This window comes from Marmota monax, unplaced genomic scaffold (genome assembly GCF_021218885.2).
Source record: "Marmota monax isolate L192 unplaced genomic scaffold, Marmota_monax_Labrador192_F-V1.1 WCK01_AAM20220418_F8-fsc00071, whole genome shotgun sequence".
NCBI classification, from domain to species: Eukaryota; Metazoa; Chordata; class Mammalia; order Rodentia; family Sciuridae; genus Marmota; species Marmota monax.
Genome location: NW_026695217.1, coordinates 2,266,563 through 2,410,741, shown reverse-complemented (window position 1 = coordinate 2,410,741; position 144,179 = coordinate 2,266,563). Strand labels below are relative to the sequence as shown.

Below are 144,179 nucleotides of genomic sequence, written 5' to 3'. Positions count from 1 at the left end.
TGTCAGGGAGGGCATGACACAGCCCAGGGAAGAGAGCCCCATGGGGCCCGGGGTGCAGCTGTGGAATTTTCAGTGAAGAGTAAAAAGATGGGATATTCCAGTCAGAAGGGAAATGAAAAATTTTAAAACACACCATTTTTTTTTACCCCTTTGAAGTGGAAAATAAAATGAAAACAGTTTAAAAAAAATTTTTAAGCAAAATGGTGGCATAAATGGTAGGTTGAATTTTTAAAACTCAGTAACACACCTAGGTACTAGCAACCATGACTAATTAGAAAACAGGGAGGGAGGGACGGAGGGGAACAGACACACTACCATTTTGACAGGATCTAAAAATACAAAATGCCTGAAATTTTAATGAACAAGATGAATAGCATATGTGACAGCCTTTTTGAGATAAGAAAGACCTTCTGTTTTTAGTGAATAATAAGATCGTACTGGACTGATGGTCACACAGGAAACAACTATAAAATTGAGACATAACTCGGAAAACAGTGTCCTGAAGGTACCCAGGAGTGAAGCCAAGGCACAGCCTCGTGCAGGGAGGACCCTGTGTGGCCCTGTGGCTTTTAGGCAGGGGCCAGACACAGGGCTCCAGGGTGCCTGGTGGGGAAACACCATTCTTTATGGCTTAGAGGATGAGAAAGAGAATCTGGGGAGCTCTGTGTGTATGTGTGTGTGTGTGTGTGTGAGAGAGAGAGAGAGACAGATAGACATACAGACAGAGTGACAGACAGAATCCCAGAAGGACAGCCTGGGCCCTTGAATTACACACATGTGGGACAGATCTGCTCAGGAGAGGAGAGACTGAGGCTGCGGCCCAGCCAACATCGCTCGCTGGCTGCCCAATCCTAGAAAGGACCCTTGCCAGAAGGTGTGAGCTGGATCCCAAGTCTCCACAGCGTGACCTCTGTGATGTCCAGGAAGTCCAGACTACCTCCCATTCATTCAGACTACAAGCTCAGGGAAACGGAGCCAGCCTCCAGAGCAGACCTGGTGATTGGTGGAAAGCCTGAGGTGAGACACGTGGAAACTAACAGTTTTAAAGTGGCTAGTACAACAGTTGGTTTTTGTTTGTTTTGTTTTGTTTTGTTGGTACGGGAATTGAACCCAGAGGCAATCAACCACTGAGCCACATTCCCAGCCCTTTTCAAATAATTTTTTTTTATTTTGAGACAGGGTCTAACTAAGTTGCTCAGGGCCCCACTAAATTGCTGAGGCTAGCCTTGAACTTGGAATCCTCCTGCCTCAGCCTTCTAAGTCGCTGGAATTACAGACGTATGTGCCACCATACCCGGCTTATTTCATCTATTATTAAGGAAGTGAAATAAAACACACCCACAGAGAATAGAAATGATACAAAAAAAAAAGGAATCCAAAGTTTCTAAAACAACAACAAAAAAATATTTAGCATTTGAAATGAAAGATTCCTGGGATAACAGCCAGCCACAGTAGCACGTGCCCATAATCCCAGTGACTTGGAAGACTGAGACAGAAGGATCACAAGTTCAAGGCTAGCCTCAGCAATTTAGTGTGGCCCTAAGAAACTCAACAAAACCCTGTCTCAAAATAAAAAATAAATAGGACTAGGGATAGGACTCAGTGGTTGGGCAACCCTGGGTTCAATCCCTCATACCAAAAAAACAAAAACTAAAATACAAAACAAAACAAAATCATGGGATGGATTTAATGGCAAAAATAGAAAGAGCCAAAGGAAAGAGTAGACAAACTAGAAGAGTGATGAAAAGGTAACAGAAAGCCTAAGGATTAAAGAGAAAAGCTCAGAGCCTCAGGGATCTGACAGGTAAAATTGAACACCGTGTCATGTGTAGTGATTAACTCAAGGAGACGCGGGAAAAGAATGGGACAGGAAATTTGAAGGAATAGTGGCTAAAATTTTGCTAAAATCTTATGAAAGGTTGTATTTACAGACCCAAAGACAATCTGCATTTACAGTCCAGATAATCCATAAATACTAAGTTGGGCAAAAACAAAGAAGGCCACGATAAGGGACATCATCAACTGTCAAGCTGCTAGAGACAGAATCAATACTGAAAACAATAAAAGAAACTGAGCATATGGCACCCGGGGAACAAGTTAGTTACTGGCTTCTGTTTCATCATATACAAACGAGACCAGAGGAAAGAATATCTTTAAAGTGTCAAAAGGAAAAAAGGCTGTCAGCCAGGTGTGGTGGTACCCATCTATAATCCCAGCAGCTTGGGAGGCTGAGGCAAGAGGATCTTGAATTCAAAGCCAGCCTCAGCAAAAGTGAGGCACTGAGTAACTCAGTGAGACCCTGTCTCTAAATAAAATACAAAAAAAAAAGGGCTGGGGATCCCCAGTACCAATAAATAAATAAACAAATAGAATTTTTAAAGGGTTGTCAACCCAGAATTCTATAAACTGCACAGTGAAAGTGGTGATTCCTCCAGGAATCAGAACAAAAGAAGACATTTTTATACAAAAGAGAAGGATTTGTCTCAGCAAACCTACACTAGCAAGAAATGCTAAAGGAAGTTCTTCAGAATGAAAGGTGCTGATATTGTTATGGGCCCCTATATGGACAATGACCAGACAGACTCCATTTGTCCTGAGACTTCACGTCATGTAAGAAATGATTCTCCCAGGGAAGGTCCCACCTCTTGTGCCCATCAACAGTTGCTTAGTACAGCATGTTTGGCAACACAAAAATGGCAAGTCTTATACGATGTAAAAGTGTTCTCTCTTTGGTTCCCGGTTTTCTTGGACAATGTACCCTGTCAGAGATTGAGCGTCTAGATGTGAGTAACCATTCTTTAACCTGTACTCAACTAGGGATGCTTTGGCCCACTTCCCTTTCTGCTTATGATTTTAGATATCGTGACATTTGTATATGCTTTTGAATCACAGCAACAGCCATTTATACTTTAATATGGTTTTGGACTATAAAAGACATACTCAAACCCCGGGAGGGGGTTGAAGGGTGTAGACTAGCAGTTTGCCCCTTGGCCCGCCAGCAGGTGGATCCAGACTGCCAACTGGTAGATAAATGTTCCATCTCCTGCTTTAAGATCGACTCAGTGATTTATGGCAATCTCGCCTCAACATATCAGAGAAAAACTCAGATCTTCAGAAATGAATGAAGAACATAAAAATGGTAAATATCCGGCTAAATACAAAAGACCTTTTTTTTTTTGCTTTAATTTTTGTAGACTGCCCATGAATATTTAAAGCAAATGCAGTATTACCGTGTAGAATTCATGATATATGGGGATACAGTGTGTCCAACAGAGACAGCATAGAGCATGCAGAGTAGGAGAAATGTAGACCCATATAACTGTGAAGTTTCTGCATCAGTGTGGAATATTCATGCAGCAAGTATAATCGAATGGTGAGGAGTTAATGAGGGAGGATACAGGTTCCCATTCTTCTGAAGTCAGTGCCTCCACTGTTTCTCTCCCACTAAATGCAGCCATTAAAACACCTGATACAATACCTGGAGCAGCAGTTGACATCTCTGAAAAATAAATAGCAGCAGGCACATCGGGAAGGGTGAGCAGAATTTTAAATATGGCTGAATTTACCATTGTTTCCTCTTGCATCACCCAGCCTCAGCTCAACACAGCCCAAGATCCAGAATAGAGTGTGAAAAGTACCATGGAAATTGTGGAGAAGGAGGAACTCAGGAAAATGCATTCATAAAGTTGCTTATGAACATCTGGGCTCACCTCTGATCTAGGCAGGCATGAATCGGACCACAAACATATATGCAATGTCCTAGAATTTTAAAAAGATATAGAATCTAATAATATTCAAATTGTCCAGGATACAATCCAAAATCACTCAATATTAAAAAGAACCAGCAAGAATCTCCAGCTACATGGGAAAAGACACCAACAGAAAGTGAGGCTGAGATGACACAGGGATTGAAATTATCTGACAAGACCTTAAATCAACTGTCATAAGGAAGAAGGGGAATGCTCTTGAAATGCATGGAAAGATAAAACATCCTGGCAAACACTAAAGGTATAAATGAAAATTACTGAGCAGACACCATGCACAGGCTTGGGGCAGAGAACTTGGAACCCTTGTGAACTATTAGTGAGGACATAACATGGAACGACTGCTGTAGAAAATACAAAGGTAAAATCTCAAAACATTACAATTAGAATTACCACATAATTCAGCAATTCCATTTGTGGGTATATACTCAATAATTGAAAGTGGGGTCTCAAAGAAATATTAATATTGCCCATGTTTACTGCAGTATTATTTACAATAAATAGCCTCTTCTGAGAATTGATTGTCCCTGTTATATAAGAGTAAATAAAAGTTTGATACTAAAATCTTTGTAACAAAATCGAAACATTTTTCGTAATTTTTCTGAAAATTATATTTTTGTAAAAATTGTATTTTTAATCCATGAAAATATTTTTGTGATTCAGACATTTACTTAGCTTTCTGATATTCAGCTTTGACCATAACTTTGAGACTTGTACGATGTCAAGACTTCTAAAGTTATGATGGATAGAACAACCGGAGAGAGAAAAGAGCCAGATATAGACCTGGACATATTTATAAATTTAAATTTTTATAATTTATAAATCTGAGTATCTGTTGATGATTAGAATGAAATATGAAATGGTTTGAGTAATAATAAAAAATATAAATTTGATTTAATGGGCATATTAAAGAATATTCTACAAGGAAAGAAAAGATTTCTTTTTTTTTTTAATTTTTTAATATTTATTTTTTAGTTTTCGGCGGACACAACATCTTTGTTTGTATGTGGTGCTGAGGATCGAACCCGGGCTACACGCATGCCAGGCGAGTGCTCTACCACTTGAGCCACATCCCCAGCCCAGAAAAGATTTCTTAATACGAACTCTTAGTCTTCCTTCAGAATTCCTGAACAAACCTACTGTCAGAGGCTGGTCATGACAATGTAAATGCAAGAATAAATAGCTCTGTTGTTAATAAAAAGACATCAACGTACAACCACAAGGATCAAAAGCTACACGGTAAAAATGACTTCACCAAGTGGACTAAATTTACCAGTGACTGACCCCAAGGAGATGGAGATAAGTGATCTGCCAGAGACAATCTCAGCGAAATTCAAGAAAATACAAAGAAGCAACTTAAAATTTTATCAGAAAAAAATGTAAAGATTGAAATAACAATAGTAAAAAAAAAGGAAAGAAAAGAAAAACTGGGAATTGAAAAATAAAATTAAAGAAAATTTAAAAATTAAATAGAGAGCCATAAACAGTGTAATAGATCAGGTAGAAGAATGAATGAGATGAAAATAAGCACTCAGAGGGGAGAAGAAACAATATAAAAAGGAATGAAGCAGCCTTACAGGACTTACAGAACAATATAAAAAGAGCATTCCTTGGGTTTCTGGCATTCAAGAGGGAGCACAGAAAGGAAAGGAGTAGGGTCTACTGAGGTTCTCCAGGCCATTGACAGAATGCCCCGGAGGAGATGGTGGAACCCCAATCCCTTGCCCCCACCTTTTTTTTTTCTTCCTGGCCATGAGATAAGCAGTTTTGCCATTCCACACACTCATGATGCTCTGCATGGGCCTAAAGTAACAGGGTCAACGAATCACAGATAAAAACCTGAAACTGTGAGCCAAAATAAACCAACCTGTCTCTCTTTCTATTCCTTTCTTTTCTCCTCTTTCTTCCTGGGATTGACCCTAGACCCTCAGACATGCTCAGTGAGCATTCTACCACTGAATATATACCCTCAGCCCCACCTTTTTCCTTTATGAAGAAAACTTTATAAAGGTTTTCTTTTTTTCTTTGATTAGCTCATGTATCTCTCATAGTAACAGAAAACTGAATAACACATGGAGCAACTGGAACCCTCATATATAGTTGGTGGGAAAATAAAGCAATAGTCGCTTTGGAAATCAGCTTGATAGTGTCTTATAAATATGGAGTTTTCACGTGACCTAGAAATTCCAATCTTACGTTTTTACCCAAGAGACGTGAGAATGTACATATACAAAAAGTAAAGTTCTTAGTAGCTTTATTCATAATAGTCCCAAACTGAAATTCATGCTGATATATATCAACTTATGAATAGATATAAAATTGTGGTACATCCATAGAATAGGATAGTACTTAGCAATAAAAAGGAATGAGCTATTGAGACATACAACAAACCGAGTCTCAAAACTAGTATTTAAACACAAGAAGCCAGACATGGCAGCTTACATACTCTATGAGTCCACTGACAGGAAAACAGTCAAATACCTATCATGACAGAAAACAGGTTAGCGGCTGCCCCAGGACAAGGTGGGAAGTCTTATCCAGGAGAGGCACAGGGAACTTTCTGGGTGAATGGAAGTGGTCTGTAGCTTGATTGTGGCAGTAGTTTCATGTATGAATAACTTGTCAGATTTCATGGAAAGCTACAATTAAGTGGGTTCATTATATTTTATGTAAATTAGATCTGAAAGATGTTGATTTGAAAATGGGTGAAGTTGTAACAATTCTAAGAAAGGTAAAATCCTTAACTGAAACAAGTCTGTATAACTATACATAAGAAACTGTACCAGAAAAGATGACTGGGGAGTAGTCAAAGTACAGAGAGAAAGATGTACCTAAACATGGACACATAAGCAAACATTCTGAAATAAATGCAAATGCACCTCCAATTGGTGGGTGGCTTTATACCTCGCAGTGTTGGCCAACATGTATAAAAACACCACAGAAATACAACTGGACATAGTCTCCCAACAGTATCACATGAAATGAGAATAAATGGATATCCATAAAGATATGCTTTGCAGTATTATCTAAATTATAGAAAAATCGTAACAACCAAGTGGTTGAAAGGTAGGAGAATGATTAAGTTATAGTATATCAATTTGATGGCATAGTTAATCATTACACAGAATAATCAGGAAGAACCAGAAAGTTAAAAATGAACAATGATATGTACTCCATAACTAAAACTTTGAGGAAAATGTGTCTGAGTATAGACTAACACAAAATTTTAAATAATGGGGTTTTCCTTTCCTTACCTTCTAGAGGTTTCCCTAAAGGTAACCAACGTTTAGATTGTTAACAAGATCTCACAAGGGTTCAAGGTTACAGGTGCACCATAGGGGAGGAGGTGGCACTGGGTCTCTGCTGCACTGGAGTCCTGGCAGTGCACACGCCCAGGTGACTGCCCTGCCCATCATGCTCTGCCTCCCTGGCCCTTCCTGCTCTGCTCTGCAGACTGTGTGTCTCAGACCCACACCTGCTGGTTTCCACCCAAGGTCAGCAAATGCAAGGCTGGTGGGGGCAGGAGCAGGGGAGACGCCAGGATCCCCCTCTCCCTGCTTGGCAATCCCTGGAGAGGCTGGTCCCTTCCAGATCTCATCTCTGCCAGACAAGCCTCAGCTCCCGATCTGACTGGGAACCCCTTCCACATGACGCTGCCCTCCTGAGCCCAGTCCTGGGGTATTGGTGGCTTCTTCCCTGTGCCCTGGTTGGCTTTGGGCCCATTCCCACATGTCCGTAACTAGTACCCCACTGTAACTAGTGAAATCCTCTCTTGTTGAGTGGCCTGGAGTAAGGTCTGGCTCCTGATAGATCCAAGGTGCTGGAGATGGCAGCTATGGAGGCCAAGTTCTCTTGTTCTGCTCATCAATCAAAACTGTCAATTGTTAAAATGTTATTCCTGAAGAGCAAGAATTCAGGCAGTTTTAAAACTTACCTTTATTTTCTGTTTTCTTGCAACAATTTGCAATTTAAGTTTTCTGGAGCAGTCATACATTTTTCTTAAACTTTGGAATAAAAAGGAACACCCCAACCAATCATTCCCCTCCCTTGTGAAGGGCATCTTTCCTCCAGTGAAAACATTGGTAAAAGCAGGCTACTGTCACAATGCTGCATAACAAAGCACCCCAGCCTACAGTGACTTGAAACAATTACTTGTTCAAAGGGGCGAGGTACATGATGGCCTCATTTTGGAGTCCAGGTTTTCAGGGAAAAGGGAATCTCCTCTTATGCATCTCCTAAAGAGATGAGTGGGAACAGCTTCACCATATGTGCAAATCACATGGTCACACCAACCACATAGGGGCAGAAATTTTTCTTTAGGACATTTCTGAGAGAAGAGGACTCTTTGCTGAAAAATATCCAACATAGCTTATCAGGAGGCAGATCCAGGAGGGGGAATCTTCCATAGGACAATTGGCACAGTTTCTTCAGGTCAATGGCAAGAAAATAAAACAAAATAAAACTGTGGAAGGGGGAAGTTAGCTGTAGATCAACATACCCATAGGACTTAAAATCAGCCTACTACAGGGACACAGCCACATCAATGTTTATAGCAATTCAATTCATAATAGCTAAGCTATGGAACCAACCTAGGTGCCCTTCAACAGATGAATGGATAAAGAAAATGTGGTATGTATACACATTGGAGCCATAGAGAAGAATCACTATGACATTTGCCATAAATGAATGGATCTGGAAACTATTGTGCTAAGTGAAATAGCCAATCTCAAAAAAAATATGTGATGCTATTTTTCTGATATGTGGATACTAACACACAATAAGGAGGGTAAGGGAAGAATAGAAGGTCATTGACTTAGACAAAGGGGAATGAAGGGAAGGGAGGGAAGATGGGAATAGGAAAGATAGCAGAATGAATGGCACTTAACTTTCTTGTGTGCATATATGAATACACAACCAGTGAAATTCCACATCATGTACAACCACAAGAATGGGAATTTACACTCCATGTATGTATAATATGTCAAAATATACTCTACTTTCATGTATATCTAAAAAGAACAAGTAAAAAAATTTAGGGTTGGGGTTGTAGCTCAGTGATAAAGCACTTGCCTAACATGTGTGAGGCACTGGCTTTGAATCTCAGTATCACATATAAATAAATAAAATAAAGGTCCATTGTCAACTTAATTTTTTTTTTAAAGAGGGACTTCAGAGGACACAACAACCAATGAGGTCATGTGGCTCTTGATTGGATTTGGGTCTGAGCACACAAACTATTAAAAGAACTTGGAGGGCTGGGGTTGTGGCTCAGTGGTAGAGCGCTTGCCTAGCTTGTGTGAGGCACTGGGTTCGATCCTCAGCACTTCGTATAAATAAATAAAGGTATTAAAACTTTTTTTAAAAAAAGAACTTAGAGACAAGTGGGGAAATACCTCTTTGGACTTTTCCACAGCCAGTTTTTCAAAATAACACTGAAGGCACCCTTTGCAGTATGCTTGCGAATGTTCGAGACAGTCACCTGGCCTTGGGCTTGAGGGTTCCTATAAGGGTTGGCTGCAAATGGAAGGGTGGAGAAATGGAAGGGTGGAGAAATGGAAGGGTGGAGAAATGGAAGCGTGGCTGCCCAGGCTGACCCCCCAGGACCCTGACCACACTCCTGCCCCTTCCCATGGCTGCTGCACCCTCTGGTCCCCTAGCACCTGAGCTTTCCAGGGACCCTGGTCCACTCTGTATGGGGCAGCCGTGCTGGCTGTTGGGCAGGTACCCTGGAGCTTGTGGTGTGTGCAGGTATAGCAAGTGACAGAGATACAGCAAGTGACAGAGTCCAACTCTGCTCGCCTCTCACCGCCTGTAGGCTGGGATCTCCATCAGACCAACTCTCTCCCTGTTGGGACCACTTGCAGTTTGAGGCAGGTAAGTGGGTCAGGGTGCCTTCTCCACCTTTGTCCCTGGAGCAATCTCCCAGCAGGTCATCCTCAGCCTACCTGAGTGAAGACGGGTTTCAGATCAGGACTGGGGGAGCCCTGGAAGCAGAGTCCTGAGGCATGGAAGGCATGAGTGGGCTGGGAGCGGCAGACTCTCAAGCCAGTGCCCCGTGGAGGTCAGGGCTGAAGAGGGATGTGGAATGGGGTGAGCTGCACTCAGTGGCTGCACTCCCAAAATATGCACCAGATTTCCAAAAGGTGGCACACCCACAAACAATGAAACCCACCATGGAATACCTCACTCGTAATTTCATATTGATTATACATTAAATCAATAATATTATGGGCATAGTGCTTTAAGTGAAATTTTTTATTGGAATTAATTTTTCTGTGTTTTTTTTTTAACTTCTTAAATGTGGCTACTAGGAAATTCACAGGGTTACAGGTGTCTCCTGTATTGGAGGGCACTAGCTGGAGGGAGGGACAAGATGTGGCAGGCTCAGCATTGAGGCCAGTGGTCCCCTCCAGCAACTGAGGCTACTCAGCTGTGCTCAGGAACCAACTCTATAAGTCAGGAGGGGCGAGAACACCCCCTGAACTTGCACAAGACAGAGTCTGTGTTGGGGTCACCTGCTTTGGTTGACACAATCTCTGAAACAATTGTGAGCAGGTCAAAATTGTGAGAGAGAGTCTGACAAGATTTAATTTTATATGTAAAGGTAAGTTTCTGCATTTAGCTAAAGGCAGACTGCACAACCTGAGCTTAGAAGATGTGGCTCCTAGAGAGAAAATAAATAAACACTCCACCAACCTTTGGGGCTTCATCATACCACAAGTACCATGTTTTGAAATCAAGAGTCCAGTTACTTTGGCAGTAACTGAAATACAACATTTACTATTCATCTGACAAATCATCATAGTGCACCTGCCATGTGCCTGGGGACTCAGGAGTGACAGAGCCATGCCCTGGTTACAAATAAGTTTACAATAGCTGGAGCCATCGTGAGAAAATATAGCCAAGAGGTGGCAGAGAAGGAAGTGGGGTCAGAGGCATCAGGGGGTTTGGGGGTGCCCAGGCCCTGTACAGGGGCAAGATGCACTCCTGCCTGGACTGAGGCAGTGGTCAAAGATGGGAGGGAGGGTCCAGGGCCAGGCCACCCAGAACCTTCCAGAATACACTGAGAACTCTAGGTTTGTTCTAAGAATTACAGCTGCTACAGGAACATTCAAGGAGAACAACCTCTCAGACTTCTGCAGGGACACAGGTTTAAAGCCAGAGCTAGCAAGAGGTGAGGGTGGCTGGATAAGGAAGGTAGCAGGAGGAGTGATGAGAAGAGTGGATAGAGGTGTGGAAGATGGACCTGTGCCCATTGCTGTGCCCACCTAGGCAGGAAGGACCCATTGGATTTCTGTGTGGCTGAAAAGTATGTGTGTACCTGTGCACCTGTGTTTTGAGACAGTGTTATTCAATGGACAAAAACCCACTGGCCCTCTCTTAATTTCGGAGGATTGCTTTTCCCTTCACATTAAGTTGTTCATTTTTACCCCCAAGGTTTTTTTTTTGTTTTTGTTTTTGGGTTTTTTTTTTTTTTTTTTTTTTGCAGTTGCAGATGGACAGCATGCCTTTATTTTATTTATTTTTATGTGGTGCTAAGAATCAAACTCAGCGCCTCACACTTGCTAGGCAAGCGCTCTGCTACTGAGCCACAACCCCAGCCCAGTTCTTTGTTTCTGAAAGTAGAACAGGGATTGCTGTACACTGTCTGGTTTGAAATACCAGGTATTAAGAATGAATTAAAAAAAAATAGATGGAACTATCCCTTAGAAACAGAACAGTAGATGTTGCCCAAGTAACTGTGGCTGCAGGAGGCAAGACCCATCTGGCAGGTCATGGGGTTTATTTTACCTTAAGAAGGCAGAGCCTGGGGCTCTTGGTCTAATTAGGAAGGGAGGTTGGGTGGGGGAGGAGGAGGAGGAGGGCCAGTCCCTGCCTGAGACTGCACTCCCTATACTTGACTGTGCTTATGACTCACTGGAGACCTTGTTAAAGGGCAGGTTCTTATTTATTAGCTTGTAGAGGGCGGTGATCCTGCATTTCCAATAATACCTGGATGATGGCCATGGTCTATGATATCTATTGGTCAATGAGCAGCAAAACCCTAACCTGGGACTCTGCATTTCCCAGATGCTAAATTTATGCTTAGAAATGAGATTAGGGAGTTCCAGTGATATTTGCTGAAGGAGGCTGAAACTTTGCATAATCTTTTATGATGTTTGATTTTTTTTCCCTTATCACACTTTCATACCCTGGGGCAAACCCTGGGGCACTTACCCTAATTCCAACTCTGATAGGAAGTTGGGAGTGGAGTTTATTAACACAGAAGCTCTCTCTGAAAAGTCTCCAGCCACTGTTTGGGAGGTTAGAGGACTGGACCAACACTGGATGGGACATGTGTGTGCCTGGCACTGTGCAAAGAATGAGCAGGATGTACCTCATCAGCTCACTTCCTGCCCTGACCACAGGTCTGTCCACATCACTGGACTAACCTTCCAGGCAGGAGTAGTTGCTCCTCTGTGTTGAAAATTAACAATAAGAAACAAGTTTCACAGACAGTCAGCTGTTTAGTCCTTTAAACTTTTCATCTCAATTCACAAAAGAACTAATAGAAACCAAGCCATGACCATCGCCTAGAAGAAGTGTTCTGCCCAGTTCCTCTAAGTCACTGCTGAAGATCATCCACAGTCAGTCAGGGAAACTGGGTTAGTAGAAAGAGTGGCAGGCTCCTTGTCTCTGGTTTGACCATGTAATTAGAATCTCGTCTTCCACAGAATTCTAGTGTCTATGGTAAATCTCATCCTACTTCAAAGTACTTGTTCTCAAATAAATGGCATGACTTAAAAATACGTGTGAAAAATCCCATTTTCCAATTGACTTTTCATTTCATAAATTGTAGTAAAAATACTCTCCAAATAGATTCAGCTGAAAACTTTGTCAATAGACTATCACAAGACATGTAGGAGGCTGCAATTCCAGGATCTTCTTTCCATCCTTGGCGGTCATCCATTGCAGCTTTCCATTAGATAATGGGCATTCGTAGATTCCTAAGGTCAAACGCAATTCCCTAGCGATCGCCAACAACCCATGGAGCCAGGATGCAATACCAGATTCTGCCAGTAGGTGCTGCTGTCCAACATCTGATAGGAGTGACAGGGTTTAAAGTTTAAGTGTATAGTGTTAGGCTCCAGGTTTCTACAAGTTCGGCAAAATGTGTGTACCTTGAAGGGATATTAACATATTAAACACTTATTTTTCCTGCTGTCTAGGAATTTGTGGGTTTGGAAAGTTTCCAGATCTTAGTCATCACGTTTATACCATTTATTCACCCATCCAGTATATCATGGAGTGCCTTCTATGCTGCAGACACTGTGTGAAGCTCTTAGGTATATGATGGTATATAAAAGCAGACCTGGCCTCTTTCTTCATGGTTGGGTTTCGGTCTTGTGGTAGTCTTCAAATATTTCCTCGTATGAACTTGCTCTTGGTTCTTATGTTCTTGTGTGGTCCCCTCTTCAGGAGCCTGGGAAGGTCCTGGTTCACAACAGAATGTGATTGCAATGGAGCTTCCTGGCTTCCAAGATAGGTTAGAAAGACCTCCACAGCTTTTACCTTGCTGTCTAGGGGAAGGCAGCTGCCACACACCATACATTGACCATCCCAGGGCAGCCATGCTACTAGGGAGCCCAAGCTAGTTTTATGGAGAGCAAGTGTGGAGAATGGAGGACCCTGACCCATCCAGCTCTCTGGAAGCCCAGCCCAAGTGCAGTGGCAGCAAACTGATGTGGAGCAAAATGAAGGAAACTCACATAGGTACATTCTTCCAGCCATCCAGCCAACTCTGGCAATCCAAGCTACCCCAGATTAAATGAGCATTTCCATTTTGCCCTGCCCAAATTTCTGACTCACAAAATCTTGATCTAATAATCAATTGTAGTTCATTCTACTAAGTTTGGAGGTTGAATTTAATTCAGCAAGAGACAATTGAAGCAAGTTTTATATATATATATATATATATATATATATATATATATATATATATATTAATATTTATTTTTTTTAGTTTTAGGTGGATACAATATCTTTATTTTATATTTATGTGGTGCTGAGGATCCAGTGCGAGAATTCTACCACTGAGCCACAAACCCAGCCCCTCAATATATATATATTTTTTAGCTGTTAATGGACCTTTATTTTATTTATTTACTTATATGTGGTGTTGAGAATTGAACCCCGGGCCTCACACATGCTAGGCAAGTGTTCTACCACTGAGCTACAACCCCAGCCCAATTGAAGAAAGTTTGATGGTGGAAACAAATAAAAACTGAATAGACACACAAACAGATATGCAAGGACGGTCGAGCTAATTATGCAAAAGAGAACATTTATGCTTCTCGCTTCCTAAGAATTTTTGGTTTGGACAAATTCCCAAATCTTGGCGGATGATAATGTGCCAGATTGCAGGTGGGCACATAAGGCAGAGGCATGTCCCTCATCAGAGAAGTCAGGGAGGGCTTCCTGAGAGAAGAGATGCCCAACATGAGATATGCATCCAGCAAAGAGGGGCTAATGGGCTTGAAGACCCTGCTATTGGAGGGGTCACTGAGTCCAGGGACAGCAGCAAGGGAGGAAGGAGGCTATGTCTGGAGAGGCAGGTAGGAGGGCAAAGGGCTTCTGCTTACCTGAGAAGCACGGGGAGGTGTGGGGAGCATTAAATAGGGAAGAGACATTGGCAGGTTGGAAACAGACTCATTTTGAAGTCTAATTCCAATGCTATTTGTGCTGTTGCTTCTAGAGAGGTGCTGCCTATGTGGGGAGATGTGAAAGGGCATGGGAGAATCCTTAACCCAAAAACTTTCTGAGAATCTTCCCAAAGCCACCCTAATGCCTAGGGCTAAGCCCTGTTATCCAACATGAGGGGCGGCCACTGTTGAGACAGGAAGCCTGCTGCGTGGAGAGTTGGTGAGCTGGGGGTGGATTCCTACAGCATACTGTAGCGGAGCAATGTGACCCTGAGAGCCACCTGTAAATGGGGCAGGCCATGCTGATTCCACAGGCCCTTCCTGAATGTTCCATGAGATAACATTTGAAAAACACTTTAGGTGTCTGCTTGGCACAGAGAAGGCTTCCTATAGATGACAAACAAATCATGAATGTCAGAAGGGACGGGCAGTCAGAAGGGAAACAAGAATACCAAAATCAGGAGACAGACGGTCAGCAGGAAGGCCAAGAGCTGGGCAGGGTGCGGAGGGCGCAGTTGGTGAGACACCACTCTACACAGATGTCCTGCCAGCTCTGGCTTCCCAGTCCTGGCCTCTGTGTCCAGGTCTAAAGGGCAGCCTGGCCTTGCTTCCTGGTTAGCCTCAGGTGATCACCCATGTCAGGAAGGTCTCTAACACTGCAAGGTGACCCTAATCATCAACCTGCCAGGTGACTTTTCCTAGAGGAAACACTGGAGGTGCAGAAATCTGACCCCAGCAGCTCAGCCTCTGGCTCTACATTCACATGGGTGAGGTCAGCCCGAGGGGAGGGTCTGGAGCAAATGGCCCATTCATTAAACTCTCACCAGGAGCCAGAATTTTTAAATGCAAACCGTGTCTTTGATTTTCTACTTCTTAGTATAGCTCACCTATTTCAAAGGGCACCATGCATACTTCATTTCTCTGAGTGCATATGGCCTGTGCTCCCCCTATCCCCACCTGCCCCCTTAGATGACCTGAGTTGCTTCTTTCCCTGCAAAGCTGGGTTTTCCAGAAGTGGTCCAGGGACAAGCCCTCCAAGGGATTTTAAGCAAGGTCAAGTTTGAGAACCTGTGACCTAGATCCAGCTTTTCTGTCTCTAATTTAATTGTGAGGCAGTAGAGGTCAATCCAGGAAGCCAGAAAGTCTCATCTGTCCTCTGAGAAATCAGAGCAAACAAACTCCACTGAGCTTTACCCTGATCCTTCTTGGGCGAGGCGCAAGCAGACCTGGCCTCGGGAAAGGCAGCTCACATCTCTTAGATTATTTATATGTTAGATCTGTCCAGCCAATCTAAGTCATCTAAGCTCCTCTTCAAGGCCTGGCCAGCAGCCAGGGATGCACTCAGTCCCACTCTGTGCACCCACCCATCACTGCAGTGGCGGTTAGGAGCCAGGAAAACCTTTCCTGTTTTGGAAAGGCTGTTTTTGGCCTCTGCTGTGGAACCGGGCTGCCCAGTAGCCACGTGCTGCAAATCTGGGACACAAGGGAAAGTTTCCTTGGGAAACCCTTCATTCCAAGAGCTTCCTTCCACTAACTTTTGGCTCTCTTGCTTCTTCTTGCAGCACCCTGCCCCTGTGTTTTCCAAGTACCAGGCAAGGTTGGTGTGTGGTCAGGGTTATTTTCAACCAAACCCTCTTCTGGTTGCCAGGATGGAAAAAGGACAGGGTGGGTCCTGCCCTGAAGGCTGCAGAAGTGGCCAAAGATGTTAACTGGACACTTTGTATTGCTGACCTCCCGCCTGGCCTTTCTCTATGGCCACTTCTGTCCTGGGGGCCTCAGGGGGTTTCTCCTTTAGGGGACTGCTTCCACCAAGGAATACCCCAGATTCCTCTTTCAGGGGACAAGGAGGAAATGCTTTTCTTGGTCCCAGGTGATCCCTGCAGGCCTGAGCACTAGCTGCCCACATGGTCACACTGCTGGACGAGTGCCTTCCCACCCTAACCTCTGGCCTGCTGTCCCTGGGAGCACCCTGTAAATATTCTATTGCACTCAAATTCTGATGTGAGCTCTGTTTGGCACGGGAGCCCCATATGGGCTCCAGAGATAAGTAAATTATTTTAGTCCCTCCCTGGCTGCAGGGGGCCAATGCCTGGATCGGACAGCAAGCAGGGCTGACAGACGTGGGGACAGAGAGATGTGCAGTAATTTCTGGCATCTTTGGGAGGTCAGGGGTTTACCAAGGACTGATCCGGGTGGAAGCCTAGCGGACTGGAGGGTCTTCATGTTAGGGAGACTCTTTGGGAAGAGAGACTTAAGGATCTGGTGTCTGGACACTGTCTTGGAGGAAACGACAGAGAGGAGAGGAGCATGCGAAACACAAGCACATTTTGTGCCCGGTCAAAGACTGACAATTTAATCTGAGGTGGCATTTTCTGAGCCAAATTGTCTCAGAAAGGGCCCCTCCATCCTGAGGTCAGAGCAGGTGAGCTTCAACCCTTGGTGGAAGGGAAGATCCACAGGGACCCCTGGCCTCGTATGAGGGGGCTGTATCCGCTCCCACCTGGGCAAGAGTGAGGGATCCTCCCACATGAGGGGCAGGGATGGCTGTCCGCACTCGGATGTGCTGTGCATCTGTTCTCTCCAGAGCCCCAGCTCTGGCAGGTACAGCCCCAGCCTAACATCAGGTCCCAGGGTTGGTGGCAAAGGACCTTTCCAAGCCCCAGGGCAGAGAGGAGGGATGAGTCACTCCTTCCCACTTGGTGAGGACAGAACGTAACCAAGTGCCTCCCTTCACCACTGAGTCAGTGCTCAGAAATGCCATTTTTAGAAGTCTGAGGCGCAGTGCCAGTGAATCAGAATTTCCAGCCCTGAAAGCGACTTTACAGTAGCCTGGATTCCAGGAGGTAGAGCCTGGGGGGATGGAGCTGGCACAAGGAGACCAAGGCCTCCTATGCAGGCCCCAGTCCATAGCCCTGCAAGGAGGGTCAGCCCTATTGCTCTAGAACTAGAGCCTGCCACACTCCTGGTGGAATAGAGGGGCTGTGGGGCCAGGGGCCAGGCCGGCAGTGGGAGGATATGTGGGGTCCGGACACAGGTCTACAGTGGGAAGGTCTATGGGGACAGGGTCAGGTCTACAATGGGACATCCCCTCAAACTATCACCAGGTCCCCTGTGCCAAAGAACAACAGACCTCTCAGAAGTTTAGCAGAAAGGAGCATGTTTTAGTTTCCAGGGACATCCAGAAAACACTAGGTAGGAGGTGGGGTATGTCTCAAGAGAGCCAGACCCAGGAATGGAGGCCAAACTGCTCAGTCTGTCTTTCTCTCAGTACCTTTACCTTTCTCACTCTCTCTCTTGCTGTTTCTGTTTGGCTCTCTTCCTGTGTCCTTGTTTCTCATCGTCTCTGGTGAGCACATAATCAAACATGGTCATTTTGGGTCCAGCCTGAGGGGTGGGAATGGAGGCAGTCCTCAGAGAAAGTGAAGATAGGTTAAACAGGTACACGGTGGCTGTGCCTCTGAGAAGGTGGCACTAGAGGGGGCCGAGGTCGGGTAGACAGATTCTGAACACCCGCTGAAGCTGAAGGCAAAGGGTGAGGGGTGTGGTTGCTTGGCCCAAGGCTGGTCCTTCCTGGGTGAGGCCCAGTCGGTCCTCTCTGGAATCCAGGATTCCCCTTATGGACTCCAGGCAACATGACCCAAAGTCACAAAGTGGGGACAAATGCTCACCAAGCTCCTGAGATCCCTGTAATAGCTTTTATATATGGTTTCCTCAAATTCTTCCCAAAGGTCCAACAAGTAGTTTCCATTTCCTCACTTTTCAGAGAGCCTGAGTGACTTGTGGAGGTCACATGCTATTGAAAGTGTGAGAGTTTGGTCCTTGGCTAAACTCGTGGAGGGGGTGGTCTGCATGCACTGTGCAACCTGTGGTCTCCTGAGACCTACAGGAGGCCACCAGCTGCTGTGGCTCCATCCAGACCATGAGCTTTACCAACCTCTCTACAGATAGAGAAGCAGCCACTGATTCTGAGCCTCACTCCAGCCTAGGACATCCTGGCCAAGGAGCTGCCCCAGCACCTGAGTCATGCATGGGGCCAGTGTGACAGTGCAGAGCAGGGTCTCCTTCCCCACACAGAGCCCCTCCTCAGTTTGTACCTGAGCGGACAGGAGGCGTGCTTTGTCACAAACCATCCATGGGCTGCATGTGGGCCTCTGTACATGGAGCCTAGTGGATAGGAACAGCTGGTGTCTGGAAATGACCAGTGACATTCCTCTGGTTAACTGCCCTGACGCAGTGTGAATTCCTATCGCACTTGCCATGTCCCACACAGCACCTGAGATAGGTGTGACCTGCCAAGATACCAATCAACCTGCTGACTGCAGGACGTCACCAAGTAAGACTCCACCCTTGAAACCTTACCGGTGCCTTTGATGTACCTACTTAAATAAAACATGGGAGCCATCTTTTCCTTGTCTAGCTCCAGCTCCTGTGTGGACTAAACCTATCAGGGCTCCACTTTTGAAAATATATTTCTGACTCTTTGTCTTTTGTTCTTCACTGATTATTCTAGACTTTAATTTCTCAGGTGGCTTACACCCTCCTCGGCAGGAAGAAGCCCCCAATGAGATGCTGCCTCGAGCAACTCAGGGGCTCAGAACACACAGAGGAGACAACTGTCCACCTGCACTAACTGCTGCCTTTAACCACATGCCAGTGGACAGAGCCTCTGCTGGACATGATCCCCCCACAGACTTGGTTGTTAATATGGCCCTGGTATCAAAGGGTATGGATGCCTACGGTAGTTCCAGGTAAATTACAAGGCCAAGAGTTTTGCTCTGCAGGTGAGGTAGGTCCAATTACCTGCTTCCCAAGGATGCATCCACACTTTTGCCAGGAGCCTGCAGAGGGGACAGGGCAGCACCAAAAGAAAACAACACAGAAAATTACAGGTGTGGTCAAGGATGTGGCGAAACTGGAAGTTTTGTGGTGTTCTGCTGGTGGGGGTGCAAAATGGTACAGCTGCTGTGGAACAGTACGGTGAGTCCTCAAAAAAAAATTAAACAGAGTTACCCTATGACATAGTGATTCCATATCTAGGTATACACCCCTTAAAACTGAAAGCAGAATCTCAAAGAGACTTAAAAATCCATGTTCATAGCAGCATTATTCACAAGAGCCAAGAGGAGGAAGCAACCCAAGTGTCCACTGATGGCTGAGTAAACAAAATGGGACTTATAATAATCATAACATTATTATAACAATAATTATAACATTATCATAAGTCCCATTTTGTTTTGAATAATGTTATTCAGCCTTAAAAAAAATAGGAAATTCTGATATATGCATGGTGTGGATGAACCTTAATGATATTTAAGTGAAATAAAGCAGTTGCAGAAGGACAGATACTGTGCATTCTCCTTACACGAGGCATCTAGATTAGTCCACTTCAGAGACAGAGGTGGAATGGTGGTAACCAGGAGCTGGAGAGGAGGATGGAGTTAGTGGTTAATAGGGACAGAGTCTCTGTGTGGGAAGATGAAAAGGTCCTGGAGATGGAGGTAATAGTGGCACAAGTGAGCGTACTTCTCAACAGAGTATATACTTCAAGAAGGTTCAGACAGCAAGTCTTTGTGTGTGTTTTTTACCACAGTGAAATCAGGCAGAATGATCAATCATAGCCCCCAGGAAGCAGGGAGCATCTGGCTTCACGTGGGCAGGGTTAGGTATTAGGACAGCAGCATGGCCTCAGCCCCGGCTGCCCACACCCAGACAACAGAGGATGCAAGGAGCTGGAGAAGGCTTGGGCGGGCCCCAAGTTGGGCAGGCACAGTTCCAGACCCCAGTACCAAACACCAGCTGGAAGGCAGGGTGGGGTCTCTCACCTGTGGTCAGTCTGGGAGGTGACCTTGTGTGCCCTTCTCCCTGTCCAGTCCATTATTTGCTGAGTCCTAGGCAGTGGCGGGGGTGGGGCTCAGCCAGCAATAGGCACATCCCCGTCCACCCAGAAACGACTCCAGGCTGGCCAGTGAGAGCAGGCGGCTCTGGCACCGTTGTCTGGATAACATGGCCTGGCACAGAAAACGCTGTTGGGCGGGTGGGCTTGTCCCTCGGGCTGCTGAGCTCTCAGAACGTGCTGGGGAGATCTGAGAGGCACTTGGGAATGCTCTAGGGCTCAGTGTGAGACACAGGAGAAAGACCACGTTGTGGTGGGTTTTGATATTGACTGCTTATTTCACATGACTCACTCACTCCGCCTGTTTCCTCCTGCTTTCAAATGGCTGCCATGATTCTGCCATTGGACAGCGCTGCTCAGATTTGGGGAAATTAGACCTGCTCCTTGCAGGGTGTGGTGGTGCATGCGTCTGGAGTCCCGCTATTCAGGAGGCTGGTGTGGGAGGATCACTTGGGACCAAGAGGTCAAGAAGAGCCAGGGCAGCAGAATGAGGGAGGAAAGAAAGGGGGTGGAGAGGAAAAAAGAAAGGAAGGAAGTAGGAAAAAAAATGCTTCTTTCCACGAGGAGGGTGAGGGATTCCTGAAGGGGAGGGCAGCCTGGGGAGAGGACTTGCCTTCTGTCCAGCTTGGGTACATGCCAGGATGGGGGTGCTGACCTGTGAGCCACCTAGGGCGACACAGCCACTGTCTGGTACATACCTCGCCCAGGGCCTGGGCTCTTCCTGACCAGCAGTCAGTCAGTTCACTTGGCCTCAGTCCACGGTGACTGTCACTCCAGTGGCCAAAGGATCCCATTCTTCTGTGGAGCAGGCAGGTTGGACTCACAGTTCTGGGTCAGCCTATCACTGACTTCTGTGACCAGAATCTCAGAATCCACTGTCGAAGCTGAAAGGACCCATAGAGGCACCGAGATCCTGTGTCCCTTGGGCCACCCTATCTGTGTGATAAAAAATCAGGACTAAGCTGGCCAAGGAATGGCCTGAGAGATGTCATCTTCCCTTCCACCTCTCAAAGTCCTCTGAGCACCTGGTGGCATCAAGCCAAGGTGGGGGGCGGGGCTTGCATGGGATCAATCTTAGCTCTCCTAGAGCACAGACCAGTGGGTCAGGTAGGAGGCCTGCAGGAGTGGAGCTGAATCATTTCCTGCCTCCTATGCCCCGGGGCTCGCCCCCAGGATCCCCTGGGGTGTGACCTTCCTGTGCCCCATGCAAAGCCTGCCTTCTGCACTGGGATCAGAAACTCCTGTTGTGAGGGCTTCTGGCTCCCTCCCGGGTTGGCTCCTCTGGGTGCAGTTCTCAGCCCTGCCCTCCTGGCTTCCTGAATCCTGGAGACTCCTGGAGGTCAGTTTCTGAGAGAGGCTGACGGAGTTTTTCCTTGCTGCCTTCTGCTGCAGCAAACCTGGGGTGCTCCTGCCCCCCTTGTCCTCTCCACAGCACCATTGCGAGTCAATTTGGAATAGTTTCAAGGGCAGGTTGCTTGATTCCTGAACCAGGGACCTGTATTTTCCTCCCCAGAACTCACGTGCACATTTGAAGAGCAGTGGGGAGCAACTTAATTATGACAACACACAAAGCCACCTCCTTCCCTACTAAGAGCCACAGCCAAGTAATATGATGCATGGCATTTTTGGTTGAAAGCTGAAGCCAGCAAGCCATTGAGATGATATGATTATGTTAAGATCTGCATTCATATGGATATTGGACTCCTGTTGTCCACCTCGGCCTGCTACGGGACTCCTGGAGAGTTCCCATTGGTTGGGGAAGTGCGGTAGGAGGGAATTCCGGAGGAGGCACTTGCTGTTGGGGTCCGGGAGAACGCCGCGTGGGTCGGTCGGCAATCTTCCAGGGAACATACCGGGCATTGGCGGCAGTTTCAAAAATAAAGTTTGTTCCTGCTTGAGTGGCTCGTGATTTTGTGCCCAGCCAGACTGTGGCACTTCCCCGACACCCCCCCCCCCCATTTATTGCTGATCTCTTTTCTCCTCATTCTATATTATTTACTCAGCTGATTAGCTTTAATGAGCACCTGGAGAGTAATTCGGCAAAACTTAGAGGAATTCATGGCCCAATAAATAGGGAAAAGATTCTGTTAGCGCTTGGAATAGATTGCTTCAGGTGGCTGCCCTCCAGGAAACACACCTGATGCCTCCAAACACTCAGAGCCCAGATGGAGTCACACAGAGGAGGAGCCACGTGCAGCCATCCGGGGTGGAAAGCCAGCTCGAGGGTCAGGTGCATTGGCAGTGGCATTTGTGGGATGGAGGCACTGAGCTTCGGGTGGCTGAGGCTGGCTCTTGGACTCCTTTTTAAAATTCTCTCAATAAGTTCATACCAAAGATTTTACTAGAAAGTCCTCAGAATTTTGTCACAAAATTGTGTATGTGGGTGGGAAGTCGAGCAGAGGGTCAAACGGGGGAGGAAGACAAGAGGTCTGTAGTCTATCAGAGTTCTGGCACTGCCTGCCCCATGTGTCACAAGGGTCACAAGGGCCATTCTGCTAACCCATGGTCCCTCCAGAAGTCCCTGGGGATGTAGGGAGAGAGGCTGGAAAAAGGGGTCCACGGCCAACAGAGGCCTGGGGAGGACAGAGAACAGAGAGGTAAGCAGGGATAGGGTTATGTGATGGGGACAGGAATGCAGCCTTTGAGTCTGAAGTCTGAGACCCCCGTCAAAGGTGAGGACACAGAGATGGTGAGTCTCCCTCCTTTGACAGGCCTTGACTGCCATCGGCTCCTCCTGCCCCTTTCACAGTTCCTGGAGTGGGGCTGCCTGCCCCATCCTGGGGATGCTCTCTCCAGCAAGCTGCTCAGCTCTCAGCAGGAGGAGGTCACATCCAGGCCTCCGAACCTGGTTCTAACAGCAGCGGACTTTGAGTCAAAGGGACCTGATTCAGAAGCCCGTGGAGCGCGGGTAAAACCACTGGCTTTGAAAAGCTCGCATCACCTCAGTGTCCCCACATGTCCCTGTGCGTGTGTGTATGCCTTAACAATCGTTCAGGTCACCCTCTTAGGAAACAGTCTGCGGGAAGCATCCCTGATGTGGGACCTCAGAAAGACATGAATCAGTAGCCAGTTCTCGGACCACACGTGTCAGGGCTGATGGCTGTTCTTACCTCAAGCACTGCTGGCCTCTGCTAACAGCTCACAGCAGATCCTCGGCTCACGGGTCATCCTGGAGGGTGAGGCCTATCCACTGTGGGCGGAGGACAGCGTCTAGTATGTGATGATCTGAGAAAGCCTCAGAAGTATCACTCCCCAGAGGGGGTCCGTGGCAGCCTGGCCATCCTGTTTACATCCCCAATTCATCAGCCGTGAGACTTGTTACTGTGGGTTGCTACCCAGCATCCTGGGAGTGGTTCTCATCTGGTTGAAGAGTTGTTCCCTGTGTGGGACTGACTTTGGCTCACAAAGCCATGAGAGATGTCCATCAACCCTTCAGCCTGTGTTACCAAGCCACAGGCAAACCTGGAAAAGCTTCCGAGGGTGGAGATGCTTGGGATCAGCCTGCTCCAGATGATCAGCTTCAGGAACAGCCAGGGCTCCCACCAGCTGCCTGGAGGGCGGGGATATGCGCATGCATGTCTGTGTGTGCAGGCATCAAAACAGATTTGGTTGGATCACCCTAGACAATGCTGTGTTAAACAATGATAAAACTGAATTATTATCTTTATGGAGCCATGGTTCTCAAGTCTATCAAGAAATCTGGGGATGAGGCTTCCAGGTGATTCTGATGCAGGCTGAAGACCAAGAGCCACAGGTAGAGACAGACTGCCAAACATTAGCCCTACTTAGAAAGGGGAAATAGCTTTGCTCCCTGAGGGGTGGGGTGCAGGGACAGCTGTGGACACTGAGCCCTGATGCTGCCACCAGCTGGGGTCTCCCTCCTCCTGAGGTCCTGTTCTTCACTTGTGTACAACATGGTGTCACAGGTTGCTTACCAGCAAATGGACTGGCCAAGGCCTACCCTCAGTGAGGTCAGCAGAATCCAGGAAGGGTCCTATGTGGTCCTACGTGGCTTTGAGCACAGCCATTTCCCACTCTTGGAATGCCCTGCCATTTCTCCTTGACCGTAGAAAGATAACTATACAGGTATAGTTATCTAGTTACTATGATAATGTCCTTAGAAAAAAGGGGTTGTCTCAATCAGCCTGGACTTTGATCTCAATTAACTAACAACTAGGATTAAAGGCATACTAAAAACTATAGTCATAGTCATGGTACTATGAGCTGTGTAACTTTTGAGATAAATAAACATGGCTGCTTAGAGGGGCAGCAGTTCTTTCTTTCCCTTTCCTGTCTCTGCATCTTGTCTCTGTCTCCTTCTGTTTTCCATGTAGCTGGGCAGAAGGGTGTGCCCCTAGAAGAAGGTGTAGCCGTGGCACATCAGGGCTTGGCCACCTTCAGGCATAACATGGATAAAAAAATAGAAATATGTTTTTCTTAGTGCTGGGGGATTGTCCGCTGGACCTTGTGTATGCTAAGCACATGGCATACCACTAAGCAACACCCCTAGCTCTAGGACACCCTAGAAATATTCTTAAACATTATTTTAAAAATGTTTGGAAATCTCTCTAATATCTCTGTTCATGCTGACAGCAGCATCAAAGACCAAACGCCGAGTCGCAGCTGTTTCAAATCAAACCAGGATTGCTGGGTGATGACAGTCCACTGGTGTCACCTGTTTCTAGTATCAAGACATGTGAAAAAATGAATAGGATAAGATGGAGCTTAGAACCAGAGAGCAGCAGCAGATCGTGGAGTAGATGTTCAAACGTGGAACCAAAGCCATGGTTTCCAGTCCAGTGTCTGAGTAAATGAGTCAGAGGAAGAATGGTCCAAGCCACTGATTCAGATTTTTAAACCACGCTTCTGGGTGTTTTCAAACAGCCACTCACACTTCCCCTTGGTGCTCAGCCCATTAAGAGGTCACGTGGCTGGCCTAGCACGTGGGCCTCAACCCAGCAGAGCAGCACCTACAGCTATCTTTGTACACAGCTGAATGTTAGTCCTCGGACTTTTCCTTTCTGAGGGGTTTATTTGCTCCTCAGTATTCTATAAAATGGGCAGTATTCTATAAAATGCACATTTCTGGAAAGCCAAGTGGTAGCAGGCAATGGGCCACAGGAAATGGTAGAGTTGGGCTATGAATCAGCTGAGGGTTGAAGGAAGACAAATTCAATATACAGAAACCTCTGTATTTCTTTACATTTTTTTTTATTAAAAAAATTTTAGTTGTTGATTGACCTTTATGTGGTGCTAAGAATCAAACCCAGTGTCTCACACATGCTAGGTAACACAATGGGTGAGGAACATCCATGCAGATGTGACCAGCAGATTTCCCACAAATGTGCCCAAGAAAACCAATGAGAATTAATATAAATATAGTCAAAATATTTCTTGCATATAGCTTTTCTAATATATTAGAGCTGTTCTTTAACATAATGCATGTATGTTACAATTTATATTTACAATAAATATGAAAATAAAATATAGCCATTTATTCAGAAACACACACACACACACACACACAAAAGAAAACCAATGAGTAAATAGATATTTGACAAATGGTGTTGAATGCATTTTTTTCTTACATTAGAGAACTATATGAAAAAAAATAACAAGCTAAAATTGGATCATAGATTTAAATGTAACACTGGACTTATAAAATTATATCTAGGAAAAATGATAGGAAATCTTGGTGATCTTGGGTTTGGCAGAGTTTATCAGAATTAAGTCCCCCTCTGCACTCCCTGCCCCCCTGTACTGGGATCAAACCCAGGGCCTTGCACATGCTAGGCAAGCACTCTGTCACTGAATTAATTATACCTCCAGCCCTCTTCATTTTAAGACAGATTTCTCACTAAACTGCCCGGGCTGGCCTTAAACTTGCGATCCTCCTGCCTCAGTCTCTGGAACAGCTGGGATTATAGGTGTGTGCCACTGCACCTGAAAGAATTGAGAACTTTGTTCTGAGAGGCAGCTACAAAAACAGAAAGTAAAGTGACAGAGAAATGGTTTCAAGGCATATATGTGTCTAAGGATGCGTCTAAGACACAAGGAAACAAGTACTATTGTGTGGGCCCTGTGATCTCCACTGTTCTTCAGGGCCCCAGGAATCTGGGGGCCAAGTTTTAAATGGGTGGGCCCAACGAGTCACCTGGCATTGACAGGCCATTTTACTTCTGCAGAAAACTCACAATCATTTGGGGAGCAGAAGTCAGAAAGAACAACTCCGTTGTGTCCCACTGGGATAAACTAAAAGGTTCTGATGGCTGAAATCCAAGGTACCTCCCAAGGGCCCCACGGAATTTCCTCAAAAAAAGCACAATTGCTGACAGAAAGGAATATCCCATAGAAAATACGGCAGAGCTGTGTTCAAAGTGAGCTCCAATTTTTTTTTGCCTTTTAAGTAAAATCAAAAACAAGATTGTCCTGCTTCCTCCATTGCTCCCAACAAAGGACAAGCAGGGAGTGCTTCAGGGTGAAGGCTGGGCGCCCCCTGGTGGTCCCATTGGCTCTGAACCTCACAATCATTGAGTGGACCTTTAGAAGTCAAGACTAGCTTGTGGGAGGTGGGGGCGGGGAGGGAGGGGAGCGGTCCCCTGGCCCAGCTGAAGGTGCTGCCTGCAGAAACTTGGCCAATACATCCTATCCTCACTCATCCTGGTGAGTTGGGGGACACACTAGCTATTCAAAATAAAATTCTCTGAATGGCCAAAGACAATATTTCAGAGTTCTCTCTCGTTTTCTTTTACAGAATAAGTCAGTCAAGTTACCATGCTCCAAAACATATAAATGGGGTAAGTCACAATTCACACCCTTCGCAGCCTGAACAAGAAGCTGGGATCCGGGACTGGCCGCCACGCTTCAAGTCCATTATGCCACAAGTCAGTGACAAGAACCACAGGTCTCAATGGGTGCCTAATGTTCTTTTTTCAGATCTTAGAAGAAACCCAGGAGGAAGAGCTCCCCACATGGTGGAGGAGGTCAAACCCAGGCTGCCACTGGGCTCTGCAGTGCCCATCACAGCAGCTGTTGGCCACTGAGGATATGGGGCCCCTGAAGTGCAAACTACACAACAGACTTCAAAGACCCGTGTGAGCAACAAGAAAGAATGTCAACCATTTTACATTGATCATACATTGAAACCATATTTTGAGCATACTGAGCTAAATATTTCAGAATTAACTTCACCTGTTTCTTTTTAATGCTTTACTCTGGTTACTAGGATATTCACAATTCCCCACGAGGCTCGTGCTGTATTTCCATGGGCAGTGCTAATTAGACCCCATGGAGCTCAGCTAAAAGCTTTGCGTTTATTGAAAAATTGGCTGAGGAGAGGCAGATGGAGTCAAGGAGGGAGGAAGACAGCTGAGTCTTTTGGCCTTCCCCTACCTGGCTTGATAACCGACCTGCTCCTACAACCCTGACCAAAGGCAGAGGGGCCCTATCCATTCAGGTAGGGCTGAACTTCCCCAGGACTTCCTCAGAACAATAGAAGTGTGCTGGGCATACGATCACCCAAGACCTGCCCCACTGGACAGGGTTTGGTTTGCTGCTTTGTTGATTGACTCAGCAATGGGACTCCTTGGAGGGATGCTGAAGCTGTAGAAATGGTGGCCTGGACCCTGCCCTGTGACACAGTTGCCTACCTCACAGGCCCTTCATCAGTTCCTGCCATTGGGACAGGCCCACCTGCTAAGGGACAGGATGAGGCCTACCTTCTTCTTTGTGGTAGTGAAAAGGTATTTCTGGGATGCAAGCAGCAGACCTCAGGGACACAGCCAGGGCCTTCAGAAGCCATGAACTAGACAGCATGACTTTTACACAGGTGGGGAGAGGCAGAGCGGGACTTCAGGAGCCAGAACCTCACACTCCTTAGCCATAATTCTCTTTCCTTGGAGAAAACACTGGGCATATTTAAAACTTCTCTCATCAAAGGCACCATGAAACTCTGTAAGTTTCCAACTCTGGGAGGTTATGGCTTCCTCTGGATTAAATTTATGCCAATTTTCAGCTGTGGTTTGTAATACTCTTCCGAGTTCTGGGCTCAGGCACTGTTTCTCTTACTCCACAAGCATCTCAAAAGTTAGAGAGAATGCTGCCTCCCCCAGCCCAGGATTGCTTCCGCCCCAATTTCCTCATCTCAGCAAGTGTGAGCATCATCAATGCAGCCAGTAACTGAGATTTATCCGTGTCAACTCACTCTCCTTCCCTTGCTCCATATACCTGGCTGCTGCTGCTCTCCAGAGACACGTCTGCAGGGCTCTGTCACTCTTGACTCTCTTCTACTTTATTTCCCATAAGGTAGCAAGAATGATCTTTAAACATAAATTGCTTCATTTAGCATTTATTCAGAAATTATTATTACAGACTTTTTATACAGTTCCCAGTACTGGAGAAACAGCACTAACAAAAAATATATGGAAAAACCCCTGCCCTGAGGAAGTGTGCATCCTAGCAGGGGCTAGCACACAGTAAACAAGCAATCTATTAGACGGTGATCAACAGTATGAGACAAAAGATGGCAGGACAGCAATGCCTTGTAAGGACAGGTGGAACTTGGATAGGATTGTGAGGGAAGGTGGCATTGCAGACAGACTACCCAGACACGGAAAGTTGTCTACCAGATCATCCAGAAGAGTGAAGGCACAGGTGAGGGCACTTAGGCTTTACTGAGTGAGCTGAGTGCCTCTGGGTGGTTTTAATGGGGGTGACAGGCGGGGATGTCTAAGGCCATGACAGTGGAGAAAAGACTGAGAAGAAACATGATAGTAAACAGGGAGAGCACTGAAAAATGATTTGTCTTGAAGCAGTGTCGTTGACGGCTAGCGAAGATACAGTGAAGGACAAGCCTGAGGCTAGCGACTCAAGCTGTGATGGAGATGCACAGTGCTGCAGCAGACTTCTGGTTGTAGACATGGGAGACATAGGCTGCCGGTGGACATTGTGTAGACTGGGATTGACAGGTGAGGCCACTGGCTAACATGCTTACTGCTGTCACTGCAGGGCCTAACCAGTGTTCGGAGCACAGCAGGTTACAGATGGACACAAGACACCTGAGCAATACCAGGGAGGCTCCAAATGCAGGGAGGAGAGGACACCTGCCTGACCAGGTCTGTGGAGTTCTGTCAAAAGCAAGTAAACAACTTTGAGACAGGAATGTGGCAAAGGGTACCTGCCAATCTCAGGGTAAGTATCATTTTGAAAGTAGGCCAGGTGTGGTGACACCTGCTTGTAGTCTCAGCTACTTGGAAGGCCAGCCTGGGCAACTCAGGAAGACTCTTTCAAAATAAAAAAGGGCTGGGGATGTAGCTTGGTAAGGCCTTGAGTTCCATTGCCAGTAATAATTTTAGAAAAGCAGAAATACAGAGTTAGGGAGTATCCCAAGCTAAGGAGATGGCAGGCCTGAGGTCTGAGAAGGAGCAAGTCTGCTGTGTTTGAGGAAGAGGAATCGGGCATGAGTGGTCGGCACAGGCAAGAGACTGCTCATGTTGGAGACTCAGAGACTATGCTAGATGGTTGAACTTTATACCATAGGGACGGCTGGAGGATTTGAAGCAAGGGCTCGTACCACTAGAGGGGCTTCCAAGAAATGGCTGTGCTGAATATGGGTGTCAGGAACCACATGTAATGATATAATGGAGGCAGAGCTGCCAGGACTCATGGGGACAGAGAATATGGGAACTCAAGATGGTTTGCGTTTTGGCCTGAGTGATTAGCAGAAGTACCAGTTGAGATGGGTCACATCAGGTAAGCAGTTAGACCCACAAACCTGAAATTAAGGGCAGATCAGGGATGGAGGTTACTAAAGTGTCCAGAGTGGACACGTGGGCTGCTCCTTCTTTCTTAACAGTCCTGATTTTTCTCAGGGACCCACCTCTTTATGTTGCATATGCCTCAGGGGGGATGCATGGGTTCCCAGAGGCCCAAGGGAACCCTAACTGGTCTGAAAGCCAGTGTCCCTTGACAGTGATGGGCCCCAATTGTGGGCTAGAAGATGTGAAATTATTGACAACTTTTCCTTATTCCTAAAAGTCACCCAGAAACTTCTTCCCCGCTAAAATTATGTTGGCCTATAATACTTCAAACTGCCAGAGCACCTGTGCTGCCTGCCCGAGGAGGACACTGTCCTGAAGCTGGTAGAGCAGGAACATGGAAAGATGGCAGGCTCGACTCTGCTGACCCCCTCTTTTCCTGTAATAACTTCTGGTTGAAAATTCAGAATCAGTCCAAAAAGGCAAGAAATTGCCCAAGAAAGCAAGAAAAAGATAAGAAGCAGAGAGCAAATGAAGAATAAACAGTAAAATGGCAAATACAGCTCTAACATATCAACAATAAATGGTTAAAATAAAAATTATGAGGTAAAAAACACCAAGGAGAGAAATTAAAGACACAAGAAAGAAGATGGAAAGACTTTCGGTGTTTAAGGATAGGCAGAATTAGTATCACTAAACCCCACAATAGGCAAAACAGTTCTAAGTTAACATGCTGGAGGTATCACAATACCTGACTAGGTATGGAAATACCATAATGAGCCAGCTGTACCACTCTTCAGTATTTATACTCAAGAATCAAAGTCATCATACAATAGTGATACATACACGCCCACATTTATAGCAACAAAATTCCACAATAGCCACATTATGGAACCAGTCATCAATGGATGAATGGATTAAAGAAAACGTGGTATACATACAAAATGGAGCTTTATTCAACCATAAAGAAAAATGAAATTATGTCATTTGTAGGAAAACAGATGAAACTTGAGAACATTATGTTAAGCAAACTAAGCTAAACTCAGGTCAAGGGTTGTTTTCTCTTGTATGTGGATAGTAGAGAGGAAAAAAGCAAATGGTAGGCAAGATGGATCTCTTGGAAATTAAAAGCAGATCAGTAGAACAGAAGGAAAGGAGGAAAAGGGGAAATACAAGGGAATGATACTGGCCACGCTGTTTTATTGTGTATGTAGAAATATGTACCAACAAATCTCACCATTGTGTACAATTATAATGCACCAATAAAAATATGAGGAAAAAAACCTCAAAATATGATGTAGGTAGATTGAAAAGGATAGGTAACAGCATATCATACAAACATTAATGAAGAACAAAAAACAGAAATGGGTGTATTAATTTAAAACAAAGTAAAACTTCAGAGCAAACACAATTCCTTTAGTCTAATTCTTTTATGGTTTCTATTTCATTGTCGCTCTTCATGTAGTATTTTCCTAATTTCATTTAGTTATCTATTTGCGTTTCATTTTAGCCTACTTAGTTTACAATTCCTTTAGTCTAGGAGTGAGGTTACTTAATATATGAAGCAAAATGCATCGAGTTAAAACAAGAAATAGCAAAACACAGAAATGTCATATCTATTATTTTAGTTGGGAATTCAACAATACTCCCACTTTCAGGAATGAACAGAATGACTAGATAGAAAGTCAGTGAGGAGACATATATTAAACCACAAGGGGGCAAGTGACATAGAACATTCACCAAGGTAACCAGATCCAGAGTCATAAACCTGAAAACATTAAGGAGAACTAAAAGCATTGTGTTCTCTGGCCATACATAAGAAATCAGTAACAGAAATAAAACAGGAAAACCTCCCAAATACTTGGAAGTTAAACAACAGACTTCTTAATAATTCAAAGGAAACTTATGAGAATATACAAGACTAGGGTGCAGTTGGGAGGGAAATTTAGATCCTAAAATGCTTAGAAAATAAGTTCTTGAACCAATAATCTAAGTTCTTTTTTCAAGAAACAAGGAAAGGAAAAGCAAGATGAACCCAAAGCAGCAGAACAAAGGGAGAAAAGGGATTAGCAGCTTCCAGTGGTACTGATCCAACTTGGGAGTCAGGCCTGGGGTTTTGGTGGGGACTGCTTGCTTTTCCTCCAATGACTCCACTGCTCAAGAGCCAAGGCCCTCTCATGCTCTGCTTCTTGGCCACTAATTCTCAACAGATGCTACTGTGCTGGATGATGACCCTAACAAGGCTCAGGTATTCAGCAGCATCCTAAGTCTCCTATTTATGAAGAAGTGAGCCAGGAGAAAGATGTAACTTAGCTTCACAAATGTTAGGGTCATGATGAATTCAGAACTCATAGTGTGATTTCCTGTGCTATTGGGAAAAATTGGTCACAGAGCAGGAGGGTGCTCTGGTGATCTACATCAGCTGCTGCTAAGCCAGTCATCAAGCTCTGAACTTTTCTATTACTCCTAAGAAACTGCCTTCCAATCCATTATACTGGAGTCATTTTCTTTGTCCCAGAGTACTGTTCCTATACTTGGGGTACACATGTGGAATAGGTTTGAGGACAGCCAGCCAGTAGCCTAACTGTATGCTCTCCTCAACAGTCTTGGAAATAAGGATTGCCAGTGTGTAGGACTCAATAGATAAATTTAAACAGCTCATATTCCTACTTGGAGGAGAGAGAAGAGGAACAGAAAAGGGCAGCAGACAGGAGGCAAAGAGGGTGCAGCAAAGAGAATGGATAGAGAAGGAAGAGGGAGGAATTTAAGGATGTGTGCTTAAGGTCCCCTCGAAAGCTCTGCCACATTCCCTCTGCTGGTTACCGGCTTCTCTCTATAGTTCACAATGCAATTTCCTACACTAAGACATGGTAAACCCAATCCTTCTCTGCCAGGACACATGGTAGGTCACAGAGAAATTATGAATTAGGTGACTTATTGGTACAGGTCAGTACCAAGTCAGTGTGAAGACACTTTGTTGGTGGCTGTGACCATGGAGGCCCTAGGCAGATCTAGCTAATTCTTCATTCCTCAGACTCTCGAAACATGTCCAATCTTAGAAGTCATCTGGGAGCCTTACAGAAATTTCTAGGTCTGAAATCTCAGTTCAGTAGGCCTGGGAGAGAGCCAGATTTTTTTTTTTTTTTTTTTTTTTTAAATAAGCATTCTGGGTCATGCATAAGGGCATGGATTGGGGTAGTTAGGAAGTACCAATGTGGCCCAAGGTCAAGCCACTCTGAGTTGACTAATTTTGTTTGTAAATATCCCATGTTTTGTAAAAAGAAACTCTCCTGCATTGGACCTAAACATTTATATGTTAATTCAGTACACGTTTAATGAACTAAGTTTTTTACCTATGCAAGGAAACCCTGGTATTCAACTAAACTGAGTATCTGGGGGCCCATGCCCATGCAAAGGGGGAACTGGTTCCGTGGGCTGCATCTGTCTGCAGGAGGCTCTCTGTTCAGTCCTGGACCCTGTGGTCATTCTTCCTCTACTGCTGATAGCCTTTTTTCACTTAATTCAATATACTCTGTTAAAAACAAAACAAAACAAAAAAAACAACTTGACCTTTTTAGGGTCAAGCAGAGCATTCTCTCCTGTGACTCATTCATCATTCCTTTGCTCAAACAGCAGGAGTACTCAAGTGATCTGAACCTGACCACCGGCTGTGCAAGAATGGGGCTCAGCCTATCCAGCTGAGTGCTACTTTTGAGCATGGGCTCTGGTGTGCCTCCCACCAGCTTCTGAGAGCACAAGCTCTTTAACCACTGGGAACTGAATGGAGTGGTCTCTGTTACATCATCTGGATACTCCTGCTGTCCCCTTCCGTCTTGCCCATGGCTCTAAGGTAAACCAGGAATACAGTGCATTCAGGAAAAAACACACATACATTTTACTCTAAGCAGACCAACAGTTTACTTGGATCAGAAATGGCTTGTACCCAGTCAAGAAATACATGGCAATGTGCTAGTGGTACTCCTCCAATTATCAGTTTTATCCAACAATTTAGAGAAATACAGAATTTCAACATTAAGATGAGGATATATACCAAGGAATGGCTGCATTCAAGTTCACAGTTCTTTTTTGAGGAAAAAAGGATGCTAACATTTAAGGTTTAGTTGTTGCACAACTTCCACAACCATGAAAAGAACACTCTTGAGTTCTCCTGCTTGCCCAGACCAAACGAAGCCCCAGCCGAGCCACCAGACCAAGTGTAGTAGTCAACCTACAGAGGTACGATTATCATTTTAAGCCACTGAGTTTTGGGGTAGTTTGTTACATGGCAATAGCAAATCACAACCTCAGCCTATTTGTTCCTAAATTTCCAAGGCCAGTGCTGTGCAACAAGAACATATAATTAATTAAACACTGCACTTAACAAATAGTTATTGAGCATATACTGTACTACAGACTGCCCTAAAAACAGGAGATGTGATGTTGATTCAGATGGAAACGATTCTTGTCTTCATGGAGCACATTTTGTTTCAACTGTGATGAATTCTGTTAAAAAAACTCTTAGTAACACAGAATGATGGGTGAATTAAACACTATGGTGTCAGTCCAAAGAGAGAAAAGATAAAGATAAAGATCCAGGCATATGTGGGTAGTTACTCTGAAGTAACAAAAGTGGCATTACAAATCTGTGGAGAAATAATTAATGAATGATACTGGAAAAAGAAACTTTCCATTTAACAAAAACTAAAACTGGATTCCTACCTCAGACTACACAGACACACAGGAAATCAAAATTCCAGCTGGATTAAAGACAAAAGTATGGAAAATATTACCTTTGTGACTTCTTAAACGAGACCAAGACTCTCAAACCACAAAGGAGATTGATAAGTTTTACTACATAATAATTAAAAACTATAAAAATAATACTACTCTAAATAAAGTTAAGACAACTGGTACACTGACAAAATATTTTATATATATATATATGTACATGTAAAACAATGGATTCATAGACAAAACAGATAATCATTATTTCAATAAAAAAAGATAACCTGGTAGAAAAATGGGGAAAAGATATGAAAAGGCAACTTGCAGCAGAGAAAAACCAGTCAGTTAACAACTTAATCAGACCAAGGTCTAGTAGGTTTGTTTCACCCACCTCAGCCTCAGATGCATGTTGGCACCAGTATTTATGGCAGGAGTCCATAAGTTTGTTTTCTGAGACCACTCACTTGTGATCTGGAGACCACACCGACTCAAAAGCAATTCCAAATAACTCTGGGGACTTGTTAGGAGAGGCGTCGTCATTTTAACAAAAAAGAAATAGGAAATCCTTACCCAGGAATATTTACTTTTTGTGGTAAACCTTGGGCTCAATAATAGCCTCTTCATGAACACTTGATTTTAATGCTCATTCTGCACACTTTTAATACATGAGAGGGAAACCCGAATGCTGTGGATCAACTCACACGTTGGGCAGCCTTTACAACTCAAACTAAGTTTGGGCACCTGTGTATTTCTCATACACACTGATGGGAACAGACCAAAAAAAACCAAAAACCAAACAAAACAAAAAAATCATTAAAAAAAAAAAAAAAAAGCATTCTTGAAGAAAGTTTTAATTAAAAAAATCAAAAGAAAAACTGAACAGTGCCTAAATCTTTATTTTTCATAACCTACATTTTTTTTCCAAATTAGACAGTTTTACACTGAATGACACAAAAGGAAACTTAAATTACCAATAGTTTACATGTAAGCTTGATTCCAGTCTTAATGAAAAGAAGTAGAACAAAAAGTAAACCCTCAAGAAAGCTTCCACATTACACTTCTGTGACTTGGCAGCTGTTAGTACTCCTTGAATCTTCGATTGTCTGCTGCTTTCCATGTTAACAGGCTACAAAGCACACAAAACCCACGAGTATAGCTCACTGAAGGGGACACAAAGACAGGTATGCACCATCAGTCACCTGTTGTGATACATCGAACCAGTTTTTAAATGTAAACTGCAAAAATCCTAATACAGCAACATAAGACATTTTTTGCCACCCACTAGTGGCAACCAGTGATGCAATGACAGGAGGGACTGATCAGAGACATCATGACACCAATTCTTAGAGAGCGACCACTCAAAATTCATGTCTGGTGACACGGGCCAGATTCTTACTCCTATATTTCCAAATGATAAGTATCACACAATTTTACAAGTTAAAATGTCATTTGTGACTGCAGTATTTGATTCTATAACTCAAGATACTGCCGAGAAAGGAAGGAGTAAATAAAAAGTATGAAAACCACATATCATTAGCTGTATGTGACACAGCAACAGTCTGCATGCGCCCTCACAGCTTCCTATAGTGATAACTCCCATTTTCTATCTGAATGGAAAATCTTAAGGTATTATCAGAAAGGTCGTTTTGTTTTTTGTCTTGTTTTGTTTTGACATGTAGCGATTTGGCATATCACCTTTGCTTAATTAAACAGAGTGCTATAAAAGTGACATCTGAACATAATTTCAGCTCTTGATGCCAGACGGTCACTGGCTAAGCAGAAATCAACAGTGCACTGACCTACTCTAAATGGCAGAAGAACCCACCAGAACAGCACCCTCACTGTCATGACTACCTACGCCAACACGTGCCCACCTGCTCTCCTGTGTGCAGCTGCTGACCTTTATACTTTCAGCTCATAAAACAAACTGAGAAACTATATAGCTGGCTACCTACACACATGGCGCTGCAATGCTTGCGCCTTGGGGAAAGGACTTCCCATTATTAAAAACCAGGATTCACCTTGTGGGTGTTGTGTCTTGGGGATGAGGTGGCTATCAATTCCCTGGCCCTCCTCCAGCAAATATGTGACATGAAGGACCCTAGGTCTCAGAGCTCGCCTTTCCAGCTTTTATAGTATCTGTTAGCTTGGGTTTAAGAAATCAATCACTTCTGACTTTTTTTCCTTCTTGGTCAGTGATCTGACAACTATAAAGAAATTAATTCCCATGTTCCTTTAATGGGTATTTGAAGCCTATTAGCATTGTGTTTATTTCTATATATTTGAATAATGACAACTGCTCTGAAAAGAAACGGTCAAATACATCAGGCATGTTTTTTTCTGGCAGGATTAACACTTAGCAGTGTATTTTTTAATTAGATTTTTTTTTTCCTTTCACTTGAATATCCTGCTAGTTTCTGCTTTCTATATTAATCTTCAAAACCCTTTCACATTAGATATGATTAGCATGTACTTACATCCTTTTTAAGAATATGAAAACATCTGAAGGCTTTTAATAAGACTTTCCACTTCCCTTTTGCAGCAAAGAGGCAGAATCAGTTCAACACACCAATAAGAGGGGGGGGGGAAAAACCTCAACAAATTAAAATAATGTTCAAACCACAACATTTAGTTTATCTACATCCAGCTCAACAGCAACATTTATAATATATCAATAATTTTTATCAGATTTTTCTCTGTAGGGTACCTTTTTAATATGTTCTGATTATTTACAACTGTACAAGCAAAGCACACTCCCAAGTGCACATATTTAATACAGTATCGACTATTTGCATTTACAGGATTTTTCAACAATCTGAAAAAAGATCAACTGTTGAAGATCTTTAAGGTATATTACAAAAACTACCACTAGTTCTTGTACTACAGTATGCTTACTCAGCAAAGCTAACGACAAGAGATCCACACCGGTAACTGAGTAACTCTGATCCACTCCTGCCAACCCAGGGGCCGGTCTCCATGAGCTCTAAGCTGTCTTATACAAAAGTTAAGGCAAAGTCATTTTCAAGTTTAAATAAAATTCAAGTCTTTAAATATTGGATGGAAATAATTTTTTTTTTTTTTTAAAAAAAACCCTCAGTCTTGTTAAATAACATTTTGTGGAATAAACTGTATGGTTACATTTAGCAGGAAATATTTTAATGTCTGCGGCTTAGAATACTTAAAGAAAAATTTTAGGCATTTTAAAACAAAATAATTTATATTTAACTTTATTATAAACTTGCTAACTTTAGTGCATCCTTGTTCATCAGAAGTGCAACACTTCTAGAAGTGAATCAATGAGACCCTCATCTTGGAGGTAAAAAGAGCAGGAATTTCTGTCCTCCACCAGCCGAAGAGGGGGGAAAACCACAAACACCATTCTTTCACGGTTACATACTTTTAAATCCATGTGCCGATGCAGAGGTACAGGAAGACATCCACATGGAGCTGACTAAAGATGTGGACTCTTCAATGAGAGTGCTTAGGGGGACATGGACAGAAATGTGCACAGAGCAGGCACAAGGCCAGGAGCCAGGCAGCCAGCTCACAGGGATCAAAACAACATCATGGTACAACTTGTGGTAATGTGTCAGTGGGCAACAAAGTTTATATTTTCATTTAGGTTCTATTCACAATGTGCTTTGAATTTATTTTACATAATAGCCACTTGAAACTGGAGTGAGAAGCTGGTTACTTGCTTGCAATACTTCAAAATTCTAAGGTGTCAAATCTTTCTAGGGTGCTCTCTGCAGGTTCATTCTGCCCACTAGATCAAAAAAAGGACTTTTTTTTTTTTTTTAAATCAAAAAGCTAGAATCACCTGTTAATGGTCTAGATGAAAACACAGCTCCATGCCAGTATGTTGGCGCCCTGACACTGACAGCCCCTTCCTCTGTGAGGCGGGGGCTGCCTCTGTCAGCGCTATCAGCCCTCATCCATCTGCTGGGACACTAAAGATATGCACTTGCAGACCAGTTATTTAAAAAAAAAAAAAACCCCACAAAGTAGCATAGTTCCCTTAATTTAGAAAAACTCACTATATATAGCTTACGTTCAGAGCCACGTGGAGGCATAATAAAAAATATCAATTTGTTAGGATAAATGCATTTTTCTATCCTGAAAAAAATCAGACTTATGCATCACCTCCAGTTAAGCACCAACCTAAAATAAGGTTTATATTAATTAAATCCTGAAAAATAGATTTTTTTCAAGAGTGGGAGAATCCGACTCACAGAAGAAAAATAACTTGCAGGCATCCCATGGGCCTCACAGACACTGCAAACTCCTAACCAGCGACTCATTCTTGTACTGAGTGGGAAGAGTTTTGTTTGTGGTTAATACAGCTCTTTGCGACCCCTCCCAGGCATACAGTTTTCACTGAGGAGACTTCGGGGGAGTGTTCTGTTCTCTGTTGAGACGCTTCCCGACAGCTGGGGGTGAGGGTCGGCGCCCCGGCTGCCTCCTCTGGTCTTTGGGGGCTCCAGGAGTGGACTTGGGGGCAGAAGGCTCCCTGTATCTCTCCATGGGCTCAGTGAGCTTCTTTTCCTCCTTCCCACAACCAACAGTGTTTGGCTTTTGTTCTTTTGGGGGTTGTAATGGGGAGGAAGGAGGCTCTTTACTCGTTCTCTGACAAATCTCTGCATAACTGGGTTTTCGCAATTCCTGGAAACAGACAAGTGTGAAATTACATATACAAAATGACATTTCCAAGGATGACATGGGAAATCAAGTGAAAGTAAAAAGAAAGTTTCAATTGTAAGTAAATTTTCATCTTTACAGGTACTTTTACTTTTATAAAATGGGTAAAATTAGAAAAGGTATAGCAATGATGTGTGAACCCAATGTGCCCAAAGTCTGTCCACTGTGCAGCCTTTAAGAGTTCCTGGGCAATGTGGAAGCCTAAGAAGAGGCCTAAGGGGGAAAAATGATGCTTTAAGAAAAAGACACTAACACTACTTTCTTCAGCACATAGAGGCAGGCTTTCCAAGGTGCTCACAAGGGGGAGCCCAGCTGTCATACAGCAGCCCTCGCAACTTTTTTAAAATTTTAAACACATTTCAAATTAGAGGGCAGGAAATATAAGCTTAAGAACAACGAAGATAAAAGCAAAAACTTTGAAAAGTGTAATAGGGTTTTAAGGCATGCGGAATCATGATGGCTGAGCAAAAAAGATAATTAATATATGCTACCTACCCAAAACTGTGCTAATTATTTTACCCTATTAAAAACATTCAACCTAGTGGGCTAAAGGGCTTAACTCCTAACCTCCAAATCTAAACAGCTCACCCAAGCCCAAACTGAGAATGACTAAAGTCAGGGTAAGAGAGGCTATTCTCACAAAAAATAAATCTACCAGACAGGAAGGAAGAGCAATTGGAATCCAGAATGAAGATCTGCTAGTCACATAGGGTAAGAGCTCATCCATTTTTTTCTTTCTAGTTACTCTGCCACCCCCCTTTTTTGGTACTAGAACCCAGGGGAGCTTTACCACTGAGCTACATCCACAGTCCTTTTAATTTTTAGGACACCAAGTTGCTTGGCTTGGCCTTGAACTTGCAATTCTTCTGCTTCAGGTACACAAGTAGCTGGAATTACAGGTGTATGCAGGTGTATTCCAGGTAAACCTGGAATATTCTTCTGTTTTTTATCACAGTGTAAATGCTAAACTGATCAAAATTTCTATGGAAGAACAGGAGTTGGGGAGTATTGTTACTACTCAAGAAACCTCTATCAATCCACACTGAAATGGAAGGACTCTAAGGTGTCATGAAGAGAAGTGACCAGGGTAGTAAGTGGAGAACTGTTAGTCAATATTCAGGGTATTTTGTACAGAAAATAATACACACAGATACACATAAAAAATGCATCACATTAGATTGGATTAAAGTGAGCTGACGGCTATGGCTGTGGCTCAGTGGCAGAGCACTTGCCTAGCACTGGGTTCAATCCTTAGCACCACATAGAAAAATAAACAAATGAAATAAAGGCAGGCTCTACATTTACAACTATAAATTAAAAAAAAAAAAGTGCCTACATTACAAACGAAAATTTAAAATTAAAAAACAATAAACAACAACAACAACAAAAAAAAAACGAGCAAGAGGGCAGTGCTGTGTCTTTTTGTCACACTAAAGTCTCTGTGACTGTTGGGGGAAGAAGACAAGAACAAATACTTACAGTGGCAGCTCCGTTCACTTGCACTGATTTACATGCGGTTGTAGTGAGGGTAGAAGAGAGTCTGTCCATGCTGTGGGTTTCTCTCTGCTTTTCTACCACCTTGGGATCCCTGTAAAAAATATCAGCCAGTATGTGAATTTGATGTGTCATTATGGGTCACTCAAATTAGTAAACTACACACTGTCAGTTGAACATTAATACTCACTCGGGTAAATGGGCTGGGGAAGGGGTTCGTTCATATGTTGCTGATACAGCACAGGAAGCCGGCACTGAGGGCTCTCTAGGGACCACTGCAGGTATAGTGTTTGTACTTGCATCTGCATTGAGGCTCTGAAAATCACCAGAGTAACAATTTAAGACAGGCTAAAGCAGCATTCATCAGATCTTTGGTAAAAAGAGGTAAGGATCTACCAATTAATACAAGGACAGAAACCTCAAATGCGTCTGCAGAGCCTGGTTCCTGTGTTCCTGTGAGGGGTACAAGCAGGGCTGAATGCCAAATACAGTTGTATATTCATCCTATCCTAGGAACAGAATAACGCCCTAACCCCCCTGAAAAACAGTCAAGTCAGCGTAAGGACAGAGAAGATGGTTCTCTCCAGCAAAACTGTCAAAAAAAAGGTCCAAGTTTTTCCTCTGCCTATAGTGCACTCATCCCTCTTCTCAGCAAATGCAGAAACTGATCTAGTGTCCTGGGCTGTCTCTTCTGCATTCCTATGATAATTATCTGCAAGCTTATTTTCTCAACTGAATAGCTATTTAACACCTCTTATTCATTTGATACTTGAGGACTCACCTCAGCCTGGCAGCTAATAAGCTCTCAAAGTCAGCTAAGTGTAGAGCTCCTAACATAGATGAATATGACTCATTCTTGTAACTTACTAAAATGCATTTGAGTACTTTGTGGTAAGTGTAGGTACTCATAGGAGTCCTCACTTGAGTTCACAAACAACCTGGGGAAGCAGATGTGTTAATGTTCCCAGTTTAACAGGTGAGGAAACTGAGGCCTAGAACATTCATATTAATTTGTCTAAGGCTACAAAGCAAAGAATAAATAAATCCAGATCTTCTTACTTCAGTTAGCAACTCCTGTGCAGCAACTATTTCATACAAATTCAATCTTATTCATGTTGTACATAATGACATTGTTAGGTAATTTAAGAAAGGCAACAGGACAAATAAACAATTGGCAGAACTGAGGAATGCTAAAGCTTCCTTTTTGTAAAGGGTACTTAAATTCAAGATATGTTCAGCCTTGATGTCACTCAACAAAGACATATTACTGAGCTTGGAAAGAGCCAGAGTGACGCTCACAAGCCCCACATTAATAAAGGAGGGGTCGAACGTCTAACCTCTAAAGTCCTTCTCTGCAGCTCTAAAATCTGAGTGTCCAGTAAATGCAAGAAGCTGTTGGAGATGTACCCCTAAGCAGCAATAATGCAGACCATATCCCCTGGCCATGCAATCAGGTTCATATTTTCCTCAAGTAATGATTTTTTTTCCTCAAGAGAAATGTTACAGAGAAACTCAAAACTCACAAAGCAGTAGCTACTGTTTCTGAACCAGGGTGGAGCCTGCCTGTTCTCTCTTACCCATCCTCTGGGGGAGCAGGCCACGTTTGAAAACCAGTGGTTAGGGCTATTAAATTGCACCAATTCTCTAACGCCATTGTTTACTATAAGATCTAGAACCCTGCAATACACACAACCTCCAAGGTTAAAAACAGGAGAAATTATCACTTACCAATATGCAAAGGACTAAGCATTTCACCTGATCTTAGTCTCAAGATACTGCAGCAAAATCCATCTTATACTCTGCCCTAGTAAATGAGGAACGTTCACGTCCACTACAGTGGTTCTTAATGTGGGATGTGGAATGGTTCCTGCCCCCAAATCCAGAGCCATGGAAATTCTGCTGTCAGGTGACAGCAGAAAAGGTGGTGGTGGTGGATTACACTGGACAAAGATACACACAGGCGATTCTGATTTGAGAACTGTGGACTAGGGAGTGCCTATACTAAGGACAGCTTCAGCTCCTTGGGGGGCACACACACAGTTAACAGATGGGGAGAAAGCTGTTTCTTTGTAACTTTCACAGCCTTAAAACACTGATTCTGCAGCAGGACAAATCCCTACATAAGAATGTAGCAGGAGCGCCAGAAAGGAAGCGCCTTTGACCCAGGTAGCTGAGGCTGATCCTTGGGGTGGTAATTCCTGACACCTTGTATGGTGGCCTACAGTATCACCCAAATCTATTACATTATAGCAAAGTTACTCCAAGCTTCTTGCTACTTGCCCTATGGAGATTATTAGAAACTGTTACTTCTAGTATAATTCAGATTTTTCTATTTTATTCTGTTGTCCTGTGAAATAAAGGGTATCAAAATGACAATAAGGAAAATGCAACCTAGGTTTCCAATGACAGTATACATAGCACACCGTACGCAGGTTCTACCTCTGACATCAGCAGATGGCAGAGCCACACACACCCTGGCCCTGGGTCCAACACTGACAACACCGAGTGTACTTTGCAAATCACTCAACCTCTCCAAACCTCTCAGGAGGATTTATAAATAAATAAATAAACAAACAAACAAATAAATAATAGCGTAAAGAGCTTGGCAAAGTTCCAGGCACCAATCAGTGCTCGGTGTATGTCAGTAACTGTTTGGCTTGTAACGTCTTACTCTTTCTTTTGATGGTCCTATGATCAAGCTAGATAGCCTGTTTTCAAACAAGTCCTCTGTCTTCAAATTGCCAGCAGCTCCAGGTAATGGAGGAAAGTTGGACAGTCCCAGTTCAAAGCTTGGTGATGGAGGCTTTGGTGGTGTTGGAGACTGAGTCTGGCTGCTCTGAAACAGAACAACACCCCACAAAGTCACAAGAGTGTGAAGAAAGAACACACAAGAGTAAGGCAAAGAATATTTGGATTATCACATCTGTCTGAAAAAAGTCTGCAAACAATGAACAATGGGCCAACATTTCCCAGAAATTTATATCAACAGGATTATTCCCTATGAGACCAGAATCCAGAAGAAATATGTCAGAACTCAAGTCAAAGCAGATTAAAGGATGAACATGGATCTAAGCTAAAAGAATACAACTATTTTGGGCATCCCCACCATGTCTTTAAGTGGTAGAAGTGCCTACTTTTAGTTTAGCTTTACTTGGTTATGTTCTCTCAGAACCAGACCTGTACTTAATTTTTTTAAAATAACACTTTAGTTGGAGATTAACACAATACCTCTATTTATTTATTTTCCATTTGCATTAGGCGAGCACTCTACAACTGAGCCACAACCCCAGCCCCTTAGACTTCTACTTATTAACCACTTGCATGCTCCCTACGATCCAGTAAAATGAACACAGTGCTCAAAATAATCCAGCAAAGTTCTAAGTTACACACACAGACACTGAGACCTCAAAGCAATTTTTTTGTTTGTTTGTTTTTTTAAACCAGGGATTAAACCCAGGAGTACTTTACCACATCTCTAGCCCTTTTTGTTTTTATTTTGAGAGAGTCTCACTAAATTGCTTAGGGCCTTGCTAAGGTGCTGAGGCTGGCCTTGAACTTTTGATTCTCTTGCCTCACCTCCCAAGCTGCTAGGATCACGGGTTATGCCTGGCATTCAAACAGTTTTAGAGGTTTAAAAACACCTACATGTTTCTGAGATGAATGCCATTTCAAAGGATAAGCATTTTGAGTCTTCACAAAAAAGTTTCTAAATCTTAAGGGCAAGAGAAGACAGTATGTTGGAGTTACAAAGTGATTAGGACTTGACTTTGAAGGCAGAGTTTAGGATTTGAATGCTTATAGCTGAGGTAAAACTGCTGCTCCTGGTTGGGCTCAAATGTTCACATATTTGTACCTGTCTGTAAATTAAAGTATGCAGTTACAATTGGTGTATTCTCTACAATAAATGTAACACATGAGTTATATTCCTGAACTTCTAACTGGTTAACAAGTATGAACACATCAATCAGGAAAACAAAATAACTAGAAATGGAATGAAAATGCTTCAGAACAAGAGTGTAGAATATGGACAGGCAAATGACACTCTTGGTTAGTCTATCTGTCCATAGAGATTCACTAATAAAAAATGTAACTAAACAACATGAATTGCCTTGCCAAAGGATTAACCAAAAACTAGACTGAACTTATTACCGGGAGAATTTCTGAGTTCTATAAGAGAATGTATCTTTTGTGATGATAAAGCACACACGCAATGGCTAAGGGTGCTGAACCAAGAATTTTCTCAAGGTTTTTTCTAGTTCTCCAAGTGTGGAATTCTGTTATCTACAAGTCCACTGGATATCTTCCTTAAATGTCTTTATATACAATGCTGGTTTTGCTACAATATTCTCCTATCATTAGGGTTGAAAAGATCCCGCTTCCACTTTGAATATATATATTCCACAGGACAGACTCTGTCTAATCCATTTAAGCAAAATGACCACATCTCATATACTTACCACACAAAAGAACTTATACTTAATTGGGATTTGTCCTGTCAATTATAGCAGAAGGCAATGATGTTTTGTATATACTGTGTAGATGACAAAATGTTTTGAATGAAAAGAACTGATGAACAAATTTCTATATTGAAGCTTATTTTGCTTGTCTAATGGCTCTAATTACAGCAGTACCTCCTTACTGATGATTTTATGTTCCAGTTTCCATTACCCATGGTCCAAAATATTAAAGAAAATTTCAGAAAAAAACAATCCATAAGTTTTAAACCATGTCATATTGAGTAGCATGATGAAATCTTGCACTGTCCTGCTCTGACCTGCTTGGGACGTGAACCATTACTTTGCCAAGTGTATTCATACTGTATATGCAACACACGCCTTAGTCACTTAGCAGCCATCTTTATTATCCCAGATTGACTGTGGTATTGTGGTGCTTATATTCAAAGGACACTTATTTTACTTAATGGCTCCAAAGTTTTGGACAGTGATGATGCCAATTTGGCTAAGCCACAAAGTGCTTCTCTTAAGTAAAACGGTGAAAGCTTCCAACTGAAAAATAAAATTGCATGCTGTGGTTGCTAAGATCAACAGTAGGAATGAATCTTCTATCTATGAAATTGAGACAAAAAAAAGAAATTCATACTAATTTTGTTACTGCACCACAAACTGCAAAACTGCAACGACAGTGTGTGTTAAGAGCTTAGTTAAGACAGAAATGGCACTAAATTATAGGTTTCATTATTATCCAAAGGTTCAGGCATCCCTGGGAGTCTTGTGATGTTTCCCCAAGGATCAGGGAGGGGGCTACTTTGTTCTAAATTCTACAATTAATTTATTCACACTGGGAACATGCCTGACACACATGTGTAGACCACAGTACTGTTTTAGAGTCAGCCTTTGGCTGCACCTATTCCACAGTGTGCGTATCTATATACTATAGAATAACAAAACAGTTAGCAATCTATATTTTTTAAAACTCCACAATTTTTTAGGCCACCAAAAACACTGGTTATTCCTTGTAGATATCACCTTAAAAGAAAAACTTTTCTGAAAGGTTCCTTCTCATGTTGAAGCCTTAACTCATCTGATTACCTGTCATGTTTATTTAGTATTAATGTCTTGTGAAAATGACATATGCTTGATGTACTCACTGTAAACTTCTCCTCTCTTTTCTTCCGATAGCCGAAGGAATTTTTCCTAGAGGAATGGAAAGCAAAAAAGGCTATTTTTTCCCCATTTGGAAAATTTACTGAGCATGTATTTATACTTACATATTCAAAGCATGCATCAACCAGACTTAATTACTTTGTAATCTTTCAAAGATGATTTTTGACTTTAAAAGCCCCACTTTTAAAAGGATAAACAAAATAACAACAAGGGTGTAGTAAAGAATTAAAACTGATATCTGGAAAGGTAAACATTAAAAGGTATAAAAATATATATTAAAATAATTTACCTAGTGGCTACTTAAAATTTTTGTTAAGATATGAATCCATTCAGCTGGAATGACAAGATGTAAATATAATGTCTGACATTGAACTACACAGATGAGTCATTCTAAATGTAGAAGAAATTCATCAAATGCATATTTGCTTATCATCAAAATTTCAAACACCCCAGATAACCTGTCCCATTCTTCCTCCCTTATACTTCTCTTCTGCTTCAGTGACTTCCCTTACCACAAAAAACACACAAGGCTATCTAAATCCCAAGAGTTTTCTCTCCCTAATGTGTGCTGTATGAAGAGTGTTCTAGATTCCTACCATTCAAAATTAGATCCCTGCATGCAGCAAGGCTATGCTAGGCAGCACTGCAGCTTATAACTGCATAAACAAACATTTATTAAGTGGTAACATCATGTAAGGTCTTGAGAACACCAAGATGGCTGAGATATTCCCACTTCCCTGGAAGGATTTGTGGTTTAACAAGACACCAATGAATTTCAGTTTATGATTTTATTTTTATTCATTTATCTTTTTTATCTTTTCAACTGATTACAAATTCTTAAAAATAACCTTACTTCCTTTATTTACAGAAAACCAAAAAGTGGTCTTACCTAAGATGACATTATTAATTAGAAGGATAAGCTTAGAAACCTCACTTTCTGTACCAAATAGAGACATTCTATGGACCCTATGGGGGACAGCCCCTTTTGGAGAAGTATAACACAAACATTTTAGGATTCTGGATCAAAGCCAGGCCATCATGCGGCCCGGGTTCGATCCTCACCACCACATACAAACAAAGATGTTGTGTCTGCCGAAAACCAAAAAATAAATATTAAAAAAAAAAAAAAAAAAAAAAGCCAAGCCATCTTTAATAGAAAATGTACTCTCTCCTTCTGTAAAAAACTAATCCAGAATAGTTTCTGGCTATCTACTGGGCCCCAGAAGAGATTAAACTCCTGAATGTGGAACTAGTGACCACTGACTTGAGCTATCCATCATGGTTTTAGGACATGGATGCAGCAATCCACTATCCTGGAAGAACAGGGAGCATGGCTCCTCAACCACCAGTCCTTCCTTGCCCTCAATCCACACTCTAACCTCCAAAGGAGCTACAGATCTGGCTGGATGAGAGATGAAAAGGAACAGGAATGAGATAATCTCAAAAGAGGGGTGTTGGGTGAACAGTGTGAGCATCTGTTGCAGCTGCTGCTGAAAAGACAGGACCGCATGGAACCCATGTGGGGACAGCCCTTCACCATGGGTGGGTACAGCTCATCACAACTGTGGTGTCTGACCACAGTAGCTCCTTCATACTGGAACAGAAGCAGTGTCCTGGATACCAATCTGACTGCACTGGGATCCGTCAGCAGTGTGATCAGTGGCCCTCACAAAATGCTCTCCTTGCCTTTACAGCAGTTCACTAATACATTAGAAACCTACTGACATACTGGGGACCATGTGACAATAGGCCAAGCTGGAACCTTCTGGCTAACCGCCCATCACTCAGAATGTGAATAGCTGAGTGAAGACAGAGCTACAGGCCTGAGATAGGTTCTAATTCACAACCATAAAGTGTGACCCAGCATGGCTCTATAACCAGAGGTGAGGTTGCAGCATCATAGAGAATCACTTTTATACCAGAGTCGGTGCTTCTCATTCCCACAACTTTGAATGCTGGTGGTTTGCATGTCTTAGACCCCAAACCATGATGTTTTCTATCAGGTGAAACATCATGGTTCTAGAGACGAAACCTTAGACAACCACCTGGCATTGAACCTGGCTGGGGTGACAAAAACTATGGGTAGCTGCTGTGCATGAAGGTAGGAAGAGCATAACTGGACCCATGGGGGGCTCTCTGGAAGCCTCTTAGTGCTTCAGTACAACAGAAAATGTTAATGAAAAAACAAACCAACCCGCCAAGGAGACATAAGGGGGCCATGACCACAGTGGATCAGGTCCTTCAGGAAGGAAGGCCTGGATCACCCTGCTGAAGGGCCCAAGGGCACTCAATTATGTCTCTGAAGACAGCACATAATGCAGAGAGAAAGAAGGAAATCACATGCTTCACCTCTACTTCATAGCCCACTTCCGAAACAAGGGCTATGGAGGCTCTTTGTACCTTCACTGGCTTAAAAAAAAAACAGACTGTGGGAACTATGCTGCCGTCCCTGGCTATTGTACTCTATTGGTGTGTGCTAGCTAAGCTCTGTTCTCTCCCCTGTATCACTGATGGCAGCTATACCCTCAGGCTGTGGATTACTTAGGTGGGAGCATGACTCCATGACTGAGAAGACGGTTGGAGTCTCCCTTTGTATAAATCTGCATTGGCAGGCAAAGGTACAGGCTTCAGATAGTTGCCACACTAAAGTTCAAACACTGTTGGAGGATACAAATGGTGACAATGTCTAAGAGGTATAGGGTGTTAGTTACCTACCTTTTTATACTACTTTGTGATGTGGCTGGGTTTCTGCAAATCCCCTTGTTCTTTTGCCAAGAAGCTTCTTGTAAAGCTTTTATTAATACAGAGTGCTAAGAGGTACTGGGAGGTTGAAGAGGGCACAGAACTTGTCTTTCCAGTTTATACTCTTTTACACATGCCCCTGAGGTACCAGCACTGAGCTAGCTAGGCAGACCCCTGTCCCTAGAAGTCTGTGCCTAGCTCTGCAGGCTCTTTCCTTCCTAGCTTCCAACAACCCCAAACTCCACCCTAAGGTTGGTAGCTCCAGCTAGCATCACTAACTCAGCATTATTCAATATTCCCCTTTTGTCTTTTCAGTCTTCAAAACTTGATGAACCAAATGTGTATCAAAACAGCTGCTGCTGTTTATTTTCCTGACCTATAGTCAGTCCAATGCCAGTTCTACTAAACCATGTTGCCTGTGGCCACTCTTACAATCTGACCACCAGCTTCACAGATGCTGATTTAATCAGCACAGATAGGATTAGTTGCTTCTGGATTCCTCTTTAACTCTCAAAATGCACCAAACGCACATATAGGCACACCTCATTTTATCGTGTTCTCCTCTTTTTCTTTTTCAGATGCTGTTTTTTTAACAGCAGAAGGTTTTGTGACAACCCAGGGTGAAGCAGAAGTATCAGTATCATTTATACAATATCATGTGCTTACTTTGTGTCTCATTTTGTTAACTCTGAAATTGTTATGGTGACTTGACTCTTGAGGTTACTATTCCAATTGCTTTGAGTGCCAAGATCTGTAACCACATTGCTAGCCACACTGGGTCACACTTTGTGGTTGTGAATTAGAACCCATCTCAGGCCTGTAGCTCTGTCTTCACCCAGCTATTCACATTCTGAGTGATGGGCGGTTAGCCAGCTGGTTCCAGCTTGGCCTATTGTCACATGGTCCCCAGTATGTCAGTAGGTTTCTAGTGTATTAGTGAAGTGCTGTGAAGGCAAGGAGAGCATTTTGTGAGGGCCACTGATCATACTGCTGACAGGATCCCAGTGCAGTCAATGATACAGCTTTTGACTATATAATTGATAAATGTGTCCTGGTGGCTCCACCAATCATTACTTCATCTCTCTCCTTTCCTTAGGCCTCCTGACTCACCAAGAATACTGAAATTAATATTGAAATTAACCCTACAATGGTCTTCAAGTATTTAAGTGAAAGAAAGAGTTATACATCTATTGCTTTTAATCAAAAGCTAGAAACGAAAAAGCATAGCAAGGAAAGCCTATCGAAAGCTAGAACTGGCTGAAAGCCAAGGTATGAATGCAAAAGAAAAAAATTCTTGAAGGAAATAAAAGTACACATGCATCATAACTGGACAAAAAAGCCTTATGGCTGATACGGAGAAGTTTTAGTGGTCTGGGGAGAAGATCAAACCAGCAACAATGTTCCTTTAATAAAAACCCTAATCCAGAGATCAACTCTAGGAAGGCTGAGAGGGGTGAGCAAGCTAAAGAAAAGTTTGAAGCTAGCAAAGGATGGCTCAGGAAGCTTGAAGAAAGAAACCTTCTCCATAACATTGCAGTGCAGGGGAAGCAGCAAGTGCTGATGGAAAAGCTGCAGCAGGTTACCCAGGAGATAAGCTAAGATGGCTGACAAAGGTGGCTGCACTCAGTGATGGGGTTTTCAGGGTAGATGAAACAGTCTTCTACTGGAAAATGCTGCCATCTAGATAGAGAAAAGTCAATGTCTTGTTTTAAAGGACAGGCTGATTCTGTGTTAGGGGATGGGCAGTTGATGACTTCAACTTGAAGCCAGTGTTCATTTACCATTATGAAAATCTTAGAGCCATAAGGAATTACAGTAACTCTACTCTAATTGTGCTTTATAAATGCAACAACAAAACCTGTAAACAACATGGCTTACTGAATATTGTAAGTCCATCATTGAGATCTGCTGCTTGGGGCTGGGGGGAGACTCCCTTCAAAATATTGACTCACTGGCAATGCAGATTAATATAGTTTTCAAGCCTACTAACACCACATTCATTATGCAGTTCACGGATCAAGGAGTAATTTCAACTTTTAAGATCTCAATATAAGACATACATTTCATAAGGGAACAGATACCACAGGTAATGATTCCTCTGATGATATGGGAAAATGTTGCGACCCCCTCACCAGCAAGGAAGACACGACACAGGATTCTTCTTTCAGCGGTTTATTCAGGCCTTAACTCTAGGTTTCTCTCAAGCGCTCTCTCTCTCCTCACGCCCCCACACACAGCCTAATAAAGCTTACTCAAGTCCAATCCAAAGCTGCCACGCGGGGTTTTATCATTGGGTACTGAGGGACAGCGTGCCAACTCTCCCAAATAAGGAGTTGTTTACCAAGATCCACAATGGAGACCGGGCGCCATCTTCTAATGGCGGCAGCGGTCTACAAACACGGCTCACCACAGGAAAAGTAAACTAAAAACCTGGAAAGGAATCTCCATTCTAGATGCCATTAAGAACCTTTGTGATTCAAAGGACGGGACCAAGATATCAACATTTACAAAGTTTGGAAAAAGCTGATTCCAACTTTCATTGTTGACTTTAAAGTGCTCAAGAGTTCAGTGAAGGACATAACTAGAAGATGTAGTGGAAATAGCAAGAAAACTAAATTAGAAATGTAGCCTGAATTGCTATAATCTCATGACCTAACTTTAATGAACACTGGTAGGTCTTATGGATGAGCATAAAAGGTAATTTCTTAAAATGGAATCTAATCCTAGTAAAGGTCTTCTGAATATTGTTAAGAAGAAAAGATTTATATTATTACATAAACTAGGCAATAAAGCAATAGCAGGATTTCAGAGGATTGACTTCAATTTTGAAAGAAATTCTGTTTATGCTGTTTTACAACCACAACAAAGAGTCAATCAAGAGGCTGGAGCTCAGGAGTGGTGACTTGCCTTGCACAGGTGAGGCACTGGGTTCAACCCTCAGCATCACATAAAAATAAATGAAGGTACTGTGCTCATCTACAACTTTATACACACACATACACACTATTTACTTATATATACTATATATTATTTACTTTATTTATTTATAAATATATATGTGCCATATATATAAAAATAAAGGTCAATTAACATGGCAAGAGATTTAGTTTTCTTAGTTTAAGAAACTGCAACATGGGCTAGGGTTATGGCTCAGTGGTAGAGTACTTGCTTAGCACGTGTGAGGCACTGGGTTTGGTCCTGAGTACCACATTAAAAAAAAAAAATAGAATAAAGTCATTATGTCCATCTACAACTAAAAATATTAAAAATAAAAATAAAAACTGCAAGAGCCACCGCAGCTTTTAGCAACCCTAATCACTTAGCAGTCATCAACATGGAGGCAAGATCCTCCACCAGCAAAACGATCAGAATTTTAAGGCTCAGATGATTATTAGCATTTTTAAGCAAAACAGGGTTTGTTTTTCAGTTGTAGCTGTACACATATTTTATTTATTTTTATGTGGTGGATCGAACCCAGGGCCTCACATTTGCTAGGCAAGTGCTCTACTGCTGACCCACAACCCCAGCCCCCAAAACAATGTTTTTAAATTAAGGCATATACATTATTTTTTTAAAACAGATGCTACTGCACTCTTACTATACTACTAGAGCATGGTGTAAATATAACTTTTATATGTACTAGAAAACCAATAAAATGTTTGTGACTCACTTCATTACAATTTTTGCTTTATTGCAGTAGCATGTAACCAAACCTGCAATATCTTGGAGCTGTGCCTTTACTGTACCAGGAAGAAATACGAACCAACACTTTTAGAGCTTCTGTATGTCAGTCATTGTACTATAAACTTTGTATAGGGAGACCACAGAAATATCTTCTCTTAAAACTTTTCAAGGTAAGTTTAAAAAAAAAAAAAGGCTCAAGGTTGGGGTTGTAGCTCAGTGGTAGAGCACTTGCCTTGCACTTGTGAGGCCCTGGGTTCGATCCTCAGCACCACATATAAATAAATAAATAAATACAATAAAGGTATTATGTTCATCTACAACTAAAAATTATTTTTAAAAAAGAAAAAAAGGCTCAGGAAGGATGAACTGCTTGCTCATCATTCATCAGAAAAGAATCATGACTGTCCCTATCAAATTAGAGATGAATTGACCTAGTTAATACTATGAGGGAAACTCCAGGATCCACCTTCACCTTCTCTAACCTCACCTCTCCATAGAGGTAAGTTTATACATCCTACTGTCATGCATATGTAAAAAGAACGAGAGAACGAGAGAGAGAGAGAGAGAGAGAGAGAGAGAGAGAGAGCGCGCGCGAGAGAGAGCGAGCGCGAGCGAGCCACACGCACCAAGTGACTTTGGGTGGGCAGATATACAAAACAGACAGAAGGCAAGACAACAAACAAGAAGAAAGATCAAGCTATATCATGCAAACAGGGAGAAGGAAGCTGTTTCATTCATGATGCATGGTAAGAGTCCCAGGTAATGAAGAGACACTGAGGCACCTAGGGCATGAGACTACTTGTCCCAGTATGAAAATGTATGATAGACAGACATTACTTCACCATGACAGTTTCTGTTGATAGATAAATTTAATAGGAATGGAATTCAAATGCTGGTTTGCTTAGATATCAAACTCTGGTATGTCTCTACTCTAAGCCACTGCTAGGTGGAAAGGAAACAAGCAAGAAGCCCATGGGACAGAGACAACAACCACAGTGAGATTGCAGGCATACAGATGGAGTCTGAGAACTGCAGAGCTCTAGACTCCCTACAAGTGCTGCAACCTAGAAGAGTTCAATTCCATCTGCAGTTCTCATGGAATAAAATTTCATACTACATATATACACACACATAAACCATTTAAATCCTCTGCTCTAAAAGTTAACAATTACCACAGCAAGTATACAAACCTTTAATATTTATAGTTTTCAATTTGATTTTCTGAGATATAGAAAATAATTATAAAACATCTAAATTTAAGAAATTTTAAAATATTAATATTTTAAGATATAATACAAAGGACAAAACCCAGGTGTGCTCTACATCACCAGTCCTCTTAAATTTTTTTTTTTTTTTACTTTTTTACTTTAAGACAGTGTCTTGCTACATTGTCAAGGCTGACCTTGAACTTGTGATCCTCCTCCATCAGCCTCTGAAGTAGCTGGACAGGCAGTACCAGTGTATGCCACCAAGCCTGGCTGACACACAGTATCTATTCAGCATCATATATAACAACTTACCTTCCTCTCCCTAAACCAGGAGAGGATTCAAGACTACTTGGCTCCACACGCCCAGTTCCAATCTCTCTCTTGGCATAAGCTGAAGGATTTTGTATTCGCGTTCTAGTTTGCCCTGTTTGCCTTGTCTGTGGGCTCCGAACACCATTAATTAACCGATCTGCGGTGAAGTTAAATATTGATGGACTTTCCAGTAGTCCAGGTCCTCTCTCTGCACTAGGAATTGCATGGCGCAGATGAGATTTACTAGGATTCCTGTAAATGGAATGTTTATATATGCTGAGCTATAAAACAAGGCATTATTTAACAAGAATTTAAAGCCAAACAGCTAAGCTAAAATCTGTTCTCTACTTAACAAATACAAAAAATGTTATTTGGAACAGTTAATGCACAATACACACACACACACACACACAATGATGTAATCATGTGCCAAGGCCCTGCTCTGCTCTAAGTCCAGGACAAAGTTAAAAAGCAGACACACATGGCACAAGTTATCTCAAAGGCCTTCTCTGAAGACCATCTAGTCCTTTATGTAGGCAACCAATTTTGGTGTTTAATCTTTGTAGACTGTAGCTGAATACTTTCATTAGTTTTTTTTCTGATGAGCATTTCTAGTGGTCAAATATACCTAACATATAAGGTAAATATACCTTTCTTACTGAAAAACAAAACAAAAAACAGTTAACATGAAGCTCATAAGCGTCTGAATCATGCTTGGAACTTGCCTGCTTCTAGGAGGATACTGTCTAAGTGAAGTCAGAGGAGATGCTGCTGGTTTGAAGGTTGGAGACGTAAACCCATTTATAAATCCAGTATTTGGAAATGGAGTTACCTAAATTAATTAACAAACAAAAAAAGTAAACATGCCATGAAATAAACTTCAATTTAGTCTATAGCATCATATCTTGGGGCAACAGAAGTCACTGCTTCCTGTTGTCAGAGATAGTAAGTAAGTTCCATATTATACTTAAAAATAATTGTGGACTAAGAAAAACATCTTGCAAGACTATTACCAAAGCTAATATTTATTGAGCACTCACAACAATTAGACTGGTGCTAAGAACTTTTTCTGCATCATCTCAGTTTATGTTTATGAGAATTCAATGAGGAACACAATTCACACATGTAAAACTGACACTAGGTGAGGACAGAACCTTACGCAAGATCACTTGGGGTCTTAGACACAGACATTATCTGAAAACATCCAAATGCTTGACCTAAGGGTTAATAATAATACTACCTCCATTCCTAGCAAGAAGTAAACATTTCTTTCCTCCCCAAAATCTTATAATCAAATTTCTCAATCTTAGGAGCATTCATATACTTACTCTAATTTTGCTTACTTCATTATCACAGCCCTTAGAGTGCAATTATCTATATATCTATTTATTTGTTTGTTTGTTGTAGGAGAACACAATATCTTTACTTCATTTTTACGTGATGCTGAGGATGGAACCCAGGGCCTCACGTGTGCTAGGCAAGCAGAGAGTGCAATTTTAAGGTAACACCTGACATATTAACATATTAACATATTGACTCAGAAGACAATTATAAAGGGTCTATTCATAGAGCCCTTTAAAGATAAAATATAATCTTAAAAGGTTAAAAATATTAAGCAGATTTTTTAACATAACCCAATTATTCAAATATCTGATTTGAATACACAAAACTTACTGTTGAAATAGTTCTTAAAAAAAAAAAAAGGATAAAGAGAGATCACTAACTTTCTGGCTTCTGGACCCATGACCTCAAATGGTCTGTATGAATGACATTCCTTCGAAGGCATTAGCTGTTTGGAGCTTGCCAGTCCCCTCCCTAAATTTTTTTATTTTCTTTTTAGGTGGCAAGGGTTGCTTATTAGCCAACTGCAAATGTCCTCAGCCCTTTTAATTTATTTATTTCAAAAATCTGAGACAGGGTGTAAGTTGTTTGAAGCCTCACTAAATTACTGAGGCTGGCCTTGAACTCACAATCCTCTTGTCTCAACCTCCCAAATTGCTAGGATTACAAGTATACGCCATTGCACCTGGCTCCCACTCTTAAACATTTTCACTGAATTGACTGTAATATGTATAGCCTCTTCCATGTTTGATAAAGGGAAACAGAAAAGAAAAAGAACAAATGATTTTCTCTAGAGCTAACTGAAGTTGTAAGAGAAAAAGGGTATTACAGATAGTTTATCACTTACTGATTTAAGAAAAAAAGGCAACAAGAGAAATACTTAAAACTTATACAGTAGAATCACTACTTGAAAAATTCTTCAATCAATAAGAATCAGACTATTTAAAAACATATCATTCCAGCTGGGCCTGGTGGCACACAGCTGTAATCCCAGTGGCTCAGGAGGCTGAAACAGGAGGATTATGAGTTCAAAGCCAGTCTTACGCTTTGGTACGAGGTATCCCCCACAAAGCTCACTGTGAGACAATGCAGGAAGTTTCCGAGAAAAAAAATGATTGGACTGAGAGTCTTAACCACCCGTGAATTAATCCCTGATGGGATTAACTGAGTGGTGACTAGAGACAGATGGGGTGTGACTGGAGGAAGTGGTTAATTGGGGGCAGGGCTATGGGGTATATATTTTGTATCTGGAGTCTCTCTCTGCTTCCTGATGTGAGTTGCTTCCCTCTGCTACTCTCCTGCCATGATATTCAGCCTCATCTCTAGCCCCAGGAGTACTATGAGCCCTCATAGAAACTTTTCCTCCTCATAGTTGCTTTAGTCACAGCATTGAAAAAGCTGACTAAAACAGCCAGCCTCAGCAAAAGTGAGGCACTAAGCAACTCAGTGAGACCCTATCTCTAAATAAAATACAAAATAGGACTGGGGATGTGGCTCAGTGGTCAAGTACCCCTAAGTTCAATCCCTCATACCCACCACCCAAAAACAAAACAAAAAACCCACATCATTCCAGAATAGGTAGATTTTGGAGATTTAAATCACAGGGATTCCGGTAAAGACTAATTATTTCACATATGCAATTTTACACATGGAACTCTGGTATTTTGAATAATTTTGCTTAGGAGCCTAAAAATAAAACAGATGAACAAAATAATTTAATAGTTTTAATTTAATAAAATAATTTCGTTTCATAACCTGCTGAGAATAAACAGGCAACCATCTCTTTTCTTTTGCTCCAGTGACACAATGTTTCAGAGCAAATAAAAGAGTACTGGTAAAAGGACTGAGCTCACATACTGTGCCTAATCCACATGACCATCTTAAAAAAAGCAACCTGAATGGAAAACCAGTCAAGACCATAAATGACCTAGGATTTCCAAGAGGGTCCAGTCCAGGTACAGATGAATATAACTAAAGAAAGGGAGAAGCAAGTGACTACAGGAAGAACTGAGTCTGACAAGCATGGTGTTGGCCACATTGGGGAGAACTTATTCAATAGGGACAGTCTAAGCAATGTAGTTAGCCTCTAAGGTTCTTTTTTGATATATTTTTTGGGGGTGGGGGGGAACAACTATATAGCTTCCCATATGTTTTTATAGATGCAGCCATATTTTAAAAAGTAGTGTACCTTCTTTCCATTAGAATTCATTCAAAAAAGAAGTAACTTTGGATTTTAGCCACTTGCATAAATATTTTTTATTGCAGAAGTTCTAGAATTTGGGGGGCTAACAGGCCGACCCCTTTGAGACCCTCTTCTCATAAATCAACTGTCCTTGTATATCCTTTACATGGTTGTAAAAGCTATTTTCTAAATGGAGTATGATTTAATTTCCCTTGCTTAGAACCAGAGATGACCTCCCAGAAGGTCAAAGTCCACATGCCTCAGGACACTATGTAAGAACACTATAGTTTGGCATGATAACTTACCAGCCTTGCTTCCCAGGTTCCTGAGCCCAGTCTATGCTTTTGCTCAGAAACAATCTGGTCCATAACCATTTGCATGCTTTTGTGCATGCTTTTTGTTCTTGAAGCTTCCTTCTCTTTGACCCCTTTTCAAAACTCATATCTAACAGAGAGGCTCAATTTAGGTGACAATATAATATCCCATGAAGTTCTTAATTGGGTATTTTATATGTGACCTTTTCTTGCAATTATCACCTTCTTGGTACATCTGACTTTTCAAGACTGAGGTTTTTTCCCATAGACATTTATCTTTAATTGTATCAGCAATTAAAGTTGAAACAACACTTCTCTCAAGATCCCTCTCTTTCACATGTACCCAGTTTTTCTGCAAGTGGCTCCCAGCCATCTGACCCTGAGTACTACCCAGTCTCTCCCTGACCTGGTCCACAGCCATATCCTGGATACAAACTCTTTTCAAAGTTACTAACTCAACTTTTGCTTTCTGACTATAACCTTCTATGCACTTTGCCGCTCTACCTCTCTCATTCCAACTAAACCTGCATCCCTACCCCATGCAAACCTCCAATACAGGAACTTATCTTCTTTTTCTAACCCAGACCTCAACTTCAAGGACATTTATCACAGATTGCTGATTCTCCTGCATCCCATGCAATTAAATTCAAGCTAATTTCCAAGTAGGAACAGCTGATCTTTCTAGCCATCTCTAGCAAAACCGTAATGGCAGAAAAATGACTAGATCCATTACAAATTTATGAATTCTAACCACAGACCTTACCACAAGCCAGTACCTGTAAAAATTAACCATGCCAACCAACTCTGAGGCTGGTGTGAGAAGTAAAATAAAGCTCTGCAAGAAAGCATGTATTTCACTTGTTTGACTACTAGAAACTCACTTAAATACCTATCTCCTGAACAGCTCCCCACTTGCCATTTCCCTATATGCTCAGAGGGACGACATCAGTTATATTTTCTCTATATGCTCAGAGTTTTCACTGTATTCTACATTTTACAGGAGAAGAAATGCAGACTGGGCAAGAATCACAGTCACAGTGTTTCAAAGTTTTTGTGCAGATAGCTCTGTCTATATCACTCAATTGAATTTAAAATTCACAGCATAGCCTGAAGATCTGCTTTATTACAGCAAATTGCATATATATCTGGTTTCTGTATTAGATAAGGCATTTAAACTTTCAAAGTACCCAGTGGAGTGTCTATGTACAATATAGAAGTCTGTTTAATTAAAAAAAAAAAAAAAAAAGACTTACCAAGGGTGGATCAAGATAGCTATGTGTTGTTGACCATGTCTGGGGGGTAATCAGGCTGTACAGAGGAAATTGCTGCTGGGGACTGTATACTGGAGGTAAATAAAATGATGTTGTATAACGCTGCTGTGTATAAAGGTTCATGTCCAGAGGTCTAAATCCATTCTTTGGCAAAAACGTGTTTATAGCTATTGCCTTTGCTTTTATCCGTGCCTGTTTGAAAATATTTAAGTTTCTATTACAATGCTTAAGAACAATGATTAGAAAACAAAAGAAAATGTAATCAACTGGTCTTGCTTACCTTAATTGGCTTTCCTTGAAAAGTTTTTACTTCTTCTCGAAGGTATTTGTAAGCCTAAGGGCAAAATCATCCAGTTAGCCTTATAAATAACATGAACTAATAGTTAATTCAATAGCTTAAAAAAGGGATTCTATGGTAATAAACAGGAGCAATAATAGTAATTCTTTATCCTCTTTGGGTCACAAATCCTTTAAAATAACCTCAGCAATTATGGAACCACTACACAAAAATTCTCATAAACAAGATATATACTAATTTTGTAAGAATTAATAGATACCATTAAAGTCTACCAAAGACCTGGGAGGAAATGAGGAATACTGAATACAAAGTTCCTAATATTAATCCCAACTTGAAATCGGAAACATGAAATTCAGGAAATGAAATTCTAAACAGAGGGAGAAGAGATGAAAACTAGGGTTAGGATTGTGGCTCAGAGGTGGAGCGCTCGCCTAGCATATGTGAGGCACTGGGTTTGATCCTCAGCACCATATAAAGTAAAATACAGACATCGTGTCCACCTATAACTAAAAAACATTAAAAAAGATGAAAACTAAAATATTAGAAAGTCATTATTTATGTGTAGCTATCCCTTCTCCAAATTAGATCTATATTAAGCCCCTTACATAAAGTCCAAAGGATCCACATATTCCCATTCAAGCTCATCCAACATGTTCTCCAAGCAGGTCAGCAGCACTGCGCTATGTTCTGTAAGCATAGCGTTTCCAATCTCCCATTCCCCTTTCTTTCCTTCTCTCCAGTTAAAACCTATCTTTAGCTTTCTGAATTTTCTCTTTTGGACTTCCAGTAGAGGTTGCAATATTTCTTACTGAACACTCATTAATTTGTTTCCCTCAAACAAGAGTCTCCTTTAAGAGCAAAGAAATATAAGTCCCTTAACTCGGCATGTGTCCTTCAAGGTACTAACTCCTTCAACTGATTTTCCTAAGCTGCTGATCTTACAATATTGTTAGACTGTAATGTCACATGCTTTCTATATTGCTATATAAACTATTCACAGAACATCCAATTTAGGTTTATACAACTCGATTTTGTCTGCACTTTATATCCAAACTTAACACTATGATATAATAACCTCAATGCCCAAATTTACTCTATGTACTGATATTAAATTACTGGTAAACTATGTACTTCACAGGGAGATCAAGGAGAGAACTTACCTGCTGTGCATCAGCTTCTGTTTCAAATGTAATAAACCAATTATCATTATAGGCAAATTCACAGTTTATAAATTTCGGTAAGTTATCTCCTTTAAATAGTGCTTCTACTTCCTACAGGAAGAGAGGTTAGATATTAATTCTCAGTTATGCCACTTTTTGTCCTCACTAAAAAAAGCATTCTCTTAAGCACAGTTCAACATGATGATGCCTGGTAAATCTCTTTTCAAAAAAGGATAATGTGTTCAGTGCAGCTTCCAGAATTAGGACCACAATGACACAGGAATATAGTTATACAACTTATTGATGGTTTTCCTGCTTCCAAGATATCACTATGCTAAATAATCTGAAAGATAAGATACCATTTTAACCACCAGGCTAATAAGTACATTATTTTGAACAAAGATAATTTAAAATATAAAAAATATTAGCTCAATTTTTGCTGCTGGCCAAGATATGACACAATACAAACAATTGCAAGTGAAATAGGGTTTTCCAACATTGGCCATCAGGCATTCTAGGAAAGGAGTCCTTGAGAGAGGAGACATGAACAAGGTGAGCCCTGAGAATGTTGAGCTCATGCCTAAATTCCAGAGCTCCACAGAGGACTCTCCCCAGGTCCTCAGCTTGAGCTTAAAATACCACCTGTGATGATCAGAAGGAATAATAACCCCCGACTGAGCTCATGGGCAGGGAATAATTTGCCTTCTCACCAGTCAGAGTGGAAAACTGTCCCAAATTCACAGAAAATCAGTACTCAGAAAAGCACTGCCTCAGCAGTGGGGAAAGATGAACCCCAGAGAAAAGACTGCTCTGATTCCATCTTACTAATATTCCTAAAGGATCAAACTGGTTCAAAGTAATGGAGATGGGGTTTTGCTGTTTTGCCCAGGGTGGCAGATCACTCAAGCAATTCTGCCTAGGATCCCGAGTAGTTGGGACAACAGGAGCATGCCATCATCAAGTAATTTAACTGCATCTCAGAACCAAAATCAACAATATTTATCAGAATACAAAAATATTCGTACCTAGTAAACATCAGACGCCTGGCATTCATTCAAAAGCTACTAAGTATGTAAAGAAATAGAAAAATATGGCCTAAAATCAAACAGATCAAATTAAATCTGGAAGTGACACGTGACAGAATTAGTAGACAAAAGCAATAAAATACTGATTATATATTTTATATGCTCCAAAACCTAGGCTGAGAATGCTAAATGGAGATAGAGGAATTTTTAAAAGACCCGAATTAGAGATGAAAAATACAATGTCTGAAATGAAAAGTACAATAAAGAGGATTAACAGCTACTTAGATACTTTCTAAAGAAAAAAAAAGGAGAGAGAACATGAAAAATAATGCCTCAATAAGAAACCTGAAAGCTTTTCCAAGGTACCCTGCTATCAAATTGTTTAAAATCAGTGATAAAATCTTCAAATCACACAGAGAAAGATGATTTACCACACACAGAGGCATAAAGATTTTTTAAAAAGTCAGATTCACTGTCATAAACAGTGCATACCCGAAGAGAACAGAATGACAAGAGAAAGGGAGAAAACTTTCCCTGGTCAATCTAGAAATCTATACCCAGCAAATGGGCCTAAAATAAAATCTTTTCTCAAATATATTAAAGCTAGCGGGGGAAAATCACTAGCAGACCTGTTAACACAAGAAATTTTAAAGGACTATTCAGGCAAAAAGAAAGTGATATTAGACAGGAAGTCTAGACCCAGACAAAGGATGAGAAGCACTAGAAATGGCAAATATTAGATAAATAAAAAACACATTTTTATTATTTTTAATTTCCTTAAAAGAAAATTAAATTGTTCAAAGCAAACAATGTATTGTGGGGCTTATGGCCACACAGAATTAAAGTACAAGACAAGAGCACAGGGCTGAAGGTGCAAAACTAGAAGAATATTGTTCTAAAGAGAAATGGTATTACATTAATTTAAGGGTACACTCTAGGAAGCTTAATGCTGATAAACCATAAAGCAAGCACTGAAAAAACACATATATCCGACTGGGGTTGTGGCTCAGCAGTAGAGCACTTGCCTAGCACATGGGAGGCACTGGCTTTGATCCTCAGCACCACATATAAATAAATAAAAAAGGTATTGTGTCCAACTACAACTAACAACAACAACAACAACACTTATATCTAGTAAGCCAAAAAAGGGTTGGAGGGTGGAAGAAAGAAAACAAAGAACAGCAGAAGCAAAAAGGAAATAGTGAAATGACAAATTTAAACCCAGCAACAACATTAATCACTTAAATATAAATAAGCTACACTCATAATTAAAAGGCAAAAATTTTCAGATTGGGTAAGAAAAGCAAGACTCCACTATGCAATGCTTACCAGAAACTCATTTTAAATGTAAAAGACACAAATGGATTAAAATAAAAAGAATAGAGATGACATACCATAATAATAATAAATGAAAACTACAGTGGCTACACTCATACCACACAAAGTAGACTCCAAAGAAAAACAAAAAGGGAAAATAAGGTCATTTCATTAAAAAATTATTATCCAGTAAACCCTTCACAAAGTAAAGAAATTAATTAAATGACTATAAAAATTGTTTCCTGGAATTGTACACCTATTTTGATATGTAACATCTGATAAATAATTTTTGGCTAAAAGAGAAAACTAATACATTAATGCGGAAGTCATACTTGACTAACATTAGTTAGTATTACTACTTCTAAACTAACAAATAGTCCTTTAGTACCACTAGGCTGTCAATACTGTACTGGAGTGGTTAATTCTTCTGCCTCTGTGAGGTTTCTCTCTAAACTATTTTATAAAAATTGGATAAACAGAGGGGTGGGAAGGGGAGGGAGGGAGCATGGGGTTAGAAATGATGGTGGAATGTGATGGACATCATTATCCAAAGTACATGTATGAAGACATGAAATGGTCTGAATATACTCTGTATACAAGTATGAAAAATTGTGCTCTATGTTGTAATATAAATTGTAATGCATTCCATTGTCATACACACACACTATATATATATATATATATATATATATATATATATATATATAAAAAATAAAAATGAAACACTGGATCAAGATTTCAAATGTTCTAACCATTGAGAAGCATCTGGTCACATTTAAGGAACTTTCTAGAAACTCTCACCCTATACTTCTAAGCATCAAGAGATGGACTCTGCATCATACAGTCCTTGGAAACTTATTTCCTATTCAAATTGTTTTGGAGTACTTACTTTCCTTCTTTATTTCTCAACTTTATAATTACCACAGGGTTTCTTTCAAGCCTTCTCTCTTAATTTTGCTCAAACTTTGACAACAGACTTATTTAAGTGAGTACAGTTTTGAATACAAATGATACCAAGATCAATGTCTACAGCTAACTGTAGAAAATTCTACTCAGTTATAATTTTTATAAGCATTTCAAGCTTTGAAGAACAGGATCTATGTTTTAAATAACAAAGATATCTAGATGATGATGATGATAATAATAATATCCTAGTCCTTCATATTCAAAACTTGAATAAAAATATAATTATTTTTCTCCAAGTATTACAACATACAATTAGTTAAAGTATCTTGGTGAAACAGAAAGTAAACCTCCTCTAGAACAAAACCTTTTTAAAGAGTAATATGATTTCTTACCCTCACACCTACAACCTTGTTGGAATCCTTATCTTTGTTACATTTTTTACATGTGTTCTTAACAAACTTTCAAATAAACTAGGACTTAAAACCTGAACCATGGAAGCACAGTTAGAAAGTGTGCTATTTCCTTAGCAGAGGAGACAGTGTTTAAAAAGACATGTAGCATGAAAGGCTTATATCACATAAGGCTTAAGAGAAATGAAAACCAGGCTAACTGGATTAAGCACCCCCTGAGCAAGTAGATGCTGTTCTCTGAGGTGGTTAAGAACTGATCTGATGAGCTAAATTCCTAGCATCTTCCATCAATACTTATCTTCACTATCTCCAGGCATAACCCCCAGTATTTACTACAAAGTGCAACTTATTTTACTTTCTACTGTGCCAGGGAATCAAACCCAGGACCTCATGCATGCTAGGAAAGCAGTCTATTACTGAGCTCCATCCCCAGCACCAGTGCAGCTTAGTTAACCATTTGGAGAAGTAACAGATTTTATAGCAATGCAAATCAGTCAATTTCAATATTTTAAAACTATCAAATACTATGATTTATTCCTTAAAATTACTGCCCTAAGCCACTGCTTCTCTAATGATGATCTTCACATTCCATTTTCATGAACAAAGATGACTTTGTCTTTTTACTCTGAAGACATCTGCACTGATGGTGGAAATTCACTGGCAAATGAAATAGTGGGCATAGTAGCCTGGATTCAGCAGCAACATCAATGGTGCTCAGGGATCTCTTCACAACTCCCTCTTCATAAAATATTTATTTAAAATAATTATTTAACATAAAAGTGCCCTGTATCTTAATTTGGGGTTTATCAATATTTCTTATTAGATAAATATTTAAACTCATTTTAATTTACAAATATTGAAATATACAAACCCTATCTTTTTAGTGTAAAGTGTGTAAAGGAGCTCTGAGATTAAAAGAATTGAGGATTGTTTCCTTCTACGAGGAATGCACATCATAACTATCAGAGTATATAAATCCTAGGAAAAGTGTTAACTGTTAGGTTTCTATTCTTAAATATAAGCCATCCTAAAAACACAGTCATAAAAATAATCAAAACCACCAAAAACCCTCAGGAAAATGTCCAAGTACCCATGAGAGGAATAGTCACTTACTTCCACAGGGGTAGATTCAGAGATTTCACGCAGGATTACTATGCAACGATTTTGATTTGGCCTTACTTTTTCTCCCTTCTCATCCACTTGAACTAAAGGTAAAGCTGTAAAGGAATGGGAGGAAAAACCCATAAATATTAAAACATGACACTTCAATGGAAAATATCACACCATATTACTAAACACATTGAAGAAACCTGGATACAATGGAAAACCACAAGTTTTAATTAGTTTATTTATTTTTTTATATTTATTTTTTAGTTGTAATAGGACACGATACCTTTACTTTATTTATTTATTTTTATGTGGTGCTGAGGATGGAACCAGTGCCTCCATGTGCTAGGCGAGTGCTATAGCCACGACCCCAGCCCAGTTTTGTTAGTTTAATACAAGCTATCAAAAAGTTTTAAATGAACCTTGAATTTAAATTTTTCAAAATGAAGAAACATGGAAATCTGAAGTCCTAAAAGTGGATTAATGTATGTAACACTATGAAACAAAGAACAGCAGCTACAATATTAGTAGATTAAAACACGGGATTAATGGTTTCCTCCTTTCTATAAGTCCCTAAAATATTGTCTTATTGTAATTTTTTATTTTGCAATATTCTAAGTCTTACAGAAAGCTCTCGCGTACCTACCTTCACTCAATTCTCCCTAATGATAACATCTGCCAATAACTCTAATAGTGTCTCAGCAAAAATGGTATAAGCTTTTTTTTTTCTTCCCTTCTATGCTGTGACCAAAATACTGACAAGAGCAACTTGGAGGAAAAGTTTATTTGAGGCTCATGGTTGCAGAGAGTTCAGTCCACAGAAGGCCAACTCCACTTCCACTGCTCTATTTGCTTCCAAAGGTGAGGAAGCAAATGGGGGTGGGGGGCGAGGAAGGCCCATCAAAGGAAAAATGCTCAGCTCATGAGCAAAGAGAAATGTGTATGTGTGTCCCACTTCCTCCAGTTATAACTCACCTGCCTATAGTCCGTTCAAACTGATTAGGTTACAGCTCTATTACAAACTGAATATTTCACCTCTGAATATTCCTGCATCAACAGGAGCTTCTGGGGGACACCTCATATCCAAACCATAACAGATGCCAATGTTGGTGCAATACTCCCAGGAGCAGGCTTAATTCAGATTTCACCAGTTTTTATGTGCACCCCTTTTGGTTAAGTTTGTGTTTTGGTGTCATTTCTATGAAATTATTTTTTATCAATTCCAATTACAACACATTATGGTCACAATCTAGACTGAGATATCTACCACCATCAAGACACAAATCACCAATAATTCTGACACCCAAACTAAACAGACAGTTCGAAAAAACTATTTCAGGCCAGTATTCCTCATGAACACCACAAGAACTCTTAACCAAATTTCGGCAAATTGAATCCAGCAATATATAAAAATGTAATGAATCATAAAAGTGGGGTTATCTCAGTAAGGTAACTTTTGCTTACCAATTAAAAAAAAAAAAATCAAGCAATCTAAATCACCACATTCATGAGTTAAAAAAAATACAACCATCACAGAGATGTAGGGAAAGTAATTAACAAAATCCAGCATTCATTTAGGAGAAAAAAATTTCAGCCATCTAGAAACAGAGGAAACTTCCTCAATCAGATAAATGCCACTTGTGAGGAAACTAGAAATAGCATTACACTTAAAGCGAGAAGCCTGAAATGACTCCCACACACACCATAAACAGGAGCAAAGCAAGAATATTTTTCTCCCTACTTCTATTCAATACTGTACTAGATCTTCTAGCCAATGCAATAATGCAAGAAACAGAAATGAACAGCACCCAGAATGGACATAAAGAGGCATTCACAGACAAGTTTACCTATATAGAAAATCGAATACAATTTTCATAAAAACTTAATTGAATTTAGTTTACAAAATTAATATATAAGTGAATTGTAGTTCTATGTACTTTCAAACTAGAAACTAAAAATATCATAAAAAATGTGAAGTAATTATAAATTTGATAAAAGATTAATGACGTATATATTAAAAACTGTAAATCATTGCTGGGAACAATTTAAAAGACCTAAATAAAGGTATTCATACAGTGGAAAAGTTAATATTGGTAATACATCAATTCTCCTCAAGCAAATTTTAACAATCAATTGTAATTCCAGTAAAAACCCATTAAGCCTTTCTGAAAAATTACAATGATGATTCTAAAATTCAAAAGCCACAAGGTGATGTAGTAGGAAAAGAAGTTATTTCAACAAATGGTGCTGCAACAGTTGCACATTAGATCAATGCTTCACACAATGTACAAATCCTAACTTAAACACACATATACACACAAATCCAAATCTTAAACCTAAAACTATAAAGCTTATAGGAGAAAACTTTTGTAACCTGGGACTAGGCAAAGATATCATAAGTATAACACCGAAAGGATGGTATAAACTTAAAAAACAAAACAAAACACAGACACATATGTATCTTCAAAAGACAAGAACAAAAAAGTGACAGACTGAAAGAATAAATATAATCCACATTTAAACATCCATATGCAAAAAAAAAATTGTTTTCATGTAAATACAGACCTTAATCTGGTCACAAAAATTAGCTCAAAATGGATCACAGACCTAAATGTAAAATGTTAAGTCCTAGAAGAAAACATAGGTGAGATCTAGATAAACTGGGGGTTGGCAATGACCTTTTTGACACACCACCAGACATTATCCAAAAAAGAACAACCCAATAAGCAGAACTATAATAAAATTTAGAACACTTCCTCTGTGAAATATGTCAAGAAAATAAGAAGCCAAGTGACAGACTGGGAGCAAATATTTGCAAAAACCACATCAGATAAAGGACTGTTAAAATAAAGAACTCAAAGCTTAAAAATAAAAAGGGGGGCTGAGGTTGTGGCTCAGTAGAGAGCGCTCGCCTAGCATGCATGAGGTGCTGGGTTCAATCCTCAGCACCATGTAAAAAATAAATAAAGTGAAGGTATTGTGACCAACTACAACTAACTTAACTAACTAAATAAATAAAAATTAAAAAGGAACAATACCATTAAAATGGGCAAAACTCCTGAAAAGACACTTCACCAGACAGATGGCTAATAATCATGAGAGAATATATTCTCAAGAAAAAGTAATATGGGTGGGTTCTTATAAAACGAAATATTCTAACCACATGAATCTACACAAATACCTGTACACAAGCAGAAGCTTTATTCATAAATGTTAAAACCTGGAAGCAACCAAGATGTACTTTCGTAGATGAATGGATAAACTGTGGTACACTCAGACAATAAAATATTATTCAGCACTTAAAAGAAATGAGCTATCAATCCCTGGAGGAAATTTGTATATTATCAAGTGAAAGAAGCCCATCATACAGTATATAAAACACTATACTCTATGATTCCAACCCTAAAACATTCTGAAAAGGGTAAAATTATGGAGATAGTAAAAAGATTAATGATTGACACGGGTTCAGGAGGAAGAAAATGAATAGGCAAAGCATAGAGGATTTTTAAAGCAGTGATTTATAATAGTATCTGTATGATACTATAATGGTGAATAACTGTTATTATGTATTTGTCTAAACCATAAAATGTATCATCAAGAATGAACCCTAATGTAAATTATTGACTCTGGATGGTAATGATATGGTAATATAAGTTCATTAGCTGTAACAAATGCTATCACTTTGGTGGGGGATGTTGTTTATTATTTATACTGTACCTTCTTTGGCTGTGACAGTAAAACTGTTCTGAAAAATAAAATATATTTAAAAAAAAAAATACTGGGCTGGGGATAGAGCTGGTAGAGTGCTTGCCTTGCATACACAAGGGCCTCGGTTCAATCCCCAGTACCACAAAAAACAAAAAGGAAACAACAAAAACAACAACAAAAAGCTCACTAAATAGTAAAGGAAAAAAAACAGTAAAGAAACAAATTAATATCACAGTGAGATACCACTAAACATCTAAAATTAAAATGACAGTATTCCAAGTGTTGGTTAGGATATGTAGCAACTGCGGCTTCTATCTCTTCTGGCGATATCCAACTATAAAATGGTCCAACCACCTTGGAAAACAAGTAGGTGGGTTCATAAAGTTAATTATAACCCTACCACACAATGAAGACATTTTACTCCCAGATACTGACCCAAGAGTAAGGGAAGCACATGTTCATACAGTTTTACACAAATATTCAGAGCAACTGTACTTATACTAGTCAAAATGTGGCAATAACCTAAATATCTTACAATGAGGGGTGAATAAACCAATTGTCAATTCCGGTTCAATGGAATACTGATCAGCAATAAAAAGCAATGACCTACTGATACACTCAACTACAAAACAATTATGCCGAGTAAATAAAGCCAGCCATTGCTCCTCAAAAAAAAAAAATTACATAATAGATTCCATTAAAATGCAAACTAATCTGGGGCTGGGGCTCAGTGGTAGAATGCTCGCCCGGCACACGTGAGGCACTGGGTTCACACCTTAGCACCACATAAAAAACAAAGTAAAGGTATTGTGTCCACCTACATCTAAAAAAATACATATTAAAAAAAAATGCAAACAAATCTATAGAACACAACCAGAGAGCACCTAGTGAGGGGATGGAGGAAACCTCTGGTAAGTCATGGAGATACAATAGTGATAATTTCATGGGTATACAAATGTCAAAACGTATCAAACGTACACTTAAACATGTGTAATTTATGGTATGTAAATTCTACTCCATAAAACGACAATAAAAGAAATACTAGTGAAACCCTCAGTGCCTCTCCCTTCCCTAATTCATTTGCCCCTATAACATTTTACAGTGAATTAAAAGTTTCATTCTTATTCAGGCTTTTATACAATTAACATGTGCAACTGAATCCATGGAAAAAGAGTTCTGTTTTACACATACCCAATATTTATACGCTTGATTTCATCTTGTAAATATTTGGAAATATGCCTTTAATCACATTATGGATTTAAAATTTTATTCTTCTTGAAAACATGTAGTTCCAACTCCCTTTTTAGTTCTAACACATAACACAGGAACAGAATACAATGTTGTTTCTTCTGATGACAAGTATTTTGGTGTTTTTTTCAAATAGACAATTTTAACCAAAATGAGTTTGTAAAACAAAACATTTGAAGCAAATACACTGTGATATGTACTATGTGTATTATGACACAGAAATAGTTTGGAAATTAGTTTATCTAAATAATCAACAACAGTTTTACATTACTCAAATTTAAATGAAATAATTTTAAAGTGTCCACTGTATATCTGACTCTGTTAAATATCTTGAGGATGGCAATAAGATTTAGATATAAGATGAAAAAAGCCTCTGAGGGCTTATTTATGTCACCCTCTTTAGAACTACAATGGATATAATGTGCTAACTATATTCTGATCACATAGATTATATGTGTACATTTCTTTCTATTCAAAAACTGAATGAAAAAGAACAATAGATAATAAAGTGCTAAACTGAAATGGATAAAAAGTAACATTACAACTGTAAAATTATCTTCAGAGGGGCAGCAAAGTTTGCATTGTATGCCAAAGAGGAATAATTAAATATGGGATACCTAAGAATAATCAAAAGACTTAACCGAGTACAGACAAGTACAAGAAAGTTATTGGCCTTGTAAAGTAGATTAAAAATTGGATTTCTATTTTAAATGGCAAAAGTGGGAAATAAAACATTACCATCTTGACAATCAGAACTCACAGTTAATGGTAATAATGTTAGCCAATTTCTTCACTTTTTATAAAGCAACAGAAAAACAGAAAACAAAACTTTTATTTGTGACTAGAAAATCAAATTACAAGTTCAAAGGTTAAGATGTTCATCTTTTTACACTATTGTAAAGTCAAACTCACACAAGAAAAAAATATGTACACTGACTGTGTCTTCAGTACACAGGGACAAGGTGGAAACAATTGCCTCTACAGAAGTGTAAGTAATGAAAAGGCATTTGAATAGTGAGAGAAACAAAGCTTTAATTCAGGCATAGCAATGTCCAATCATTCAAAGATATGTATGCAGTGGTGGGAGAGGAGTTACACACAGTTCACACTGTGAAGGACACCCACCAAGTTGAGTCTAATGAGGGAAACTATAGAAGTCATTCACCTGGTATTTGTAGCTACAGTATAAAATGTGAATTTCCATAATTAACCCAATTCAAAAAGGAGCTCAAAATATCACACACTTAATAGAAAAGGAATCTGCCTTTGGACAGGAGGCATCACCAGGGGTCCGGAAACTCAGGGAACATAGGGGAAGTGGTGTTCTCTTATGATTTCAGCCATGCATTCATTCAAAACTGATTGAGTATACATTTTGAATATGCACACTCCAAGTCACTTATACCTACATAAAGGCTGTCTTTCTTCTTTTAAAAAATAAAACAGGCTGTAGAAGCTTAAGTGTGCAAAGCAAACTAGAACACAACCTGCAATTTGGTACAACAGGCCAATACTGAATATCTACATTTCCTGAAATTCCTGTAATTCACTGATGTAATGTTTACACATTTGATGCTGCCAAATTTGGGGGGGGGGGACTTTATTCACAATATACTTTTAAGGAAAAATGCTACAATGTTTCATCAAAACTTAAACAAGGAACTTAGGAAGTTGAAATTTGAAAGAAACTCTTTTTGTGGCAAAAATGCTAATTAAAATGTATTTTACTTTAAGTCCTTTGTTTTCATGAATGTAACAGCTGTCTTTATAATCTCCATTTAAAAAAATTCATTTTCTCCTGCAGATGACAAATAAGCAGACTGAGATTTCGTTATGAATTCAGTGTTCCCATTATTGGGACCAGTCATAAAGGAATGAAAGGCTAAGGAGTATTTGATTTCCCAACAAGTACCATTTGGTGGCTGGTAGATGTAAAGAGTCCCCGATAAGACAAATGGTGTAAAAACAAGTGTTATTCATTTCAAATTGTCATTTACTTACATCTTAGCACTTCAACAATTAAATCCACATCAGTACTGAGTTTTTTGATATGGTCAAGGTTAGCTACCGTTGTAATTGGCACATATTGATCACTATCCATCTGCGATATGAGATACATGTCACTAGCAAGATTCTCCCTGTTGAAAGAAAACAATCTCTTTTAATTGATATTTCTTTAAAAAGAAGTTTCATCTAGTGCATTATCAGTTTCACAAGATGTATGAATGTGGCATGGTATGACTTTGGGGTTAGATCTGGGCCTCCTATCTGTTATTTGCTCTTTCTCTGTCCATAGGTTTATTTTTTCCAAGACACCTGGAGAGGTAGAGCAAAAGTAAAATATACTGCACTTTATCCAATCAAAATTAACGAGTAGATAATTATTCTTAAAATGTAGTTATGGCTTATCTTTGTTCTAAATAGCTTTAATAATTTATTAAAAATACACACAGAAGTCTTTTTTTCTTCTTACGGTAAGAAAATCTAGCTGAATGAACAAGGAAATATATATATATATATATATATATATATGATAAAGTCAGTACCCAAAATGCATGCTATAAAATCTGGATACTTGCTAGAGAAGCTGCAAATCCGGCTCTGGCTTCCTAGCAGCCAGAATTATAAGGAAGAAAACAGGATCAGTATAACTTCATGCACAAGGTCAAAAGGTAAGCCACAAATAATCAGCAGTTCAGGTCAAGATGAGCGACTTCCTAGTATTTTGGTCAAAGCTAAATGTTTCCTGTGAATTCGCAGGAAACAGACAATGTGTGATATAATGAGCAAGGCCCTCAAAAACACCTCATAACTGAAACACAATAATGGGTTTCATAGGACTCTTCTTACAATGTCCCTTGTGAGGGAAATACCCTTCTATCACTCATCTCACCTAGCTACTGCACAAATGTGGGTGATTCTAGATTCATGAGGGCTAGATAAAGGTTTGTGAGTAGAAGAGACATAGGTTTTTCAACTTTTACCCCATCTTTTGTTCATAAATTATGCCACTATGCAATATACTCAATGCTCCTAATTTGTGATAAAATGGAAGTGGTAGGAAAGCCCAGCTCGTTCCCTCCCTCCCTCAATCTCACATAATCCCGCTATCTTTGAGTGCCCCTTTATCAGACAACTCCATGGGTTCCTCAGGGCTTGAGAGAACACTTGAAAAACCAAACTGAAAGAAAGCGTTCCACATGATCAATCAGTAATCTCATACTCAAATCCTTTACATCTAGTTTTGGCATTTGAACTTTAAAAGACGCTACTATGTTTCACTATGAAAGGTATTATTTGGAGGGGGAACCCACAAAAGTAAACATGAGTGCTATGTAAATAACAATTTGTTATTGCAGTGTCTGGCACAGTCTAAGTGACAACATAGGAAATTTGCCCAAACTTCACTGAGGCTCAAGATTCTAAGACTACCTGAGACTTTGATGCAGTGGCATGGGGGCAAGGGAGGAGCAGGTAGGGAGTCAAGGAATCTTTATTTCAAATAGCTATCAAGATGAATTTGAGGCTCCAACTATGGGGACCACTGACCTGAAGATTATGATCAATTACCTAACATGCCAAAAGCCTATTTACTCATTATTCTAGATATCTAATTCACACAGAGTATTCACACACACCTTTTAGTATATACATAGTCTTCTATGTAAAATCACATTTATAGATAATAAATAATACATACCAACAGGGATATTCAGTACTAGAAAAACCAGTCTTACCTAGATAAGCAGAATTCCAATGTTTTTTTAAGTACTTCCCGGGGGTCTTCCTGGCTTTCTGGTTGAGACTCATTTCCTCCTATATAAAAGTAATGATCAACTCAGGAAAAATAGCTTAAAATTTTCCAAGCAGATAATTCAGTATGGCAGTTCTAGTACTTTCAATATACATATTTACACACTTGTACCCATGCATGAAGTAAAGAACACTTCTATTATTTTACCTATTAGAAAAGGGTAAATCATGTAAACAAAACAGTCTCCCTCTCTTCCCTCTAAATCAAAAACATCACAGTTTAAGGATTAAATAGCTTCTACACTAGAGCATTAAATTTGCCTTTAAATTTCCAGATAGTCAAAGCAATAAGTGAGAAACTGTCATGTTCTTGTCAGATGATACTAAACAAATCAGACACTCAAAGGACATAAAAGTTCATTCTAAATCCCAGAACAAGTTGCTTATGAGAAGGTGTCAGCCAGTATGACAGGTGACTTATGTGTGTATGGTCGTAGACAACACCAGGCATTCTACCAAAGTGAACCCAGATTTAAGCCAAGACACTCCACCACCACCTGCAACACTCTGGACACAGGTTGTTTCAATAATGTTGAGATGAAAAGAACTGGAGTGCTAAAACACTAAGATTTTTCATGTGCTGCCATATAAATCAGCCTGGTTAATTTATGTGTCAATCATATATGTGATTATGTTCCAACCATATATGTGCAAGAATAACATAAGAGACACTGGTAATTTGAAAGTCAAAATTAAAGATCATGAAAAAGAAAAAATAAAGCGGGGGCATTTAGAACAAACAGGGACAGAAAGTTCAGGTCACTATTATATAATGAGGTTTAACAAAATCCACTCTCACTAGCAAAAAGAAAACAAAACTGCTAAAACAACCAAAAGAAAAATAAAGGAAACCACAAGACATGAAAATGAAAACTAAAAATAACCTATCATTCCCTCATTCAGAGGCTTCTCCTGGTCATTCCATTTAAATTCACATCCCATCCTCCATATTTAAGAGATACTTACTAAGTATCTCCTGCATACTGGGATCTGTTGCAGGAACTGTGAATTCAGTCCAAATTAGGCAAGGCCTCTGCTTGTGTAAGGCCAACATTCCAGAGGGAGAGACAGACAATAGGTAGTTAAATAAATAACTACCCAACATAATGTGAGATAGAAACCCACAGAGAGGAAAACAAACCAGGATAAGAGGCCAGAGCTGCATGATGCTGTTCTAGATGGGAAGTGACATCTGATCTGATGGGAAGGATGTGGAGTATGCCAGGCAGTGGAAAGTGAGTTCTAAACTGGGCAGGTACAGGGACCTTAGAGGGATAGAGTCAACAGATAGTAAGGAGGCAGGGGTAACTGAGAAGCAGAGTGAGAGAACCTGGTAAGTGAGGTCACAAAGTTGAGCACCTATGAATCAGATCAAGAAGGATGTCAGAATTTAATAAGACACCAATTCAGAGCTGACATTTAATTAATTATTTACCATCTTCCTGCCCCCATGCTCCCTCCTAACCCTGCATGCCCTTTGCCCAATCACAAATCCTCTATTTTTCCCATGCCCCCCCCCCCATTGAGGATCAGCATCCATTTATCAGAGAGAACATTTGGCCTTTGGTTTTTGGGGATTGGCTTACTTCACTCAGCATAATATTTTCCAATTCCATTCATTTACCTGCAAATGCTATGATTTTATTCTCTTTTAATGCTGATAAATACTCCATTGTGTATATGTACCACAGTTTCTTATTCATTCATCTATTGAAGGGCATCTAGGTTGCTTCTATAGTTATTATGAATTGAACTGATATAAACATTGATGTGGCTGCATAACTGTTACTATTTGTTGTTTTTAAGTCCTTTGGGTATAGACTGAGGAGTGGGATAGCTGGGTCAAATGGTGGTCAGAACTGACATTTTGGAAAGACCTCTCTGGTTTGATGGCACATATTGACTGTGAAAGGTACAAGGGGGAAAAGGGGGACCAGTTGGGAGGCTAACACAATAATCAAGGAGACAACACCATTTAGGATTCAAAATACAGATAATACTGAAGCCAAGAGTGGAACAGAGAAGAGTACCAGCCTCTAGACCCAGGGCACTCCAACATCCAGTGGGAAGTAAGAAGAGGAAGGCCAACAGACACAGAGAAGCAACCCGAAAGTCAAGAATAGTATCAGCAGAACAGCAAGTTGAGAGCTGAGAGGAGAGAAAAAAATCGTTTCAAATGAAGGATCTGCAGCTATAAAAATGACACAGTAACGTCAGGTAAGTATATAGTGAGAATTAACTACTGGAACTGACCATTCCAGGGTCATTAAAAGAGCCTGACAAGTGCAATTTGGGGCCTGAAAAGACAACTGTCTGCCTAAAGGAACTGCCTAGGAGATAAAGATGTGGGGGCAGCCAGCAGAGAAAACTGTTTTGAAGCATCCTGCTGGGGGAAGATGGGCTGTCAGGGTGGTTTCACTTAAGATAAGTGATGAAATTGCATTACAATGATAGGAAATGATCCAGCAATAAAGAAATCCATGACTCTGTAGACAAAACAAAGCAGTTTGTGATAATGTAGAAAAGGAGGGCTCACTTGAGAGATTGCTAGGTTGGGTGGTGTCAGTAGACACCAGGTCATCTGCTTCCAGAGACTGGATTTATTTTCCTTTTAAAAACAACAATGATAACAACAAAACAAATAAAATTTTCTAGACAGGGGACATCAGGCAACAAAGGACATGAAACCCTGAGCACCATGAATACGTGCATTAACCTTCTGGTGACCTTAACCCGCTACCTTGAGGGAAGAACTGGACCAAACAGAACATCAACAGATGAGAACTATAATATCTGATATTAGAAATACTTGAAATTAAGAGATCAGACATTGTAGAAGACTAGTAAACTTGAAGACTCAGCAATAGGAACTTCTCAAAATAAATGACAATTTTTATAATGGACAGAGGGAGCAATATAAGAAAGAAATTGTGGGATAATTTAAAGTAGCTTAATTTAACAAGAGACAATGTTACAAAATGCTCAAAGCCACTGATAAAGAGAAATGGTAACTACACACGTAGACATGTAAGCTTTTTATCTTAGTATTGTAAGATGGAACAGTGAAAAAAGCACCAAGGCAAGGTGGTTCCTGTGTTTCATGTAAAGTGGTACACACTGGCCTGAAGGTAGACTCTGTTAACTGACAGAGTATAAACACCAACCAAAGAAACCACTCAAACAACAAACTGAAGTAAAAGAAGCCTAATCCAGCCAGGTGAGATAATTCCTCCACTGCAATCCCATGGATTTAGGAGGCTGAGGCAGGAGGATTTCAAACTCAAATCCAGCCTCAGCAACTTAGCAAGACCCCAAAATAAAAAGGGGCTGGGGATGTGGCTCAATGGTTAAGTACCTCAGAATTCAATTCCTGGTTCAAACAACAACAAAAGCAGCAGCCTATCTAATGGAAAGGGGAAATGAAGAAAAAAGAATAAATGAGACAAAAAGAGAACGTGCCTGGAGCCCAGGAGGGTATGGGTTCTAATGTCATTCTCCAATACAAGGAACTAGGGATCCTTGGAGAAATTGCTGATTGCAGGAAGTAAAAAAAAAAAAAAAAGGCAAAACAAAAAGTCCTACACTGACAGGAATAGGTCATATGGAACCAACTAAGAGTTTCCCAAAGGCCAAAGCCAGAACAACTTGAGCAATAAAATACTACTGGATAATTACCCAAGTACAGAGTAAGCATTCCTGAGCCCATACTGACACAAGTAAATAGATGTATAAGTTAATAAAGAAGAGACAAATCACTCATGTACAAGAATTTCAAACAATTTAATTAGACTCTGCTTTTATAGAAGACCATAAATTCCTTAAGTTTTCTCTATGCAGAGAAACTTCCACCCTAACAATAGAATATAGAAACAAAGAGAAACCAAAGGGTAGATTTACAGTTCAGAAATCTGACAAATGCTACTTCAGTCAGGTGATCAAGGTCTGAACAGACATGAGTCCCTTTGATAGTGTGTACCCTTGATATAATGAAAATGGTGCTTTACCTCTGTGGTCCTCCTCCCTAGTCCAAATACAAACATTATGATGAGAAAAGCATTAGAAAAATTCCAACAGAAGAGTATCCTACAAGACACTTGACAGTACTCAAACCCTTCAAGACTGCCAAAAACATGGGAAAGTTTGAGAACTGTTAAGGCCAAGAGAAGCCTAAGGAAGTGTTCTAACTAAATATAAATGGTATCCTAGATAGGATTCTGATACAGAAAAAAGATATCAGGGTAACAGGTATCGCTCCTGGTTTAGTATTGGTGACAAATATATCATATTAATGTAAAATGTTGATGGGAAAAACTAGATTTGAGGTAGTCTGTCCTGGGGGGCACACACTAATTAAGATGAACAGAATGCTTAATGTCTTAATTTAAAATGGTGCCTTTCCCCCTTTCTCCTGCCAAAAACACAAGATCCCCTCCCTCATACTCACTAATGATCTGGATGACTTCAGGAAGTAAAAATTCATAAAAATTATGGGAACTCATTCTGACCAAGCCCCTAAGTGGTCTTCAATTCAGTCTTGTCCACCCCGTGGCTCTAGCAACTCATCGGTTATAATTCATGTTTTCCTACTTTGGCTCAAGTTCCTGCAGAGGTTTCTGCTCAGTAAGTTGTTGATTCTATTCACCTCTCTGTCTTTTTCAACTTTGTAGGCAGTTGGTTTACCCTGTGAGCACACATTTCTTCTAATAAGAGCTGTGTTTTTTTCCCCTTAGCTTCTTCACTTGTTAGGACAGAACAGTGACTTTCAAGCTCCTCCTATAGAACACAAAGTTCAAACATGCTTGCATATGCCTGTGTTTTTGGTGCTGTCTATTTGTTCATTTTATTATTGGGTTATTTTCCTGAATTTTATCAGTTTATGTTTTGGATAAAAACCCTTATCAGATCTGTGATTTACAAATAGAGTCTCCTAATCTATAATTATATATATGTGAGTCACCATGCTCATTTTTCTCTGATAGTGTCTTCTGAAAAGCAGAAACTTAATCATTTTTTTCCTTCATGGGTCTTTCTTTTAGTGTGGTACCTAAGAAACCTTTGCTTAACCCACAGTCACAAAGGTTTTCCTTTATTTTTTAGGTTTTATGTTTGTTAGGTCTGTGATCCATTTCATGTTAATTTTTGTATACAATGTGAGATATGATTGAAAATTATCTTTATTTTTGCATATGGATACACAAATTATTCTAGCACCATTTGTTGAAAAGATTACACTTTTTCCACTGTGTCTGCACCTCTGTTGAGGAACTAACGGCATAAAAACAAGATATACAGACGGAACAGAACAAAGAACCCAAATGATTTTTAAGGATGTCAAGACCATTCAAAGAGGAAAGGACAATTTTTTCAATAAATGGTGCCAGGAAAAATAGGTATCCACATGCAAAAAAGTGAGGAGGAACTCTAACATAACGTAATTTTTTGTGTAATGTAAGTTTTTATGTAATGAAAGATACTATCAACAGAATAGAGGCAACCCACAGAATGGAAAAAAAAATATTTGCAAATTATTTATCTGATAAGGGATTAATGTCTAGCATATATTGAGACCTCCTAAAATTCTACAACAACAAAAAAGCAACAGGCAAGGATTTATGAAAATGGAAACCTCATACACCATTGGTAGGAATTTAAAATAATGCAGCTTCTATGGAAAAAGAATATGGTGGTTCTTCAAAATATTAAACATAGAATTATGATATGATCAACAAATTCCACTTCTGGTTATCAACAATAATTGAGGATACGAGGATATCGGCTATGGCCCCCTTCTCCCTCCCAGAAGAAGTCTATGTTACCTCTTTCTAAGTAAACCCTGCTTTATAAAAAACAAAACAAAACAATAATTGAAACCAGGATCTCCAAGAGGTATTTATACACCTATAAATGTAGCAGCATTTTTCACAACAGCTAAAAGATGGAAGCAACTCCAGGTGGAAAAACAGATAAGCAAAATGTGGTATATACATACAATTGCAATTATTGAATAAGGAAAAGAATTCTAACCCATGCTATAATATGGATGACCCTCCAAGGACATTATGCTAACAATGAAACATTCCAGTCACGAAAAGATAAATGCTATATGAATCCACTTATATGCAGGGCCCTCGATTAGATAGCAAGTGGAATGATGACTGTTGGTTGGGCTAAAGAGTTTAACGGGCAGAGAATTTCAGTTTTCTATGATAAAAAGAGTTAGAGTTGAATGCTGGTAATGGCTGCAAAATGGAATTCATGTATTTAATATTACTTAATGGGAAACTTAACACTGGTTAAGAGGCTGAGAGAAGCTCAGTGGTAGAGCACATGCTGGATTAGATAGTTAGCATTACAAAACCAAAAGTCTTAAGATGGTGAATTTCATGTAGTATATATTTATTTTATCACTATAAAAAATTATGGAAGGGCTGGGGTTGTGGCTCAGCGGTAGAGTGCTTGCCTCGCATGTGTGAGGCACTGAGTTCAAGCCTCAGCACCACATAAAAACAAAAAGATAGTGTGTCCATCTACAACTAAAACAATATTTTTTTTTAATTAAGGGAATAAAATCTAATGGAGAGTGAAACACTATGCTAAAACTAATCAAAGACAAGCAGCAGTAACTAAATTTAGAAACAGACTTCAAAGTCAGGAAAGCTTCTTTATAATGTATAAAGATAAAGGGGTCAATTCTCCAAGAGTCATAACAATGCTTAACATGTATGTGCCCAACAGAGCCTCAAAATACATGAGGCAAAAGCTAACATAGAGCCAGGTGCAGTGGCACATGTCTGTAATTTCATTGACTCAGGAGGTGGATACAGGAGGATTACAAGTTTGAGGCCAGCCTCACCAACTCAGCAAGACCCTATCTCAAAATAAAAATAAAAAGGGCCAGAGATGTGACTTAAGAGTTAAGCACCACTGGTCCCCCCCCCCCCCAAAAAAAAAACTAAACTGGTACAGACACCTTGGAAGATAGTTTGATGGTTTCCTACAAAACAAACCAGACAATACAGCAATCACATTCCTTGGTTATTTACCAAAAAAAAAAGCTGAATTCTTACCATATATACAAAAACCTGCACACTGTTACAGCAGCATTATTTTTAAGTGCCAAAACATGGAAGCAATCAAGATGTCCTTCAGCAGGTGAATGGATAAACTCATTTGCCAGACAATGGAATGATTAAGCACTAAATAGAAATGAGCCATATAAAGACATGGAGGAACCTAAAATGTATAATATTACATGAAAGATAATTTGAAAAGATTACAAAATGGTATGATTCCAACTCTATGACATTATGGAAAAGGAAAAATTATGAAAACAGTAAAGAAAATCAGTGGTTGCCATGGGTTAGGGAGAAGGAGGGATTTTTTAAATTTGGGGGCATTGAAACTAGTCTGTATGCTACCAAATGTGGATATAAATCATGAATTTATTAGAATGTATAACACCAAGAGCTACTTTAAACTACAGACTTTGGATGATAATGATGTGCTGATACAGGTCCCTCATTTATAACAAATGTGCCACTTTGGTGAGCAATGTTGATAATGGGGAAGGCTATGAAAGTATAGGGGCAAAGGTGTATGCAAATTCTCTGTACCTTCTGTTCAATTTTGCTGTGAACCTAAAATTAAACTTTTTCAAAAAGGTCTGTTAAAAAAAATGCTTGATATCAATGACTGATGATATCAATCAGTCATTAGGGAAATATGAATTAAAACCACAATAAGACCTATCATGTTACTTTTCAAATTGGCTAAAATCAAAACCTAACAAGTACTGGTGAAGTTGTGGACTAACTGGAGATCTGATTCACTCCTGGGAGTGGAACCGGGATGGAGGGGAATATAAAATGGTATCGCTACTATGGAAAACAGCTTCACCATTTCTTAAAAAGATAAACTTGATCCCAGAGGTCCATCCATTCCATTCCATTCCAAAATATTTACCAAGGAAAATATATGTCCCTACCAAGTCTTGCTTATACATTTTAAAGTAGCTTTATTTGTAAAGGCATAAATTGGAAACAAGCCAAATATTTGTCAAGAGGTAGGTAGAAGAACTGAGGTACATCCATATTTTGGAATACTACTTGGCAATAAAAGGAACAACCTATTCGTGTATCTTGCAATATGTACGGATCTCAAAAATAATAAGCTAAGTATGTCAGACCAAAAAAAAAGCATACTGTTAAATTCCATTTATATAAAATTCTAGAAAATACAAATTAACCTATAGTGGCAGAAAGCAGATCAGTGGTTGCATGAGAAAAGGAAAGGGCACAGGAAGGTTTTCCTGGTGATGGATATGTTCATGATCTACACTGCAGTGATAGTTTTATAACTTTCCAAACCAGACAGAGAAAATAATGAGGAAAGAGTCATCAAATCAATTCTATACTATACTGAATATTTCCTTAACTCACCTTAATCTAAGGAACATAAAACTTATAGAAAAGCTGAGGGATACCTAAATTATATGGTGTTTATTGTACCTGATTCTACGTTATGCTGTACATGAAAAGAAAAAAAAGGAAGAGGAGGAGGGATGAAGAGGAGTTAGTGTGAAACCACTGCCTAGCAACAGGGTTTTACTAGATGACACAACAGCACTGTGGAGCAATGTTGAGGCTCACTGGAAATATGTGACCATAAACTTAAAAACGAGACCATTCTACACTGCTGCATATCTTTTTCAGCCACATTTATCTATCTGCTCATGTATAGACACACAGTGGGTACAGAATTAAAGGTAAATGAATTCAAGGCATTTGTTAAGCAATTATGAAGGGAGTTCAAGTTATACAGAAGGAAGTAACTGAAAGATGGTTTTGGTAACAAACAGAATGACGAGGGACATGAGGATGCAGAGGAAGTCATGGACAATTACATAGGTCAACGGAGTCATTCAACAAAGGCACTACAGGGACTGGTGATACTACAGTGAAGACAGGCAAATACTTTATAGCAAACACACGGGTGTTTATTAAGTATCCTTCATATACAACACAGACTCAGTGGAAAAGAGTGCAACAAGAATAGAAAGGGAGGTCTGTTTTCTGAGTGAGTCTTTGGTAAAATAACCAGAATGACTTAAAAACAACATTCAGTAAGCATTCTCTGTGCTATTCCTACTAGTCAATCTACAGGAATCATTTCTCCCACTTCATTTGCCGTTTCCAAATGTTAATAGTGATAGTGTTGGAGCTGGGCTGTGGCTCAGTGGTAGAGCACTCGCCTAGCATGTGTGAGGTACAGGGTTTAATCCTCAGCAAAACGTAAAGATAAAATAAAGGTATTGTATCCATCTACAACGAAAAAAATATTCTCAAATAATGATAATAACGAGAGTGTAACTTAACTGTAGGTCTGTGGGTTTTGTTTTGTCTTTTAATGATTGATTTCTAGATTAAGCCAGAAATAAATTTGGAGGTAAACAGCTTCCCATCACCTCAAACTATTTCTATGTGGACCCAACCCAGACCCCAGAAGAAAACTAATACCCTCTCCTTGGTTCTTCTTTTGAAAACAGCTTTAAATACCTTTTGCAAAGAACCAACTTCTTTTGAAATTAAATTTTACATGAATATTTTTAACATTTATCATTTCATTTGTGGTAATGTTATCTATCTATCTTTCATCTTGTATAATTTGATCCAGTCCAAGGTTTGGATCATTTCGATATAAACCTCATGTTTAAATTACTTTTAATCCTTTTAATTTTCTACCATCAGGATTCCTTTCCCTTTGATTATTATACATTTTTATCTTCTTTTGAAATCTGTTTTAAATGACTAGCATTCCCTCCTTTTGCCATTAAAAAGTTCACTCAACCTCAAAGTAACTCCAATTTATCCCAGTGTTTTGCTATTTCCAGATCATTGAACAGTTAGTATTGGGTTAACAAAGAGGAACTAATCAAATTAAATTTGTTACACACTGGTACTACCCCAATCAGATTAGAAAACTATATGCTTGGTGTGGTAGTGCACATCTGTAATCCCAGTGGCCTGAGAAGTTGAGGCAGGAGGACTATAAGTTTGAGGCCAGCCTCAGCAACTCAGTGAGTCCTTAAGCAAGATCCTAAATAAAAAAGGGCTGGGGTATAGCTCAGTGGTTAAGTGCCCCTGGGTTCAATCCCTGGTACCAAACCGAACAAAAAGGGGTAATTCACGTTAAATTCACGCATCCAATCCTATAATTGCAATTTTATCCCAATTATATTTAAAGGAAAACAACATAGTTTTATTTTTGTTTTCCTTTATAAATACTTGATTCATGTGATCTGATTATTGAATGCAGCAAGCTAAACTGAAGTTTATAAAAAAGAGAGAACAGTGTTATAGAACAGTATTTTCCTGCTTAAGAGACACTGCTGATTTTGCCATATTTTGAGTCTTAAGTCATTGTGCATGACTATGTCTCATACCATGGAGGTCTGACATCTTTGGCCCTGTCTGTATTCCCTGGTCACTGTGATGACCAAATGCTTCCTCACATTTTCAAATGCCCACAGCAAGTGGGCATCTTAAAATGACATTTCTAGTGTCATTTGGCAGACTGTGTATCTAAGTCCAGAAATCTCCATTCCCTACTTACTCTCTTCTTTCCATTTTTATGGCCATTAATCTAATGCTGATGTCCTCATAACCCTAAACAGGAAAAACACAACTTCCTATTTCATTGATTTTTAGGTTTTCTTTCCTCAAAGCCACTGTTTCACATTCCTGTAAAATTTATATTTCCCAAATATCTTGCTTTCTTTGTGTCACTCATTCATCAATAATGGGGATAAAATTCAAATCCTCCTGGTTTCTAAGACTCTTGAATGAGACTTCAACTGTCCTCATCTACCACTATATTCCCTCTTTATGCCCTTCTCTCTATCCAACTTGTTTCACTCTCAATTCTAGCATTAAAGGTTCATCTCTACACTTTACTGATGCTTCACCTATGAACAATCTTCTATTTCTAAATAAATGCCACTCGCCTCAGATGCTACTCGGGTCTTACATGCTCCATGATGCTTCCCCCACAAGGTCTTTCATCTCTGCATCCATGTTGAGACTGAATTGAAAGGAGAATTAAAAGGAGGCAACAAAAGATACATTTTTAGGGAAATATTTAATAAGCTAAGTGATAAATAATTAAAAAGCCCACACTCTATATGAAAACAAATTCATAAAATAGTTTCACCTGTTTCGCTATTTTCAGGCAGAGATTCATATTCTGAGTGATCCAGAGCCAAAGTGTTCATGTCTGTCTGGTCTGACTCCTGTAAGTCCGGTAATGCTGCATTCTCTTGACTTTTGTCACCATCACCACCGGCATCCAATCCTATAATTGCAATTTTATCCCAAAAGGCAGTGTTAGAAGAATAATGTTCCTTTTAAAAAAAAACTTATACTTGCAGATATTCAAAATCTTTAATTGGATTATAAAAGATCTCCAGACTCCAAGTACTATTACAAACCAGGAAACAAAGGAAAAAAATCAACAGCTTCTCAAAGAGATTAAACAGTAACAGAGGCAAAGATTTGACAACAGGGGTGTTCCTGGTCAAGGCCATGCTCACAACTCACCCTGCTGGCAACTCACCCTGCTGGCCACAGTCTCGATGGCTGGGCACCTCCTCCCAGGCAGCGCTCACACCAACAGCAGCACTACTTGCCTCCAAATGTAACATATGAGTCCCCCATACTTTCGCATTCGGGTTTAGCTCTGAAACCTTAGTTGTTGGTACCTAGAAAAAAAAAATTTATATATACATTTGTATCCAAATTTCAACTAAGTGCTACTGAAGGGTTAAAACTACATCTACATTAAGAGAATTTAGGGTTAAAAGGCTGAGCAGACCTCAGGGATAAAATCAGATTCCAAAAGTCACAAAGTAGAAGTGCTCAGAACATTTAATTAGCCCCCAGGTTCTTAAGTCCTCCTAGGCACAGGCTTCTAGATGCTGCAAATGACAGGTACAGTCCCTGCCTTCATGAAGAGTTCAGTGTCTCACAAATAGTGTAATTATAAATAACTGGTGATTTCCTATAATATCTAACACAAATCACAATTTACAAATTTGAATACAATGTAAATGTATTAAATGGGGTAAAATTTTAATTATAAAGCTTCAAACACTCACATAAGCCAAAGATGTACAAAACAGAAGTTCCTCCTAAGAACAGGACTGTCAGCTACTGGAGGACGAGAGAAAGCTAAAATATCCACTGAGCAGGACAACAAAATCTCTCACATTTTCAGCAGAGCTACAATACTATTTCCACTCCTAAAAGCACTTCCATCTCACCTTCAGAGCTTTCTCAGAACACAGTTTCCCAATCCTATTGCAGTGGGAACTCCAGGTGATCCCCATGCTGCTTGCCCAAAGTTCTTACATGAGCCCTCACTCCACTGGGGCTTACAACTCTCCACAAACAGGTGTGCAACGTGGGGCTAGTTATTTACCCTCTAACTTAACTTCACCTGAGAAATGAGCTTTGCAGTTCCCGTCTTCTAGGATTACTGAATCAGGGCATTTAAAGAACCCAGCATGGTGCCTGGCACACACCAGGCACACTCACTAGCAATTATTACAATAAAGGATGTTCAGTAGCTTAGACTAGCTATCGCAGTCCTCTGCTCAAACACTGGAGTCATCCCTTCAAAGGCTGCCTGGCTCATTCGTGGTAACAGGTGAAGTTCTTACTACAGCCCAACTCCCTTGAGCTAATTTTTCATCACATAGACCTCCTTGCTTTTTCTAAATACACTGGCACTTTGTCTCCTCCTGTCCTATCTGTCTAGAATACCATTCGCAGATACACCCTAAAATACTTAAGAGCCATCCCCCCACACTGGATAGTCCCCACTTTCATGGTTTTTCTACTAGTCTAGTTTACTTCTGCTTAAAAACTTTGAATGACTCTCCAAGGTCTAAAGAAAAACCAAACATCCCAGAGGCACTTGCTCCCCAAATTTTAACTTCAATTTTGCCATTACAATCCCTTGACAAACCTAGATAAATTGTCTGCCTTTTCAAACACACCACCAGCCTTCACACCATGGTGCAGGGAGGTAGAGCTACCTAAGAAGGGATGGGGTCCTGGTCTCATGTGTTCTTCAGGCTAGTACTCCAGCTGAGAGCAGCCTTGCTGTGCTATGCCAGGGTGCAGTGCTGAAGGTACTAGTTTCTGTGCTCCACGGCATGCAAAAAGGTAGGAAAGCACTATATTAAGCTATCAAGGAGACACACAGATTAGAAAATTTAAAGACATAATAAATTCACATTGGCTCAGGTGTTGAGGCTGGCAGCGAAAACCATACAACATTTTCTGAAACTGAGAGTACCAGGCTTATGGATAAAATGCCAGATATTCACGCTATGGAAGCAACTTATTGACTGCTTTTCTGGGCACTGGGTAATAATTAAAACATCATGCCCACAAAACCAGAGGCTTAAATGAGTACCTATCTGGAATTCTTTTACTTTTTTAAGTAGGAAAAGGATAGGGCTCTCCTTCTCCTTCAAGAATATTATAATCAAGAAACACTGATTCTACAATTTCCCTTTTTACCTCTAACCTTCCAGTTCATCTTTGGCTTCTACTTCTGCCTAGGATTAGTCTCTCTCTCTCTCTCTCATCCTCTCACCCATCAAACAAGTAAATGCTCACTAGTTTGCCCATGACAAGCACAGTGCTAAGACATGGGGCTCCAACAAAGAACACACGACCTGCCTCCTGCCTCCTGCCTCCCAGAGTTAAGAGAGGGGTACAGAAGACACTCCCTACTTCACCACACCCAAGCTTTCACAAGTATTTGCATCTTCTTGACCTGTTTTGTTTTTAAATTATTTCTCTATTCTATTTTCTACTTTAGTACTTGTGTAAATGGCCTCTTCTAATTAGGCCCAGTGTTCTTTCCAACACCCAATTAGACACAATCAAGTTTTCCTACCTCAGTTTCATTCCTCCCACTTAAGACTCTAGTCTCGTGTACACATTACGCATTCTTTAAATTCTTAACACCAAATGACATTAACCTTTTCCAGTTTCAGCACCTTTGCAAACAAAGGTCCTATGTAACCAATGTTTTGTAGTTCATTATTGCAGATGATTCATTGTGGTGGCTGTGAAGTGGCCATGAGCAGCACTTAGAGCTATTACAGCACACATGGTCTCCCTGGTGTCTAGGCTTGGAGTGTACTGTCTACACACTCTTGGTGGCAGCCACCATGGTTTGCTCACCTTGTATCATTAATACCCAGTAGAGTCCAGAACTTAGCAGGGAGGTGCTTGAGAAATATGCTGAATGAATCAATACCTAACAAAGTGACAACACAGAAAATGATAATTTCCACTATTTGACAACATGTACAAAGTTTTATGCTTCAAATGAACAGGACCCTACCCTTAAGAAGTTATTACCTCTTAAGTGGTAAATTAGCCTAAATCAAGAATCAGAGGGGCTGGGATTGTGGCTCAGCGGTAGAGAGCTCGCCTAGCATGAGCAAGGCCCTGGGTTCGATCCTCAGCACCACATAAAAATAAATAAATAAAATAAAGATATTTTTAAAAAATCAGAAGCTTAGCACAATTTTAGGCAGTTAACCAGTATTCAATAAATACTGTGATTAGAAAACCAAGGCAGAGCAAGATTAAGTAACTTGCCAACAAAAATAATGGCAATTAGAAAGTTGAGTTCTAGTATAAACTATTAATGTGTACAATTAATGAGCTAACTTTTTTCTTTAAACATTGTGTTCCAATATCAGCAAAAACAAAACATTAGTCAAGAATTCATTAACTCCTAAAAATGCACATACGGAATTTTTTTTATTAATGATATTTTTTTTAAAACCCAAAGATGCATTTCTTTAAAATATGATTATTTGCTTTGTAGTCATATATAATTCTAAATAATTATCAAGAACTCTAGTTTCATCTGCTTGGCTATACAAGTCTTATTTTTACACTGAAAATTTACGAGCAAGCAATGGTTATTAGAATCAGAAGCAGGCTGACCTTAACAGCCACTCTCTGAAGTGATTTTACATCAACAGCTAATGCTACTTCTCTGAAGAGAAGGGTATCACCAATTTCTGATACTCTAAACAAACAAAAACTCCTCTGCCCCTCAAAATGAAATATCCGTTTTTAAAAATATTATTAATTCATAATTTATAATAGAATAGAGAAATAATTAAAAACAAAACAAAGAGCTATTACAGCACACTTGGTCTCCCAGAAGTCTAGAAAGACACTCAAATTAGCTGCCCACAGAATCATTTGCAAAGATTCTTCCAAACCAGTGGGATCAGTCCCATCTCAGAGACCTGAGAAAGAGCTACACAGTCATTCTGACTAAAAGAAAGATTTTAAAGCCAATTAAAAGTAGCAAAATTTACCTGCTTTAGATACATACAACACAAAAGTAGCAGAAATTCATAAGTTTGTATTTTATGGAAAGGAACAGAATGGTCCATCTGAGGAGTTACTGAGTAAGAACTAGAGTGACTAATACCAGAGGTGTCATTTAGATGGCAAACATAAAATAGGTGAGATAACGGGAAATAAAACCCCAAGTCTGTACTGTTCTTGGAAGTTGCACTAAATGAAGTTTAGTAATTCAGAACAATTCACTGACTTCAAAGTCACTGAAGTGTCCACCTTTGGTTGTTTATTTGTAAAATGGAGAAACAGCTGCTATGTTAAGATTTAGTATTAAAAAGATATCTGTAACAGCACTTTGGAAATAACCTGAAAAAGTAAGACAACACCATTAAATGTGGTAATGCCTCAACTTAGAAAACTGGGCATATCTCATGATTTAAATAAAGTTAATTTAAAATAGAAAGCATGTACCTGTTAAAGTCATGCAAATACAGACAGCAACAGGAATCCTTTGCACACTGCATGCAACTACTAAACACTGAGCAATTAGTAGTCAACTGCTAATTGTATGTACTTACATGAAAGCGTCTATGTTTTTTATTTATTATTATTATTTTGTACCAGGGATTCAAACCAGGGGTGTTTAAGCACTTAGCCCATCCTCAGCCCTTTTTATTTTTTATTTTGAGACAGGGTCTCATTAAGTTACTTAGAGCTCTGGTAAGTTGCTGAGGTTGACTTTGAACTTGTGATCCTCTTAGCCTTGAGAGCCACTGAGATTATAGGCATGTACCACCACACCAAGTCATGTATATTATTTTAAAGGCTTAATTTTTCACTTTTTTCCTCTACAACTATTTAAGGAGAAAAATGGGACTCTGGTAACACTTCTAAATATGGCTATAGAAGGATAAAAAAAGGGTTAATGAGCAATTCCTTAAAATTATGATGGGATTTCTACTTGTTTATTTCCATACTACAGATATTAGTATTTGAATTGTACCTACTGCCTTAATATTATCAATGGGTTTTCTTGCCTAATGCCACTAAAATAACAAACTACTGGTTGAATAAATGAGATTTTGTATTCCAAGTGGTCAGTCCTTTGTGTCTATGGATACATGTGGATCAAAAATATTTGGGAAAACATCAGCGTCTGTAATAACATGTACAAGTTTTTGTCATCACTTTTGTATACAATACAGCACAAATATTTCCACAGCATTCACTTTGTATTAGGAATTGTTAAGTAATCCGGAGACAACTTCAAGTATGTGGGAGGATATGTGTAGATTATATACAAATACTATACCATTTTACATAAGAGATTGATCATCCATGGACTTTGGTATTGCCAGGCTTATGGAACTAATCCCCCGTGGATACTGAGGAACAAGTATATGTCCTTTCAATTGCAACATTTTGATATGTCCGTTTTATGTACAAGACTATTTTTCTATTATTGAATAATGTTTGCATTTATTACAGAATTTCTAGAAAGATACTCAAATTGGCTGCCCACAGAATCATTTGCAAAGCTACTTCCAAACCAAAGGGATCAGCCCCTTCTCAGGAACCTGAGAAAGAGCTACATACAGTGACTCCGACTGAAGGAAAACAGTCAAGATTTTAAAGCCAGTTAAAAGTAGCAAAATTTACCTGCTTTAGATACATACTTCCCACACAAAAGTAGCAGAAAGCACATTATTTTTAAATAAGTTTATATTCTGCAAGTGTGACTAGCATTGTCAGGGGTTAAAACACACCAATGTGAACATATACTCTCATAAGGGGCCTTATTGCACTGAGGCAAGGAAGAAAGAGCAGCAGCAACATCCACAGAGAAGAGTGTACACAAAGCTGATGTGGGGTAAATAATGGAACATGCTTTAATGCAAATTAGTTCACACACAAACTGTGGCTTAAATACAGCAATAGAGACTTCATATTCTTCTATTTGGACATGGTTAAATTGATGCTACTGTTATTCACAGCATTGTACAAGAATTCAAACAACCACTCACTGTTTAGAATAAAGCTTCATTAATTTTAAGCTAAAAGCCATTAAAAAGACTATCATATCACAGCAAAATAACACTGATAAAATATACTTACTAACTGTCCACCTCTATTTGGCCATCCCCAATCAACACTGTCCATTGACACTGGTAGTTGATAAGGGGTCTGTTCCAATGAAAATGAAGCATCTTCTAAGTCCTGTGGCTTACTGTGTAGATCCTCACTAAATACCTGTTCGTCTTCTGATGCATCTTTTGCAATTGTATTAGTCAAGAGATAGCCCACTTGATATCCACCATATCCATTTGCCAGTCTTTCAGAAAATATCTGACCTGCTAGCCCTCCCACTGGGTAATAGGAAAATTCATTTAAATAATGGGAGTATAAGTCTTCTGGAAAACTCTGCCAATTCACTTTTGGGGGATTTTCAGATATATTTAAGGTATCTTCTGTGAGTGATAAAACATTATCACTACTTGGTACTACTATTTCTTTGCTGCCAACTGGGACAGCATGTATTACTTGGGGTACATCAAAAGGAATAGCTGTGTATCTGTCTACTTGGGTGGGATCAGCATTAACCGAACAGAAACGTCCATCAGAAGTGTTGCTTAATTCCATATTTTTTAAAGTTACCTTGGAATTTCCCATAAAATGCATCTCACCATTTAAAGGAGATTCTTTAAGCATGGACCTGGCATTTCTTTGTTTGAAATCATTTGCATATCCAATTGTCCCACATGGACCTAAGCAGTCAACAATGTTAGGGTCAATACTGGTTTTCTGCAAACAAAGTCTTTCACTCTTTTTTTCACATGTTAGTTTTGGCTTACTCAACTTAGATGAATTATTTCCAAAAGAATCAGAAACTTCTTCAGTTGGTTCAGAATAAATCTGCTTCTGTTTTGGGCTTTCACCACTATTTATAATAGAGTTCTTCTCTACTACATTTGTCTTCTGTGTGACTGAATTTGAACTTTGGCTTAAAGTTGATATAACATTAAGAACTTTATCTTTGTATTCATTCACTCTATAGGTTTCATTAATTTTTTCTACTTGACTAATTTCTAGGTCAGAATTTTCGGTTATACTAGAACACACACAAGCTAGTGCATCCTCAGTGACTATTGCCTTGTACTTTAGTACCCCTATTTCCCAGTCAAGGGTTGTTTTAGAATCTGACTTGACATTTTCTATGTCCTCTTCACTTGTTTCTCTACAAATATTTTCTTGTGACTCTTTTTTGGCATTTTCTAAACTGTGAGGATCACGTAGTTGGTCATTTAACATACTGACCAAATTCTTCACACATACTTTATCTTCTGTTTTATGATGCAGGCCTCTTTCCCTTTCTTCTTTACCAATGCAGGTGAAAACAGATGCAGAGGACATAAAGATACCCTGAAGAGATCTAGAGTTATCATGAGACTCACTGTTTGGAGGAACTCCTTGTGAAATTCTAACTTTGAAGTTGTCTATCATCTGGATTGTCCCCTCTACGTCTGATTCACACCCTATGTCAGTTAAGTCACATGTTTGTGTCCGAGCTTTATCTGCCTTGCTATTTGCACACAGATCTGCCTGACACCAAGATTTCAATGCAAAGACGCTCTCCTTGCCATGACTTTCAGTCTCCAAGATATGAATTCTATTCTCATCTTGATAAGAGGAACTATTTTCTGATTGCAATGACAGTGCTCCTCTTTTTACCAGTCGGGGACTTCCATTTCCTAAGATGCTCTCCCCTGGGTGTTTCTCCTTCATCAACAATGGCCCAGGAAGAGGTACAGGATCCAGCCTGTCATCAAGTCTACTCAGAGCCACTTCTCCAAAATTAGCATGAACTAGGAGACATTTATTTCCAAAGCCCTCCAAGGTGATAAACCTTTTGGGACTTAAATTAATTCCATCTAGATCAAAAGAAAGAAAGCTATCTGGTCTGCTGGCATTGGAGTGGAAATGATCATTGTCTTTTAGTGGTTCTGTGGACTGATTTTCTCCTTCATTTTTAAAGTTTAAACTCTGATCAACAATAACTGTGACAGCTTTAGATTCATCATTCTCTTCAACATACGAAGTGTCATTAAGTAAATTAATAGATGCATCATGTATCTGACTTCCTATTCCTGAAGAATGGCTCTTTCTTTCTTCAGGGATGGCACACATACATTTTAGTGAGTCACTGTCCATGTTAATATTTAATTCATGGAGTTGGCCAATATTATGTAAGGTACTACTTTCTGTATAATCTTTAGGAGGCTGGGTGTAAGATTTTGCCCTTAAAGACTCAGCCTGAAGGCTATCAACGTTTGCTTCACAAGGTGGATCACTGTCGACTAAAAGTTTCACACTAGGTTTAGTTACTTTACTAAATATTTCCTTCGCTTCATTTAGACCCAGCATATCCTGTGGTGACAATTCTTGCTGCTGCAGCTGTAACTTTCCTGCCCCTTGTATGGCATGAGAGACTGAACATTCCTTCCTGTTATCTAGAGGCCAATCCACTCTATGAATCCCCTCAGAAGTAACAGCTGAATGACATTCTTCTCCTGCAGCTGCTCCATACATGGGAGTGCACAGTTCCTTTTCCATGTGCAGGCAGTCAGGGTCTATAACACAAATGCTATAAAACTCCTTTCCTGAATTCTCACACTGTTTGTCATCAACACAAACAGGGTTTTCACCTTGCCTCACCCTACTGGACACATTGAAAGAGTTATTATTCTCTTTAAAACCACTGATTTGAACATTTAACAATCTTTCTTTCTCTATAAACGAGTTTTCACAAGTGCCTATGTAATAGCACAGATGGTCACTTGGAGAAATTTCCTCCTGGAGACCTTGGTCAGAACATACTGGCACACATAAGACAGGCTGGCCATCTTCAGAACAGCCCTGTCTGTCAGTACCCATGCACAGCAGGTCAGGGACACTCTCAGAATTCTGCTCAGTAACAACAATATCTGAATTCTTATCTCTCTCATCTAAATTTTCATATCTAGTTAAAAACTTATATATGGAAGACGAAATAGAATTCAGTGACTGATTTGGTCTCTGATTTCCTTTGTACCCAGATCTTGTAAAAGTTCTAGTCCACACGTTAATGCCGGCAGCTGCTCTGCTGGCTCCATTTTCAACATTGTGAAGCTCCTCACCCTCAAGGGTATCAAATAATGAAGATAAAGTTTTACTTATCTTGTTCTCCGGTTCCTTCTCCACCACAGATTTCTGTAGCAGGCCAATTTTCTCATTGTCATTGTCACTACTTAATTCTTTGCTGAAGCAACAACCCATGTTCAAAAGTCCAAAAACTCACATTACAACGCCTGTCCTTTTCTGAGCCTCTACAAATGCATCTCACACAAACTTGCTTTCTGAGAAGCCAACACCCACACACCAAAAATAACTCCTTGCACAGCAGTCACATGTTCCTGCCACTCAAATCCAAATCCTAATGACAAGAGAACCCTGCCTGACAACTATCATACTCAATGTGCTGAAACACAAATAGTCCACGGAAGCCAAAGGTTCAGAACAGCAGAGAGAAAACACACACACACACACACAGAGCTACATTAGTTTTTCTTATTTTCATGAACTAAATTATGAAACAATTAAAATTGTTATCTCAGCCAAAGGAAGAACTGTTCAGACTTCTGGTTTTTCTAGAGTGTTTTAATATTTTCTGAATAACTTTTCATGGAATAATTGTCAACCAAAGAAGTTAGTCTGTAAATTCCCAAAAAGAAAACAATTTCTAGAACTTTGTTTCTCTGAATTCATAGCTATTTACAGTTGTATCTAATTTTCCAGCTTCAAGAAATAATGTTTGTGGGTATAAAGAAATTACAACTAATTCTATCAGATATGGGAATAAACATAAGAGAGATAATAAGGAACTACTATGGCAAAATGACAAATTACCTAGGATCTGCTTAAGAATACCCCAGAAAAGCTGGGTGTGGTTGGTACACACCTGTAATCCCAGCTATATGATAGGCTGAGGCAGGAGCATCACAAGCTCCAGTAAACAGAAACATAAAATTCTAAATGATTATGTGTATAAGGCAGAGGAAAAAACAAACAAGAGCAGCTCAGCAGAAGGAGTCATGCTTTTTCATGAAGGGAACATTAGGGTTCACTATATTATTCACTCCATTCTGTAGATGCCTGAAAATTATAACTAAGAAAAAAAAAAAAAAGCAAGAGAAAAAAGAAGAAATTAATCTAGTACCCATAGCAGGAAGTATCTCAAAAGCACTCTGCACTACTGACAAGTTTAACCTGAAAGATAAATAATGTGCTAAAAAGAGGTAGTTATTGTCCATATATAAGAAATAGGCACTGGGGGGCTGTGGATGTGGCTCAAGCGGTAGCATGCTCGCCTGGCACGCGCCCCTCGCTGGGTTCAATCCTAAGCACCACATAAAAATAAAGATATTGTGTCTGCCAAAAACTAAAAAATAAATATTATAAAAAAAAATTCTCTCTTAAAAAAAAAAGAAATAGGCACTGGATACTTTCATGGAAATTCGAGCTTTCTGATAGCTAGCCTACTCTCATTCAAGATACAGGCTGTACTAATTAATCTGAATTACTAGTTTATAAATATTCATTCAGAAACTATATGATCAACAGTGAGGTTTTGGGTTGAGACTAGAGATCATTTGTAAGGCACTTGCCTAGCACATGTGAAGTCCTGAATTCAACCCCTAGCACTACCACAGAGAAAAGAAAAGAAGTGAAATGGTTTTTAATTTAATTTAATGAATAAATGGAAAGACTCAAGTTTTCTGATCTTATTACCTTTAAAAGAGTTTTAAAAGATTATTCTGGTACAGATCACATTTTACAGAACATAAGTTTTGTATGCAGAAGAGTTTGATTTCTGATTTAAGCTTTTAAGTTTCACATTATGATTAGAAAAGATGTAGAATGACTTACGTGTTTTTCTTCCCAGCACATAATTTAACACTTCTACCTCATATTACTTGTACTTTAAACACATCACACACTTACATTCTTCTCTCAAACTTGCCATTCATTTATGGTAGAATGCAAAAGGATCATCAAAATGGAAAATGACTCCAAGGCCAAAGTAGTTACTCCAAGGAAAATCAGGCAACCTGGCTGCAAACTGTGTTGTTTGAGCAGCAGCATTTCGAATCTGGAATCCTTGAACAGACTTCAGCAGCAGCACAAAACCTTTGATAATGGTCTTTGCTACAGATGGTGTCTGTAGCCTTAACAGGTAAGATTAAAGGCATTTAACCAAATGACTTTGTTGCCAAATGCCCACTGTCAGATACTGTTTCTTCCTCATGAAGGAGATCCTTCATGGAGACCCGCTGCCAGATTGGCTGCCTCCTCATCTCAAACAGCCTCAAAGCCCTTTTGATCCATCTCCTGCTCTCCCTATCCATCCTCTCACCACCGAAGCAAATATCGTATGTAGAACATTCTTGTGTACATTACATCACCACGTCCTGAATCTGTTTTGCCTATACTGCCCTTTGGAACTGCTCTTGCTAAGGTTACAACTGAAGACCCACTTTGTTCCAATCTGTCTAATCAATAGATCTTTATTTCATGTCACTTCATTTGGCCACTATCTCATTCCATTTCAACCAAACATTGCCGTCTTTTTTTCTTTACATCTCTCTGACCACTCCCTTCCTAGTCTCCTTCCAATTTCTGAAATCTCAAGAGTTCCAGAGTTTTTATCATTTTCCCATTCTGTAAATGCAGGAAAATTTAATTCAAATTTAGTACTTTAACTCTATTAGTACAATATGCTTCAAGGACAGTAGCCTTTTATTACATCAAAGTCAGAACATTCAAAATGACCCTCCTTTATTTAACTAGGGACAAAACAGAAAAACATTTCTTCTGTAGACACAACTACACCTCAATGCCTCCTATCTCCATGGCTATACTCATTCTGTATCTAAAGTTCACACAAAAATTGGTAATAAACTTTCCTAGTGTAATAGAGCTACAATAGATATATGTGTATCTCATGATAATCTGCAAACAATGTCCCCATAGAACTGTCTTAACCATCTTTATCAATTGCATTCAAGTGTTGTTGAATAAATTAATACTCAAATTTCACTCAAAGTACTGCCTATCTTCGTACTAGAAACAGCACACCAAGCCACTATGGAAGCCAACAGGATACAGAAAAGGTAAAGACAGAAAGCACACTTGCGATTGACCAGGAATAAGGGAGGAATGGGGATTAACTGTAAATGGGCATGGTGGGGGGTAATGAAAATATTCGAAAACTACATTACAGCCAGCCATGGTTGCACAACTCGGTAAATCTAAATATCAAACTGCATACTTCCAATCCAACAGGAATAATAAAATGATGAAATATACGAGTTTAGGGTAGTGTTTTTAAAATGTTTTTAGAAATTCTACCTGATTCAAATTAGATCAAGGACTGAAGATGTGACTCAGTGGTAGAGCACTTGCTTGACATGCATAAGGCCCTAGTTTTGATCCCTAGCTCTACACACACACACACACACACACACACACACACACGAGATTACCAACCCAACCTCTCCTTTAATTTCTATGTAAACTGCTTATTTGAGCAAACAGATGAGGATTACTATAAATATTTTAAGAATTGAATTTGGAATACTATAAATACACTTCACATATGCATATGCAAATGGTGAAAATCAGGATTTAAAAACAATGGGATTCCATTTCCTTATTCTTTTATTATTTACTATTTAACTTGTGTGCTCCAAAGAGATTATCAAAATGTAAGGCTAATCATATACTAACAGTGAACCATTAAAAACATGATGAATGTCTGAGAAGAATAAATATGGAACACTGCTTGTCTGTTAACTGTACATTACACAGAGAACAGAAAAGGACACACAATATTGACATTTACTGTGGGGGGAATATAGTGATGAACCGGGTCCCCATTGTCTTTTTGAGAAACATTTAACATTAACTTATGTGTGTGTGTGTGTGTGTGTGTGTACACACACACACATATGCATGCAAGTGTGTTTACATACATATATCTTTTTAAACAATAAACTTTTGTTGTGAGGAGCTATCTGTGAGCCTCCACTGTGATTAAACAATCTGTGATAATCTTGGAAATTAATTACCTGACTCAAAGCTGGGATGGAACTTGTTTGAGAAGTGCTTTGAGATATAGGACCATTCATCTGTAAAATTGAAAACAAAGATACCATCACTGTAATATAAAGACAACCATTTCAAACTACGGTAATTAAGCAAAACCAAAGCTACTGGGAAATATATTTTCATATGATAAAATCATAAATTTATGGACTGGGGTTGTGGCTCAGCAGTAGAGCACTCACCTAGCATATGTGAGGCACTGGGTTCCATCCTCAGCACCACATAAAAGTAAATAAAGATATTGTGTCCAACTACAACTAAAAATATATATATTTTAAAAATCATAAATTATAAGATTCAGATTATAGGAGTCTTAAAATTGCTTTTTAAAATTCTCACAGCACATTATAAGTAAAATTCCTTCTAAGTTTCAAAAGGGAAAAATTAAGTTACTTTTCCTAAAATCAATTCAGAAACATGAAATATTATTTCCTAACATGATAAAATGAAGGTACTCAAGCTGGGCACAGTGGTGCATGCCTGTAATCTCAGAGGCCTGGAACGCTGAGGCAGGAGAATAGCCAAGTTCAAAGTCAGCCTCAGCAACTTAGCAAGGCCCTAGACACCTCAGCAAGATCCTGTCTCTAAAAGGACTAGAAATGTGGCTCAGTGGGTAAACGTCCCAAGATTCAATCCCTGGTATCCCCCCAAAAGAGAAAGTATTCAAATTTATAATCCTAAATAACTCTTTACTGCAATGGCTATAATGGCTTTACTTTATTACAGTGGCTATGATGTTAGTTCAGGATTTACAACTGCATTTTCTTGTTTTGAAATATGAAAATTTTAAATGTGTGTGGCACATGTTTGTAATCAAGGATAAAACAGGAGGATCCCAAGTTCAAGGCCCTATGAAACTTACACCCTGTCTCAAAATAAAAAATAAAAAGAGATGGGGATGTAGCTCAGTGGTAAAGCTCCCTTAGGTTCAATCCACAGAATGTACTAACTAAATAAATAAATAACAAAGCTTCAAGTATTTATAGTTACAACTAACCTTTTGTTCTATCACCTGGTTCTTACAGTTTTCCCTACTAAGCTACCCAGACATTTTTTAAGACTGATGAGGTTCTGAATACAACACCCCAATCATTGCATCTTGGCATGTGAAGAAAACAGCAGATTCAGGCCATAAAAACTAGAATATTCATTCTGGGGTTGTGACTCAGTGGTAGAGTGCTTGCCTAGCACATGTGAGGCACTGGGTTCGATCCCCAGTACTACAAAAAAAAAATAAACTTATCATGTTCATCTACAACTAAATATAGAATACTCACCTCATTCTTCTTCTCCTTAAATGAGTCATAAAACCTGATAACCTTCTCCTGAAAATAAATATTAAGACCCTCATTTCAGAGGGGGTCCTGCTCTACACTCAGAGGACAGGAATGCCACATAAGGAAGCCAAGAAAAATGGGAACAAAGTGCCCTTGTTAAGTTCTCCCCAGTTTATTACTATTAGATCATAACTACTTTTGTCTATGCTTTTACATAACTCTCTACTTCTGTATTAGACTTGTGAAAAATACATAGCTTTCCCTATCTTTATTTCTGAAGGCTATGTGTCACATAAAACTTATTACTAAATAAATATATGTTTTTCTCTTGTTTATCTCAACCTCAGATGGGTAAGAAGTCCTTTCCCCTCTGTAAGACTATACCACCTATACGTAGACCCTAAGGTACTCTAGTGCTGTTGTTTTGATTTGCTTCTAAAGTTTAAGGTAAAGAAAGAGAAATGGCTGCCCCTGGCCCTCCTGGCCCACAACACCCACCAGATGAGAGCTGTCCTTGCCCTCCTGGACTCGCTGCGCCTGCGGTTCAGCCACAACTTTAGTGTCCTGATCAGAAGTCATGGGCTCCACTGGGATAAGTTTAATGCCAACCTCAGGATGCTGCAAAATGACAAAGAAAGTGAACAGTTCATTTGAGGGGCACAGTATGATTGCTTCTTAAATGACATTACTAAAAAGTTAAATCCAGGACATGTTTATCCCTCTGAACAGTAAGTAGTTTAAAGAAAACTGACCATAATTAACACCTTACTCACCAAGAAGTAATAATACTTATTTTAAGTAAGATTCTTCTTCATACCAATTTGGTGATAATGATAACACAGAAAAATCCCCTTATGCCCAGAAATTCATGATTTTTAAAAAACAGAAAATTAAGGAATTTAATATTCAAAAATATATGAGAAATTTGCAAACTCAATTGTAAAAAGCAATAGCCTAATTTGAAAATGGCCAAAGAGCCCAAACAGACATTTTCCAAAAGACGTAATAATGACCAATAAATAAAAAGTACTCAACATGACTAATCAACAAGGAAAAGCAAATCAATACCACAAGACGTCACTCACACCTGTTAGAATGGTGACTGCCCAAATGACAAGAAACAGAAAGGCTATTCAGGGCATGGAGAAAAGGGCATCTTAGCACACTACACTGTTGACAAGAATTTAAGTTGGTTTAGTCACTATTGAAAAGAAATATGGAGATTCCTCAAAAAAAAAAAAAAAAAAAAAAACATAATACATAATCTAGCAATTCCATTCCTTGGTCTATATCTGAAATAAATGAAACCACCACCTCATGAAGATATGCATTCCCACATCCACTGAAGCATTATTCACAATAGTTATGACTTGGCAACAACTTGTATCTATCGATGGATGAATGGATAAAGAAACTGCAGTGTGTACACACACAGGAATGTTATTCAGTCTTTAAAAAAGGGAAAAACCTTGTCATATGCTACAACATAGATGAACCTATAAGAGAGTATGCTAAGTGAAACATGACAGTCACAGAAAGACAAATATTGTACAATCTTACTTTTATGTGCAAACTAATTTACCCAGAAATAGAAAATAAAATGGTTGTTAGCAGGGAATGAGGCATGGAATAGGTTAAAGGGTATAAATCTACAGATACATGTAGGATGAAAAAGCTTATGATCTAATACCTGCAAGGACTATAGTTACAATATTGAATTATACTATATACTAGAAACTTGCTAAGAAAGATTTCAGGTGCTCTAAGTACCCATACATAAACAGGTAAAAATGTGATTTTAATTGGTTGACTATAGTAACCATTTCACTATGTTTATCAAAATGTGCTGTATACCTTAAACATGTTTTTAAAAAACCCTCCAAAAATTACATAATCAATAAAGTCCAGAATAAAAACATATAGTTTTTGATGAATCCCTAACTTATACATGTTGTTTTTAACTGGTCCCATTAATTTTATCTTATTCAAGAATAACTGTTGTCAGGATAAACAATAATTCAAAAGGAACCAAAATACAATCCTCAATCATAAGAAACTAAAAACAATTTGAATGCAATGGAATAAATATTACCGTTTTGGGGAAGCATTTGCGTAACTCAATGGCTGGACACTGAACTTCATGTATAATACCTCAATTAACTTAGAAATGACTTAAAAGGAAGTAACTTTCATAAATTTACATAATAAGGACTCCTAGGAATCCAAGACTTCTGTTAAAGCATTTCTTCTTTTCACTGTAAGCTACACTGATTCACAAAGAATCTGATTTAACCCAGGTATATTTTTCAGGCACTTTTGAAAACAGAGTCATCAGAAGGCCAGAAAAATAAACTTTAAATCATAACTATTTCTTACTACATACTCATACAGGTTTTTTCATTTCTTTAATGCTGCCTCATATTCTCAATAGCCTACATGAGATAAATTCTCAAAACCCTTGTTAATTTAAACACATCTGATCAAAGCCAATCTCATCCAATTGTCAAAATGGTATCAGAAATCACAAAAACCACAAAACATTTAAATGCTGTAAAACAGATCTGAAAACATAAACTAGCCGAGAAGAAATGCTTAAAATAAATTGTTTCATGGAGATCACTGTTTTCCAAAATGTGGAATGAATGACAAGTTAAATTTCAACAGTTAAGCATTTCATTTTAATGTGCACCTTTTTCTTTTGTGTCTGTGGCACTATTAACCTCTTGTTAAATTAAGCAAAAAAGTGAGTCCATTTGAAGTACCACTATGAACACTGCTGGAATACAGCAAAAAATCTTCAAAGTAGAATATGTGACTGAACTTCAGAAAACAGATTTAGGAACATCTGGTTCTGACACATTCCAGGTCACTGTTCTCAGTCCTTAGATACACTGAAGAATAACACAAGGAAACTGTGATTTTGTACTTTTGTAGCTCCAATATGAGTGTTTTTTTAAAATTATGCAGATGATTCTGAAACACCTGAACAAAGAACTACTTCCAAGAAATGGAAGTAGCACGCAGGGAAGGTGACTTCGTGATATTGCTTCAAAACAGATGGATCTAGTTTTGTAAAAAACCTACCTATCACAAAACACCAATTATCACAGAAGCATCAAATCCAGAAAATAAAGATGCAGATTAATAACTAGAGAAGTCCTAGATGGTATAAATGCTTCTACCAATATTAACTCCGAGATTTTTAAGATTCTCAAAGAAATGATGTTTGTTCTTAAGGATGCACCTTTGCTTGAAAATAAGATATGGCATCCAAAAGGAAAATTTTACTAGAAGAATCCTTTACGTGCTACCTACGTTTTGCAGACAACTGGAAACTATGCACTTCTTGATAGGAATACCACCACCACCATATCATGCTCCTTAAATCTGTTTTTTTCCTCCCCTCTCCTTTTGTGGTGCTAGGGATCACACACAGGGCCTTGGGCATGCTACACAAGCATTCTAATTCCCTAGACTGAATTACAAATATCATCATTACATATTTACAGCACATGAGGGGACAGAGGAACATGGAGGCTGAAGACACACAATGAGCCAGCAACACAATGGCTTTATTTAGATAAGTGGATGAAACCATTTTTTTAAAAGATAAAAATTTTGCAGAATATTTGATGATACTAAAGAATGACTATTTTCTTAAATGTGATAATGATGTGGTTATGTTTAATATATGCATAAGGAGAGAGATCTCTCTTTAAAGATGTATACTGAGGGCTGGGGCTCAGTGGTAGAATGCTCACCTCGCACGTGCAAGACCCTGGGTTCAATCTTCAGCACCACATAAAAATAAATGAATAAAATAAAGATATTGTGTCCAACTACAACTAAAAAATAATTTAAAAAAAAATAAAGATGTATACTGAAATACTCACAGAGGGAAATAACGTGATGTATGCAATGTTACTCAAAAATATGTGCAACAGAGACCAAAAAAAGTCCATAATTGTTTATCTTAAAAAGGAGTACAGAGGTTCATTCATTACACTATTCTATCTAGGCTTCTGCACATTTGAAATATTCTATAAGACGTTTTAAAAAGTAATATTGGCATAATTTTACAATGAAACAGTGACTCTGATTTGACTACTCTGCAATTGTTCATAAGAAAGTAATTATTACACAAATATCTCTTAATTACTGACTTGATATAATTTTTCAAAAAAGTTCTATAACTGTGAAGTTTAACAGAATAATTACTGATAGTTACCTGATGTAAACACTAAAAATTGCAAAACATTCTAAGACTTTATTATTAAAGTCTAAATCTAGAATGAAACAAAACTTGAGTATGATGATGCAAGTATTGATAATAGTCTAAATAAAGAACAAAGTCACATTCTACCACTGGTTTAGGAGACCAGCACTGTTTTGACACTTAAACTATATTGTCCCCTACCCCATGATCAAAAAGCAGATCTTTAGATTGTAAAGAGAAATAACTGCCAGGTGCAGTGGCACATGCCTGTAATCCCAGCAGCTTGAGAGTTCAAAGCAACTTAATGAGGCCTAAGCAACTCAGTGAGAACCTCTCTCTAAATAAAATATAAGAAAGGACTGGGGATGTGGGTCAGTGGTTAAGCATGCCTGGGTTCAATCCCAGGTACCAAAAAAAAAAAAAAAAAAAAAAAAAGAAAGAAAGAAAAGAAAGAAATACTGAAGAGGGGAAGAATGTGACAACCAAAAAGGAAGTATTTCCTGACACAGAACCTCAGAGTCTGAGGCATCTTCATACTCCTCAATGTCTCACACCCTTCACAAAGCTTTAATTGAGTTACATAGGAGCTATTCTTGATTTGATTTAATCTCTCTTTATATAAAAAGCAAAATGAAGGCAATTCCTAGTACCCTAAACTTCATATGTGACCTAGCAGCACATTTTTTTTTTATCTCATCCATCAAAGCTACAGCCTAAAAAGGAAGTTTTCTCAATCCTGTTCAACACTTGGGAGAGGTTTAGTCTCTCCTAGGCCTTATCAGTTTCTGAAGTATTCTTTTCATACATACAAGAATGGTATTTCTTAAGTATTTTTATGTTTTTTTGGACACTCAAGGCAATCCTTCAGAACATAAATGATCTCAAACTTAATTACAATCAGGTTATATAACTATTCAGAGAACTGCAATTTTAAGACTTTGCATACGAAATTCTAAAAATTCAACAATTACTAATATTCATTCATTAAGCTTGTTCTTTAAGGCAAATGTTGGCATAATTATTTTGAAATTATTTTACATACTGCAAGAACACACATCTATATGCCACACAGAACAAACTAAATAGAAATTATATTATTAGGCACACAGATTTTCACATATAAGAGATACAAATATAAAATTAAAGAAGTTAAATAAGACCCAGAGAATCTTTTTAAACTACAGTATAAAAACAGAGTTTCCCACAAATATCCTCTTCCTATTTCATGATCCAATCTAGGGCCTTACACTGTATTTAGCAGCCAAAATTTCTGTTTAATCCTCTCCAAACTGTCCCAGTTCCTTTTCATTAGTTCTGGCTGATTATTTTGTAGAATATTCTTTTATTGAAGATGAACCTGGGACATCTTATTGTGAAAGGAAGGAAGACTACTATGGTAATGTCACTAGAACACTGGAGCCATAAGAGAGGAAGAAGGAAAGGACTCCTGATGGCCAAAGATGGGATATGTGAAGATTAAAATAAATGGAATACAAGTACAGTATATAAAAGTACACGAGGGCTAAAATTACCAGCACCATCACACTGCTCACATCTTTGGAGGTTGTTAAAATACCAACTGGGGGACTAGGGTTGTATGTAGCTCAGTGGTATATCACTTGCCTAGCATGTGTGAGGCACTGGGTTCAATCCTCAGCATCACATAAAAAATAAACAAAGGTATTATGTTCATCTACAACTAAAACCATTTTAGGGAAAAAAAAAAAAAGATTACCAACTGATTATTCTAAAGGTTCTTAAGACACTCATTCATTCTGTCTGCCCTTCTAGATAAACCAAATTTCAGAAAAACCAAACAGCTGATTAAGTCAAGAACTACAGAAAAATGAGATGATGAAAATATTCTAACATCTAAAGAAACAATAAAGGCAATGATCATCATGTCTGTTAAAATGATCAAGTGAAGAACAACTGGGAACTTCACAAATGGCTGAATCAGTCACTGACTGAAACTACTTTCCAGTCTTACCACTAAAACTGAAACTCTAGGTATTATATACTTCTTCATGTGATGAAATACCACCATCTATTCTTGACAAAAAAGAAACTATATTTAATCACACCTTTGGATCTGACTCCCAATTTAAAGAGGATCCTGAGGAAATACATGTTCAATAACACAAAGTACAAAGTCATCAGCTAAATCCAAAATGTGGGACAAGACAGATGATCTCATTTCTATAGCAAATAAAATACATTTATATAGAGTTTTTTATTGCTATAAATTATAAAAGCTTTAACCAAAATAACCAAATGTAATTTGAGAACTGGGTTTGGATCCTGAATCAAATTAAATTTAAAATGGCACTTAGATGTAGGAAAAACTGAACAATGACTAGGTAATAAAGGGCATTACAGAATAATTACTAATTTTATTGAGTTCAATCAAGGTGGTGTTGCTATGTTTATTTTAAAGACCTTGACTATAAGGGATAAAAAGATTTGTTAATGAAATATACAAATATATATCTGGCACTTGCTTTTAATACATACGAATGATTTTAAACCCAAAGGGAGAAAACAAATAAACAAATCAAAAATGGCAGCAGGTTGATGGTGTCTAGAACCAGATGGCAGGTATACAGGCAATGTGAGGATCACCGCAGCATACTCTTTACTTTTATGTGCTTAAGACTGTCTGTAATGGAAGTAAAAAGCAAATATAACTTGGATATACTGTCAATACATACCTCAAACTTCATAAGCTATTTCTATTTAAAACCTACAATAATAAAATACAAAATGTATAAACCATTTTATGGACAAAGTTCACAGCAGTTTTAGGCCAAAAGAACCAAAAAAGACAAAATAACCAAGGAAAAGCAGAAAGTGCAATGTATTATAATTATTTAAAATATTCACAAAAAACTACATAAAGCAAAAAGCATGATGTAAAACTATCAATAGTAAAAATGTACCTATATTTTTTAAATATTCACATAACTTTGCCAGTGAAAATTAAAGAAACTAGAAGGAAATAAACCAAAAAACTAACAATGTGTCATTGTTAAGACCTAGTAAGTTTCAGGTAGTTTCAATTTTTAATAACTTACTTTTATTATATTATCTTAATAAAAGATCCAGCTTACTAATTCCATGTTTATCAAGATTAATAAATATGTCATTTGGTGTCCCTGTAAAATTACACCAGAATTGTTCTCTAAGCATATGGTTTTCAAAGCATGAGCTGGACATTGTCAAGGATGTCAAAGACCCTTTCAGTGGGGATAGGACATCAAACTATTCTCAAAATGATGCCAAGATGTTATTTGTTTTTTACTCTCATTTTCTCCTAACAAAACTACAGTGACCTTTTGGTGTAGTATCAGAGAATATTCAGGCCTGTAGGAAAATACTCCTCACTTTTCCAACTATCATTTGAAGCCAGATTTCCATCACATACTTCAACCAAAATAACATATCACCATGTGTCATGGTATTTCATTTGTGAGTGATGTGTTATTAGGATGAAGATGAGAATCCAGCAGATTTTGTTGTCGTATATTTAAGAGATTTACAAAAAGAGTAAAATGCCATTTTTCCTACTAAATTATTTTTTTGTTTTGGAAAAACTGCTACTTTTCATAAAGTATTATTTATGTTACATTTAACAGGTCTGACATTATTATTTAAGAAAATACACTTTAAAAATTATTGAATCTTAATTTCTAATATGGCCGATATTGACAGAAATAAACCATATAATCTAAAACCCTCAGGAGTCTTGAGTAATAAAACTGTACACAGGTTCTCAGATGAAAAGTTTGAGAATTCTGCTCTGAGACAAATTTCAAAACTTGCTTCTGATGGACAGATGTCTGTGTTCATAGACGAACATATTTTCACAATGACAATGAAATGCAGATTGACCTACAGATTCAATACAATCCCTACCAAATTCAACCTGCTTTTTTTTTTTTAGTTACCAATGGACCTTTATTTTATTATTTATATGTGGTGCTGAGGGTCGAACCCAGTGCCTCCCACATGCCAGACAAGGGCTTCCACCACCAACCCCAGCCTTCAACCTGCTTTTTGCTGCAGAAATTTTTTGCAAAAATTGATGGGCTCATCTTAAAATTCCTTTCAAAATGTAAGGGACTCTGAATAGCTAAAATCATTTTTTTTTTAAACCTTTTAGTAATGGGGATTGAATCCAGGGGCACTCTAGTCCTTTCTTTTCATTATTTTGAGACAGAGTCTCAGTAAGTTGTCCAGACTCATGAAATTGAAATTTTTGTGCCTCAGCTTCCTAAGTAGCTGGGATTATAGCCAAATATACAACAGTCTTATTATGCTTATTATGGTGTTGTCTAAGCAGTCCATGTCTCTATCTGCATCCACAAATGAGGGAAGGGTCAAGTTTGCTAATATCTCCTCTAACTCTAAATGTCAATGACAAAAAGCAAAAGTTAAGGATGGAACATGAGCAAAGGAGATACAAGATGCTACTATACAAACATGTATTTGTTCTAAGAACTCCAAAATAACCATTGGGATCATTCCACAAGGCAAAAAAAAAAAAAAAAGTAAATGAACATTCAACTAGATAAGTGAAAGCTTTACCTAAATAAGAAAATTAGGCTAAGAACTTTAAAGATGTACTAAAAGTCTAAATTTGTTACTTTCAATGTCTAAACATATTATGTAGAAAGAGGTTAACTATCAGACTTTAATCTCTGTAACTAAATAAATTCACTACAAAAAAAAGTAGACAAGTCATTAAAAGCACAATCATACATTTTAGGATTAGAAGAAAGGATATTTCTTAATAATAGAATGTTTTATGAGTTCAATATGCCCATCTCTAAACAGAGATATAATAATTGGAATTAATTCCTCATTCGTCTTGCATTGTTGGTAAGATTATATTGCTTATCTCATAGCTGCCAGCACCACTCTATAAAATCTAAAATGCAAATTCTTGTTTCAAAACCAAATAATTTGGGAGTACCTCAGGGCAGATTATTGTTTCTTCTGCATACCTTGTACAGATTATATACTCAAATGAATTTACAGGCTTGAAAGTTGGAAACATTTACAGAGCAAAATTTCCTACTTTCCAGAAAACTGTTAACTCTCAGTATCTATCATAGTTCTTTCCATCGAGTATTCTTAGAGTAAATGTGACAAAGATACTGACAGATGAAAGAAATCCAACCTCAAATGAATGCAACCTCAGTAAAGCAGTTGTTTAATTATACATTTAAATTGGTAGCCAACACCGGAATATTCCTAAACAGATGCTGCCAATAAACTTCAAGATCAATTTTTTTTTAATTTCCTTTTATATGTGTATATCTGTGCTTCTACTGAAAAGGCCAGTAGTGGGAAAATGTGATTTATTTTTTATAGTTGGAGTTGGTTCTGCTCCTAGAGAAGGCATAAAATCAAACACAAGACTTAAAATTTTATTTGTTGGCAAGATTTTATTGAAAGAGTTATCTATATGACATATACAAAATTAATTTTAAAAATTTTCCACTAATAGATTTTAATTTAGAACTTACATAATAATTCCACACACAAAAAAAAAGAAAAAAGTCCCCTCCACCTTTAAGACTTTTTTCTCCTGTATCCCAGCAGGTTTGGGAAACTGAGGCAGGAAGATTGCAAATCTGAGGCCAGTCTTAGCAATCTAGTGAGGCCCTGAACAACTCAGTGAGACCCTGTCTTAAAAGGGGGAGAGGGGTGCGCGCCTGAGGATGTGGCTCAGTTCTAAAACACTTCTGAGTTCAATCCCCAGTACCTCCCCACCTCCCAGGCCCCTCAAAAAAGACCTGGTTCTCTGACACATTTTAGAGAGGACAGTGTTAAAGAATCACATTAGTTAAGATTTTTATTAAAAGACAACACAAAACATAAGGCTTAGGTCATCTCATTAACCCTCTGGCTAAAAGTATTTTACCCATTAAACCTCTTACAAATACCAAATCACCATTCCAATAAATAAAACACTTTTTTGCAGGGGCACTCTACCATTCAGCCACATCCCTAATCCTTATTTTTTGAGACCGGGTCTAGCTAAACTGCCCAGGCAGGCCTTGAATTTGCAGTCCTCCTTCCTCAAACTCCCCAGTCACTGGGTTAAAGGTATGCACCACCACCACACCCAGTGATAAATAAAACTGATGTGAACCAAGGGTAACAATATGAATTAGGGGTGGGGATCCTCTTCTCTCACTCAGCACATGGCTATAATGGAATTTCAATGGCCTTTGATCAACATTATTTTACACCACCCCCAAGATGCAGTATGAAGAGAATCAGCCCTGCCAAGCTGCAGCCTTTCTGTCTTTCTGCTCCTCCTTGCTGTGCCTTTATCTTGTTTTTCCACAAGTTCTTCACACACTTTCACAACAAGCAAAAGCAGACAACTGCATCAGGATTATCTTCCCAAAATGCAGGCTTAACAATACGCATAGTTCCTTGATCAGAAAGGAAACACACTGCCAGGAAGTGCTAAACCCCAAATCTATAGCCTCTGCAGGTATAATGCAACACATTTACTTCAGTTAACCTAAAGTGGAAGGAGTAATGTATAAGTAAAAACTTTATAGAAATGTTAAATTCCATAGTTGAAAAGACATTTATCCTTTGAGTTCAGTGTTTGGAATATATTTTGACTTTCATTTTTCTGTTTTATCAGCATTTTTCTTCATTAAGAACTACTTTCTACGTTAAGCGTGTCAATCCCAGAAGTATGATTAAGTTTGCTGTTCCTAACCTAACAGAATGCCAAGCTGGAAACTCAAATCTTAACCTGCCTTATTTAGTGTCCCCTCATTTTTTTTTCATTTTTTGGACACCTTTATTATTTTATTTATTTTTTATGTGGTGCTGAGGATTGAACCCAGTGCCTCACATGTTGTAGGCAAGCACTCTACCACTAAGCCACAACCCCAGCCCCAAGTGTCCCCTCATTTTCAACCCTGTTCTCAAGTCTTTGTTAGACCATTCTGTTCATTTGCAAATACTTTTCCAACCAAAATTCTGTGCCTCTTAACTAACTTTGCCACACACTGACGGGTGATTTGATGACAAGCAAAATGTAGAGTCCAGAGAAGGAAAAGAACAACTTACTGTTGACATCTCATATGTAGAACAGAGCTGCCTGATTCAATATATTTTCTATTTTATTTTTACCTTAGAGAACTGCATATATAGGGCTGGGGATATAGCTCAGTTAGAAGAGTGCTTGCCTCACATGCACAAGGCCCTGGGTTCAATCCCCAGCACCACATTAAAAAAAAAGAGAGAGAGAGAGAACTGCATATATATAGTTCTCCTTCTTTTACTGTATAACTTTGTTAACTACATTTTGACTGTGATCATTTTGCAATTATTGATATTCTCCATAAAAATCTTCATCTTCTCATTTGAAAATAAAAGTGCCAATGGACAAGGCAGTAATATAAGAATACAACTGTTTCAAGGAAAAGTCAGAATCAGTGACATAACATGGAAGAGACCCAGAGGACCACTTTGGAAACAGACTCTAAAGAGTGTACTGTTTCACTCCATTAAATATAAAAAGCATTGACCTCAACCTATGAATACATTGTATATTTCTTTAAGGACTGTAGATCATATTCTGTTGTGATTTCCAATTTATAATCACATAGCAATAGTCTTTCAACTGAAAATGTAGAAAACAAGCTAGGAATGGTGGCACACTCCTGTAATCCTAAATCTGAGGGAGGAAAGTAAGTTCAAGGCAGGAGGATCTCAAGCTGAGGCCAGCCTCAGCAACTTAGGGAGATCCTGTCTCAAAATAAAAAGGGGCTGGAAGTGTAGCTCAGTGGTACCCCTGAACAACAGAGAAAGAATTTTTTAAATGCACATAACATAAAGAGGAAAATGGGGGTAGTAAAGAGCAAATTTAGAATTCAACATTTTAAAGAATGACAATGTCAGAGCTGGAAAACAGCTCTAAGCTGCTTTAACCCTCTGCTACTCAAACTGGGGCATGCTTATTCCTAGGAATGGAATCAGAGAACAGAACCAGAAACTAAGGTTTCTGACTATTCTATTGTGTGCAGGGGTGGGGGTGGGGATACATTCCAATTTCTACAATAAAAACTGGAATTTTGGAACAACATATAAAATACTTTAGCAAAAAAATTTTACACTTGAGTCTGACAGGTTATTTCTACTTCTTCATTCTATAAAATCGATTTTCCATCTTTTTTTACTGGTGCATTATTATTAAAAGAGTGTGATTGATATATTTGTATATGCACATTAAATAATTGTCTATTTCACTGCCTAGAACCTCCTCTTTCTTTCTTCCACCGATCCCCATCTCTCTAAAAGTCTTCCATTTTCATAACCTCCCTACTTTTTTCCTACCTTCCACATACAAGAAAATACATAAGACCCTTGACAAATTTCTTTAAGTACTACATTTTTCTGAGTTGGGTTTATTTCTTTAGCATGATATTCTCCAATTCCATCTATTTATCTTCAAATGACAAAATTTTGTTCTTCTTTATGCCTATGTAAAACTCTGTTGTGTGTATATATATATCACATTTTCTTTCTCCATTTATCCATCAACAGACACCTATGCTGGTTTCATAACTTAGCCACTGTGAATTGTGCTGCTCTAAATATGGATATGCACGTAGTATGCTGACTTTAGTTCTTCTGGATAAATACCAAGGAGTGATATGGCTAGGTCACATGATGATTCTACTCCTAGTCTTTTTAGGAACCTGCATACTGATTTCCATAGTGACTGTACTAGTTTACAATCCAACCAACAGTGTATAAGTGCTCCTGAAAGACAAATTTCTTTAAGTACTACATTATGCAGTTTTGCAGCATGTTAAACTAAAAGAAAACTCTGCTTTGGGGAAAAGGTACAACTGATATGTATTAATCAAATAACTATTAAATCAAAACAAAGTGAGAACATCTTGAATGTATAATGAAGGGCAATAAAATGCAGCAGGCCATGAAGAAATTTCAAAGGGTCTACAAAGCTCTAAAGCAGTAAATAGTTGCTAACAATGGCAGTGAAGCACATGCTTGTAATCCCAGCACCTAGAGACTGAGGCAGAAGGACTACAAGTTGAAGGCCAGGCTCAGAACTTGGTGAGACCCTGTCTCAAAATATACAATAAAAAGGGCTAGGGTAAAGCAACCTTGGGTTAATACCCAGTACCAAAAAAAAAAAAAAAACCCAGCAACCTTTCTAGTCCTTACTATAGCCCCTAAACCACAGCTTTTACTATATTCCCTCAAGTCTTGTTATTTGAATATGCAAATCACCTTCCTTAAAAATGAAAAGCTATTTAGCTGAACCAAGCAGTGGCAGGTACCTATAGTCCAAACTACTGGGAAGCTGAGGCGTGAGGATCATTTGAATCCATGAGTTAAACTCAGGAAAATTCATCTCAAAAACAGGGAAGGTAGGGAGGACAGGGGAAGTAAATAAATAAAAGCATTATAAGAGGTGATTTTTTTAAAAAAAAGTCTTATTTCCAATATACATGAATGTGCAGCCTTCTCTTCTTGAATTTAACATTCTTAGTAGATATATTAGTACTTTAGTGAAAGAAAGGGAAATATTTCATATCAATCAACCCTATATAGTTCTTGAAAATTGCACCTCACAAGTCAAGACTCCCGAAATATAGCCTGGATATGACCATTTTAAAAACTTCATAAAAATGGATGTACATTAAAGATTATTTGGAGAAAAACTAATTGGAGCAGCAGTGGCCCTAACATCAGCCCCTCCAACTATGGTCAAGATCTCATTTCCTATTATCTTTTTAATTATGTCCATCTTTTCCTATTATCTTTAATCTTTCCCTTTCTGGGTCCTCCCTGTCATTATTTAAACATGTCAAAACCTATTCTGTCTCAAAGACAGAAGAAAGGGATGGAGCATGAGGAAGAGAAGGACTGGGAAGGAGGAGGACAAAAACAGGTGCCAGGTCACCAACACTGATTGGATGCCCGCCTGGCCTGGACTGCAGGAAGCAAGCTCTCCCATAGGCACCTCCTTCAGACTGGTTTTGTCTTCAACCTCTCAAGATCACCAGCCATCAACAGTTTCCTGCTTGCTACTTAAAGGGACCAACCTCCCAGCAGCACAGGATTGACCACCTGCTGTGAGGCCTGCTCCACTGCTTCCCTAAACCACTTTCTCAACATCCCTGGAATGCTCGTCCTCTGTGTTAAGTAGAGAAAAGCTTTCTTGTCCAGTGCAACTGGAAGAACTATAAAAAGTATATTAAAATGGTAATTACAAAAACGAGTACATGCAATTAACCATTATAAAAACTAGTACATTCAATTAGCCATTTTAACTTATGTATGTTCCTTCACATGGACCTATTTCCTAGATTCGGTCACTATATTAGATGTTCTTATTTCTAACATAAATCACATCTACAATGCATCACCTAATAAAATGAATAGCCTACTGCTTCTAGAATGATTCTCCTACAATTTTTCATCATCTTATCCATATACCTAATTCAACAAGTTTTCTTAGTGATTTTTAAGACTGCAAAGTTTTCAAATGAGTAACTGTAGCCGTTTTTTAAAATGTTTAATATTTTTTATTTGTTCTAATTAATTATACATAAAAGTATTTCATTGCAATGCAAAAAATTATGAATGTAATGCACTCCTCTACTGTGATGTATGTAAGAAATAATAAAAATAAATAAATAAATTTTAACAAAAAAAAGTACAATTCATTTTATACATCATACATAAATGGAGTACAACTTCTCATCTGTCTGGTTGTACATGGTGTAGAGTTACACAGGTCATGAAATCATATACGCACATAGGGTAATAATGTCCAATTCATTCTTCTATCATTCCTACCCTCATGTTCCCACCCCTTCCTTCACTCCCCTATCTAGACCTAAATGCCTCTATTCTCCCCCTACATTGTGAATTAACATTCGAATATCAGAGAAAATATCCAGCCTTTGGTTCTCTGGAATTAGCTTATTTCGCTTAACATATAATATTCTCCAGTTCCACCCATTTACCAACAAATGCCATTTCATTCTTCTTTAAGGCTGAGCAATATTCCATTGAGCATCTATATACCACATTACGTCACAATGTTTTCTTTTTAAGTTAACTGTCATGTCAAACATTTATCATTTCTTTGTCATAAGAACACTCACAACCCTTTCTTCTAGTCATTTTGTTTTACAGAATACAATATTAGTTTGTAATAATTATGGCAACTGCACTAGTGAGTACAACCAATAGGAACAATTTGGGAGCAAACTGTACTGGCTTTGGTAAGTACAAAACTTAACTGGTTAGGAAAAGAAGACATGAACTAAAGAGAAGCCTACTAGCCACAGCCCTCAGTATTCCACAGGTGTCCCAGGTTTCAAAGTAACAAAGGGTACCTTATGGTGAAGGAGGTTCTACTACTTTGTCTCTTGGAGTTATGCCCTCATGCTCTCACCTTCCCATGGCTTCTGTTCATAACCAAATGCTGAATTTCAATTCAACTATCTATTAGAAGCAAATGTCCAGAAAACATTTTATAAACCTCTAGTCTCCTATAAATCAATTGTTTAAGTCACTCTGGTACTTCACTTGTCATTTAAAACAAATCAAAACTACCTACCAATCATTATCTCAAGGAAACATATACCACCTACCTAGTTGCCCAGGCCAGGAAACTATGAAAACATTTTTAACTTCTTCTCAAATTAGCTTCATCTCCCCATTCCTACTGCCACTAAACTGTTAAGAAAACCACCATCTCTGAACTCAATTTACTATCCCAACCTCTTAAACAGACTTCTGTCTTTCTGTCTCTTAGGTCACAAAATGACCTTCTTAGAAGCACGTGAATTATCTCATGATCTCAGATGAAACTCTCCAGTAGATGGAACCCAAGACAAATTGGAAATAAACATGACTACTGAGATGTTACTCCCCATTCTCCCCACAAAGTCTGGGTTAGGTATTCTATGTGCTCTTATACCCTTTAATACCCTAGAAGATAGCACCATCAAATTATCAGCATCCCATCAACTCAAAAGTTCTATCACTATGAAAGCAGGATAAAACTTATTCACCACAGTACTCCTAATACAGTACCAAATAGAGTAGAATCTCAATTAGTACATGTTTAATAATTTCTCCTTTTGTGGCACTAAACATATGGGATAAAAATGCCTACCAATTACAATAACACGGAGAATAAGATGTTTTCAACTAAAAGCGTCCCCCACTGACACACTGCAAAGGATGGGTTAATGTGAGGAAAGGCAATATATGTATTAGGGTAAAATTACTTCGAGTAAATTTTCATTTTTATTGTAGATAATGTAGATTTAGTGTTTGTATAAATGTGTGTTCATATGAGTGCACCTGAGACCTAAACATACAGAAAAGTTGACTATTACTAGAGAGTCACAGCCAGATCTGGGGAAGTTCTGAAATACCTAATTTCTCAGAAAGTTAGAGCTACTGACTCTAAACACAGAATCAAACTATGATCTTCAAATATTAGACATTATAATTGCAGACATTTTCATCTTTTCTAACATAAACTGTATAATTTTAAAATGATCAATTCTCCCTAACATTGTTATTTACAATAGTGATACAACGTTTTTTTAAAAAAGTGAAGTTCCAAAATTATGAATTTAAAAACATCTTACTTCGGTTTAATATTCCAAAATATACGTATCCTAGACAGCACCATCTCTATTTTATTTTATTTTTTTTCAGCCAATGAAGAAAGTATGCTCTGAATTATGGAAGTAAAATGAATGACGGGCAAAGACTGAGCCTGAAAGACAAGAATCATGCCATTGTGCAGCCTCAGTTGGTCACTCAAATGCCCTGAGCAAGCCTCTGCTCTCCACAGCAAAGAAAATGGCTTCACATGGAGGGCCATGGGAAGTTAGTGCACGGTCTTCAAGTGACTGTTAGACGTTGGTGGGCTCAATCCTGGGACACAGAGAAGCTCGGGCATGTGGACTTTCCCTGAGCACCCTTGATGTGGTGGAGGGAAGTATCTCCACTTTATGGAAATTCCCAACCTGTCCCAGGATGTCCAGCATCCCTTGGTTTCCAGAAACTGAGTGTCAGGACACCTTCCATTTGTTGTGACAACTAGAAATGTCCCCAGATATTTAAAGTGCTCCCTGGGATGTCGGGCCCTCTGTAGTTGAGAATTGCTGTGGTCTGTGTTGCATTCTCTGATTGACAGTCCTCCTGGGTGGCAGGAGGACATGCAGTTGAGGGCAGACACTGGAGCAGATGGTCCATGGTGCTCCCGTGGCAAGGAACATCCAGAGTCGATTGGTTGCTCTGCAGATCTGTCTTCACCCAGCAGCACTGTCCAGCTACATGCCACTGACAGTTCATCCTCAGCCTGGGACCATTTTCTGGCTTTCAGGATGCTTAGTGTTCCCCTTTAGTGTTCTTTCAGCTCCTGGGTACCACAGAAACCTGGGGCTCCTGATGTAGGGATAGAAATCACCATCTCTATTTTTATAAACCAAATTAAAACTCATCATAAGATTACACATCCATTTCATTGGACAATATGCCTAACATAATAAAAGTCACAAATAAACTATGAAAATCAGCCATTTAAAATTCCAATCAGTCTGCTGGGAACATAGTTCAATGGTAGTGCTTGTCTAGCATGCGAGAGGCATTGGGTTCAATCCCTAAAACAACTGATTTTTTCAAAAGCTTGGTAAAATTCCAATCAGCACCAATAATTCTGAATAACTATTCAGCAAGGTAAACGAACCTGTCTCACTAATGTGGTGTGGGATGCCTCCAACTTCAATGACAATATTAACTTTCTGGTTAGAGTCTACATTTCTCTTGCTTAACTGTGATGTGTGATTTAAGCTCTCAAATATGCACTATCATGTCACCTAGATCCAAGGTGCAACACAGATATCAACCCTTTTTAAGAGTTGAGTATTATTTGCAATGGGCTTGGAGGCAAGAAGCTAGAAAAATGCCATTTTCTGCTATACCCATATTGCATGATATAAGGCAAACTCTCCGGACTTCAGATTTCCAAAAAGTAAAACAGGTGTTCTGAACAATGAAAGAAATAGCTTTCAGTTCTCTGAATTATGAGCCAAATAAGAGTGTTGAGAGTGGGAGCAGCTGCAATTTGCATTAATTTCTCACTCTGAAGGGCTTTGAAAGCTGTCTTGTGTTGAACTTGAGATCCTGACACACACAGAAGTTGCTTGAGGATGGTAAATCAAAAGCCAGGAGAGCTCATTGCAAGTTACTTTCTAAAGAGTTCCTCTTTAGAAAAAAGTTATGGATAAGAAGGCAAAAAACTCACATTGGACCCCTGAGCCTAAGCATAAACCTACATTAGCAACTGTGGATAGTAAAATGGTCCGAATACTTTAGGAAGAAAATAATTTAATTGATATGAATTTCTTTTAGGCTAGTTTTCTCAAAGATGAACTCTAAGTTGCAGTGTATCACACAAACTAGAGTGTTAATGAGAACACTCATTGGCACTTTCCTATCTGGATTAAGGTTAATGGATTATCTAAAATGACAAAAATTCTTAATTTTCCACAATAAAAGTAGGCAGGCACTGCAAAATGACATTTCAGTCAATCATCAACAGCATATACAAGGGTGGTCACATAAATTATAACAGAGCTGAAAAATTCCTATTGCCTAGTGATGCTGTAGCTATTGAAACATCATGGCATAATTAATATTCTAATGTAATGCATAATCTTATTTGTGGTTATGTTGGTAAAAACCTACTGCACTGCAAGGTGTATAGAAATATAGCACACACAAATCTGTACAGTAGATAATACTTGACAGTGAGAGAAATGACCATTACTGGTTTATGTGTGTACCATAATATACTTTTTAAATGGTAGAGTGTACTATTTATATATTTTTAAATTTTATTATAAAACAGTACTGTTACACTAACAGCAATGTCATATACTTCATGTTCTAAGTTTCCCAACTGCATCAAGAAGTCACATGAAGGGCTAGGGTTGTAGCTCAGTGGTAGAGCACGTCCCTCACATGTGTGGTTCAATCTTTAGCACCACATAAAAACAAATGAAGATTAAATTCTTAAAAAAAAAAAAAAAAAAAAAAAGAAAAGAAAAAAGTCACATAAAGGACTGAAGTACTGTATGCAAAGGCCCAAGTTCAATCCCCAATATCGCAAAAAAGAAGCAGCAGCAGCATGTATGTGCACTGACTGATCTACACCATTTAGGTTTTTACTTATTCCATGATATTCACATAATAATATAGCCCAAAGGCACATTTCTCAAAACCTATTCCCATCCTAAGCAATGCATGACTGTACATTATTTCAATCTTTTAAAAAGCACAAATAGCTGTTTGAAGAATCTGCTTTAAAAATTATATTTTTAAAAATTATTGTTTAAAATTCTGTGACAAAGTTAATGTTTTCACTAATTTAAGGTATGTTTTGATGTTCCATGGTTGAGGGCATGCCTTGAAAGTACTCTCACAGTAAGATCTGTAACCGAGAATGCAATGAGATACTGAATTTTGAAAACCAGTTACAGACCTACCCTGCCACCAACCAGCCAGCCGTATTTCTAAGTTTACCAGTGTGGGCTTTAATTTCTGAGTCTGTAGAGCTCTAAAACTCTGAGAATGCGCATACAATATCACACTGTTTTCCTAGCAGTTATTTTCAGAAACTAGTTATCAAACCTCAGTTGACAAAATAATGTAAATAAAAACTTGAAATCTCTGAAGTACTACTTCAAAGTGCTACTTTATTCACACCTAACATTATATGAATAGTCAAAAAGAATGAAAGGTCTCCCCTTTCAGTCTTATAACTCCGGACTGTCAGCAATGACATTGACAAAACAATTCATATACTTGGATTAAAGTTTACTAAATGCTTTCATTATTATCAAACATTTGGTAAATATATTCCTTATAATAAACTTATCTAACCACACCTCCACACACCAAATCAGAAGTTAAATTAGCCAGCATTTATTTGTTGCCCTCCCAGCTTCCTGCAAAAAATTAGCTAGCATACAATTTGTGGGCATATAATGACTCTATCTTGAGCTGTAACCTCACATGATTTTTATGAAAAACTTAAACCCAGTTATAGTTTAAAAACTACCACATCAACAAATAAACACTTTCAATATTCTGAACTTGGGGGCTGGGGATTTGCAAGGTCCGGGTTCTATCTACAGCACCACCAAAAAAAAAAAAAAAACAAGAAAATAGAGTCTTCTTAGTCTCCTTAGAAACTTACATTTCTAATCACACAGCAGTTCACTCTTAACTGAAATGACTTTTAAATTCCATGTGCCTAAATGCTCCTGCAGCTTATTGGTTTTGGCAATTCTATTTTCTACTTCTGGTCCCTGCATGCTTAGGTTTAATTCATCTGCACTATGGGATAATGATTACAGAAGAAAAAAATCAAGTACATCAAGGTATACTAAAAAATGGGAAGAGCCGCAAAAAAAACTTGAGGACACAAGCATATGCAGCAACCACTGGTGCCACAGCTTCATGCATTTTCACCCCTGGGTCCTCCTGATGGTCTTCTCCCTCCCTAGATGGCTAAAGTTGTGAAGAGACAAATACTGCTGATTCATCAGTTGCTCATTTACAGAGTGGCCTGTACTCCAAGTGAACTGCTAAAGGGCAACCTGAACCAGCAACTAGACTGATAACAAGCAGCACTAGATATTAACCACAGAATACAGAACTTGGGGCTGGGATTGTGGCTCAGCGGTAGAGCGCTCGCCTAGCACGGTGGGACCCAGGTTCGGTCCTCAGCACCACATAAAAATAAAAGCATTGTGTTGTGTCCATCTACACCTAAAAAATAAATATTAAAAAAAAAAATACAGAACATAAATCAGGCCAGATGGTTTTATCCAAGACTTTCAAACCAAGCATCCACATAAACCATACTCAAGAAATACACAACAACTAATATACTATGAATTCTGTTTGAATGTTTTTTCGTCCTAAAAACACAAAATGCCTTTACCTTTGGAAGTTCTAGAGTTTTAAGAAGTCATTTTTTTTTCCACAGGGACTTCAAGATTTTCATGTAATCATAGTCAAATGGTTAAGGCAATGGACTATTTCCCCATGTAGGTTTGAATTTGACTTTTGATTTTTCCTTTAAAAGGTAATCTACTGGCACCTTACAAGGTTGAGAATCTGGTTTTGCTTCTCAGGAAGAAGTGCCACCATTCCCCAAAGTGACTAAACTTTCCTTTTTTAAGGACCCACTTAAAAAAATAAATAAACTCAAATGTGTTGAAGGCTTCCTATAGACTAGAGAGAAGTACTATTGTTTGCATGAATACACACACACAAATACACACAGGCACAAAGAGAGCAAGCTTTCAACTGAACTGGTAAGGCAGAAAATACATAGATAAAAATCTCATCAACACAATCAAAAAAAAGAATGTTAAGAAAAGTATGGTGTCTTAACATTTAAAAGAATTTCATATTTTTTGAAAAGGAAACGTTTAACCTGTTTACACAGAACAATCAGTGAGGCAACCTGTAAATTCATGTCAAATCAGTCACTGTTTTTAATCCCTACATTTTGAGCATTGACAATAAAAACAAAGCTTTTTGAAATATGAAAACAAAATGTTCCCATTTTTCAGATGTTCCTAAAAAGGAAATCCAATAATTAGTTTGCCTTAATAAAATCTGAAATAACAAATATAACTTAAACAATTGACACATGCAAGCAGATTTAAGGCATATTTTTAAGTCATTTTTAAAGTCTTTTCTTAAACATGCATGGCTTTGTGAAATACAAATTAAAGGTGTTCTAAGTAAACTATTCTTCATTTAGACAGGGATGGGCCTTTTCAACTATGACAACAGGAAGTATAAACTGGAAGAGGGCCTTCCACCTTGCCGCCAAGAATACTTCCATAAACCAGAACAATCATTTTAAAACAGCAACTCTGACCAAATAATTCCCCATTTAAAACCTTCCAACTGCTTCTACTGTTCTCAAGATAAAGAGCAAAAGTCTCAACCTACATGGGACCTAAGATCCACACCTACTTTTCCGAGCCACCTTCTCCCTTAAGCCACATCTACATTGATAACTCTCGGCTCCTTCCCACCTCAGTCACTGCACATGTCATTCTCTTTGCTGAGAAGACTATTCTATCATCCCACCCCACTTCTTTCAATCTCAGTACTTCCTTGGGGAAGTCTCTCTGATCCCTCCAGGCCTAAATCTATGACTTTTCTTAGTACACTGTACTTTTATATTTGATTATGTGACATTCTACCTGCCTCAGGGGACAGTAAGCTCCAAAGGGGGTGGGGGTTACTCCTTTTGTTCACTATTAAAACCCTGGGATTTACTGATAAATTATTCAGAGGATTGGGAGCATACATAGTTCAGTAGTAGAATGCTTGCCTAACATGCATGAGGTCCTTGGTCCCCAGTACCCCCACACCCACACACACACACACGAGTAAATAATAAATAATTTAGTGCATAGTAGGTGTCAGATACAATTTTAAGTTCTGGGCTCATATCACTGAAAGAAATGAACAAAATCTCCCATAATTCATGGAATTTACAGTCAAGTTCAAGAGCACAAACTACCCCTAAGTAATTTATATGGTGTGTTATAATTCAATAAGTACTGTGAAGAAAAATAAAGCAGGGAAGAAAAACAAGGAGAGTCTGGTGCAAGATATGCCATAATAAATGTGACAGTTATAGGGATCTACCTGAGGAAGTTTAGAACTGAGAGCCATCAGCATCCAAATGCTAGTCTACATGACTAAATAGAACACTGCATTAAAAATGTTTTCAATATTATAACTGCTTTGTTTTGGCTAATTTGTTTTAATTTCAAAGCAAAACAAAAAAGGCAAGATTGGAAGACTGAGAATGTAAAATCTGGAGGTCTTACAGTTAAATTACTGTACCAAAACCACTTATACAGTAGATGCAGCTATGAAAAGTCAGTTAAAATTTTTTAAATATAATTTTTATGCACTAGGAGAAAGTTTCTTTAATCCAGGGGCACTTTATTAGTAAGCTAAATCCCCAGCCCTTTTTATTTATTTGTTTATTTTTATTTTGAAACAGGGTCTCACTAAGTTGCTTAGGGATTCCCTAAATTGTTGAGGCTGGCCTTGAACTTGCAATCCTCCTGCCTTGCTTCCTAAATCACTGGGATTACAGATCTACGCCAAGCCTTGGCTCTAATGCATCTTTTTTAGGTGAAAATTTTCACATTTGTTTACATACTTAAGCAAATACATGATCTGGAAACAATTTCTCTAAAACTAAGGTGGGAGTTGTCATTAGGCATGCTTTTATCCCTCTAGTTGAACTAATTTTACTAAACATCTATAGTATACCAGGCTCTGAGTTGGGTAATGAGGTATGTACAAAGGATCTTGCTCATAAGGAGGTTATATTAATACTTGCTGAATAAGACAAAGTATACATAAGGTGCTATGAAAATAGAGAAGCCCTGAGTCTAACCTCAGAAATTGAGGCAAAAACTCCTGAAATGCCTTCTTAAAGATAAGGAAATAAGTAAAAATTTTTAAAAATTTAAAAGAGGAACATTCAATTTCAGGCAAAGGCACCTATGTTTGCAACACCACAGTTGAGGGGGAGGAGGAGAAGAAAGGGCAGAGGAGAGAGAGGCAGTGGTCCAGCCTGAAAGGTGGGGCAGTAAATGAAAGAAGACAGAGGTAGCACAGTCACACACAGTGGGAGGCATGTTATGCTTAGGAGCACCTGGGACAGTCCTGATGAGGTTCTATAAAGGGCCAAGCAATAAATATATAACTTTATAGTAATCTGACTATAGTATAACAAATTAGTATATGCAAATAATAAATTATTTTGGTCAGGCAAATAAATACCAGCCTAACTTATAAGTTTGATTTCACAAACATTTTCAGTGAAGACTAGGTGTTATATCATGAGTATTAAATGTCCCCTAAAAAAATTAGCATGCTTTCAAATTTAGGTTAAGTATGAAATATTGTCAATATTATTGTGCACTCTATGGCACACATCACACTAGCTGAGGCTGACAACAAAGAAAGAACAAGACTATGAAAGATGTAAAATCAGCAACATCACTCAACTACAAATCCTTCATGATTAAAATAAGAGTCATGACAGATTCACAGAAAAAAACAGTATAAGGAGAGTTTATAAGGTATTGAGGGGCAAAAGGTACGGGGGAAGGAGGACAAGGAAGAGAAAGGAAGGAAACAGCTGAGCTAATACTTTTCCCTGTTCCTAAAGGAGATATTTACACGTGGGAAAAACACCATTAGAACATCAGGGGAAAAAATTCCAAGACAGAATTTATTCTCCTTCTCTTCACAAGGGAACCCAATGACTTTCTACCTTACAATTCATGTCCTGATTTTAAAAAATATAAATAAAAATTCATTTTTCATTCAATATAACTTCAGAAGTACAGCAACTTCAAAGATATCAACAAGCCTAAGAGCAAAAAGTTTAAACTGAACTAATGGTAAAGTAAAATTAAGATATGATGAGTTTAACCATCTTAGAAGGTAGTTTTTCATGTACTGTGTACTCTAAAATTACTCTTATAGAAAAAGGAGAACTCTTTCATATGAAAAAAGTCCCAAAACAAAGTAAAAGCAAACCCCTGGAGCAGTGTCCATTTTTAACACTGTATTTTCCACCAATACAATTCTAGTGTTGACATTTTCTTCTACCCAATATAAAAAGGTTGTTCTTATCGTTTTATAGGAGAAATTACAGAAGTATACCTTAGGATTTTCTTACATTTATCAATCTGAAAGAATATCCTTAAAACTGAGAGAAATCTGCAAGAGTATAGCAAGGGTTATAAAACATTTTAAAATTTACTCTAACTTAAGAACATATGGAATTTGTTCCAACACAGCATTTTTTCAACCTCAAGAGACCATCAAAAAGATAACACCTTTCTAAAACTGGAAGACCTAGATTATAATACTAGTTCATAGTTTTGTAGAAAAGTATGAATGTCAACATGACACTTTTTATTAAAACAGTGAAAGAAAGAAGCTTGTTAGTCATTTCTTGGTCACTACAAAAATTTGTAAATATTGTTGCAATTTACACTAAGAGTGCAGCTATTCTGGTAACTTAGGGCAATTTATTGTAATTACCATTAACAATTTGATGTCCCAATTTGTATTTAGTATTTGAGAATTATGTTTTAGGATAAGGTGAAGATGGTTTCATAAAAACAGGTGACTAAGTTAAATGTTTCAAGTTTAAATATACATTTGTCAAAATTTGTTTATATTTATGGTAATCACATTAAATTCAATTAATTCTCTAAATCTCATTTTTTTCAAGGGCAATTCTCAAGAACATTAAGTAAAATAAACTTTCTCCCTGAATTTGCTGCCACTTAATTTCAGCTACTCATCTAGAGAACATGGCAAAATGAATGCTAAGAAAATTCTATAGTTATATTATCATTTATTTTCTCTCTGGTTCCTACTCAAATGTAGTGTAACTCTTTTGTCCAAATTTACATTCTGCCTTCAGAACCTGTCTTCTCTGCCCAGATACCCCTGATCAAGGAAAACAAACAAACAAACAAATTCTGCTAGTAAAGTTAACAGTTACACAGTAAATATTAAAACAGCCGTTCAATAATAAAATAGCAAAAACAGCCAACATCTACGTGTTTGTGATACAATAGTCCTGTAAGGGTATTATCATCCCTCTTTTACAGATATAGAAATCAAAGCACCAAGAAAATAATTTCTAATAAACAAGAAGCCATGTCATATTTTTATTCCTGTAAACAATCACATTAATATTTTAGAATACAAAATAAAATTTATTTCCCTTTCTTCAAAGGAAGTATATAAATTAAATTTATGGTTGACTAAATAACGTGTTAATTTGATGCCTTTCAGAAAGTATTTCACTTTAACAACTCAAGCAAACCTCCTTAAGTCATTTCTTGTATAGCTTGATTACAAAACTGCTTTTCAGTACATTAAACACAGAGGGAAAAGCCACAACCATTTCAACTTCTGTAAATTACCCTGACTGTAAATTAGGGGAGCCAGGCAGGTTGGGGAAGTATGGAAATCGCATACTGTCTGACCACCCCCAAAAAGTGAACATCACTCCTCTCTCCCTTTGCGGCCTTTGCAAACTACAACTCAGCACAAATTCAGTATTTAACACAGCCGAAAATAATAGCTAAATATCCTGCCCCCACCAAAAAAAAAAAAAAAAGAAAATTACTTTAATATTTACTCACACATTCACTTCAAGTTGCTATTATCTCTATCAAACCCCTCGCACTTTATGTTCATATTCACAAACTAACTCTACTACACAGTCAAGAAAAATCCGTTTATTCAGTTACAAAAAACCTCAAACTTTGAGTTTATGATTAAGTCCAGATATTTTGCTGCCAGTGAAAAGGTCTCAAATGAAAGCCAGGCAGACATAATTTTCGCAAGTTCCATCTCAGCTAAAATTCAAGACCGTTTTACATGAAAATGAGGGAGAAGGCCAGATTACATTCACTAAAAGTTACAATACGCAATGACCTGAAGTCGAAATTGCTCTCGACGTTCCAACCGTACACCCCCAAGAAGTAGGTGGCTAAGAAGTTCCTTACCAGCTCCTGTGCAGACTGTAGGTCCCAGTCCTGTGACCAACGCTGGGAATCTACCCGTTTGACTTTCATTTTTTAACTCCTTCAGAATGTACCCCTGGTCGGATCTATCAAGTGGGAAAGGTAGCATTCCAAACACTCGAGCGACAAGATCCCAACTTCCTGGTTCTAAAGGAATGCGATTCCCTAATGACCCATCCCTGACGGAGCAGCAGCGAGGCCGCCTGAGCCGAGCTCCGACGGGACGGAGGGGGCGAAGCCCCGCGCCGCACTGCGGGACCCGGCGCCGGCCCGGCCCGGCCCGGCCCGAGGGCGCTCGCGGCCTACGACCCCAACCCATTCTCTGCACGGGCGAATCCGCTGGGCCTAAGGCACAAGGCCTCGGGGGCGACCCTGGACCCGCCCCGCCGTGCCACAACCCTGCCGGCCAGGCCGTGCCGGACCCGTTCGGCCCTGACCCGCAAGTCCTTCCCGCCCCACCTGACCCCAGCACCGGTCCCGCTGGTCCCCCCCGGCCCCGGTCCTGTCCGGCCCCCCAAACCCAGGCCCCAGCCGCAGTCATCCCCGACCGAAGCCTGTCCCCGGCCCTGCCCAGCCCGCCGCGGGCCTCGTCCCTCCGGGAAGATGGCGGCCCGGTGACAGACGGGCGCGGGCGCGGGTCCGAGCACGGCCCAGGAGGAAGGCCGCCCAGCCGGTGGCCAAAGAAGGCCTGCTCACCTGTCAGCGCCCCCCGCCCCGCCCGACCGGCCGCCCGCGGGCTCCTCGCCGCAGCCCCGGTGCCCGGCGACCGCGCAACACGCGGGGACGGCCGAGGAGGGAGACGGCAGGAAGAGGCGGCGCGGCCGGGCCGGGCCGAAGGCAGGAAAGAAGTGCGGGCGCGGGCTGGCTGCGGCGGGGATGGATTCTTCCCCTTTCGGGCCCGAAAATGTCTCAACCTCGAGACTCCGGATCCCCAACGCTCCTTCCCGTTCGCATGAGAACACACAGCTCCCACTTCCGGGGACCTACGGAAGTCCCGCCTCCGCGCGCCCCCGCGCGCCCCCGCGCCCTGCTCTGGCGCACTCACCCTCCGGGCCAGCCGACTGGCGAACGGAGCCCGGGAGAGTCTCACGTCATGGCGACGCGACGCGGTGATTGGATGCGGGCGGCACCCGGGCCGTCCTTCCGCCTCCTTTGGCCTCTCCGCGCGCACCCCTCTCGCGGCATCTGTGATTGGCGCGTGCGCGCACGTCGTCCGCCCGCCCCGCGGCGCGCACAACTCCCTTCTCTACCGCGCCGCGCCCCTCCCCGCGCCCGCTGCACTCTCGGCGCACGCACGCTGCCCGCCCCGCCCCACGCCGCCGCAAGCCTCTCGCCACGCCCCGCGGCCCCGCCTGAAGGCGGTGGGCTGCGGGGTTGTTTCCGACCAGGTCTTGGGAGCGACCTGACCCTGGGACTACGGTTACTGCGTGTACCTCTCATAGGCTGCAGAGAACACTCAGGTCGAGGACGCTCTCGAATGTCTTACCCTCCCTTGATCCATTCCCTTGCATCTGTTCCCTTGCCTCTGTTCCCTTCCCCGATATCTCGACCCCCGCCCTTGCCCCTGTGCCACCCACCGACAGAGAGACGCCTGCGCCCCCCCCCCCCCACCACTGCGATCGGTTCCCGTGTCGCTTCCCCAGGGCCTGGACTCCTTTCATGCCTGCGTCCTGCGACCCCTTCCCAACCCTGCCCATCGGGACCGCGACCCCTAACCTAGATCCTCGCGCCTTTGGCGACGGCGACTTTGGCCCAAAGTCCCCTCTCCCCGCCCCCAGCGAGGCCCTGGGTCTGGAAGACAGGCTTTTGCAAGTGCGGAATGTGGAGGAGGGGTGGGAACTGAGAAACCGAAGGTGTTTACAGTAGCTCCTGAGCGGGGTCCACGAAAACTCCGTGCGATTTCAACGAGAATGGAAAGACTCTAGACTCGAGTAGCAAATGTCTTCCAAAACAAGAATGTCTTACCCTCCCTTGATCAATTTTAGTGGGGGGCGGGGGGGCGGGGCACAAAGCATTCCCTTTTAAGCTTATTGCCTGGTTTTCTGTATCCTTGCTCTTGATGATATATATCATATGTGAATTATTCCAAATTTTGGGGCCCGCCTCCCCCGTCCCCATTAAAAAGGCGTTAGGCTAACGGAATGTGACTTAGTACCAGAGTGCTTGCCTAGCCAAGGGTTTTACCACAGTGGAGGGAGACTATTCTGGGTCTGAGCCTTGGGTTCTGCCCCTAGCATGCTGGAGGACTGGGGCTGTTGTGGGTCTGGGTCTGGGTATGTGTATTCGTGGTCTTTGTGTACCTGGGCTGCTTGTTCGTTCCTATCTATGATGTTCAAATTCTGACAGTTCTACATTTTGGAAGAAAGCCTCCTGGACTCCTCCCCCTTATATTGGGTATATGTGTAATGCCATCCTTATCAGTGTCTTCTCCTTTGTAATACCTGTCACATCCGAAAAAAATCGCAAATTAAATATTCATAGCTATATTTTTACAGATAATAATCACCTAAGATTGAGTTTTCCTCTAATATTTAAAGCATATATGATAATTCAGGAGAAAAAAATGAATTAAAACATTTCTCCTTCTCCCTAGTAGGTTTGCCTTCTGGTTACTGTCCATCATTCATAGTGCCAACAAGCATTTCCTTAAAAAATTTTGTCACCATCTTTTCATTAAAGGCCTTCACTGGATCCTTGTTTTTTTTTTTTCCCCCTACAAGGAAAACCAACTCTCTTTCATGGAAAGAAGTCCCTTCACAAACTAGTCCTAGCCTGTCTTCCTTCAGCCCAGTCACTTACCTTTCGTACCTTGTGGGGTTAGACACCATAACTTTTCGATCACTTTCATGTACCAAACATGTTTTAAGACATTGGGTGAGTTGCTAGGGCTACTCTGGAATGTAGCACAAGCTTTGCACTGAAGACTGAAAAGCAAATCAACAGATTTGTGATAAGTCCTATGAAAACAAAACACAAGGCTGGTGATGTGGCTCAGTAGTAGAGTGCTTGCCTCACATGCTCCAGAGCCCTGGGTTCAATCCCTAGCACTGCATTGAGAGGAAAGAATTTGTTTTTAAATGTGTGATGCTTTCATGAGCCCCTAGGTTCTAAAGAATGCAATTTCCCTTGCCATAAGTATTCCCTACTTTGGTCAAATCTTGTTTATTCTTCAAATAATAGCTCAAAAGTCAAACATTTAAATCTATTCTCTGTCGATGGTTGATTTTCCTTCTGTGTCCTCTTTGTGCTTCATTCATAGCTCTATTAAAGCTTTATTACACTCTAATTTTCAATTGACATGTGACTATCACTCCAATAAAATGATCAGTTTCCCCGGGGCCAGATGCAGCTCAGTGATCTCTGTAACACTATAGGTGGCACATAGTACCTGTTGAATGAATGAATGTTGGTTTAACCAATGAGAAAAGCAAGACATTCCCTTTTAAAGGCCAGTGTTTCAGTTGCTGAGAACGTTTTTTTCATTCTCCCTGTATTTTCTGTGAAAAAATAAACACGTTTTCATACTGTATATTCTCATGTGCTACATTTAAACTATAGTTTTCAAAAGTTTATTTCTAATGATTTAGAACTATTCATTTGCCCATTAATAAGTACCTAGTCTGCTTTAGGGACTCTGCTAAGAGCTAGGGAGGGGAGAAAGCAGGCAAACCAAAGGGGAGGTTTAAGCCATCATAGGGAAGGAACCTGAAAGTGATAAATAGCCCAAGGCCAGAGACAAAGGGTGGAGGTTCTGCCCACAAGCCTTCTAAAGAGAAGGAACACCAGATGGGAAGTAGGTGACAGGCCAGTCCTGTTCAGTGAGCCAAGATTTATTATGAGGCAAGGAGGTGTGCTTAGAAACTTTTGCTGTAAAGTTATCTCCTGCCACTAAAGTAATCAGAAAAGAAACACAATAAGGAACTGGCTTGGTCAAATTTGGGGAAAGTATCAAAATAAATGACAGCAATACATTAGAATACTTTGAATTAAAAATTCATGTGTTCATACAGATAATAAGAAATACAAAGAAGTGAGTAAGTAAGGGCTGGGGTTGTGGCTCAGTGGTAGAGTGCTCACATAGTATGCAAGAAGCACTGGGTTTGATCCTCAGTACCACATAAAAATAAAGATATTGTGTCCACCTAAAACTAAAAAATAAATAAATAAATATTTAAATTAAAAAAAAGAAATGGGTAAGTAAAAAAAAAGATGAGGAAGGAAAGGGGAAAGCTCTACAGTAGAATGCTGATTAATAAATTAAGAAGGAATTATTTCAAAATTTACCATATTGCAACTATAATAGAATTTATCCTGGCAAGAATCATCAGTGAATGCTAAAATCACTGAGTGAAAGCACAGTGAGAAACATGTTCTATTAAACATTTTTCAAAGCCTGTTGCTTATGTATTTCAAACAGAAAAGAGTATTTTTACAGCAGATAAATATGCAGACCCCATCTGAATCAAGTGATCAAAGTTAGCACCAGTAGTAATGGCATCCTGACTGACTTCATGTGCTTTGTGACTACCTCAGTTAAGTGGCATTCCTGCCAGAAATGCAATCATAAAACCAATGGAACAAAGTTAAATCAGGGACATTTTCTACAAAACAATTGACTCCTACTCTTCAAAAATGTCAAAGTTCATAAAAGACAAAGATTGATGGTGATTTTCAAATTAAAGGTTAAGGAGAAAACACAATTCAGTGTAATGTGTAATCCTAGAGTAGATTCTGGATCAGTAAAAGTTGCTATCATGATATTATTGATATTTTAATATAGATTCTATACAAGTCTTATAATCTAGGTTAAATTTCCTGAACTGAACATTGTTTTATGGTTATGCAAGAGAATGTCTTTGATCTTAGGAAATAACAATCTGAATTATTTAGGAATGAAAAGTCAAGATACCTACAAGTTTCTCTCAAATAGTTTTATGAAAAACACACAAAGGCTGTGTGTGTGTGTGTGTGTGTGTGTGTGTGTATAGAGAATGATAAAATCTTGGTAAATCTAGGTGTACTATATGTATGTAGTTGTAACCTTAAATTTAAAATTCTTCAAAATAAAAATATATTTTAGATATAAAACTGAAGTATTGATGAATGACCTGATATTGTCTATTATGTCTAGGATTTTCTCCAAAATAATCTGAAAGGTTGTTAGAGATATATAGGAAATAATAGACAGGCAAGTATGTTGAAAATTGTTGAAGCTGAATGTGATAGATACATGGGGGCTCATAAAGCTCTTTTTCCTGCTTTTGCATGTTTTTAATTCCCCACAATAATCAAAACATGTGGATGAATACATTAATTTATTATAGATATTCCATGACAATGCATTGCTCAAAACACAAAGAGGACTGTTTCCCAGGATACTCTATACCTTGTTGCTATAGGAACAAGGGGGCCTGGGAGAACCTCTGGGTCTTACAGCCTAGGACACTGGGGACAGATGTGATAGAACCGTGTGAGCAAGTACACCAGACCCCTGCAGGAGGGTGACTTCAGGAGGAAGTAGCAAGGAACCAGAGATGCAGGGTTGCATGGACATGGAACGTTGGGAAGAAGGATCATATCCAGAGAGATTTTCTGAGAAACTGCTTCCCCCTGTGTGCTTTGTGAAACCACGGGAATAGCCCCTTTACAGAAACCCACAGAAAAGACCTCGGCTCCTTAGTCAAGCCTTCTGACATTGGATTTGTGTTTTCTTTGAAGGTTAACACCACTCTGGTCTAGAATGGATGGGGCTGCAGCTTATATTCATCCTGTTTCTTGTGGGTACCTGTTGAAATACTTGACCTATGTACTTAGGCATAAAATCATCATGTATGCCTGAGAAAATATAGCATTTCTACCTTGATTACCTGCCCGACAGCAGCTCTCATGGAGAAAAACAATGAGCCGATGAGAACAAGAGATTTTGGAGCGATTTCCCAGTCTGGAATTGGAGGTTTCAGGCCTAGAGCCAAACTTCATAAGCATGTTGTAAGTTCATTTCACTGAAGTAGGTGAAGGCTCCTGGAGACCTGGCAAAGTGGATACTATTTTTAGTCCAACATCAGTGAACACTCAACTTCTTTTTTGTCAGTGGGTAGGGAGTAGCTGAGATTGAACCCATGGGCACTTATTACCGCATGCCCAGCCCTTTTTAAATTTTTTTATTTTGAGACAGGGTCTTGCTAAGTTGCTGAGGCTGGCCTCAAACTTGCAATTCTCCTGTTTCAGCCTCCCAAGTCCCTGGGATTACAAGTGTGTACCACCATGCTGGTTTAACACTCAACTTCTTAAGAAACAAGAAGATTATTCTAATGGGAAAGAACAACAGTTGGAGCAGAAGTTTCATGAAATATCAGTGATGGTTGCACAACATTATGAATGTACTTAATCCCACTGAATTGTACACTCAAAATGGTTAAACTAGTAAATTTCATATTATGTATATTTTAACCACACTTTTAAAAAAGTTTAATGAAGCTGAGCATGGTGGCACATGTCTGTCATCCCAGAGACTTGGGAGGCTAAAGCAGAAGGATCACAAGTTCAAAACTAGTCTCAGCATCTCTTTTTTTAAAAATATTTTTTAGTTGTTGATAGACCTTTTATTTTATTTATATGTGGTACTGAGAATCCAACCCAGTGCCTCATGCATACTAGGCAAGCGCGCTACCACTGAGCCCCAGCCCCAGCCCCACCCCCTAGTCTCAGAATCTTAACAAGATTCTCAGCAACCTAGTGGGACCCTTCTCAAAATAAAAAATACAAAGAACTGAGGATGTAGGTCAGTGGTAAAGCACCCCTGGATTCAATCCCCAGTACCCACCCCATAAAAACGTTTCATGAAACAATACTTTTACTTTATGCAATTTTCTCTGATATCTTCTATTCTGTTTTATTTTTGTTCATTCTAGATGCAACCATTTAAGTGAATCTATGATTCACCAATGGTTACAACATGCTATTGATGAAATGCTGAACTAAAGGATGAGAACAAAATTAATTCTCTTGATTTTTACACAGCTCACTGGACTCTGTGCTTCTCCAAAGAATTTGGAACAGCATAATTAAAACAAGTGAGCAAAGCCAAGCTAATAATTCCCTATGTGTGTATAATTCACTGCTTTTGTAGGCCAAGTTTGAAACAGTATTTGGAAATTGTGGCTTAATTCAGTTAGTAAATTATGTTCTAGTGTACAAATCTTTTCTTCATTAATTTGAAATTTTTTATGTGATTAAGTTAATTTATATTGTTGTATGTATTGCTAAGGATTTCAGATTCAAATGCCTTTAGGAACCTGACAGTGAACATCAATCAGCATGTGAACTGGCTAGAGTGAGGTAATAGGGAATGATGAGTCTATGGCTAAATAAGGAGTATGTACCCAACCTGAAGGCACTCACATTTGCTTATAAATCAAATGGCCAGGGTGCAGTGGCACATACCTGGGATACCACCTACCCAGGAGGCTGAAGCAGGAGGATCACAAGCTCAAGGCTAGCCTAGGCAACTTAGAAAGACCTGTCTCAAAATAAATTTTTTTAAAAAGGGTCCGGTAATATAGCTCAGTGGTAAAGCACTTGCCTAGTATGTACAAGGCTATGAGCTCAATCTCCAGCATTGTAAAAAAAATGTCCAAACTGCCAGATTGACAACTGAGACTCCGAAGGCTAAAGCGGAAGAATCACAAGTTCAAAACTAGTCTCAGCATCTTTTTTTTTTTAATATTTTTTAGTTGTTGATAGACCTTTTATTTTATTTATTTGTATGTGGGCTGAGAATCAAACCCAGTGCCTCCTGCATGCTAGGCAAGCGAGCTACCACTGAACCACAGCCCCAACCCCTAGTCTCAGCATCTTTAACAAGACTCTCAGCAACCTAGTGGACCCTTCTCAAAATAAAAAATAAAAAGAACCGAGGATGTAGGTCAGTGGTAAAGCACCCCTGGATTCAATCCCTAGTAACCACCCCACAAAAACGTTTCATGAAACAATACTTTTACTTTATGCAATTTTCTCTGATATCTTCTATTCTGTTTTATCTTATCTTGGTTATAAGCAGTATTTTTATGAAGTTTGTTCATAAAAACCCTGAAGGAGACAGAGATGACAGTATCAAGGAGTAAATATGGAGCAGAAGGAGAGATTTTTTAAGATGAGCAAACTTGAGTGTACAAAATGGAAGACTTCAAAATGCAAAACTGTAGTGACTCTACTTATGGATCTGATAATCTAACTTGAATAAATCATATTAGTAGGGCAACCCCTGTTGGGTCCCTTTCACTCTGCAGGAGTTTCGTTTCTATGCACACTTGAATAAATCCTACTCTTACACTTAAAAAAAAAAGTTAATATTGGTAAAGATGTTATTTGAAATTTCTACCAATATGACAGGATTTTTACCAGCAATTCAAGTGCTTTTATATAATGATATCAGTAATTATGAATACCATTTATGACTTTGAATTTGCAAGATGGTTTTCATATGCAGTATCTTATATCCTTAAAATAACACTGAAAAGTAAGTTATCATAATTTTATAAATAAGGAAAGCGAAACTCAGAGAATAAAATAATCTATCCAGGATTCCATTGCAAGTAAATAGAAAGCTAAACTAGCACGCTAGATTCTGGCATTTTCCCCATTATACCATCATGTGTTCTATATTCTCTGTCAGCAGAATGGAAATTCCATCAAAATATGGAAATTTCACATTTCACTCAGTGGAAATTTTTTGCTATATACCTTGCTTAACATAGCAAATGGAAGACAAATGGCTTTCTATATAAAGAAGTAATCAGGCTTAATATATTGCTCTCTGATAGTTCAGTCAGACTGTGATATCTTTGCTCAGTGCAGAATAGCTTCAATTCCACTGGAAGATAAAAAATGTGTCTCATGGGTTCATCTCTGGTTATGTAACCTTTTGCTAAATGAAGATGTGAGTTATTTGAAACCTAATAGAAATCAGAATTCCTTCAGTCTTGAGATCTTGATCCTATCACTATAGCCTAGTGTGTTTGCTTTAATTCAGGCAACGTATCTCATGTTGATATGCACCCCCACCCCACCCTCAGAACTATTCAGTACACACGAGGAAGGTCCATTCTGATCTCAGGCACTATGTTCTTTGTTAAGGGCTACACAACAGCATACTTAATATTTTTGTAAGTATACAAAGAAATACTACATGTAATATAGCTGAGCTCTCAAAGATGTTAGAATTAGAGGAGGCATCTAGAGCTCATGGGCTCAAGAAATCTCTCTACATTGTCCTGAGTAGCTGAGACTTTAGGCATGCACCACTATGCCTAGCTGTAAGATCTTGTGCGTGCGTGTGTGCGTGTGTGTGTGTGTGTGTGTGAGTGTTTAAGCAGATTTGTAAAGGAGAAACTGGGCAGGACTGATGTACGAGATCCTGGGGAAAGCAGCACCATCTGAAGAGTAATAACATTTTCTTCCTGGCTTTCTCATTGGCATCCCTGCAGGCACCATGTCATTGGATCCATGGTTTCACCCCTAGCTCCTGGCACACTGTACTCTAGAACATGTGCCATCCCTCTCAAGGGAAGTGGATGATGTGAGGTCCTACAAGAGGTGGAATGATCGGCATTCCTAGTAAGCAGGAGGACATCCTGACTCAGTGGAAGAGAGGTGCAAGGTGAGGGGTGAGGGGTGAGGGTGGAGGAGTAGACATGACTGATTTTGAGGTCTTGGAAATTAAGGGAAAATGTTAACAGGTGATCCCCAAATCTTACTAGTGTATGATTGATGTGAATTAGGAAGAGATAAACCAGGGACATTGAATTCTAAGGTCAAACTTTTCCACCAATATGATTAAATTTCTTTAACATTCTCAATAAAGTAGTCTGAGCTAATTATTCACTCACATATCACTATGTAGCTAGGGACTAAGATTTCAATATTCATCTGTTACCTACTCCTCAAGAGTAGCTATGTAGTGAATTGATAGTCACCTAAATTTTAAGTAGGGAGATTGAAATATTTTTATTAAGTTCAACTACATGAATTGTTGGCTCATCAAACCTTTTATATTGGGGAGGTGTTGATTGGTTTCCATTACAAGGTGAGCTTGGAAATCTTTGACAAACATCATCGTTCCGAGGTCCTGAACATTAGAAAAGGTGGTGGTGGGGCATGAATCTACCACTGGCAGACTTGGGTTTGAATCTTAGCTCACATACTTGCCCTCTGCCCCATTATCATTGCATTACATGTCTCTGTTTCTTCATCTGCAGAGAGAAAGCAACACCAACTTTGCTGTGCTACTGCAAAAGTTGAAGGCAGTTCAATGTACAAGTGCTGGTCATTCCATAAATATTAGGGGAAAGTGGATTTCCTCTCCTCCCAAAACCCTTCTGGTTTTGATCTTTCCATTGGATACATATTTTTGACCCCACTCTTATTTGGTATGACCCTTCCCTGCCCTGGGATGCACTTTACCCTGCAGATACCACTGACTGGATTCTGACTTTGAGTTCTTTTTTTTTTTTTTTTTGTCATCTTGAAGTTCCTTGCCCCAGGTTTCAGCTTCTGTTTCTAATATTCTTTGATTTCTGATTAAATTCAGTTGGTAACCTGTTTGTTAAGTCAGTATCTGAAGGTTAATTCCCTGACAGTTTTAACCCCAGGGGGTAGGTTATATAATCTAAGTCATATGTAAAACTGGAGGTCAGTAAATTGCTGATAGTATTTAACAAAGTTTGGAATTCAATAAATGTCTGTTGATTCTTATGCTTGTAGATTTTAAATATTTCCAATTTTTTTATCCATTAAAATATAAGTGTATATTATAACCTATTTTATAATTCACATTTTATCACATTATTATGTAACATATTTTAAAGACATTTTATCATTACTCTTAGGGACTGACTGTGTTCCTCCAAAATTCATATGTTAACACCCTAATCCCCTGGGTTAATCAGCTGTCCATCACTCTAACAAATATCTGAGATTACTTCTGCGGAGGAAAGTTTTACTTTGGCTAAGAGTCTCCAAGGTTTCAGTCCATAACTGATGAGCCCTGTTGCTCTGGGCCTGTGTTGAGGTGGCACTAGTATACAGTGGAGCAAACTGTTCACCTCAAGGCCAAGACGAGAAAAAAAAAGAAGGAAGGGAGGAAGGAAGGGAGGAAGAGGCCAGTGTCCACTCCGCCATTCCCTGGAGGGCACGACCCCAGTAACCTAAACCCTTCCACTAGGCCCCACCTCTCAAAGGTTCCATAACTTTCCATTAGCACCAAGCTGAGGACCAGGCCTTTAGCACTTTTGGGGAGGCACTCCAGATCCAAGCTATAGTACCCCAGTTTGAACATATTCTGAATAAGGAGGTAATTAAAGTTGAATGAGGTCATGAGACTGGGCTCTGGACTGCTGGGACAGTGTCTTTATAAGAAGAGAGACCTGAGTGTTTTCACCCCAGTAAAAAGGCTCTGTCTGCACTGCAGGAAGAGCCTTTATGAGGAACCAGCCCCAAAGACACCCCACCTTGGACTTCCAGTCTCCAGAACTATGAGAAAACAAATGTCTGTTGTTTAACATATCCAGTCTTTGGTATTTTGTGGTGGCAGGAAGAATAGGCTAAGACACTATCCAACAGTATATTCTTTGACCTTTTTAACATCTTGAGTAGAGGTTAACTTCCAGCCAGGAAAAATCCAATTATGAAAGAATGGAAAAAGTGGGAAGAGTCTCTCTATGGATGTTAATTGCTTCTTGGTACTCTTCCAAATTTATTTGTTCTTGATCAACACCACACAAAGAATAACAAAAATCAACTAATAAAAATAAAAGCAATCTTTTTAATTTTAATATTCTTTCTGAAAATTTCTCAAGATCTTTACATTCTTTCTTTTTGTTTTCTTTCTTTTTCTTTTTTTTTTTTAAGTTTTAGATGGACACAATACCTTTATTTTATTTATTTATTTCTATGTGGTGCTGGGGATGGAACCCAGTGCCTCACACATGCTAGGCAAGTGCTCTACCACTGAGCCACTACCTCAGCCCACATCCTTTCTTATAATAGTACTTTTTCTGGCTTGTATGTCTTACATCAATTCTTAATTACAAATGGAAATATAAAGATTTTTAAGTTGTCGAATTAGGGAATAATTGTTGTTGTTTTTGTTTTTAGAAGTAAATGCACAATTGTCCACAAGAATGCAGGAAGGTATATTAGTCAGAGTTTTCTTGAAAGACAAAGCCAATAGGATCTGTAAATAAAGATTCATCAGGGGGTTGGCTCATGCTCTAATGCAGCTGAGAAGTGCCAGGGCAGGTGATTTGCAAGCTGCTGCTCCTGAGATGCTTCTCTGCTTGAGGGCTAAAGCCTGAGAGCCCAGGGAAGAGGAGGTCATTGGTGGGAGACCCAGAGTCCAAAGGCCAGAGTCCATACTTCTAATGTCTGTGACAGGAGAATATGTCCCAGCTGTTGGGAGACAGATCAATTCACCTTCTGTGTTTGTTCTCTCTGGCTAATAGTGCCTGCCCACATTAAGGATGGCTCATTCCAACCCAGTCCTCACCCAACCCCCCTGCTAACTTCCTGTAGAAGCACCCTCAAAGATACACACAGAATAACACTTCACTAGATTTCTGGGTGATCCTTAATCCAGTCAAGTTGACATAAAAAAATTAGCTATCATAATGGCACTGGGATCAATCCTCATCACCACATACAAATAAATAAATAAAATAAAAGTACTGTGTTCATCTGAAACTAAAAAAAAAAAAAGAAAAAACAAAATATGAGCAAATTACTTTCCTGATAACATCTATGGCAATGAATATGGTAGTTTCTCCAGTTATTAATGAATTATATTAACTTAGGGAAATAGAATTTCCTTGAAAATGCATCCTCTCATTAAGTGTGGCAGCATGATGAAGGGCAGTAAGTAGAGAGAATGGGGCCCAGGATCCCATGTCTGTTATTTTTAATTTTTATTTTACTTATTTATCTTTATGTGGTGCTGAGGATCAAACCCAGCGCCTTGCATGTGCTAGGTAAGCACTCTACCGGTGAGCCACAACACCCCCCCCATACCCAATCCCATTTCTATCCCTAACTTTTGGCACATTATTTAATATCTTTGGAACTTGTTCCCCCTGTTTGCTGAATCAAAGGATTGAATTAGAAACTATACCATGGCTAAACAGAGCAGATACATTAGATTTAGAAAAAAAATTGGGGGATGGGAGGCGGGAAACATTCAATGATGAGAATTTGAGTCCCAGATAAAAGGACACAAGAACCACCACAACTTTAACTCTAAGACGCCTTTATCTGCTGTGCACCAGAAGCAAACCTGCTTCAGCCTGAAAAGGAAGCCAGAACCATCATTCCTTCATCAAAACCAGCATGTTTGCCAATTCTTGCTAACAAACAAACAAAAGTTTTGTTCTGCTTCTTTCAGGCATGGAGAAAATATGGCACTGTTGCATTAGAAATACAAACAGCCTAATGCTATGGTTTTCCAGGCAGTGGTTGGTCAGGGACTGACCCACATCTTCTAATGAAGGATATCAAATTGCCCCAGTTATAGATGGCTTCTACAGTGCTAGGAATATGGGAAGATGTCACTTAACCATTCAGAGAACAAAACGTTCAGCAGGGCACGGTGGTACCCACCTGTAATCCCAGTGACTTTGGAGGCTGAGGCAGGAGGATTGCAAGCTTGAGGCCAGCCCTGGGTGACTTAGGGAGATGCAGTCTCAAAGTAAAAAATGCAGAGGATGTGGCTCAGCTATAGTGGGCTTGCCTGGCAGGCAGGAACCCTTGGGCAATCCCAGTACTGCAAAAGAAAAACAAACAAGAAAACATTCTTTGGTCCTGGAAGGACAAGAAGTCATGGATTTTGTTGGTTGACTAATGAATAGTGGCATCTTTAAGTATAAAAAGTTCTCCAAACCATGAAGTTAATTACGTGACTTTAAAAAAAATAATAATGCAAGCAAAAGAGGTTTAAAATATACCATTGCAAAACTGCTGACTGTGATTGTAGAGAGGGAAGTCCTTCTGTTGTCCAGTTGGGAACATAGCACCCAGTGCTTCCACCCTCAGTTTTTCACTCCTGGGACCTACCGAGTATAATCACGCCTCCATATATAATGGTGTGCTACCTTGCTTTCTATAATTAAGCTTTTCATTTTGAGATGATTATAATACACATGCATTTGTAGGGAATATCACAGAGAGATCCTGTGTGCCCTATACCTGTATTCCGCCAATGGACCACTAGAGTATACCACGTGAGCCCATGGTAAGAAGGTGCTTCCGCACTCCAAGGAGAGATCTCAGGAGGAACCAGTCCCTGGGTACCTGGCCAAGGGCCAGCCTCCAGATCTAATAATCGACCCAGTTGATATGGAACAACTCACAGGAGGCCTCCTTAGATCCACCCACCTTCTTCCCACACCCCCTCTTTCATTCTGGAAACCACTCAAGGCCTCTGTTTCTATAATTTTGTCATTTTAAGAATGTTCTATAAATAAAACCTATGGTATGTGACCTTTTGCCACTGGCTTATTTTATCTAGTATAATTCTCTAGAGATCAATTCATGCTGTGGTGTGTTTATAGTTTCTTTTTTTTTCTTTTTATTGCAGAGTAGTATTACATAATATAGACTTTCCATTGTTTGGTTAATCATTCACTCTTTGAAGTCCAACTGGGTAGTCTCCAGTTTGGGGCTATTATCAATAAAACTGCTATGAACATTTGTACACAGGTTTTTGTGTGAGCGTGAGTCCTCATTCTCTGGACAAATACCCAGGAGTGCAATTGTTGGATTGTTAGTATGTTTATTTTTTTAAAAAAAATCCTAAACTGTTTTCCAGAGTGGCTGTATCATTTTATGTTTCCACCAACAATGTATGAGTGATCTGGTTTCTCCCCTCCTTCACCAATATTTGGTAGTGTCCCTATTATTTTAGCTGTTCCTACATACATGTACACATGTACACACACACACATGCTGGGGAGAGACTCCAGGACTGTGGGTAAACTAGGCAAGTGCTCACAACTGAACTATACCCCTGGCCTCATTTCAGTCATTCTGATGGCTATGCAGTGACATCTCACTATGGTTTTCATCTGCAGTTCCCTACTGGCTCTCTATGTTCATTATCATTATGTTGAGCATATGCATTGCTTATTTGCTGACTGTATGTGGTGAAATGTTTGCCTTTGGTGAAATGTTTCTTCATGTCTTTTGCCTGTTTTCTAACTGAACAGGTTTTTTTTTTTTAAATATAACCATTGAATTTTGAGGATTTTTTAATATATTGAGATATTAGTCTTTGTGGAATGTGTAGCTTATGGATATTTTCTCTCAGTTTGTAGCTTGTATTTTTGTATTTTTCACATAGTCTACAGAGCCAAGTTTTTATTTTCAATGATGTCAAATTTATCAAATTTTCCTTTGATGCCAGGTGCGGCAGTGCACACCTGTAATCCCAGTGGCTTATGAGACTGAGGCAAGAGGATAGCAAGTGCAAAGCCAGCCCAGCAATTTAGCAAAGCCCAAAGCAACTTGTCTCAAAATAAAACATAAAAAGAGCTGGGGATATGGCTCAGTGGCTAAGCACTCCAGTACCAAAAATTTTTTTTTCTTTTTAAGTATTCTGATAATAGTGCAAAGTCTATGAACTCTTTGTTTAGCCCTAGATTCTGAAATTTTTTGTTTATTTTTTCTAAAAGGTTATTAAGTTTTGCATTTCCATTGAAGTCTATAATCCATCTTGATATCAGGTATGCTGTTTCTACCACTTTATTCATCTTCTTCAAAATTGTTTTGTCTACTCTAGTTCCTTTGTCTTTCTATACAGATTTTAGAATGATCTTCTCTGTATCTACAAGATATCTTGCTGGCATTTTGATAAGAATTGCATTATCTCTGTATATTAGTTTGGGAATACTGACAATTTATTATGGTGAATCTTCCAATCCATAACACCCTACACTTCTCTACTTAGATCTGTATTGATTTCTTTGCTTGGCATTTTATAGTTATTACCATATAAATCCTGTGCATGTCTTGCTAGATTTACACTTATTTAATTTTTTTAATATTTATTTTTTAGTTTTAGGTGGACACAATATCTTTATTTTATCTCCATGTGGTGTTGAGGATGGAACCCAGTGCCTCACGCATGACAGGCGAGTGCACTACAACTTGAGCCACATCCCCAGCCCTTATTTAATTTTTTGAGTGATTATAAGTGATGCTTTATTGTTAAGTTTGGTGCTTATGGATTCATTACTCCTGTTTAGAAATATAATGAATTTTTGTATGTTTTCAGTATCTGTGATCCTACTGAACTCATTTATTAGTTCTAGAAGGTTTTTTGCAGATTCCTTGGAGTTTTCTGTGTAGACAATCATGTCATCTGCAAACAGGACCCCCCTTCATCATTCCTTCTTCACTGCCCATATATATCTACCTTTTATTTCCTTTTCTTGCCTTATTGCAATGGCCAGGACTTTCAATGCTATATTGAAGAGAGTGATGATAGCAGCCACTCTTCCTTGTTCCTAATTTGAGGGAGAAAGCATTCAGTCTTTCATCCTGAACTATATTGTTAGCTATGAACATTATGTAGATATTCTTTATTAAGTTCAGAAAGTTCTTCTTTATTTCTGTTTTTCTGAGAGCTTGTAAGTTTT

General features: G+C 39.2%; 1 protein-coding gene across 3 annotated transcripts; it reads right to left on the bottom strand.

Annotated features, from left to right (window-relative positions):
* Positions 1 to 35,695: 35,695 nt before the first annotated feature.
* Positions 35,696 to 128,474, bottom strand: Larp4b (La ribonucleoprotein 4B). Of its 3 annotated transcripts, XM_046432016.2 has the most exons (18): positions 128,194 to 128,474; positions 101,059 to 101,178; positions 99,247 to 99,306; positions 86,292 to 86,436; positions 85,890 to 86,030; positions 74,606 to 74,684; positions 72,870 to 73,006; positions 65,919 to 66,022; positions 61,148 to 61,258; positions 59,970 to 60,023; positions 59,672 to 59,881; positions 55,307 to 55,413; positions 54,582 to 54,833; positions 46,620 to 46,665; positions 43,683 to 43,847; positions 41,202 to 41,326; positions 40,997 to 41,105; positions 35,696 to 39,481 (listed from the first exon to the last, which is right to left on the bottom strand). In XM_046432016.2, the coding sequence occupies exons 2-18, from the start codon at positions 101,137 to 101,139 to the stop codon at positions 39,194 to 39,196; spliced, it is 2,214 nt and encodes a 737-aa protein (XP_046287972.1). In that variant the 5' UTR covers positions 101,140 to 101,178; positions 128,194 to 128,474; the 3' UTR covers positions 35,696 to 39,193. The 3 variants fall into 3 exon arrangements, 2 of the variants coding, with proteins under 2 accessions (XP_046287972.1, XP_046287971.1); XM_046432015.2 differs by lacking the exons at positions 99,247 to 99,306; positions 101,059 to 101,178; positions 128,194 to 128,474 and adding an exon at positions 92,198 to 97,334; XR_009225665.1 differs by lacking the exons at positions 35,696 to 39,481; positions 40,997 to 41,105; positions 41,202 to 41,326; ... (10 more) ...; positions 101,059 to 101,178; positions 128,194 to 128,474 and adding exons at positions 85,684 to 85,760; positions 92,198 to 99,233.
* Between the last annotated feature and the right edge of the window lie 15,705 nt (positions 128,475 to 144,179).

Bases quoted from the DNA above. Each gene is read 5' to 3' on its own strand.
- Larp4b (XM_046432015.2), bottom strand. From the start codon at position 95,395: ATGGGTTGTTGCTTCAGCAAAGAATTAAGTAGTGACAATGACAATGAG. The intron at 60,024-61,147 runs GTAAGTTCTCTC...TTTTGCCCTTAG, and splicing joins CAGAAGCTGATGCACAGCAG to GCTTACAAATACCTTCGAGA. The intron at 54,834-55,306 runs GCAAGTTCCAAG...TTCCATTTACAG, and splicing joins CAGTATCCTCCTAGAAGCAG to GAATCCTAGTAAATCTCATC.